Genomic DNA, 138,167 nt, shown 5'->3' on the forward strand with positions numbered 1-138,167 from the left:
TTTATTAGGAACTACAGAAATATGTATCTGTAGCAGACTGAATAGTGTCAGTCATCAGAGCTGTCCCTGTCACCATTCACAGCAGCGGAGCTGGTCCCACACTGATCATTTTCTTTTGTCTCAATAAACTTTGCTTGGCTTCCTTTTTTATTCCCAAATCTGGAGAACATGAGCAGCCCAAGGGCAATGCAGTGCAGAGCCAGTAGGAGGTGCTCCTATAGCAAGAAAATCTGTCCAACAGACTAAATCATAGATGTGTCACCAAATTGCCTTTCTGTTATAATATAATAAACGTTTGGCATACTCAAAAAAGGAGTTTCAGCATAGCAGGGAAACTGGTTTGAGCTCTCCTACTGCAGAAACCTAGACAGATGCAATATTTCTCTTGTTTTTAAGTTGCTGTAATCAAGCATATTGCAAAAGAAGAAAAAAAAGAAATTAAAATATGCTATTAGGTCCTAGTAGACTTGCAATTTCTGAATTTCTTTTACAAATGCCCATAGAGTATTCCATCTTTATCCTCCCAAGTCACTGAGAATAACACATCAAAGAGCATGTTTGCATTTCTATAATAGATAACAGCATTGACATAAGCTTCAGGGTTCATACAAACTATAAACTGAATTACCAATCTCCTATCTCACATATTTATAAACTGTATGTTGAGCCTGGAGAAAAAATTCCAACTCCAGGTGAAATAATTATTCTGGAGCTTTTAAAGAGTCACTTCTGAGCTGCAATCTGAATTCCAGTGGATGTGAATTATCAGTTTGGTTTGTACCAGTCTCTGCTTGTGTAGCAAGGGTCAAATAGTAACCTGGACTCTGCTGGTCACTGCAGCAGCAAGTCTAGCATAGTCATCTGAACAAGAGATTTTGTAAAAGTCATGGTCTCTCAGCCTCCCCTGGCCAAGGAAGGAAATGATTTGCCATTGCCATGCTCTTGCATTGCCTCCAAAGCCTGCGGCTTCATGGGAGCCAGCTCTCCTGCAGTCCTCCGAGACACCAGAACCTCAACAGAGCAAGCCCTGATAGCACAGAACTTCTGCTTATGAACCCGAAAGCATTATATGACATTTTTCTCCTCATACCTTAAGGAGGAAGAATATAATTCCCTTTATTTCTATAAACCAGAAAAGGACCAGTTTTGGAGAAACTGGGCATCTTCCAAGCTTCTTTGACACAAAAGCATCAATAAAGCTAGGGGACCCTGCCTGCCTAAGAGGCAAAGGTCAGTACAACAGATAGAGTGCTTCAATGAGACCACAGGTAACCCAGAAGTAAATATGCCCTGACAGGGGCCAAACTGGGAAAAGTCAACAAAAGCTGCCTTTCTCCTATTGCCAGGTGCTGGGTTGAGCATGACTCACCTAAACCACAGGGCTGAGACCATAGTTCTTGGATTAGGACACATGTTGGTGAAATACAATGTCTAGAGACGGCATGAGTCATTCATGCAGCAGCTCTCTATACAACTTCATTGAGTTTTTATGCACTATATTGTCAGAAAGAAAAACAAAGTGAAAAGGAAAACATTGCTTAAAAAGTCTATTGTGCTGTCTCACACAAATATGTTAAAAAAGAAAACGAAACACTTAAGCCGATACCACTTCTGGAACTCCAACGCTGGTCTGAGCCATAAGGTCCTCACCATAACTCCCCAAAGTGTCTCTTTTGCTGCTGCTACTGTTCAGCACACCCAAACAGAGAACAAGCAATAGGTGCAAGAGGAAACAATGGTGTGGGATTTGAGGCGGGATGTTCTTTTACTGGGTAGTTTGACAAAGATCGACTGGAGTCTAAGGTGGACACATTTGTTTCTAGATGTCACAAAAAACAGTAGACCCAATTTTTTTTACATTAATTTCTCAGTACGACACAAGAGTATTTGGTTCCGGAATATATAACAGTGCATAGGCATTTAAGATACGTAAAATCAGGGGGCTTTAATTATTATGGGCTTGTTTTGAGAATTCAGATGTCTCCTCCTAAGGTCTTAAGAAACTATCATGTCAGAAATGGCTCTAATTTTTCCATCTTAGAGACTTTACATTGTGGTTCCTCACAATACAGTTAGGAACAGTCCTTTTCCTTGCACCATCCCTTACTGCATTATCAAACACTGGAACTCCATTAAATACAATGGCAACTGAAATAATCAACTATTTTTATTTCAACAATAGGATGAAAAGCTTTTCTCTAATGTGTGGCTAATTTACTGAGCATTTACTAACTCAAAAACCTTTCCTGACAGACAGGACTAATTCCACACCAGACCAAGTATAACACACTGGAAGTTTTGCACCTTGGTGACAAAACTAGCCTATAAAATGACTTTTTGGAGACTCTCTTAGCCTCGTCAGCGTGATTGATTCTTGTCCGCTTACTACCGCACCAGTAAGCGCAGAGTTGGCATTAGGATTTGGGGTCGGATCAGCAAAAGGATTCTGGTGACAATAGCAGCATTCACAAGCTCTGTCAGCGCAGCATGGTTTATTTAATTCAGCAAACACTTAGCTTTGGCGGCAGAGAAAGGCAAAGCAACGTAGACAGAAATATTAAGGTAGAAGTGCAGAGAAAAAAATTTCTCCTGGCTAGACCATGTCTAGATTCAAAGGAAAATTGAGGGGGGAGAAAGGGAGTGGGATTTTTTTTTTTGTTCCTGGGCTGTTTTTTTCTGAAACAGAGTCCTGTTCTTGTGCTGCAAGTGGCAGAAACATAAGGTGATGATCATTAAGTGATGAAGGCTCTGCAGCTGACAGATTACAGGACAAATTCAGCTCAGTCTCTTTAATATTGCTCCTCTACAAATTGAAACACTCTCTTATTCCTCATTGGACACATTATCTAAGAGGATCAATACATGGGAGAAAAGCAAGTTCAGCTTTCTGAAAAACAGGGACACAGCACTGAAAGGCGCTCAGAAAGACACTAAAAGGTACTTGACTCTTGAATAGGTTAGTATTTTAAAAATTGGACTGTGTAAGTGAAAGATGAAAAACTGTTCCAGTAGAATATGCATCAACACTTTAAAATGGAAGTTTACAAACAAGAGTCCCTTTGTTCAGTGGCGCCATTTCGTTTGGGGTTTGGAGGCTTTTTTGTTCCTTTCTGGCTCCAAATTGCCTTAAAAGAAACTAAAAATAAAACTTGCTCCAAAATCTTGTTGAAAACATATTTTTAGGCTAAAACACACAAGAAAGCACATGAACATGATGGGATGGTATGTTTGACTGACTCTTAGGTCAAATGATTTCTGAATTTGCTAACAATAGAGAAGTGGGTCAGATCCTCCTGTACATCAGGGAAATGGCCACCACCCCAAAACTGAGGTTGCTCAATAACACACAGGTACAAGTGTCCCTGATACCCTTACTGTCAAGTGTCTTACTTTTTTCTCCAAATGGCTTGCAGCTTTTCTGCTTGCACTACTCCAAAACCATGACAGCTGGCAGAAGTATCATACTTGAGCCAGATGCTATGAAGTTTGAAGGAAGAAGGGCTCCAGGGTACAGCATTTGCTGTGAGGCTCCTTCAGCTTTATGGAGAGCTCTCCTCACCTTTCGTAGTTCAGCATCAGCAAAGGCTCTTCACACACTGCAAATAATATATATCTAGGCTGCAGTCAGCAGAGATGGGTTTCTGAGAGAGGACCTGGGCTCGCAGACTTTAGTGAGCAGTTTTGTGTTCTTGTAAAAGTTTCATTTAAGCACTTAAAGCCCTACAAACCTAGAGAGGTGTCCTTATAGTTTTCATGTAAATGAAATAAATCGGTATTCCTGCAAAATTCCTGCCAATAAAGCTTTCCTGTTACACCAGTGTGTCTGAATGGCCAGACCTACTCACCATTACTAAACCAATCGTGGACTGTTTACAGAAACCCTCCTAGGTTAAGTAACTATGGTTAACAGTATAGCCCAGCACAATAGCTTGTTTTCATATACAGTAGCTTGCACAGAAAAAAACCTTCCACTGGAAACAGAAAGTGCAGCCAATAAACTAGCCTGGCTAGGTGTACTTGCATTGCCCCACAGCTATGTGAACTAAACTTAGACAGGTCAAGGAGGCAACAAGAAATAAAATGCCCTGGTTCCACAGCCTCCCGCCTTTCCAGAGAAAAGGCTGAAATCTTGCCCTTAGGAGATCCCTTACAGTTTACCAGATTAGCCATCTACTTGAAATAAAGACATTTTCAGCCCTCAAAACCAAAGTCGTACCACACACTGTGTTGTGAGCGCCATTGCTCCGAGAGGCCACCACCAGTTTGCCACCACCCTCCACACAAGCTGAACGAAGAGTGTAAAAAGCACTTACAAATGGAAGTAACACATACATTTGGTATTTGTGACTGTTGCGGACCTGCAGTGCTACAACTGCCAAGAAAAAGGCGTGCCAAGTATGCTTCACTTGGGCAAAGAAAGGGGGAGAGCAAGGTTTCTCCTGCAGCAAGGCAGGGAGCTGTGCTGCCAGCCCAGCGAAAGGAGGGGATAGCCCAGACCCTCCTGGGTTTGCTTGCCTTGGCCACTGCCTTGGCCACAGAGATGTTCATGCCAAGCTTCTCAGCCTGGACATGTATGCAGTATGTATAGATACACGTATAGGCACATATAGGTGTATATTCAGACTCTAATTGGGATTGGAGTCCTGTTGTGTTCCTCACGTTACAAATACAGAGGATACCACGGGCTGCTCCAAGGGGTGAGTCTCTGAAACCACAAGCAAGGATTAATTTTAAGTAACTACTGCCAAGACTGCTGGAAGTACGTGCCTGAAAACTCTTTCATTGTCCCTTGTGCTGGAGGCTGAGAGATTAAGAATGAGCAACCGGCCTCTTTCAAACAACTTCTTACAGGACCCTAAGCCCAGCAGCACTGCGGCGACTCTGGCAATCAGCTCTTTGACTTCCTCCATGAAGAGTTCGTGTTTTCTCCCCTTTACCAAGGAACAATTGACATTAAATACTTCTAGGTCTTGGTCAATGCTGTTTTCTTTTTCTTTGTTGGCCTCATGTCTCAGTCTCATAAAACTAAGACCAGGAGACAGTAAGTTACCGTGGGGCAATTTTCAGACCATCCGTCTGCTGCACATAACTTCAGAGAGGAAAGGGCCTATGCCTCAATACATCCAGCATGGAGGGGAAGACACCCCAGAGGGCAATTGCGAAGGTGGTCAGACCTGGGGCTGCTGTAAGCCTCTAACAAGCTCTGCTTTCACAGCTGAACACCTAGCAAGGTCTTCCAGCCCTGGGATTGCCAGGAAGCCATTTTAAAGGATTTTCCCTCCATCTTTCATCCATCTTCTTTGACATCACTTGGTTTAGCCACCAGTTGCACCTGAGCATTTCCCACTTGCAGGAAAGCTGCTGCCTCCTTGCCTCTCCCCTGCCCAGCTGGCGGTATGGCTTCCCCATTGCCTGCCCACCAGCCAGGCTCCTCTCCTGCACCTCTGCCAAGCACACCACTGTGCCGTGCAGTCTCTGCCCTCAACCAGCCTGGCCCATCTTCCCTCAAAACCGCTTCCAACAATCCTATCGGGGCATAGGCGTTTTCTTCCTGGGTCTGATGGTAGCTCACACCTCTCTCTGGGATCCTCGAACCACACAGTGATCTTGAAGGAAGCTTAGCAGCTGGGTCTATCTCAGGCTTCTCCCACATCACTCAAATGATAGCTAACATGTAGGCTTCTGGCAGAACAAAAGGGGCAGAGAAGTTAAATGTTAACTATTACATGCTTACTGAATTGTGTCATATTATATTAATCTCTCCATTATCACAGGGATGGATTTCAGAATCGGTGTGAAAACTTGCTGCTGCCGTTTCCTCCTCTACCATATAGCAAATGGTATTTGTGCTTTTGACAGGAGTATGATGCAAAGGATCCCTTGCTTGCCTGACAAGACGATAGCACAGCAGGCAGGGGCCCTTCTCCTGGGAGTGAAGGTGCCCAGTGGGGGCTCTTGCATTTTCGCAGAGCCCTACTGAACCAACATGCAGAGATTGCCCCAAACACGACAGTTAGAGGCACTGTTCCACACCAAGTTACATTTAATGCAGGGGCCTAAATTACACAGCAGATGAGAACTCCCTTTGAAAAGGCTTATGAGATGCCACCTGTTTCCCAGGTCAGAGTACAGGACTTTTAAAGGCACATACGTTTTACAAGATCCAGATTGACTGAACAAAATAACATTAATAGGACCCCCTCCCTTGCTTGGGCACTGGGCACAATGCAGCTGCACTGATGCCTGGCTTGAAATTAGCAGCAGCTCCCAGGGGATGTTGCAGGCTTCCCCAGCTGTGGGGAGAGTTCATAGGGAGGATGTGCAGCAATAACAAGGGACACAAAAGTGTGACTGAGGGGACAGGGAGCTTCTGAGAGGAAGCTTCTGAGAAGGAGCTGAAGGATAATTAATTTTCCCAGATGAGGATAATTCAAGTAAGTTCAAAGATAGGAGCTTCCTCCAAAGCAGAAGATCCCCTGGGGCAGAGACCTGTTAATTCAGAGAGCATCCTTGTGCACAGGTGCCTCCATAAACTGGGGAGGGGAGCAGGTGGGGAGACATTCCTGCTCGAATCAGACGTTCATTCGGACCCACAACATCAAATCCACCAGCACAGGTCAGGGTGCAGATGAAATAAAACAGCTCGTTGCAACGCAGTGCAAGAGCTTGCATAAAGCAATGAACCTGAACACCCCCAAAAGCTGCTCTGCACCCTTCCCCCGGATCTGCTTCTGGAGTCTTCCTCAGCTGTTTTTCAAAATACCACAGTAGTTCCTAAATCACCATCATTTTAATATCTACTACAAAACCTCCTGATGTGTTGGGTTTAGTGAACTACAAACTACCTTAAAAATGCAACATAAAATTAAAGAATTCACTGTTCATAGCTTCAAGTAGGGAACCAAGTAATTAATATATAGCTTAATCTACAGCTTCTGCTATCCTTATACAGCTCTAGTGCTTTGGCCTGCAGCCCCTTTGCTTTAATTGCTCTCGCTAAAGATAGCACTCTTCTAATGCAAAATAATCTGGTGAATCCTACGCTCATATCAGGGCTAAATGCAGGGTGCATAGGAGGAAAAGCAGAAAGCTCAACATAACAAGGTGTTTTCTTGCATTCAGAGGAAAACAGAAAGGTTTACTGGAAGCCAAAATAAAATATCACAAATAAAATTAAAATCCATTAAAAGCTAATTTTTCAAGTTATATAATGTTATTTTTGTTACGATGAATGTTTCATGGATGATCTTTTGTTAACATATCATGTTGAGCCACAGTCTGTCTGCATGCCAATGGTACCTTCTTTAAAGAAATATAAATACCATGAAACACTTCTGAGCTTTCTCATATAAAGATTTTTTTTAATGAAACACCATTTAGATGCTTCATGGCCAACAAACATAAATAAACATTATAAAAACTAGCCTTGGCTGTGAGAGAGGTCTGAAAGACTGAATTCCTCGAGGGGGACAGACAAATAAACCAGGGAAAGTTTTATTTCATTATCAACATAGTAAAGGCATACACACATTGGCTGGTATTAATCTTGGTTATAGCTTGAGGCCCGTGACTGACGGCATGCTGCAAATTCAAATTCTGAAGAAAAAAGAGATGATCCTCTCACCTGATATATTAAATCTCATTTTAAGTTAGATCGGATTGTAGACATAAGACTTTTTCGTCACAGCACACATTTGGGTCATTCTGCAGCTTTCAGGTTTCCACTCCGCACTCCTCTGCTGCGTTACCTTTATGTGCTTGGAAGGACTGCCTGCAATTAGAGGTTCAAGGACTTCTTAAGCTGGAGGTGGTATCGAACCAGTCATGTTTCATAGCCAAAATTAATTTGCCTAATCCTGTTCTGAATCCATTCATCATTTCGGCTTCCATAACATCTTATGGCAAAAAGCTTCATAATTTAATTACACATTGTGTAAAAAGGTACTGAAATTAGTAAAAGTTATTAAAGTATTTTAGCCAAGAAGAGTATTATGAGCTGGAGTCCCTTGTATTGTTGAAAAGCCCTGCTGGGTGGGCAAGGACAGTCAGTTCTGCTGCTGGAGGTTCACCCAGATATGCAGGTTTTGCAGTTAGTCCTTCCTTCTGGCCAGCACAAGGCAGGAGAGGAGGTAAAGTAAAAACAGGAGAGAAAGCATGGTTTTCTGTAGAGATATGTAAGCCAGAAAGCGCCTGATCAATCACGGTGTAACGGCCCAACCTGGCAGATAAGCAACAATAGCCACTATCTGGACCCTGTCTGGCTTCAACCCTCCACAAGTGTCCTGTCCGATCTCAACAGGTCCCTCTCTCTCACTGCCCTTCCCCAGCGGGGCAGAAACCATCCTCCTCATTAGTCAGGGCTTATTCCCAGGAGGGTGAGCACCCACAGCTCTGGCTGAACTCAGCAGGAACTGCAAGTGGTCCGAGAGACTCAGACCAGCACCGCAGAGGCAATTTCATGACAGTAACTGCAACTGTTCCCTTACTGTTGCTTCACATCTTCTCCTCTGCCCCATACCATACTTAACGTCATGCCCCTCTTTTTCAGCTCAGGGTCTCATCTCTAGGTCCCTGCTCTGGCACAATTATGAGTCAAGGTCTGCAGTATTTAACCCAAACCTTTTTGTGTGTGGTGTTCACCTTCCTTTGACAATCCAGCCACGCCTGCAGGACTTTTGCTCACATCCCTTTACTTCCCTCGGCTTTAGAGGGCATTTCTGAAATTCTGAATTGCAAGACAAAACTTGCCCTTTTTCCCAGGACACAGTAGCCCGTGAGGCCCACAAAAAGGAGAATGGAACTAAAGGTAAAGTGTCCAGCTGCAACTCAGACTGATTTCACTCTTTGTCAAAAGGTAAGCCCTAACTGCTGTCCCCATACACTGTGCCTCTCTGCCTTCTAGTCACCGTAAAGACATATATTTTTGGATCGTTACCAGGCCTGAAACCATGAAGCTGTGATGCTGAGATGTCAAGGCTCTGAACAATACCCCAGACTCCTGCAAACTCGTAATTGTCTTCTTCTGGCACTTCCCTTGCAAACACCACTGTCTTTCAGTCTTTTGACTGGCATTCAGCTGTTGCTGTTTAATACCTCTGTCGGGCAGTTAATGGCAGTTACTTCCCTGGGAAGCAAGAGATGGTACTTTAAAATAAGACCCACCTCCAAATAACTTCCTCAGCAAGAAGGAAAATTCACCACCTCATTACTCGCTTCAAACATTTCCCCCTGGGGAGTGCCATGTGTTTCTCTGAGATCCCTGGTACAGCCTGGCTGCTGTTCCCCCTCCTCGTCCAGCTGTGTATGGGCGATGGACTTGGTCAGACAGAGGTCAGAGAATTTAAAAAAAGTAAATAGGAGTCATGTACTGGGAACACACATTCACTGCATTGCTGAACTGTCTTACTAACCCGGGAGTAGCCTCCCACACTCCCATGCCGTTAGTGCACAGCTGCCGCTGGAAAGTTGCCCATGGAGCCTCCCTCCCCTCCCACCTCTTTCAAAGGACCTTGTCTGGAGCTACCAGGCTTCTGCTGGCAATATTTGTCAGGGCACAGAGGACTACTGTCACTTAAAAACAAGCAAGGGATTACAAGATGCTTTGATTTCATTGGGAGGACAGAAAGGGAACGGTCCCCATTTCAAAAGCTACAAGGAAACACTGGTGCAGTCAGCTCTGCATGTTCATTATATATTTGGCAGAATTTATCAATTGGTTTACGCTGAATTCCAAAGCAGGCCTAGCTATAGCCATGCCAAGGGCTTTTGTAGAAGGATGTCTTCTCCACAAAGCACCTCACATGCTTCTGGGGCTACAGATACGAATTTTGCACTGTACAAGCAAGTACCAATAGAAATAAAGGTTTTCAGTGTAAGGCTTCCAACGACTTGTGCACAAAACCCCTGGCAAAAACCCCTTGGTGCATCCAAGGAGTTGCAATGTGAGACACACACTGGCACTTCTGAGTGCAAAGCTAGAGGAGCAGAAGCAGGACTCGGTCAGAAGAGCCTTTGAAAACCTGCCCACGGACACTGCCCGCGGGTGCGGTATCCTGGCTCTCAGGGATGGAGAAAATCTCATCCGTTCTGGGCCATGTATAACATTTATTTATTCAGGAGCAGAACTTCCCCCTCTAAGAAAGTAGGAAATGTTGACGTAAATGGGCAAAACTGCTACTCTGCAATTAAAACACTCCTCTTTAGCCAGAATCTCTCATAAATGTAGTGTCCAACAAAACTACTAAAATTTGGATTTTCAAAGGTTCCCTCGGGGATGTAGTACTCTACTCCCTTTGAACATCTCTTCGGTCCTTTAAAAAAATCCCAGCCTAAAAATCCCTGCTGGCGGGCAGCATGTTGCTGTGCTCTTTTCAGGTCTTACCTTTAATATGACATTAAACTCACATTTTGCATTCTCCCATGCGTGACTTTCTGGGTTTGGTTCTGACTCTGAGTCCTGCCTCCCCTTTTATCCACACGCTGCGGATTATTTGATCTGATGAGTCATCAGAAATAGTCCTGCACTGCTCGATGTAAGGGTTAGTTCACAAGCTACTCTGTGTCACCATTTATTTGAATAAACCATGCCACTTCTCCTGTATTTTATCTTGCGCTTAAAAGAACGAAGAAGAAAGCAGCCCCTGAACCGCTAACTATTTTAATCTCAAAATAAGATAACTGAACATATTTGTGAGATCTAAGCCAGCAATGCCTTCCTCTAAACAAAAGCTCTTACAGTAAAAATGCACTGGTGAGATTTGCCCACTCAAAGCTCATAACGCCCATGTTGTCACAAGGGCTAAGAAAACCCAGCTCTTGAAATAGAGTAATTCTGGGCTAAGAACGTTAATGGCATCCCAGAACTGGAAAGCTAGATGTGTAAATTAAAAAGCAGAAAGCACATATACACTCTTAATATCCTAATACCTATTACATGTGATCTCTTTCAAAGTAGCTTTAAATGAGAAGTGCCGTTACTCTTTGATATAGCTGCTAAAAACACAGCCAGGATGCCCTTTGTTACAATTTTTAAAAATGAATCCACATTTCATAAAGACTCATAATAGCTGAGTTTTCAAAACCAGCGCACATTATTCCCTTTTTGGTTTTTCCTCCATTCAAAGCACAAATCTGCAGCAAACACAGAGCTGTTCCCTTCAGTCAGTAGCATCTTCTTGATTTTGACCAGCCAGGGACCATCAGAAAGATGCCCTTTTAGCCAATGATGATGCACAGGATGAGACATCCTCCCCACACCACCACTCCATAAGTCCCTCTGAGGCTGTTGGGGACCAGCATCACTGCTTCATGATCCAGGACCCCAAAGCCCAGCCCCAGCAGCCTCTGAAGACCACAGCAGATGACCCACGTCAATGAGCTGCTGGATGTGGGTCATGAGGCTGTGGGTCACAGCATCTGCAACCCACACCTGGACTCAAATCCAAAGCCACACCAGCCATCTGGACCCTGCATTAGTAAACGCACTGAAAAGGGGCTGCACCACCAAAGGATCCATCTGCCTGGTACAACACAAGAGTGAGGGTGCTTTGGGTTTTGCCCCCAAACCATCCAGATCTGTTATTGCTCTTCCTATGGCATTTGTTGGAGGGGCAGCGAGCCTCTTACATGCAACATCACGTTTATTTGCACAGGGTGAAAAACAGGCTTAGAAGTATTATCCTTGCTTTAGAAGCAAGAAAAAGGTCCGTATTTCTAAATACATTCACGCATCCTGAGGCAGCCCGGGGCTGGCTCCCCGGCAGTGCCGTGCAGCGGCGGCGCGTGCGGGAGACTGCAGCGATAACGCTGCAGAGCCCAGGGCTAATCGTTGCCTCCCTGCTTGGGCCCTGCTCACCCCACGTCCTAACGGGGGAGGATTTATTTGCTTCAGAAGCAATTTGGGAATTCAGCCTATATATTCAACTTGCACATAAATCACGGATGTTATCTAAATAGGGTGGCAAACGCAGACCCAGGGAAGACGTATCATTCAGTCACATTGCCTTGAAAAGGCACCATAAAAGCTTGATTTGAGAGATTTTGAAATCCAAGATCCTTTTGTGTGCTTTGCAGTCCTGAGGGAGGGGTGGGAGCCCAGAGGTGGGTGGCCGTCCCCACGGGCCTGGGGCAGGCTGGGTGCCCCCCCCTCGGCTCCCCTCCCACACCCCAGCTCTGCCACCCATGCACCTCACGGCTCATAAAGTGTGGTGGTGCACCTCAGCAGGGGGGTGCACGCCTGTCCCCTCGGGGAGCCGCAGGGCACAGCGTGGGCGCCGCAAAGGGCTCCCGCCCACCCAGTGCACCCACCCCCTCGGGGGCCACCCCCGACATTTCCCCTCTGAGAGAGAAAAGCCCGCGGAGGGTTTGCCTAGAAAGACTCCCTCCAAACCGGCACTGGCCTCTCGGACGGGGTGAGGGATGAGGGGGACCTTTTTGCCTCAGTTAGCTCGCGTGTTGGTCAATATAAAAGCGTTTTCCCCCGGGGCCGCGCATTCCCGGCCTGGAGGGGCACAGGGACCCGCCGTCGGGCGGCTCTTCCAGGCGGAACCCACTTGGCTCCACAGCTCAGTGGTTTTAAACAAAAAGGTTGGGGTTTGGGTTTGTTGGTTTTTCGTTTTTTTATCCTCAGAAAATAACTGCAACTCCCCTTGCAAAAATATATATATATATATATATATATATATATATATATGTATTTTAAAATATTTTTTCCCTCCCGGAGACAACCAGCTTCTCCCCGCCCATCCCTCCCCACCATGTGCGCAGCGCTCCCCCCTCTCCCCCATGCCTCCGGGCTGGCGTACGTCCAGGCCGGATGATTTTTTTTTTCTTTTCTTTTGGTATTTTTTATTTTTTATTTTACTTTATTTCCACTGCACATTTCGGCTCCAGCTCCCTAAACTCTTTGATCTCCCCCGCTGTCTCCTTACCCGGAAGAAAACCCTCGCCCGCTCAGCTGGGAGCTCGGCGCACACGTGGGCGCCCTGGCGCGCCTCCATGCTCCTGCCAAATTTAGTCACACAAAGGGCCGGGGGGGCCCGGGGGGGGATGAAAGCGGCCGCCGGCGGGACATCAAAGGCGCCGCCGCCCCGCCCCGCTCCCGCCCTCCCCTATATAGGGGCGCCGGCGGCCGACGGCGCTTCGCACGCCAGGGTGTAGTGTCCACGTCCCCCCGCCCCGCTTATTGCCCCCGGGGGGGGCGTCCTTGGCACCCCGGTTGCCCCCCTCTCCCCCTCAGACCCGCTGAAACTCTGCGGGGGTCGTCCCGCTGCCCCGACCGCTGGTGCTCGGCCCGGCCCGGGACCGACGGCGGGTTTCCCCTCCCTGGTCGTCGTCGTCCCCCGGGGACGGGGGAGCCGGGCTGGCAGTTGGGGAGTGCTCGAAGTGCGGACCCCCTCAACGTTGAAACGCAAAAAAATCCCAACTAACCAACCAAAAATCCCTCTAAAACGCCAAAACCCGCTCAAACGACCAAAAAAAGCTAAAATGCAAAAACGTCCAAAAAAGAAAAAAACACAACTCCACGCGAAAATACAAATCCACGCTAAAACTAAAATAAAAAAACCACACTAAAACATAAAAAATAAACCCCGGTAAAGCACTTAAACCGCGTGGCAGCCGGTGCGGAGCCGGTACCGGCAGGCAGCGGGCACGGTGGCGGGCGCGGCCCCGGAGGCGCGGTCCCGCCGGGGGCGGGCGGGGGCACGGCGGGGCGTCCCCCCAACCCCAGCCCGTGCCCCCCCCATCCCCCCCCCTCCGCGGCCGTGCCCCCTTCCCCACGAACTACGAGTAAAGCGACAGCTTTGTGCTGTCTCCAGTCAAATCTGGCGTTGGAGTTGAGGTTTCCTGAGTTTATCCTCTTGTCATAAATCATTACGGTCTCCACCTCCCCGCCGCCCCCACCCCGGCCCTTTGCTGCCTTCAAAATCCTTCCACCAAAAACCGATCCGGGAAAAACTCCAGCCCACATGAAGGGGGAGACCCCGGGACAGCGGAGGGGCGGGAGGCGGCGGCTTTTCCAGAGGGGCCCGGTACTGACAGAGACGGGTGGCCGCGCTGTCGGCTCCTCTGGCGGGGACCCGCGCCTGCTCCCGGGCCGGGCCGCCCCGTCGGGGGCAGCGGGCTGCAAAGCTTGGGCGCTCCCCGCGGGGCGGAGGGGGAGCGGGGAGGCGAAAGGGACCGGCCCGAGACACCTTCCCCCGGCCCGGGGGCCCGGTGCCCGCCGAGCGCCGGGGAAGGGAAGAGGGGCGGGAGGGACGCGGCAGCAGCTCCGCGCACAAACCATCCCCGAGTTGCCGTTTTTTTTTACCCAAACAACCGCTTCCCAACCGCCTCTCCAGCCGCCTTCGGGAGAGAGGGGCTTTCCCTCCGGCCGGGAAGCGTTTCACAATTAAGCCCCTTCCCGGGGTTTACCTTTATAATATTTTTCTTTCTCGATTATTTATTTTACGCACTTGTTCAACTTGACGAGTTCGTCCCCCGTTCCCCGCTACCTGCTCCCTCTCTCGGGGTTTGGCGGGTCTCGTTTCTCAGCTGGATTTTAATTACTCGTTGGCGGGCGGCGATGCCGAGGCAGGGGCGGCGGCGTGGGCTCAGCCCACCCGTGTCCCAGCCGGCAGTGCCGCCGCGCCGGCCGCTCCTCACGCCGCGCCGAGCCCAGCATCATCTGCTGAAAACGGATTGAGCATCCCCATGTGCCCGTTCCGGCGGCTCCCGGCGCTGGAAGGTTTAGCAACCTCGCGGGGCATGTGCAAAGCACGACGCGCGCTTTTCCGATGCCAAAATCAGGGGAAGTTGTTTCCTGCAAAACGTGCGCCCGTCGCGTTCGCAAAAGAAAATAACTTGCGGGTCCTGACGTTTCCCAAACGCAGCGCCTGCTTTTGTTTGGATGATTTTTTTTTTTTTTTTTAATGTACCCCGCAGCGGGGTGATGCCGGGAGCGAACGGCGCAGCGCGGCGGCTGAGGGCCACCGACGGGGCGGAGAGGTGAACCTCCGTTACCGCTCTGGTTCCATTTACTGCCCTGAAACCGGGGCGACCTCACCTCAGCGCTTTTTCTCCCTTGCTTGGGGGCTACTACACGTTTCTGCCGGGCACTTGCTGGGTTTAATAGCAACGCGTTAATTCCGCCCTTCGTCCGACGCGCAAATCCTCGCACACTCCGCCCGCTCCCCCCTACCCGCGCAGCGCCATGTGTCCACAGCGAGAACATACACACACACCCCCGCCCCCCGAAACGGGAAATCTCAACAAAGCAGCCCAAAAAAAGCCGGTCTGCTGTCCGGGGGTGCGGCGAGCCTGCGCCCTCCTTGGAGGGTGTCTGGCTGGGGAGGGAGAGGAGCTGCGCGCCCCGGCGCAGCCCCCCCGGCGCGGCACACGCACACCCCCCCCCGCGTGTACATGTAGACACGCACACAGGCAGAGGCTGCGCGGCGGCCTGGGCAAAGCTGCCCCGGGGCGGCCCCGCACCCGCTCCCCCACGAGCCGCCGGCCCCGGCGCCCCCGCCCCCCCGCCCTGGGCGCGGTGTCAGTCACGGCGGCGGCTCCTTTCATCTCCGCCGCCCCCGCCCCGCCCCGACGGCGGAGGGACGGAGGGAGGGCGACAGGGAGGGCGGGCGGCCGGCAGGGGAGGGCGGGCGGGCGCGATGCTGAAGTTTCGCCGCCGCCCCGCGCCCCACCGCCGCCCCCCGCGGGGCGCCGCGCCCGCCGGCTGCGGCAGGCGGCCCCGCGCCGGGCGCGGAGGCGGCCGCAGGCGCGGAGGCGCCGCGGCGGCAACTTTTTTTCCTGCCCGCGGGCGCGGAGGGAAGCGGGGGGGCGCCTCCCCGCCCGCTCCCTCCTTCCCTCCCTCCCTCCCTCCCTCCCTCCCGGGGCTGTTTCTTCCTCGCCCCCCGCCCCCCGCGGTGCCGCCGAGCCCAGCCCAGCCGTGCCCGGAGCCGCGGGCGAACCGGCGGACAAAGGCCCGGTGGGTGCTCGCCGCGGGCAGCGCTGTCCCCGTCCCCCGGGGCGCCCCCTCCCCCTGCCCGCCCCCCCCCCCCGCCGTTTTAATTCGGGCCCGCCCGGGCGGCGGCAACTTCACTCGGAGGCGAAACTCGGGCGGGCGCCGCTCCCCTCCGCGTCCCCTCACCCCCAGGGTGAGCCCGGGCCCGGGGGGGTGGATGGGGGGGGGACGGGGCTCCCAGGGGGCGGTCCCCGGCGCGGTCCCCAGGGGCGGGCGGGACACAGGCGGGTGTGTATTTCGACTTATTCCGGCCGTGCGGCACGGCGGGGCGAGGCTCCCCGCGGGGCCGGGGCCGTGCGGGAGCGGGGGTACCTCGGCCCCGAGGGGGCGGGCGGGCGGGGGTCTCCAGCTGCCGAGAACAACCCCGAGGACTTCACGGGATTTTTCCTTCTCTCCTCCTTCTCCTCCTCTCTCCTCCTCCCTCCTCCTCCTCCTCCTCCTCCTCCTCCTCCCCCCGCTGCTCCTCCCGCTCCCGCTCCCCTTCCCGCGGCGGGCCGGCGGCCGCAGCAGACGCCGCGCTGCCGTGAGGATGCCGCAGCTGCCGGGGGCCGGGGGCGGTGGGGGGGACCCGGAGCTCTGCGCCACCGACGAGATGATCCCCTTCAAGGACGAGGGGGACCCCCAGAAGGAGAAGATCTTTGCCGAGATCAGCCATCCCGAGGAGGAGGGCGACCTGGCCGACATCAAGTCCTCCCTCGTCAACGAGTCCGAGATCGCCCCCGGCGCCAACGGGCACGAGGTGCGCGGCCGCGGGGATTCCGCGGGGCAGCGCGGAGCGACCGCGGGGGCACGGGATGCGGCGGGACCCGGACGCCGCCGCCGGGAGGGAGGGACGGCGGGAGCTTCGGCGGGTCACCGGAGAAACTCCTATTTTCCAAATTTCCTCTAAAAAAAAAAAAATCATCCCACCCCAACTCCCGATTCCAGAGGAGCGGCGGGCAAAGCCGGGCGGGCTCCGCGCCCCTCCGCGCCCGGGAATGGGCGGAGGGGGGGGTGGGGGGGTGGGGGCGGCCCCCTCCGCGCTTCGGCCCGGGACGAGAAAGTTCCTGCGAGTCCCCCGACGGCGCGGTGGTGTGAGACCTCGAGCAGCCATGAAATTTCCTCGGTAAAATCCGCGGGATCGGAGCATTAACTGTAAACTCCTTAAGGGATTTACATAAAACTGTTTGGGAAGAAATTCCCGATGCTAAAACAACTTCAGGGCGAGCGGGGAACCTGCTTTTTTCTTTTATTCCTTTTTTTTTTTTTTTTTCTTCTAAAGATCTGGTAATGAGGGCAACCTGATTTTCATTATTATTTTTGGTATCTTTTTACCAAGAGTGTTTTGACTGCCGAAGCTCCAAATATTTTCCAGAAATAAGCCCCTTTCGTTAAATGTAGGGCGTTTCTGCTAGAAACTCTGTGCAAAGCCCCACAGTTATTAACACTGTCATAAAACGATCGTTTACACAAACGTTTCTGGTACAGTTGCCTTCCAAGCGACTTAAGAGGGAAAAGAAAGATGCTTATCTCTTGCCCTAACTTTTTTCTTTCTACAATAATCTGTAGCGCTGTGATCGATAAATAAGCATCCATACAATGACTTTTCTTCTTTTTCTTCTTCCTTTTCTGATGGTGGATTCCTTGCGGTCAGGTTTCCAGGCAGACTCAAGCACAGGATTCCTACCATGATAAAGGCAGAGAGCACCCCGAGGAAGGTGAGAAGCACACGGTCCTGTCTTGTGATATTGCCCCTCTTAGTCTCTCTGTGACCTTCTGCACGGTCCTCAAACTGGAGCTTGGTATCTTTTGGGAAACATAAATTTAGTACCTTTTGGAGAAGGGGGATGCCAGCGTGCTTTCAAATCGCATTTAAAAAGGACGTGAATGTGCAGCACGTTTATCTTGAGTGACCAAATGGTATTTCGGTTGTTTAGAAACTGATAAGTAGGCCAAATGGATCTTCACTGAAGAAATAACTATTTTTAGGATATCAGCTTAAACACATCTATCTCTTCACTGATATAGCGCAGCTGAGTGTTGTGTGTGTTCAGAAACTCTGTGCTTCTTTCCCCATAGCCAAAGCCTGTCACTTAAATCTCCTCTTCCAAATCTAAGCATGAACAGACCTCTTACTTTTTTTAATATGCCAGCTGGTTAATTTTGATTGAAGAGGACAGAGGAAATAACAGAGTCCGTTGAATATCTCTTAGGAAGCTGGACACCCGTACAAAGAATGTGTGCTGTGAGGAATGGAAGATTATGTTTAAAATGAAATGCTTATCATCACAAACTAAACCAGATCATAAATTCCGTATAAAGACAGACACAGTTCAGTCCTGGTGCTTTCTGGGGCTCTGTGGCAATCTTGCTCCAAATTGGTCATTATACAGCCTAAAAGCAATAATAATATTCATGCTCGTAGCGTTTTGGCAGTGGGGGGAAGGAGGTCAGCTCTTTATAGTTTTCTTTTCAGCCTTGCATTCTCTTAAAACCTCACCTTTGAGTAGTGTCATTGTCAACAGTCATATGGGTGGAAGACCTGTTCACCTCTCTTTGCAGGACCTGGACCCATATTCTTTATTTTGCTACAAAATAGCCTCCCTCACTTGCCTTCCCTCTTGACTGTAACGCCATGTGTGTCCAACATCACCCCCCCACCCCCCACCCACCCCAAATTGTTAGGGTCTCCTTCCAAGCCAGCCCCTGCCCTCTAATTGTTCCTGGTGAGCGTGGCCAGAATGAATTGTTTGCTGCTCAGCGAGAGAAGGAAATGATTATATCTAGTTATCACTGCCCTGTTCCTCCCTTTCCTAACAATGGTGTTGGAAACCCATACTGGCAATACTTTTGAATCCACAAATCCTAGAGGGATGTATAAAATGGGGGAAAACTGCTACTCAAGAAATGTGAGGTCATTGCTGATGTTTCTGCCTTGACTTGAGCAGGGACTAGCAAAATAAATTGGTTACTCCAAGGCTATTCTGTATTTTAAGGATAAACTCACTGAGAGTACTTGCTGCTTTAAGAATTAACTTTTCTTAAAAAAATGTTATTACAAATTGCAGCGGACTGCTTTCTGTCAGAGGTCATTTCCATGAGTAAGGAAATGTTTGCATGCAGAACATTTTTATGAATGCACAGTACCTGTTTAAGTGCTCTAATTTACAAGAAATGTGTATGTGGGGAATAATGTAATCATTGTTTCCTCTTCCGTAGGAAAGCATCCAGACAGTGGCTTATACAGCAAGGGACCATCATACTCTGGTTATTCTGGGTATATCATGATGCCAAATATGAATAACGACCCGTACATGCCTAACGGATCTCTGTCGCCACCCATCCCCAGAACAGTGAGTTATCTCTTCCAAAGACTGGTTTTGGCGAGCTGGGTTTCCTCCTGTTTCAGTCTGCAGTGCCTGTTCATGCTGGGGTTTTTTGGGTAGCTTCAGTTACGGTGAAGGTTGCGCTTCTGCTGTTCAGAGCCTCCGTCCAGTGGAGTTTGAGAGCTCTTGGAGGTGTTGGTTGTGATCACAGTGGAAAAGCCGAGATTAACGTCTGTGGTGTCTGACATCCTTTGAACAGGGCTGGGGGCTTTGGGGGGGGAGCCCTGGTTTATGACTGTAGGATAATATATGGCAGAATGATGTAAATGCCGTCTTTGTAGTGACTGGGACAGATGTGAATTTTCTGGCTTTAACTCTTCATCTGTTGAGAAAAATTAAGGGCCGGAAGCAGAACTGCTAAAGTTGCTTGTTAGTAAGATGAAAAGATGGGATTTTAATTTTTTTTCCTTCAGATATGGCATTGCTCTTTGCTGATTGATATTTATTTCTGCCATCATCTGCTCTGCGTGAAGGCTTTATGTTTCTGGCAGTATTGCTTTGAAACATACTCTGTATCTTCAGCCACAAATTGTGAAATGGTCGTTTAGGAATTAATGTCAACCGTGATGCAGTAGTTGCAGCTTTCCTTTATGTTGTGTCAGGCACTGATTCTTTCAGGTTGGCCCTTCAGGCTCCATTGGGGTAGATGCACTTTTGTTCTACTTTTAATTTTGGATAGTCAATTCCCATTTATTTTTGTAAACCTCTTGGTATACATACAGAGTGATAGGGAGGCAATGTTAAAACGAACTGTGGAAATTATATTAGTATAACCAGAGTGGAGCGGGAAGCAAATTTGCTTGTGGCCATCCCACTGAAAGAACACCACTGCAGTTGTGTGTGCTGTGATATGAGAAGTTAGGTGCTGTTACTTCCCTGTGATAAAGCAGTTTCCTGCCTTACTGGCTCTTAGATTTTTACTTGGCAGTCTGCGTCAAAACAACTGGCATTATTTTGCTCTCCAATGTTCTTGATTTTTCTTCAGGGTTATGGCTTTTGACTTCAAAAACAAAAAAGAGGGGGCCTAATCTGTTTTGGTAATTTGACAGTAGCAAAGCATGTTAAATTAGTGGATGTTTGGATTCAGAGTGACAGGGTGGTTGGGCACTGGGAAACACATGGATCTGCCCTTTTTATATGTCACCATTTGCGTTTGAAAGATACAAAACCTCATGCAATATATTTCTTTCTATAGCTCTGGGACTTTTGTGTGTAAATTACAGTTCAGAGACCTACAGCCATTTAGGGTGAAGCACATTGACCACAGTCTGTTGAAATTTGTTGTTGTAAAGGCTGCTTTACAGAAAACTTCAGTTCGGATGTATTGTGGGGAAAAGGATGCAGCTTCTCAAGAGGGCACCAAGACTCAAACCTGCCCCTTTGAGGACTGGGAAACTTCAGACCATTTTTTTACCCACTCATTCCCATGTTACCTTTGTGAGAATGTCCCTGGTGTTGGTTCAAGGGTTCGAATAACAAAATCCAGTTAAATTATTCACTGAAGATTTTCTCTGCATATGCATGCCGTGTGGCTGCTGCTTTTTACTGATCTGGCATTGATGCTCCCAGAATATTGGCTTCTCGCAGAGGTTAAGAAACTGTCCTACAAGGGTACGTTTGAGGGGAGGGTGGGGAAGCGGGTCTGCTTTCTAAAGGTGCCTGCCGAACATCTGAGGGGCTAATTTAGTTCAGTGTTGCTCTTGCATGTTAGAGCAGCACCACTGTTTCAGTAAAATAGTGCCGTTGCAGGGCTGCAATGTTGACAGAAGCCTGGAGTTCTTTCAGTTTAACCACAAGGCTACACGCTTGAGTTATTAAATAATTTTTTTGTTTAATTGAACTGTAATCTTTGCTAGTCTCCTAGCTGACAGCTGGGTTTTAATGCACGCGAGATCAAAACGCCGCATCCAGGAGGTGACACGCTTGCCTGCTTCATGGCGAACCACAGCTCCAGCGCTGCACGATGCTGCCTGTCCACCTTTGCGGGGTCCCAACCACTGCCCCGCAGGTTTGCTCTTTCTCCCCTTTTTGGGGGGACGTGCCAGGGCTGGGTGGCAAGAGGCGGTCGAGATCAGCAAGGTCTGGAGGTGGAGGTCTCTCCTGGGGTGTCAGTCCCGGCCATTTGTGCATAGAGCAGCCCTGGGGTGTGTACCTGCGCCCTTCTATTTGCATGACAAAGCCGCTTCTTGTTGATGCATCTGTTGCCTGGAGGTGTTAGGCAGGATTAAAAAGCCGCCCTGGGGCGCTGAATCTTATTCCTGCTTTGGAAGGACCAGGCTGCCTGCAAACTGCCCGGGGGATGCACCCCCGGGGAAACACGGCCAGACCCAGGACAGGGACCATCTCTGAGGCAGGCGGCCTCGGCTCCCTATGCCAGGGCAGAGAGAGCAAAGCTTTCATGGAATGGGAAGAAAGTTACTTTCACCAGTATATGTAGGAAAATAATGCCCCTTTTTTTTTTTAAAAAAAAAGGCAAACACTTTACATTCTTGCTTTGTAAAATTTGTAAAAAAAAAATTATAAATCTATAGTCAGACACAACATGTCTAATAAGCCTTAAAAGAAGGAAACTGAAGTGTAATTTCAGTGCAGCTTTTGGGTGAGGGTGTGTGAGGAGGATTTAAAGTCTTCCAAAATCTGCTATTGTTAGAGTGGTCTCATCTTCCCCATTCTCCTCCTCTTTTTCTTTTTCTTTTTTTTTTTAAATTTAATTTAAAAAAAATTGTTTCTTTTACTGGCAACTGATTTGCCTTTTGCAAGTTGTATTTGTAGGAGCAGGAGAGTGTTAATTTAAGTTCAGGTACAAGCCTTGTGTCGCAGTACCTATTCTTATCAGATAGCTGTGTAAGTGAAAAAGCAAAGCAGTTGGTTTGGGTGGCTGCAGGAGAAGTGGCACGTGATGGTACTAAAACCGCAGTAACACCTGGTGAATGTGCATCCTGTGTGCTCGAGATATCTTTTGGTTTCTCAGCGTTGTGAGGGTACTGAAGATGGGAGATGGAGACAGCTGTTTGTTTTCTAACATGTGTGTTTGTGTTTTTTTTTTCGTTAACAAGACTAGTTTTGAGGTAGCAAACCTTTCTCATCTGTGTGATGGGAACATGGGGGCAAAGGAGGTGACTGAAGAAGAATAATTTCTCTGTGTCTTAAATTCATCCAGAAAATAATTTTGTCTTTATTCCTCTCCTTTTCCCAATGAATTAAACTTCCTGTTTAATCTTAATCAATCCCAATGAATTAATCTTCCTGGGAAGATAGAGGATTTCTGCAGCCTCTCTGTTGTCTGTTCTTATCTGTTCTTCAGGTCTGGGTTTATTTCTTGGTGGCTAAACTGTCTCTTTGTAGCAGCTGGAGGTTTTAAATAGGTTGGAAGATACAACCTTGCAGCCACTCGCAAAACACACATATCCATTTGAAAATTATGAATTCTGCTAAGAGGGTTTGAACGCAAGGAACAACATTTATACAGAAGACCCCCCCTACCCTGCCCAAGTTTTGGATCTTTCTTGTGTGCTTCTTCATGCCAAAGAGTATGGAGATAGCTCCTGTCTTGAAGAGCTAACGTCCCAGGAGAAATTGTACAGATCATAAGGACAGGAGGATGGATGAGAGTAGAAATAGCAAGAATGACTGGCTACAGATCTGCAGTAAGAGGGTTTTGTTTCCCTAGCTGCATCTTGCTGTCCCTCTGAAAGCAGGCTGGTTCATTTGCATGTGGAGAATTTTTGGGACCCCAAGAGGAATGTACAGGGGCTGCATAAGGACACAAACCTGATTTTTCATGATACTGTCTTTTCCTGAGAGTTCACTTCTGCTGACTGTGACATTGTAGGCACTTGCTGGGAGCCGTGGCCGGCTGAAAGCTCCCTGGCCCAACATGAAATGGGCTTTGTAGCACAGATGTTGGGGCTCAGCTCCTGCTCCCGTATCACCCGTCAGAAAGCTTTGCACTAATTCTCAAGTTGGCATTGGAGCAGGGTACTCCAAGAGCTGTAGGCAGCTGTGGTCCTGTCGGATGTCTCCTTCCTTCCCCTGCAACGCCAGAGCCGTGCTTGAGGAAACGGGTTGCACGGGTAGCCAAGGGGCTCAACAAGCTGGAGCTCTTCACCCAGCACTGAGCCTCTGCTGCTTCACCCTGCGCAGAACGTGTCTTCTCAATTAAGTCAAATAACGCTGATTAGCTCCTTAAATAATTTCGAAATCAGGTGCAGAGGAGCACAAAGCTTCCTGACTCTATGGAAGCAGAACTTGCTGGGGTTTATTCAGGTTTGCGCGGGGAGGAATTTTAGCGCTATTTGCTGAGAGGCTCGGTGAGTCGTGCCAAAAGCCGGTACCGGGGGAGAAGAGGAATCTGCTCAGCACTAATAGAAGGACCTCACTGCTGCAAACGTGTCTGTCAGCTGCTCTGACTCAAGCGTCACAGCTGATCAGTCTAAGATACGAGCCAGGTCTCTGTGAAACACAAATCTGGGCCATGAATGGTCGTGGGCTGAGTTTCGGTAGTGCTTTCTTTCTTCCCCTTAGTGAAATGAATTCTCCCATTTGGGAAAGGGGGCAGAAGAAGTTACTGTGATGCCTCTAGGTTGGCCTTTGTCTGAAGCTTGATCTGTTTGGTTGTGATAAGATGGCACGATCCAGGCAGAGTCTTATGTAATGATATGTCCATCATTAGCATGGTCCTTGGGCACATACTGGCAAAGAAAACAGCCTTTCTGCTTTTGCTGCCTTCTCCTTGTCAGGGTGATGCAGTTAGCAAATCTGTCTAATTGGTAATGGGCAAGGGGGAAAGAAAATGTTCTCCTGATGTCTCAGTCCAGAGACAGACATTGCATGTGTGTGGCTTCAATGGAGGCGTAATCAAAAACCCCACCCATTACAAATCATCAAAGTTGGAGCTTTTGTATATCACTATGTGTGTATGCTTATGTTCTAAATCTCTTTTTTTTCTATATATCTAGGAGCTAATTCAATATGAACTGTAAATGGTGGAGCTGCTGCTTACATTTTAAGGTGGTTTAAAAACAAAATATTGCTCCTGTTGTTTTGGTGCTGTGCCACCCCTTCTCCAACTTAATCCCAGCCCTGAAAAAATGTTAATAAGAGTAGCTTGTTACGGCTTCAAGTGCCAGGGAGGATATGGCTCAAGAAGAAAGCCTGAAGCTCCACAGGTTCAGGCATCAAAAGAGGAAAAGACTTTCCAGATACTTGCAGCACTGCATGGCTGCAGGCATTGAAAAGCCTGGGTACCACAGGCCTGGCTCCTCCCGAGTACTTAACTTCTGTTTATAGTTAGGGAAAACTCCTCTTGATACGGGAAGGAAATAACCCACACAAAAGTGTTTTACTGCTGCTGTAATATTTCTGAAGCCCCATTAGAGGCATGTGCTTTTATTTTTTTTTTTTTTTTGCTCGTGGTAAAACACTGTGTCTCAGAAGAAGACAGACGTGCAAGAGCCTGCTTTAACACAGACACTGAACATTTTGCAGCCTGAGATCTGTGCATCATGTAGCCCACTGTGATCTCCTGAGTTGCTCTTGAGCGGATGGACACTGATCCAGCGTGTGGCTGGTCTGAGGGGAACGTTGCCATGAGCCGGGTGGTCCGTGGGTCCTCGACCTAGTAGAGGCAGGTTGTCCTCAGCGAGTGTCTTTCCCACTGCTGCAGGGGAGCCACGTTGTGTGGTGCTCCAGTTGTGCATAAATGACTCCCATTTACTCCCCAACTGCCCCAATCCTGGCTAGCAGGCATTTATCTCTAAGCTAGTTTTGGTCATAAGGCATGTTTGGCGTGAAGACTGTTCTCATCTGGCTGTTGGGTTTGGTCCCTGCTTGCAGGACGCTGGGGGGAAGGCAGCACAGCTGCTCGGCATGCTGCTCCTGCCCAGGCAGTTGGGGATTAGTGTCTCTGTCACTCCGGCCCTTCGTAAGCATTAGATTCACTTAAGAAAATTGCATTCAGAATAACTTAGTCTAGCAACCCAATGGCTTCTATTTTGAGACTTGGATCTTGTGGATATGTTTATTTAGTTTGGGTTTCCCACTTCAAAGGAATCTGTCCTCTCAGCAAGAAAGTGATTGAGCACTTAAATAAAAATGTATTCATTGAATCTTTGGGATTGAGCTAAAAGTGCAGTAGGGAGTTAACGTGCGTGCCAACTGTGCTAATCAGACAGGGATTGCCTGTTCTCCTAAAGGGGAAGAAAAGTGGTCCAAACTGCCTGAGGAGAAGTGGCATGCCTTCCCCTGGCTTCTGGGGGGGGTGTTGCTCGCTGGCACTTTAGCTTGAGATGAAGGACCTAGAATATCTTTGCCTGTGATCTTCTACGATACCAAAACCCTCGTGTAGAAGAGCATTTTCATGTAGCTGAAAGGACAACTCGACGTTTATTTTCTTTACATGGCTGTGGGTATAGGTGAAATTGAGGCATAAAAATCAATAGGATGAGCTTAGTCAGCAAAAATTACAAGTGTAAAGTTACAAGGCTTTGACTGAATACTTATAAAAATGGGTAGCTTAACTTAAAAGTAGGCATACTGTTGTCACCAGCTGTAACACGTAAACCAGAAAATCACTTCGGCTAGGAGTTATTAGGCAAATCAGAGAGCAGTTAATTCCCAAAGGCATCTGTCTATCGGAGCGCTTTCAGTATTCTAGCCCTGTACTTCAAATAGTGCTGCACAAGTCAGTGGGCAGGTCTGCTTCACCCAGGCTGGTGCATGGGGGAGAAGTCCCTTGGGAGCCCGTGATTTCATGCACGCATTTGCCACAAAGTACCTTCTGAAAATGCTGATGCTTCGAACGAAGCTGATGACAGCTCAGCTTCCCCCTTGGCCGACTTGAACAGAGCTCTGGACGGGAATGCAGGGTTATCCAAAGAAAACCAGTCTGGAAATGGTCTGATTTGTCATGTATGTCCAGAAAAAAAGGAAAATAGAACATGGGGCTTTTGTTGGGCAGTTTTGTTGGCTCAGAGGTAGAAAGTGGTGAGCTTTAAACAGCTATCCCCGTAGGACCTGTATTTCTGGGTTGGCATCCTGGTGACACCGGCTGCTCAGAGCCAACACTCTGTCTCAGGAACTGGTCACTTAGCTATGCTATAAGGCTCTATTTCTTCAATTTTCTGCCTCTTTCTATATTTCAAAGCTGCCTCAGAGATTTATCTTTGTGACCGTCTGTTGTCTCTCCACAGTTTTGGCATATCTTCTTGCCTTGATCTTTCTTCATTCCCCCCAAATTCTGCATTGGCAAGCTTTGTCTAGCATAAAAAAAGTACAATACGGAGGTGACGATTAAAGGTGTCAACGCTTGTCAGATGCAGACTGCGCTTGGGGAGAAGGCCTTTTCCCTGGCAATGTGCTAAAATGCAGATAAACCGTGTCCAGTGGTGCAAATGTGTTTACTTTGTTAAAATGCCACAATCCAGTGATTTGTTTAGGGTCTGTAGTTTCTAAAATTTGGCTGCTGCTGTATCAGGTTTAAGGAAGCTACAATTACAAGTGGCAGTTGTATTTTTGGTTGCGCTCTATCCTCCCACCCCCAGTCCTGTACTTACTGACTTCACTGCAGTTTTGTGAACTCCCGTGCACCCCCACAGTGAGCAAGGTTCCTTCCACTGACCCACATTGCACCCCAAGTAGCCATGCCACAAAATGGTGCCGCAGTGCATCTTCCTGCCATGCAGCTCCCCAAATTCATTCAAAGTGGCTTTCTTCTCACATCCTGCCTTCTCCTCAGTTTAGGGTTTGTGGCCGCTAGTTTCATCATGTGGCAACTCCTTGCCGTCTGGTCAGCAGCGTTTCTGTTTCTTATGCCAAAGAAACACTTGTTACAGAAAAGTTGAAGTGAAGCAGGAGAATACCCAGGCTTGACACAGTTCAGGGAGCCCTCTGAATTGGGGGAGACACTGATTTTTCCCCTCAACATCTGTATGTGAATTAGTCCCTGCAAAGAGTAAAAATTGTCCCTAGGTTCACATACAGGTTCTCCTCTCTCAAACATGAACTCAGGCACAGGTTCAGCCTCTTAAGGAGCTTTTGGGAGCAGAGTGGGAGTGAGCAGGGGAGCAAGGTTCAGGCTTAGGAGCCCAGGGTGGAGGGGCAGGCAGGAGCCTGCCCAGGTCCCCTCCAGGCTGCTGGGCACAGACATGGACAGGGAAGTTGAGCTCACCGAGCTGGCGCTGGGAGAGCTTTGGAGGATGTGGAGGGAACAAGCCGTGTATGGAACATCCTAAAACACATTTTGAAAAACAAGCAGTTAAAATAATTTACCCTGAAGAATGCCCCTAAAGCTTTTTGTTTCACAGCCCTCCAACACTATCGTGCTGGCTTGCATTTGTGTCTGCTCTTTATTGCCCGATTTCCTCCTGCACACAACTGAAATTCAGCTTAAAAAAAGAGTTTAAACTGAGCATATTGGATTTGGAAAATTTGTTACTCAAAACCTTCTCTCTCACACATCATTTCATGTCTTAAATAGCCTTGGTATAGGGAGAAAAGGAAGCTGTGCTGGATTTAAAGGAAAAAAGAAAACTTTTAAAAGCTTAGCTCTTAAGTGTGGATTTTTCTGTTTTTGTTAAGGCTTTTTCTCCTCTCTCAGTTATTTTGAGGATATCTCTAAGATAATAGCGCAGAGATCCTGTTTTAGATGTAAATCTCCAGAAGGAAAACTCGGAATAGGAGAACTGCAAAAAAATGCTAATTTATTAGGCAGCTCCCCAGACAGTTTGACAGCACTATTGCAAACATTTCTTTTTTTAAACTGGCAACTACTAAGCTTCTTATCAGAGTGACCTGTAAAAGATGACTTCATACTTTGTAATAAGGAAATATTAAGAGACTCTAGGAGAGGAGGTCAAAATGCTATTTTGCTTGCAATTTTTTAATTCAAGGGCCTTCCCAAAACAACTTGTGGAGAAAGTTTTCCCTCATTCTTTGAAACTTTAAATCCTTCCCTTTCTTTCTTTTTCTTTCCAGGGATATGTGTGTAAATGAGAATGTTACAGGCTAATGGGGCAGAACAATAAATACTCAGTCAGGAAATGTGGTTTCATCAAAGCTGGTTCAGAAACCCCTGTGTTTGGGGCACAGGCAGACTTTTTAGGAGAAGATTTCAGAGGGGGTTTTGTGGAGCTTGTCTTCCAGTTCTAGCTTCAAGATTGCCAGTAAATACATTCAGTTAGCTAAACAGTTGTTCTCACTGCACAAAAAATGCCCACTTCCATTAAATGCATCTTTCTGGCAAATGTTTACCGCACAAAGCATTTTTTCAGGTTCAGTCATCAGAACAGCCTGCGGGTGGGTCTTGCATTTCTCTTCTGGAGGCGGCATTTCACAGCCCAGGAGCCCATAGCTCACAAGTCAGCCCAGGGCTGATGCTGGCCTTTCATGCATTACAGCATCCTCTCTCTTCTGATGGGCTCGTGGGTTCTCCCAGGAGATGGCTGGTTGAGATGGTGACTGAGATTTGAGCCTAGGGGGTTAAGCCAGGACTGGGAGAGCTGCCTGTAGTAACCCAAGTGCTGTTGGTAGGTAATAGCTGTTTTGGGGGTGGAGCAAAAGTTTGTGCCTGTGCAATTAAGCATGAAATAGGTAAATTCTGTGTATAATTGCCCAACATAGAGTCTAGCGTGAGGACGTGACCTGTGGAAATCACAACGCATCGGTGGTTGCCAGCGGATTCCTGGGAGGTATCCCTGGTGTTCACACTGGCATAGGGCAGGGGGCCATGTCCTCTGCCTCTCTCTACCCTGCTCCCAAAAGCAGAGGCACAGTCTGGGAGGAGGCTTCTGCAAATGAGGACCCGAAAAAGCAACATTTTTTCCGAGACTTAAGAGGAAGGTGATGGAAGAGGTGGGAACAAAAGGCACATTTCCTGAGTTTGCTTCAAGAACCCACCTGAAAGACAGCTTGCTTATAAAGATATGTTTCTTGGGTTGTGTTTTTGGTGGTTTGGTTTTTTTTTCATGAAAACAAACCAGAACTCTGACCAAGTAAAAAATGTGATGTGCATGGGGGGAAGGAATTAGGAGGATTAAAACCAATACAGATAAAGTTGGTGTCAGTGCTGGCTGTGGCTGTGTTTCATACCCAGCCTTTCAATCAGGGACCAAACAATCCTACTGAAGTTTTGAAGTAAAAGCAAGGGAGGGCTTAAAAAACTAGCTTTAAAACTTTTTGTCAAAAAGCGAACTTTGTTTTTTCTCGTCTTCCCTCCCTGCCATTGCAGCAGCACTCGTCTTTTTACGCTCTGTTTTGTTTGCTTTCCTCCTGCAGGGGAAGCAAGCTGCTTGCCCTCAGCATCATTATTTGCACCCCCCACTTGTCTCCATTCCCCTCTCAGAAATTCTGTGCAAACACAGTTAGATAACCAGCACGGTGTGCTTCCTCTCCCAGGAAGCTGCCACTGATGCGTGGCTCTTAAACACGATGTGCTGGGGATGGCTGACCAGGGCTTCTCAGCCAGCTCCCCTGGGCACCAGCATGGTGGGGCTTTTGTCATTTACTGGGGGGCTGGGAGGACCTTGCTCAGCTGCTTCTCAAAGCAGCCTTTTTGGAGGCATCTTGGCAGTAATGGCATCTGTCTTCCACTTCCAGCCACAGTGGGCACCCACTGTGACCTCAGTGATGTCCGTGCCCTGCGGCTCAGCGGTGGTTTGCAAAGAGTTGCTGGCTAGTTTGAAGCTGGAGGCTTTAAGCCTCTTCCTGGGCATCCTGAAATGCCTGCTACTTTAATGTATGCCCAGGCTGTGCTTGCTGGAGCACAACTCTCAGCTTTCTATCTGTTTCTTGAGTGGCATGCCACGGTGGCATCGCCTCCCCAGGGTTAGCCAGGTGATGTCTTCTTTTTTCTTCACAGCTCTGTAGCTGCAGCCTATGCACGGTGGCCACAGCTGGCAACTGCACATTCCCCAGCACTGCAGCCAAACCTAAAACTCAGTTTGTTGCAGTCATGCAGGTCATCACTTTGCAGGGATCAGGATTTAAGGAACTGGTGAGGTTTGTTGTCAGGTCCTCTGGCTCTAACTAATGTGGTCACCAAAAAATCCTGCACGAGAAGGTCTCCATGCTTGGGCACGGGGAGCTGCTACCTGTGCAGGTTATGTGGTGGGCTGCACAGGATGAAAACCTGGCTGACAGCCTTCGCGTGCCTCTTTTGGGCTAAATGGTGTCTCTTAAATTTCAGTGAATAGCTGCAAAAAAGCAGCAAGCTTTCAAGCAAAAGTATCAAGTAGCAAGTAAATCCTCTGCAAATGAACACAAAAGTCCCTGACAGGGAAAATAAGCAGTAATTACAGTAAAACATACTTTTTCATCACAGTAATGGCTTGATGCTGAAAGGCAGGGTTGCAGCATCATATAAAAGTGACTTCTCTGCTGCTGTTTCTTCATAGTGGCAAGTGTTTTGGAGACCTTTGCAATGCTACACATGTTGCTTGCTCAGTTTCTGGAGGCTGGCATTCATTTCCAGATACTTGAGACTCCTTGTGGGATAGGCAGAAGTTGAATTAGCTTCCTTGCCAACATGGCAGCAGATACCTCTGTTTACAGTACTGCTCCAGCAATCTGTATCTTGCCGCTCTTTCCTCAGTGTTGCTTTATGAGCATCCCTCTGGTTATCAGAGTGGACACCAGAGCCACAAAGAATTAGTCCTGATTTAAGAAAGCAAGCTGTGCAGAGGAAGCAGTAAATTTGCTGGGGATGGCAGGAGAAGGGGAGGTGGGAAACGCCAAAACCTGGGGTTAACACAGAAAAAACTTCTGTCTTAATACTACTAAAACACTATAAGGTTTTACCTCTTGGCTAAAGAGCTTGCTACGTTTGGCTCTAGTTTCAGCCTTGGTATGGTTAGTGTGTGTTAAGGAACAGTCAAAGTAAAAATGAGACAGTTTCCCAGCCTTGAAATGACAGGGACATAAGCTCTGTGTCCACAGGGAGTGAAGTCAGATCCCTTTGCTGTTGTCTTTGAGTTGGGGTTTTAATGACTACAGGGAAAAAAGGAGTGTTAGAACAGCAGAAGAAAAATGATACAGCTAAGAGGAAATTTTTTTTATTGCTAATACATGGGTGTTCATAATGTTTAATTCTTTACAGCTTATAATGTTTAATTCTTTACAGCTTATGCTTTATTTGCACATTCTTTCTTCCTCACCACTCTGCATGCTGTGGTGGCAGCTACCATATTTCAAAATTACTGCTCTTAAAAGCTCCTATTTGGTGGTTTTAGCATGAATAAAAATATGTGTCGAAGTAACAGTGGTGCTCGGACTGGTCAGCATACAGACACAGAGCAGTTCTGCTGCTGCATCCTCCTGGGCTCTCACTTTTTACATCCTCCTTATCCCCCCTGCTTTCCACTGATAAGTTCTAAAAGTTCCCTGGAAATATTTTTTCAGGGTAGTATAGGCATATGTTTAATCCAAGTTCAGGACAGTCTTTCTCAATAGAGATTTACTTTTGTTTTCACTAGCAAAGCCAGATGAGTAGAGAGAAGGAGCGTGGGAGCATTTGGTGCCCCTAAAAACAATATTGTGGCAAGAGTAGTTTTAAGGCAGCCTAAGACTTGCTTGTATGACTGAAAGAGGGGGAGTCTTAGAGGGAAGCTTTGCCATATTTTACACTTTTAGATCATTATTTATCTTTTTAGGTAACTTACAGGATTTAGTGTTCGTTTGCCATGCACTGTGTGTCTGGTTTAGGGTAAGAGAACTGCTCTCAGTTTTCTACAAGGAGCTGCAAAGGGGAGGTGACAGCCTGGGCATCTGCATTATTTTGCCTTGCATCAGGTGCTAAAAGTCACTAAATGTACCATGAGTCACAATATTTTTTCCCAATTTGACTCGCTTGCCCAATCGTATTTTTACTTCAGCCTTTAGGCTTGAAAAAGCATGTGCATAATCAGTTCATTTTGTGTGGTCTAGGCTATAAAAATGCCCCCTCTGTTCTTTCCATATGAAAAACGTGTTTTTAATTTTGGGGAACTTATATAATTTTCTGTGCTTTCTTTTGTATCTCAGATTAAAAACAAATGCTCCCTTCCCCTAACTTTGCATGTTCCAATTACGGAGTTGTGAAAATAAGTCATCCTTCAGCTTTTGTTACTTTAAAACAGCTATCGGTGATGTCAGAGTCAATACTAAAAGCATTAAGAATGCTGGCAGAATGTAATGCAGCTGCAATCCAACATGATGTTGGAAATGGGGTTGAGAGCATAAAGGCTTTCCATATTCCCAGGGCGCACAACTGCTCGCGGCCTTGGCTTTGATCTCTTCAAAGGCTGCTGCCTCCTCCTAGATGGAGAGACTTGGCTGCCACTCGCTCGCATTGAAAAAAGGCAGAGGTCTCTATTCAGGCAGAAATCAATCACTGTGCAGAAACAATTATGTGTAATTCAACCATCATGAAAACAGGGCGAGATTATGGGTTTGTTACCTGAGTGACTGCGTGGAGATGGGGAGCAGCGGACGCGGGAGTCCTGCTGACATGCCACATCTTGATGACAATTATAGACACATGAATGATGTGGCGGGCGGGGGCGGCGAGATGACAAATGCTGGTCACGCTGTCCAGCAGAGCAGAAAATGAGGTTACAATTGGGAGATAATGTTTGCATATGTAACCATATTTCAGCAAGCTGGGCAACTTCAGGGAATAGCGGAGACGGGTGATCGTAAACAAAGTCGGTGTATGCCATGGCTATCAGCTTTCTATGATACCGAAATGCGTATGTGCAGTGAGAAACCTGGGTGCCATGTCCTGAAGAGCTGCTTGTTTAAAACAGCCTAGTGGCATTTTTTGGAGCAGGAGGGAAGAATTGCCTGGGAAAAGGAGAAATCTCCTGAGTTCGGCCCTCAGAAGGCAGAAGAAGCAAACAAAATTCTTCTCCATCCCTCTGTGTCTCAGGACGGGGTGGTGTTAACATGGCAATGAGAGATCGCTGTTTAGAAACGGCATTGTCGAGCAAGTCTCACGTCTCCTGCCTTCCCCTCCCAGCGGGGATTTAGGCTAGCCCCGTGGTAGCGCATCTCTGAGTGAGAGCGTTTTTAGATTTGCATGGTAACATTTTGGCTGCAGTAGGCTGTTGGTAGTGTGACGTGATGCTCAAAATATCTTCTGATGTATAATGGCCTCCTTTAATTAGGAACTTTTTTTCCCTTCCCCTGAGTGGTGAGCAATAGCTGACTGTCTTTAAAAAGAGAACTGGCATATGTAGTATCTGCCATGAGAATATTTATTTAAAGTATTATTGCCTATAAAGTCTTAAAATAGTTTTCCTCCCAAAAAGGCAAAATAAAACACAGATGACTGATTATAAAATGGTATCCCCGCTCATTTTGGTACACAGGATGAGCTTTACCTTTTATACTGCTCAGGCTTAGACATCAGAGGCGCAAGAAGCTGCTTTGAGTTACAGATCTTCAAACAATAAGTCAAAACAAAAAATCAATCCCTCCAGTCCCTGGGTGCAGTTAGCTAAAGATAAAAGAGAAAAATAAAGTTATGCTAAAGCAGATAGAGGAAAGGAACAGATATGCCAAGGAAACACAGAGGACAAGTGCAGAGTTGAAGTGGGCCTAGTGTGAGCCAACATCAATGAATTTTTATCTTATCAAAAAGTTTTAGGGTTGCCAATTCTTTTCAAACTGGATCCACTCTGCTCCAGGGCTGCCTGAAGCGTTGTCTTCAATAAAAGTTGCTTCTCCCCACCTTCTGCATACCTCTCTCTCACTCCTAAATGTAATCATACAGAGGGATTAGGCTGTACCTCACTCAAGGTACAAAACTTCACTGCAGACTTCAACAGTAAATTAAGGACTTTGATAATCCCTTGTTATTACAAATATGAGCTGAGATTTCTTTTTAAGTATTTGGTGAAGGATGCGTAACTGTTTCCTTCTGGGGATATTTCCTCCCTCCTCCCTCTGCCTCCCTATATATTTAAATTGCAAAGGAATTTTTAAAATAGATTTTTTTTTTTTAATTTAGTGGCATTTTAAAATCTTTTTTCATAGCTGATTCATGGAATTTTTAATGCCAGTTAGCTGTCTTGATTGGATCAAGTACATAGCTTAAGCCTTAACCTGTAAAGAAGAGAGCATCATGACCCAAAGTTGCAATACACGAGCTAAACCCCTATGTGTGCCTCTTCAGGATTGACATCTCAGGGTGTAGTCAAACCAAAAAAGCCTTCTTTGGAAAGAGGTCTGTTGACTTTGAGCTTCTTCCGTTTCTGTTGCATCTTCAAAGGTGTTTACAACAGGGGCCAGCACGCATGTTCGAGTCCTGTCGGGAGGAGCTCAAAGCATCTGTTGGCATCTGTGGCTCAGGATGGCTGGTGCTGGTACCTGCCTATGGGCACGTGAGAGACACGCAGGAGCAGCTAATGGTTCAGGCAGTAGCTACTTCAACAGCAGAAAACACATTTATTCAACCAAAAGTGATTAATAGACATGGATTGTACATTGTGTGCAAAAACACCTGGAACGCACTAATATTCAAAGGATTTTGGAAAGTCTAGTTGATGCACAACTTCAGCCCAGTAGCCTGTATGGTGTAATTTCCATTTCATAGATGGGACAACAGAACAGAAGAGGAATAATAAAGGATTCGGCATAGGCAGATGCAAGTAAGCTGAGGTAAGGGTATTGATCTGAGGTCTTGCTCTTCACTGAGAATTCGAGGAGGTGATTTCAGGCAGCTGCCTGGTAAACTGGGGCCGGATCTCCTCTCTTCAGGCTTCTGAACTGCTACCTTCACTGCTTTAAGAAAAACATAAATCACGCCTTTCTATGTAAACAATTGCATGAGCTGCTACAGAGGTGTTTTGGGGATTATGAACTGAAAAGGAAAAAGGTTAATGAGTATAGATGTTACTACAAGATATGGTATGAAAGATGTGGCCCACAATGTGAAAAAAAATGGTATCTCCAGTCTCTCATTTCAATAAGGTAGAAATTATTGTAGGTAACTCTACTCAGAAGAAACACTCAGCCACTTATTGCCTTAAAAAAACCATAAAAATCTGCAGCTTGATAATTATTCCCATTCATCTAGGGTAGATTGCATCTTAAAGATATTATTTTTTTAATTGCTTTAATAGTTCTCTTTATGGTTGTCGTCTTTGAAGTGAAGAGCAGCATGGAATGATACCTCTCATCAGGAGCAGCTCCACAAGGGACTCAGCTGAAGCTGGAGGCTGCCCAGCTACAGCTGAGTGTTTCTACAACAGCTCTACGCTGCTTTCGTCCCTTACCAGTTTTAGTTTCCTCCAGTCTCAGCTGTAGGTGAGGTTTTGTCAGCAGTAATTGTCAGTCTCTCAAAAGAAACATTTTATGTTTTGCAGAGGCAAAAATGGGTCCAGGGCTTGGTACTCAAAATTCTGGGTATTGGATGTGCTGCTTACCGACAGGTGTGCTTTTGCAAGTCAGTGGGAAGACCAGTAGTCTTTGGGACAGCTGATGCAGAACAAAGATTACTGCAAAATAATAAATCCTGCCCCGAGCAGGGGGGCGTGCAAAGCATGTGGTGCATTGTGATCTTCTCTGTGTCCTTCCTGAAGGATGCTAAGCACAAGCTGTAAAATATGTTGGTTTGAATCAGGATGACCTAGGAGACGTACAGGCCTTAAACAACCCAATCTGAAATATGAAATGCCTTAACTGAACTTAGAGTATTTTGCTTGTTTTGTGTTTGTTTGAAGTGTGTGTTAATGGAAGCAAAGGACAAAGCAGAGGTGAATGGGAGCTGCAGTGCTCTGCCTGGCCTCTCTGCTCCTCCTGCCCTGGGAAAGCAAGCCCGCACCTAGTCAGTTTGGGAAGCATCAGCCATCTCCCTTTCTCATTTCAAGTATGTTGATTAAGGTATTGGAGATAAATGTGTTGACTGGGCCTGGTTCCTCTCAGCATGGGGCTTTTCTTTCTTTGTCTTTTTTGATCTGGCCTAGCTGAGCATCCCAGCAATAGCAGCTAATTGATTTAGCCTGTGTCAGCTCACTGCAATACAGACTCGGTTATTTCAGCTCTCCCAGTACAGTGCGCAGGGAATAAAACCAGTAGCCAAATGCTGTGTCAGGCTGGGATGGAGAAAGGGCTAAACACAGAACAAGGGCATGGCATGGAGGTGTGTGGTGGGGAGCCGGTGCACCCATCCTCTGGCCTCCGGGGAGCCGCCGGGAAGCTAGAGCTTGTGGGATGGCAGGGTGATTTCTTAAAGCTGTCCTACTTAGCCTCTAAAGTAAACACCAATTTGTGGTCTCTTAGGGAGGGAGCAGTCCAGTAACGCCAGGATAACTTTCTTGCCAGCAACACTGATCATTCGGGGCAGCATTTAACTTCAGCTAATGGGGACACTGGGGTTTCAACCATCGGCTTGCAAAAATGGCAGACAACCTGAGGGTGCCAAATGATGTGTTAGATGTCCATGCCACATGGCCCGCATGTCTCTGGAAGAGGTAGCCCCTCTGGGTCCTCCTGCGTGTGGCACAGGTTCTGTCTGGGGGCTGCTTGTTGGCGGGAGCAGGTACTTCTGGTGGAGAGGGGGCAGAGCCCTTCTGTGATCTGCAGCGCGTGGGGAAAGGCTCAGAAATGTGAAGTCAGCTGCAGCCACGGGAGCGAGGAGCAACCACCCTGACCTCCCAGCGGGCATGTTTCTGCCCTGAGGTCGCTCTGGCAGCAAGGAGCCCTCTGGATGCGCCAGCTCAAAGGTCTGCCCTGTTCAACTGTCCCGCTGGAGCTGAGCCTTAAATAACAGGCAGATGTTTGCAGAGCCTGTATTATGGAAATCAGACCAGTCATAACTTGACTGCTCTAAAATAATGCGTGTCTCTTCAGAAGAGCGGCGGCTTAGTTTTTTTTGGCTGGAGGCAGAGACAAATTTGTGTGCGCAAGGCAGTGGCCTGTGTGGGGCGGCCGGGGGCCAAGCTGTGCCATTCCCCCCCCTCGGGGCACTCGGGCCGTCCCAGGGCGGCACCGGCACCAGCCCTGGCGGCACATCCCCTGCTCCGGCGGGAGGGTTTCGCTTCTTCCCGCTCCTCCTGGCTCCCTGCCCTGGCCCCTGCCCCGAGAGAGCGGCAGGCGTCGTCGCAATTAGGAGGTTGCCATCACAGCAATTAGGAGGTTGCCGGTGCGGCCGCGCAGCTGCTGATTTGCATGTCTGCCTACATCGGGGCAACTTTCATGTCGTTCTGCTTTCCTCCCCAGGGCCACCAGCGTGGCTGTCTCCCGCGGGCCCCTTCCCGTGCCCCAGTGGGTGCTACCTACACACATATGGTGTGGCTCCCACCTCCAGTGCCCCGGATCGCTAGGCCCATTTTGGTGGGGTGTCTTAGCAGCACACGGCGGGTTGGAAACCTGCGGCTGCCTTGTAGGGTTTTGCTTTTCCTTGTTCTGGCAGGTAGTCGTGGCGAGCGCTGCTTCGTCATCAGCGCTTGCACAGGGCTGCCTGCAAGAGTAATTCAATGTTAAAAGTAAACCTTAGTCTCGTTCTTGGAAACTTACTTTTACATTTCCTGCCTTTCTAACCAACGTGACCCCCTCGACTGTTTGCGTCACCCCCTCTTCCAGAGGAGGTGTCGATGTGGCAGGAGGAAGGCTGTCTCTTGCTCTCCCATGGCAGCCTCATCAGCTGGACCTGGAGAAGTATTGAATTAGCTTTATTATGCCGCTGATTTGAAGTCATTACTGGTGTAAGCCGATGCAGTTCCATTATTGTTGATGGGATTGGGGCTCTTCATGTCACAGGTGAATTGGACTCAATTAACGGAAACCATGATCTTAATTAGAAGCTCTGCTTTCAGTGGCTCCTCCTGGGCGCTGGAGGTGGGACGCCCCCCGCCTTGCTTCACCACCCCACAGGGCTCTGCGAGTCAACGGGGGAAGGTGCTACTTCGTCCCATGCAGCATCTGCAGGGACTGCGTGGCATCCTCTCCTCATGCTGTGCATCCCCTTGGCTTTACTCTGGGGGGAGAGAAAACCCATCATGAAATGTGGAAAATGCAAACTTGCCGGTGCAGAACCTGTGTCGCGTAGGCTCTCGATCTGCTCCTGTAGTCTAAGCAGTTAGGCCAGTGCATGGGTGTTTTGCTCTTTACTTGGGAGACAGTCAAGGGTTTTGACAGATGCTTGGCTTGACAACCTAAGCAGGAGGTTTCGTGTTTTCACTAGCTGGCAAATTTTCAGTGGCCCCTATTAAACATTGCCTCCTACAGCCATGCCTGGCTCTCCCACGCGCCTGGATGAAGCAACATGTTCGTAAGAGCTCTATGAAGAATGCACTGCTCATTATCGCACTTACACAGGTAGAAAGACTCGGGCACAGGGAAGGAAGCATCCCCTTGTGGCACAGGCCAGTGGTGGCAGCTCCTGGGGAGGGCCAGGCTCCTGCCTCCCACTTGGCTGCTCCGGAGCAGGGAACGTTACCCAGTGGGCTTGCAAACAGTCTCCTGCAGCCTGCCTTTGCCTTTCCATAAGAAAATGCAGCTCTCGTGCTGGGTGCTGGCATGTGCTGCTGCAGCAGGGCTGGCGTGTGGGACCGACCCAAGGGCATGCCTGGCTGCCTTACCCCTGCTGCTGGAGGGGACGATGGCCCTTCCGAAAGCGTGTTCTGTCCCACTAAATATAGCATCAGTTCAGGCTCTATTTTTAGTGTGCATTTTAAGTGCGCTTTTCAGCAGGAGCTCTACAGGATTTCGGCAGCAGTCCCCGCAGCTGGGTTTCCCGGGGACTTGGGTCCTTTCCCACCAAGGAAGGATGTGCTGGGGATGGAGAGCTCACGTGGCACTTGCTGGTGGCCCCATGTGCCACGTGCTTGCCTGGCTGGCTGCTGCAAAACAGGCAGCGTAAAAACCGATTGCTGCCTCCTGCTAATTAAGAGCTCCTTCCTCTGCCTGGCCGCTGGGTTTTTTTGTCCTTTCTCTCCCCTCTGAAAAGTGGTAGGAGCGCAGCTGCTTGGAGACCTCTCCCCCTGGTTCAAGTGTGGCTGCAGTTGGCCAACATGTTCGAGAGTTACGAGGGACTAAGCCCTAAGTGTGGACGAAGGTTGGTTTAACCTGCAACATAAAGTAAATCCCTTTCAGACCACTTCCCCCATTCAAGTTAGGATTTGGTACCATTGGTGTTGCACCCTGTCATGTATCTAGCTGCGGACTGGCACTCCCAGTGAGAAGATGAAGACTCGTACAGCAGGGGAAGGTGCAGTGTGCCATGGTTTAGCCTTGTTTCATAGAACCAAACTGTTTTGAGCTGTTGCTGTAGATGTTCACTCACCCGGTTGTACCACAAGACAGCAGCTTTCCTTGGGCCAAGCTGGAGTTTGCTCCAGCCAACAGCCTATGGGGGGACCATCCTGTCCTGGTCCATGGCTGTTTGGGAAGGGATGCTCTCTCTGATAGCCATCAGGAAGGACTCTGCAGTTCCCTAATGAGTGTTTGTGTGCAAGATAATGATGGGAGACCCATGCTTAGCACCTCTTGAGTTTGAGATCTTCAAAATATACTTGTAGCTGCACATGCTGGCAGTACTGTCCTGCATGTGGCCTGTTCCTGGGGGAGGCAGGGGAGAGAAAGGTGCTGCTATTTTTGTTCCAGCAGTGGTTTATGATGGTTGTTTCATTGCCTAGATATCTTACGGTGGGTGGCATTCACATCAGACGCTACCCCACACCCAAAAAACAGAAAACAAACAAAAGCTGAGATAAGCGGTACTTTAAGGAAGATCAAAAACTCGTCTGTGTGTTTCTTCTTCTTGGGGGAACCTACAGTCCTACTGACAGATCAAATGCAGGTTTATGTATGTATACACAGGGCTCTCAGCAGGTCCTGTTATTTCCCTCTAAAAGTAGCAAATGAGCAGTATTACTGAGAGGATATGACCGGTTTGGTATGAATCACCCCACCAACACACAAAAAAAGTATTTTCTGAAAAGGGTTTTTTGTGCCAATGTAGATGGCCAAACATTGCTGCGTAGAGTTGCTGGGACAGTGCAGTGTATGGTGGGGATGGTAAAATGGCTCCTTTTCAGGTGGAAATCACACAAAACATACTTCTTGTTACTTTTATCTCCATAACAAACTTTCAGCGGCGCGCGTAATTATTTTTCTAAGCCCGCTTTATTCTCATTTCAGCTCAGCTTTACTGGAGCAGCCCTTGGTTGTGCTCAGCATACTGCCTACCTATCTGTGTATTTCCAGCCCTGTTACCTCAGATGGGTTGAAACCTGATGGCTGAACGAAAAGCGTAACATTGCCGAGCTGCAGTTTCTTTCTGAAGGTTTACGTGCATCTTCATTTCACTTGCATAACTTGCATATGTAGGGGCTACTCTCTGCTGCTATTGCTATGCAAGAAGTCAGCCTCTAAACTTAGCTCTGATCTGAGCCACCTTCCCCTGAAGATGCATAGCACTTCTTTTCACTGTCGTTGCTGACAGGAGGGTTTTATTTAATTCATATTAAAGATCCTCTTTCAGTACTCTTCAGTGCCTGAGTTTTACCCTCTTCATCCCTTGCATGGTGCTAGCAGCATCAGGCTGTGCCCAGTGTAGGCAGTGGGGCTGGCAGATGCCTGGCACGTGTGGCTGTGGGAGCTGCCACTGGTGTTTTGGAGGGCATGGAGCTGACTCTCCTCCGATCTAAGCAAAATCCTGTGCCAGCTGGGTAATGGGGAGAGATTAATGACTGCCTTGGAAGCCAGTTTTCCAGCATAGTGGCCGGAGGGCAAGCATCATGATAGTTGTAGCAGCTGGTTTGGAGAGGAGGGAAATGAGGGGAAGATAAAATTGCACACCCAGAATGCCAGGGTAGCCTGTGTCCATGCTTTGATGTCTTCTCCCTCCACACCCTCCTGTGGGTTAAAAATGAAACTAGACTGCATTTATAATGGGTGTGTGAATATCTGTATTTAGCTCCAGTGAGCAAGCTCCTGGACTGGATCCTTGTATGTGGAGAGATACAATTCAGCCAGATGCAGGAATGGGTATTTTCTGTGCCCTCACTGTGGGAATGGATGGACACACATGGAAGGGGACACACACACACACACACACATGCACACACATGTCATCTCATCAGTTCAGGCATCACAGCCTCACAAATTCTGACATACATGTACATGCTGGGTTATGAAATGGGATAAAGGGAGATTAAACATTCTTTTATTCCTCCTTAATGGTGCTGAAGTGTGTAGGTCAGCATGTGGGTTCCCCCTGCCCCCCATCACCACCGCTTTGGGTTTAGGGCTGTGGGGAGACAGCCCTGCACCATGCATTAAGCAAACGTAGATGCGGACCATCTTCGAAATCTCTAAAATCAGTTTGCACAACCGGCAAAGCGGGGGTGAGCACCCTCACTGCAACACCTGTCAGAGGGAGCAGGAGCCATCCTCACACCTTCAGCAATGCCGGAGCAAAAGGTGGGGTTCCTCCAAAGCGGCAGGCTGGGTGCACGCATGAAGGCAGGTAGCTTGGAGGAATTCAGTTTTCCTCCTGTTACTGTGCAACACTTTTGCATCCACTTCTGCATGGCGTGCTTTAATCAGCAGCCCTCCCCCCTTGGCCCCCAGGCCTCGAAATTCCACAAAACCCAATTAACAGAGATGAGAGAGCTCTAGCATGTATACATATGAAATTTCAGAAGGCTGAAAAAGAGACTCTTAATACCATAAAGCCTGCCCTAAAGTAAAATTTGCATCTGAAATCTACATAACTAACCCCGTGAGGAAGACAGCATAGCTGAGCACAACTTTTTTTCCCCTCAGAGGGGTAACTTATCCAGGTCTGCTCGGTTTGGCATCAGCCTGCTTGCAGCTGAGTGCTGCACAGCGAGCCTTGCACCTTGTGTACAACCTGCAGGGAGAGCACCGAAGAATTCTAGCTCCAGCTTTAGAGACTGTACTTCAGTGGCCCAAATGAAACAAAGCAAAAAACAACCCCAGCCTGAGAAGATCCTGTGAACTTCTCTAGGTTGGCAACCAAAAGCAGGCTGGGTGGACACAGTGCTTGTGTAGACTCATTAAAGGAAGTATTCAAGACTGATCTAATTATCACTTACAGATTCAGCACATTCAACCCAGGGCTCCAGGTGTTTCACGCTTTACTAACCTGGTACTACACTGGCTTGTTTAAATTGCCCATCATTAACTTTCCTGAGAAAGACACCCCCCCCCCCCCCCCCTTTAAAATAACTGCAAACAAACAAAAACACCCTTAGCAAATCTGCTTTCTGTACAAGTTCAGAGGGGAACTGGGGATACAGCTTTATAACCCTTCTGTGCTTTTTCTCTCTCTCTTTTGCTATCTTGTTTGTGTAAGATACACAATTTCTCCTGCTATTATCCCACTTACAGCTTAATCACGTGCTAATTGGACACCTTACTTCTGTTGCTCTGCTCTTTGAGTCTCTGTATGTGCATCTTCTGTAGGAGCAGTATACAAGTACCCTCTTCCATTAAGAGAAATTAAACAAGAGCTAAAAACTCTCACTTGAATGTTTTACCTGATTCCCCTAGTTGACAGCAATAGGTTTGGCTTTAAAGTGGCTGATATCTGGGGAGGGTGGGACTGGGCAGTGTGCTGGGAACACAGGTAAGTATTTCCCTGCAAAAACACGAGGCCTCAAAGCTGCTTTTTTTATTACCTCCGGATTCTGCAAAGGGCTGGTTATCTCACGCTGCGAGCCAGCATGATCAAAGCCCCAGGAAAGGTCAGGCATTCCTCCAGGAGTGACACTCGGCTGCCGGCAGCCCTCCTCCAACCCACAGCTCCCACAGCCCAGGCTGTGGCACCGCACTGAAATCCTTTATCTCGTTAACGAGTGAACCTACAGATTAGCCAGCCTGGCCTTAGCTTGATGTCGAGAGCATGTAACACCTGGCCTGGGTTTTCTGAAGAGGAAAGTGGGTTTTTTTGTTGTTTTTTTTTTTGTTTTTTTTAAAAAAAAAAATTTTGGGGGAGGCAGCATTTCCTTCCTCTGACTTAGTGTGAGAGAGCTTGATGATGAGAAAAGCTGTGCTCTGTGCTACACGGAAGGAGCTGCTTTCCTCATGTTCTCAGCTCCTAGTTTTGTGCAAGTGACACAAACGGTGAGTTCCACATATTGGGTATATGAGATATTATCCGCAGTATCTTCCACCGAGAGGATATTGTTTTCTCACTGTTTTGATAATCTGGCATTTAATTACTTGTTTTGAGCTGGTTATCCCTGGCGAGCAGCTTGTGTGTGGACAGGGAGGTTTGAGGAGGGCGAGCAGAAGGAAGAGATGTTAGAGATGAGCAAGTCTCTTCTGCTTCTGCACATTAGATGCCATATTTTTGCATCTGTGCTAGTTTGGTGCCGTGAGGGGCAGCACCCCTCAAGCTGGGGTGATGGGGGTTTACTCCGTGGCTCACAATCCTGTCTCTGGCTGTGGCTGGGCACTGACTGTCCTGAGACCGGCTGGTTGGCATGGTGGTTTTGTTAGCTTTGTCTTCGGGCATGAACCCTGAAATTACATGAAAGGCTGGGGGGACTTCTGCCTGTTTTTCACGTGTGATAGCATCTTGGCTGTGACCCAGCACCTGTGAGATGGTGAAGCATGTTAACAGCCTGAAATTGGGGTAATATTAATTTTTAAATGAGGTTAAGGTATCCTTATTGTAGGTATAGGATAGGAATAAGAGAGACTTAGACATGCTTTCTCTTCAGTAACATGCGATTATTACACAGCAAGGGCACTTAGTGCCATGAAAGGGGAAAATTAAGTTGGTTTTATTTGAACAGAGCACTTGACTCCTTGTTTAGAGCTCTGGAATAGATGCCCCTGAATCTATTTAGCAGCTTGTTTCTTGAATGAAGGGGCAGTAAATATTTACCTTATCTGTACATATATGTGGCAAACTGTGCCTGGATGTGGACATGTGACCCATTGTGCAAACTGAAAATGTGTCTGTGTGTAGCATCAGTGGGGCCTGCCACCCAACCTTTGATGATCTTCAGATCCCAGAGCATGGAGGTGAAAAACATGCTCCCTCTGCAGGGGAGGGGCGAGGGTCTGGTCCTGACCTCCAAAATACCATGATGGGAATGGGAAAGGAGTCTGCTGGTTCTGCTGGGAACAAAGGAAAGAAAGAGAGCAGGAAGGAGTGGGGAAGAAAAGTAATAAATACAAAATTTTCTCCAGCATGTGGTTGCAGACCTTGACCATGTTCCTGGCTGGTGGTAACAGCTGGAGGGGGTGCTGGGTGGGAACGTTGCTGGCAGAGTTTGCCCAACCCCAGTGCCAACCCGTGCTGGGTGTTGTAGCAATTTTGGGGTTTGCTGCCCCATGGCAGCACGCATGCAATGGGCAGGTCTCGTAGATACCTCGTGCGTCTACCCCAAAAAATATAGGGTTAGTGTTGCATTTGGGCACTCTCGACCATCTGTCCTTTTGGCAGCGGAGGGAGGAGTGGGGCTGAATGCTTCCCCAGGCTCTCCTGGCATGAGCTAATTTTTTGCCTGATAAATTGTTTAGTGATGTTTTGCAGAGTCTAACATGGTTGTATTTCTCCCAAGTGCGGCCTTTATTGCAATGAAAAGCACTGAGGAGGGATGCGGTTATGATAAGAAATTGTCCACCTCTTTCTCCGCCACGCTTCAGGGGGGAGTTAATTGCACAGGGGAGCGCTAATTGCATGAAAAATCAAACTGTTGGTAATGATGGAGCAATGGTAAACTTCGGAAGTGCCTCTTTAATGAAATCGAGCATAACTCTCGTAATGTTTGTTGAGTTTAGTAGGATTGAAATATAATTGCGGGGTGACCTGTTGCTACTAGTGGGGCTCTGTGTGCAGCCGTAAGCCCATCTGGAAGGGTGATTTACTGGAGGCTTGGGCAATCTGGCAATTTAGGCTCTTTTTTACGATGTTTAGACTCCTACCCATGTTATAAAGCACAGCCTAGGATTTTTATGAGGATGTAGGTGCTTTCTGCACAAAACATGGGTTGTGGGCAGCGTGTGGTTTTTTTTCTTTTAAGAGTAATTTTTAAATTTTAAAGGGCAACTTTTGAATTAACAAAAAAGAAAAAATAAAGTCTAACAGTAGGCAGAAATATCCTATGCAAGATTTAAAAGGCATCACGTGTGTTGTGCATACCAGCAACCTTTTTTTAAGCTCTGTGGCCAACTGGAGGAAGAAGCTTAGTAGTAACAGACCAAATTGAGTGGGGTAGGAAGGGGAGGCAGGTGAGCCCCATGTTTTTCCCCATGTTCCCCTATCTCACAGGCTGCCCAAACTGGTGCCACCCCAGGCACTGTCAAGCCTTCAGGTCAGTGCCCAGGACAGCCATGTGCCTGCATGGATAAGGCCTGAAAACTGAAGGAATTGCCTGGTTTTGGGGACCCCAAGGGTGCTGTGCAGTAAAATGAGCCAAGGGAGTCCGGGCAGCTTCCTGGGGGTGCAGGGTGGTGGGGCAGGGGCGAGGATGAGTGATGAACAGTGCTAGAGCAAAGCCAGAGAAGAGCCAATGCCACTGACACTGGGATGCATTTTGGCTCTTGAGGACTCCCTGGGTCACAAAAGTGCATTTCAGGGTGCCTCTCAGAGACTGATCTAGCCCCAAAACTGATGTAGGAGCATCCCTCCAAGGGCTTTTCTGTTGTCTTGTCTCTGCAGCTGGAGGCAAGGTTTGCTGTGAGGTTGCTGTGCCAGTTCTTTGGGGAGGGGAAAAAACATCTTTCCTAGGCTGCCCTGGGGAGACAGCAGGTATGAAAGTGGGGTGCTCCCTCTTTTCTGGGTACCCCTTTTCTCTAACTTTTTCCACTTCTCCTGCAAACAGGCTGGCAGCTTGCACAGGCCTATTACAACTACAGTACTGCCCTCACCTGAGTCATCCATCTCCCACATGCAGCCCATGGATGGGAGGTGTCAGTTCCTTTTTTTTGTACCTTCTGAGATGTCATTTTGTATCTTCTGAGATGTTCAGTAAAAATACTAAGCATATGTTATGTGTCGGTAGCTCAGCATCCAGCAGTGTTTTGCAGTAGGTTTACTGGTCCTGTTTACGCCAGGAGTCCAAATGAAACAGTTGGCATTGATGGTTTGGGCCAAAAAGTGTTTGCAGCCCTGTTCCTTTGAGCCCATGCCTTGCTCAAGTCATTCTTGCTTTTCCTTAGCTGTGTGCTGTGTTTTTTATATTTTTAGCTACACGTAAATGTAACTTTAGAGCATGGTTTTGTGTCTCATTGACGTGAGGAACCCTCATGGGACTGATCTATAAAATTAAGCTAGTAGCTTTTCAACACTTGTTTGTACTGAAATCATCTTGCACAATGTGGTAGAGAAGTAATTCCTGTTGTGACCTTCTACCGATGTTCAAATAACCTGTCTAAGAGACATCCTGTTTCTGGAGGGCCCTATTGCTTTAATTCCTGTTAAAATTGGTTTTGCCTTCTGTGGAACAGTGGTGCAGAAATTAAGTACTTGCAAATGCGTTTTACCTCCAGATAAACGTTGCAGTTTGCATTTTCAATCCTAGGGAAGCTTTAGAAGACTGCTACTTTTGGCCTAATCATTTGTACGTTTTTAGGGCTTTTTTTTTTTTTTTAGTTTAAAAATGAATATTTTATTTTAAGCCTTTGGACCATCTTGCCCACATCCAGTGATGGATGTCTAATGAGATGACTTTTTACCTCCACTAAATGGTTATATTGTTTGCACTGATGTATGCTAAGACTTGATGCATTAAATCTTTGGTCATTAGCAGATGCCATTAGCAGAAAAGTCCAAATCACTTAGAGCTGGGACTTAAGACTTTTCATTAAAACCTGAATTTGCATGTTATTGGATAAATCTGTTAATACGGTTTAGCTGGACTCACAGAAGTTACTTGAAAACTTTTTCCAGTGCGTTTACAGGGTCAGCGGTTCCTGGAAGCATTGAATTTTGAGAAAGCGGGCCCCTCTGGTGCTTCCTTCATACCCTGTCATACGCCGGGCAACCCCTGCATCTATCCCACCCGGCCCTGTCTGCCCCCACTGCCCTTAACACCGCACACACAGCCCTGGCTGTCAGCATTGGGCGTCTGCTTCACTTCTGCTGGGAAATTACCCTGAAATGCCTAAAATCCTAGTGGTGGGGGCTCCTTGCTTCTTGGCAGAGCACGGTCAGCCACTTCAGGACTGGTGGGGGTCAGCTTCAGTGGTGGTTTCCCCTCAGGAGCCTTTTGGCAGCAATGGCATGGTGGGGAGCGAGGCTTGCAAGGAGCAAGGACCAGACAAGGAGTCATCGATGTTGTTGAATTCATCGCTCCTCGACATCCATTTCTATCTTTGCCCCCCGTCCCTGTTTTTATGAAGGCAGACGAGGCAAGAACAATTCCAAAAATGTCCGTCATGTTGGGTAGCATGGCCAGCACAGATTCATCTCTGTTTTGCTTAGAAGTAAGTAGTTGCTGCCTGGTCAACCTCTAAGGTGCAAATGTAGGCATGGTGAACAAGAGGTTTTGCTTGCACAGGCATCTGAGCCCTTGTCCTTACCTTCTATGTGACAGAGCTAAGATGTCTTCTGGATGCATGTCATGCTCTTGCATTTTCTTAATCAAGAACATTTCTATTCAGTGCATCTTAAAAATTGCTGGTCAAAGAGAAGTTGACCCGGTTCTCAGTCTTCTGGGTCTCTGATGGTCTTTGTTATGGCATGTGGTGTTGAATAGGCTGTAACATAGACAATGTAAATACATTTAAGAGAGGTCCTATTTCAAGCACTTTTGATCCACTGTGTGTGCAAATGCCAAAAGGCATCTTCCTGTCACCAGGGTGCAGGACGGGTTTTTTTCCCGGTTCCCCCCAGGAGCCTGGGTCCGTATCCTGTGGGACGTGAGGAGCCCGATGAGGAAAAGTCGTCCCATCCTGTGACGCACGTTGTCTGCCAGAACAGGAACGCCGGGCTTCAGAGGCTGTTGTCGGACTGTCTGCTCCACATAGAACTTGTATGCTTATGTAGTAGATGGTGTTTCACTCACCTGAGTGGTTTTCATTCTTGATTTAAGTGGGTGCTCGAGGGTGCGGAGGAGTCCCCATTTTGAATATTGGACCGAAGTGCATCCCTTTGCCCAGGAGAGGCACATTAGCTTGCGGGTCTGAGTACACTGGAGAAGATTGATCAAAGTTGTTGTGAGCAGGAATCCTGATAACCTCAAGGCAAGCAAAACAAGCTTGTGTCTTTGTCCTAACTCAGCAGCCAGTTCTGGTGACAGAAACCAAAGCAGCTTCGTCCCCTGGGAAGAGCTGAAGACGGCACAAGAGGTGACGCCAGGAGGGACTCCAGCATCTTTCCCCCCCCCCCAAAACCCCTGGGGCTCCCTAGTACATAATGCCCCTGCTGATCCTGGCTGGGCAAGCAGCCAGGCTGTGGGCACCACTTCCTCTCATGTCCCGTGGGCTTCCCCTGCTGGTTCAGGGCAATGGTCCTTATTGTCAAAGCAATTAGTAAGCCAGGCCCCTGCGACTCAGAGGCTCGAGCTTGACCTTGTTAAAACATTGCAGTGCCTGTGTTCCCCTTGACCAGTAAAAAACAGAAAGGGCTGTGGGCAGGTCAGGAAGCCATGGGGGAAAACACCTTTTTGGCTGACAGGACTTGGTTGCGCGTGACAAGGATGCATGAGGCAGAAGCAGGGATGCTGTGCAGGGAAGCCGCGACCTGTGGGGCATGTCGTAATCCGGAGTATTTCCAGTGCTGGTGGTCCCATTTATGAGATTTTGGGAGTCCTTAGTGACCCCTGGGGTTGAGTGTATGATTTAATGCTGCAGGTTGCCACTTGGTGGGTGCAGGCTTCTTGGTGCAGGTATTTACATCAGGAGAAAGATGAACCATTTCGAATGGACAAAGTTAAAAGGACCATCATGCAGGAACCGGAGCTTAAAATGAGCATTGTCTGGCAAACTGCAGAATGTTGACTGGCAATTAGTCGCCATCAGAGAGGATCTGCTGCTGAGTTTGGAGAATGAAATAAAACACGGCAAAGTATTTTAGCCGGAAAAGCTTTCCCTGCAAGCATGTGGCTTTGTTGGCGATTTAATACCCTATCAGCTGTTAGTACATATTTCTAAAACTAATGGGCTGTGCAGAAGTATAATCTGTGTATTTGTGAATTTGCAGTACGTAAAACAAAATGGGCTTGTCCTCCCCTGATCGGAGCCTTGCAAGACCTGCCTGGCTCCCTGCGTGGTTCACCAGCGCTCCCGGTCTCCTGACAGCCTTCCTGATCAGGCAAGAACAAACAAATTAAGAAGTCACGGGAGAGAAGAAAATGGAGATAGCAGGGGATTTCTAATCGAGCTATTTTAATACTGGGTGTGCTTTAATCACTTACTTAATGGCAGTGTTTAATGAACACTTGAAATAAAGCATGCTTCTGTCAGAGATTCAACACCTATGTTTTTAAAGCTGTCTTGAGGGAACTCAAATATTTATTACAACTTTTCAGCAAAAATCCTTCACAGTTGTGTTGTATTAATTTCCAAGATTGAAGGGCGGGGCGGGGGGGGGGGTTGGAAAAAGACAAGAATGTAGACAAGCCATTAGCCTGGTGGTTTCTCACTAACTTTGCAATTAACCTGAATCCAGTTACTGATTGTAATCCATCTAGATAGATGCTTATCCCAGGCTTTATCAAATCGCATTTATTCTTTTCTTTGCAGTGCTCCCCTGGTTGTTGTAGTTTTTACTATGCACAGACCCTTCGGGCTTCAAGCAGAGCGGTTTGCTCTAACTTCTCTTGCCTATCCTCGTACGCTGTCTGTGTTTCCAGCCACTTTGCTTTGGGTGCTGATCTTTGTGCCTGTGGACCGTGGCACAGCACTGTTGGCCGTGAAGCTGCCTTTCCCATGCATTGCAGCCACAGCAGCTTGCTGCTGGGCTTTGCAAAAAGGAAGGTGGTCTGGGCAGCTGGAAAAGGGGCACGAACTTTTCCTACTCCTGAATAACCACTGAAAGCTCTACAAGGATCCTGGGTGACTCTTTTGCCTGCTGATGCTCGGGCAGCTTCTTTTCTTCATCTCCTGAGGATCTCCTGGGATGCTGTGGCTCTGCAGTTGCCTGATGCAACGTGTCCTGGGGAGAGGGGGAAGCTTTCAGTGACCGATTTAAAGTAACCTTGTTTTTCCCATCCTTGGCTCCCTGCATGAAATACAACTTAATTACTTGGCAAAGCGCTGAAGTACTTACGTGAGGAAAAGGGGGACCGGGAGGATTTTTTCCTGACCTTGGCAAGCCATCAGTTTACCCCCTGAAATGTGTGATTTTGATTCTAGATTTGTTCTGAATAAGTGTTAGCAGTTGCAAAGCTGTAAATCTTCGCATCAGAGTGGATGCAGCGTTTCACTTTGCCTCCTTACAGTGGTGAGTCTCTGGGGTGTCACCCCCCACTGTTTGTAAGCATGAAAGGTCAGTGAGATAAATGGCTTCTTGTTGCCAAGTTGTGAAGCAGGGTAAAAAGACTGAGCCTTTTTTATTTGGCTTTTATAAATCACAATATTCCTAAGCCTGTGTTTCCTGTAAGCAGGGTGTTCCTGCAGGTGTGCTTTCCCATCCTTGCTCCTTTTAGCTTCAGGTGAAGCCAAAATTCACCACCACACCCCCCAATAGCTGCTATGTCATTTTCCTAACTGTACAGTCTAAGGATTGAAGAAAGTTTTGAAAATTAAGCATAAAATTATCTCTGCTGTCAAGAGCCTAGGAGGTTAGCTTTGGACATAAAACTTTGCTCTAAATAAATGGTTTGGGGACAGAGAACCTGAGCTCTGGATATATTGAGCTTGCTGCATCTCTGCAAAGTTGTCTATGGAAAGGGATTGTACAGTAGCTCCCACGGAGGTGGCAAATTGTAATTGCAATTATTGCTGGTGTTGATGAGCTTGTTTCATCTATTAGCAACTAGTTCTGGCCAAAACACCTTACTGTTACCTCCTTTTTCTCCACCTCTGGTCCCCCTGTGCTAAATGAGCCTGGTTTTGACATTGCTCCAAAACGACATTCTTCTTGGTTGTGCATTTTTATTGCAACAGCTGTTAAGCAAAGACATAAATGCAGAGTTAGTTTAGCCATTAAAATGGTATCGCTATTTTGAGAGGGCAACTGAAACTGCCATCTTCTAGGTTTGCTAAAACCTTTCTGCCTAAGCGTGATTTCAGGGCTCTAGAAACTAGACTTTAAATAGGCTAAAAAAGGAATGGATTTTTCTTGTCTCTTCAGGTCAAGGTATCCTTAAATCCTCCAACAAGTCAGTGGTACTTTTAATTTGAGGTATTGCTATAGCAATAGAAGGATTTTGAGTTGTTTGATTTTTAATTATTTTTTTTTTTCGGAGCTATCTGTTGTGTTTTCCCCCTGAATTTAACATTTGCTGTCAAAAACTTGAAGCCATGTTTTTTTCAAAATGACCCTCTCTTTCAGGAACAAAACGGAATGCATGCATTTCTCTATCCTTAAGTTTTGGTTGGTCTTGGGTTTTTTTGATTGGCTTATTTTAGTCTGAGTTGAGAAGACCATCTGCTAGTGCCTGTACCCAACGCACAACTTGTTGACAGGAGAGGAGAAGTAGACAGGCTGGGGCCTTTTTTTGCTTTTTAGAAGCAGCTTTGTGTTTAAAGAAAAGAGGAAAAACAAAACAAAAACCAGTTCAGCACCTCTTTGGGTGTTGATCCAGGGACGCTTGGGTCTTGTGCACACGGGCTCACTTGCTCGTGGTTCTTTGCGAACTCCCCTGTCCATCTAGGACCCCTTTTGTCGATGCAGGTCCTTTGAAGGGTTGTTAATTTAATACCTTTCTCTGTGCAGCAGCTGGAACAAATGGTTCCCCCAGCTTCAGCAGGAGCTCCCAGCCACCCGCCTTGCCCAGTGCTGAGCTACAGGCATTTTTGCCGTGGTTGTCTCAGGCTTTTTATAGTTTTTGCACACTTGTTGCATATAGGATACCTTACAGGTGCAGGCCTTTGCTGAATCATTAGCTAGCTGTTTGGGGAGGGCTTGGGTTTTGTTTTTTTTTTTTCTGGTAATCTTGCTTTTCTTCAGAAGCATCTCAGAAATGAGGGAAAACTTCCTCAATTCAGACTGAATCCAGGATACAGTGTTTCACCATCAATTCACAGGAGATCAATTTAAACTGTCTCCAAGCATACTCCTCGGATGAGAGGACAGGCGCATGTTTAAAATGGCGAGTAACTCTGCAGATCCAGGTGTGGCATCACCAGTGCAGAGCACTTACAGGGGTTACCCAGCTATGTAACAGCAGCTGTGCCAAGGCCACAGCAGGGGAACATCTTCCCCCCTTCCTTGCCCTCTCCAAAATGCTTGAGTATGGTTCAAGCCTTACCACTTGCAGATCGTGCCTGCTGTGTTTGCAGGGGAAACATTTGCTCTTGTACTGACTTGGGCGGTTGTTGCTGCATTACTTTAACACAGCAATAGTTTTAAACTGCTGTATGGTGCATGGCAAAGCTCCTGCCGTCACCCTACTGCCTGTTGCTGGGTCAGGGTCCTCTTTTCTACGAGCTCTTACCCTCTGCCAACCAACATTTTATTAGGGATTTTAGTGTTCTTTAGGTCAGCCATAAAGCTGAATAGCACCTTCATCCTGTCACTAACTGGCCAAACAATTCTGCTCTTGCTGTTTCCAGTATGCATATATTCTCCCAGCCTCGTGTGTTAGCCCTGTTGGTGTCCCTTCAGAGTACTGTCCCCTGCCTGCACTGCCTCATGTCAGCCTGAGTGTGTGCTCAGGAGAAATAAAAGATACTGACTGTGAAGGCCAAGCTGATGAGCAAGCAGCAAAAGTGCCTCAGGGAGGGCTGGGAAGAGGTCCCTTGAATGCGATGCCCATTCCCAAAGGATGCTCCCATAGGCTGTGCTGCAAGACTGTGCAGTGGGACTGGAGCCCTGGTGGGCCAGCAGCCTCCAAGGAGGCCACCAAGCTTTAGTTGCTCAGGAGCAAGTGTCCCTTTGAGCTGGGTCTCGTGGGGCACAGTTGGGTGTCCCCAGGCCAACAGGCATGAGTGATCCCTTTGCCGTTAACCTGTCATGAACATTGAAGGTTATGACACATGTGTGACAAGTTGCCTTAAAGCATAATAGGAGATCTTCCGGTTTGTAAACCACAGGTCCTCATTTTTAGGTTGTTTTTTTTTGTTTTTTGGGTTTTTTTTTCAAATTGCAGATCTTGAGCTAGACTGTATGTTCAATTTCCTTTACTTTCCAGTTTGCAAGAAGCAGTTTAATTAAGGGGACTAAACTGATGTGGTGTGGTACTGTACCACTTAGGCCATGTTGGAGCTGTGTTAGGGACTGTTTCAATATATGTCCAACTTCTTCAGATTGACTTGGAAATGAAAATTGCATTTTTATCTGCTTTATTGTGCTTCTAGAAGCTGCATAGGTACCAGCTTATACAAAAATACTAAGTTTTGGTGGGTGGATGAAGTATAATTTCTGTGCTGAAATATTAAAGAAGCTTATGCAGGACAACGGGTAATTATGTAATTGTCTCACTGAAGGCGTGTGGACTGATCGGGTTTTGCAGAAGATTTTAAGGTTATGTTGAGGAGAAAAGGTGCTCCATGAACCATGCCTGTATTAGATGTAAATGTCACCAGAGGGCTGGAGAGAGCTGTGGTGGTTGCTGGCTTGGTTAGCAGGTGCTGAGCGAAGCATGGGGGACTGAGTTTCCCCTGCATGGAGAGCACGTTGACCCAGATCAGCGGTCCCTGGGTTCAGATCTCTGTCAGTCACTCAAGTGTTTCTGCAGCTGTATGCACCGTCTTTGGACAATTTAGGGAAACAAATGTAGGGATGGCATGTTTTTGTGAGGAGGAGGAAGCCTATGGGCAAAGACACTGAGCTGCTCCAAGAGGAGTCTAATCAGCACTGTCTTGTACCTCAGTGTGAGGTAGGATTTTGGCTGTGTTATGTGGCCCTGAAAAGCCTTTGGGGCAGTAATGCCCACTGTGAGCAGTAGGCAGTGGAAGGGGCTTAAGCGTTGTCTCCAGCCCAGATATCCTCAGGGTGAAGGGTGCATCCATGGGACCAGCTAAGGCACGTGGAGGCAATCTACTCCTCCCCTCAACCCAGCCCAAGGGTGGGAGGGTTGAGATGGTGGTGACAGGAGCATCCAGGTCTGCACATGAGATCTTGGTCTCCTGCCCTGAATTCACGAATCACAGAATTATCTAGGTTGGAAAAGACCTTGAAGATCATCCAGTCCAACCATTAACCTAGCACTGACGGTTCCCAACTACAGCATATCCCTCAGAGCTATGTCGACCCGACTCTTAAACACCTCCAGGGTGTTCTCTCTGGGAGGAAGGCCCAGATAACCCATCTAAGTTGACTTGTAGGGCAGGTGCTATAGCAGAACCAATTTAGTCCCTAGGGCTTTTGGAAAATATGTCATCAGGCCTTTCTCATCCTGGTTTCATTTCACACATGTCACCCTGTGTTTTCTCCCGCTGTGGGTCACTGTGGTCATCTTGGTGGGACCGTAGGGAATGGGGAAGCTCAGCTTGTGCCCACCGAGCCGCTGTCTGGTGGCACGCCTGGGTGCCCAGCAGGGTTTAGCTGCCAGAGCTCTCTAGGCCCTCCTAGAGCAGTGAGGGGCAGGCAGGCCGGAGACCTTTTTATTATTGTTATTATTTATTGTTACTATTCTTTTTCTAGTTTCTGGCTCTACAGGCCCCTGAATTCTCTTAATGGCAATATAGCCCGTTTATATGTTAATTTTAAACCCCCTGACAAGCCGTTTGCTTTTCTACTGGCTTCTCACAGTTCCTTCGCCCATTGAAACCGCTGCCGTGGGCTTAGGGGATAAGGTATTGAGAATTGGAAAATAAAATAAAATCTGCAGGATACTGGAGAGCAAGGGAGTATGGGGATTGGCTTGCTTAAAGTACAAATGGGTGATTTCTGAAAGCAAGTAACGCTGGTATCAGGGGCGTGCATGACAATTACATCCAGTATAATACAAAATGTTAATTACTAAATTTTGAGAAATTAATGCTGATTAGCAGCTGCGTGTGTGTGACCTAAATACATCTATTGCTCAACCTTTATTCATAATATACAGTTTATTGTTGATAAAGTAATTGCTGAATGGTGGGCTGGCCCACAAGTCTTGCAGCTAAAGACTGAGGCCTGATTTGTAAATTGTCTGAAATTTGTTGGCATCTGGTTTTTGTTGAATTTATACAGATAGGGAAGATGAATAGCAGTCTGAGCTATCCCCTTTACAACTCAACTCATAGATATTATTGAGAATTCATATTGCTTTTATTATTTGGTCACAAAAATGGACGTAATGCTTGTTGGCTTTAAAACACCTACCAGTGCTGCTTTCTCTCTCCATCTTGCAAAATATAAGACAAGGCCGAAGCTTAAATTAAAATCCTCAGGTTCTTATCTCTTTCCCACAGGAAAGCAAATCTGTGTTGAAAACCGTAAAATTAAGAGGAGAGCAAGGATAGCATAATTTAGCAAAAATTCATGGCACCAGATTCTGAGCTATATGACTGGAGGGATAGGTCAGACATTAAGAAGATACTGCCTGCTAATGCAAGTTCCTTAAGGTGGTGCTCTGGAAACAAGGCAAGCAGAAAATGCTGCACTAATTCCCATTTGCTCCCTTTCCTCTACTCCTACCAGCCTTAACAATAAATTGAGTTGTCCATTTAATAACCCCTCTGCTTCCAGAAGTCCAGAAAAATCCTGGCTTTGTACTTGGAGTATTGTCTTAACACGTATTTTTTCCAGGATTTCAACAGTGAACTCAAAAGAAAATTAATTTCAATGGGCTCTTAAAATTATTTTTTTTTCTTAATTCCTTATATTTGACAGGCTGTGCTTGCTGAGTTTTATCAGTGTTTCTGTCTGAAGGACAGCTTTTTTTAAAAAAAATTTTATTAAAAAACAGTTTGTGCCGTAATTACTTTTGCTAAGGGGCAGAGTAGTGTGGCAGGGTACAGATGAGGAGTGCCTGTTACATGCTGGCATTGCTACAGCTTGTCCTGCCACGGGAAGAGTAGTGTTAATATGGCAGCATTTTGTTGGGATAGACGAGTCCCATTGTCTTGCAGCCTTGATCCAAGAGCGTGATTTTGAGTGGCATCCCTCTGTTGTTCCGAGTGCCTCTTCCCCTGTGCCACTGTGGGAAGCACTGATGGGAAGTGTGCATCTTGGCCTGCATGGACATTGCCCTATGACACCATTTCAGGACCCTCTCAGGTGTTTGTAGCACTTTGAATTTTCCTTGGCATGATGCAGTGAGAGGCCTCCAGCTGTCCCCAGGCAGTCAGCAGGTCTTCCCCCTAACTGACCCCTCTGAGAGGCCACTGCCAACCACTTATATAAAAAAATCAGGCTTTTAAGGGCGTTTTTTTGGTTGCTTGCTGCACGGACCAAGAGATTTCAATCACAGTTTGTAAAACTGCAAGGGAGAAAACCTGCTGTACCCTCTGACAATGGCAGGGGCTTGTCCCAGCGGCGCCATACCGCATTTGTGCAGGAGAGCAATGGAGAGGAGGAGTGAAGTTGATGAAGCTTGTGTTGCTCTTAAAGCTGGAGATGCGGCAACTTTAAACCTTTGGGTTTTTTAATGCTGATCCTGTAACTGAAGGTTTTGCTCAGTGCTGCTGCTGGCTCTGCCATCCTTCATTCGCAGCCCTTGGTTCATGGTGCCTACCTGCCCGCCATGGTGCTGATCCTGCTCCTGCCCTGCGGCTCTCTGGCTATGGCTTCCCCAGCCCCATCTCCGTGTCTCCCAAACACCTCTCCTGCTTCCAGCCCCCACCTATTTCTCTGCATTTCCTCAATGCCCACATCCCCCCTCAGGTGCCAGTGGTTCAAGGATGCTGATTCTGGCAGCAAACCTGGTTGCCATCCACCAGCCCCAATGTCGTGTCTGTTCATCTATTTCTCCTGCTTCAGTAATACAAACACGTAAAAAAAAAATATTTTGGAAGTGCCTTTTTTTTTTTTTAAATGCATAAGCGCTGCCTTGCTAACACTATTTAATTTTTTTTTTTTCTTCTCTTCTCTTGCAGTCAAACAAGGTGCCAGTGGTACAGCCTTCTCATGCGGTTCACCCCCTTACCCCTCTTATCACCTACAGCGATGAGCACTTTTCCCCAGGGTCGCACCCATCTCACATCCCCTCCGACGTCAGCTCCAAACAAGGTGAGCCCATCCCATCCCAGCACAGTGGGTATGCAGCGCAGTCCTGGTGTCCCCCATGCTGCTGATATAACTTCATTTGTAATATTTTAGAGGCAAGGTTCCAGGTGCGCGTGACTGCTTTCACAGACAGTAATTCTGCTGTGATGCTGATATTTAACATGACTGTTTAAATCTTCATGCTCTTTCTAATGTGGTAATTCAGGCTTGCTTTACTCATCAAAATCTTTTAAAATCTCAGTAAGCATCAGCCAGTCCTTACCATCCCCCGTGGTGTCTAAGGCTTGAAGCACAGAAACAGCAATCATCCCTCACCTTCCCAAAAATGGGGGAAGAGTACTTCAGTAGTAGTGCTATTGAAACCTTTTCTTTTTTCCTTTTACTCAAAATTGTATTTTATGTCCTTGTATTCTGGCTGTCTGAATTCTTCCATACAATAGTTGGCATAACGGAAACATAGCCCATAAAATACAGAAGAGCCTGCCTAAGTTCAGGCTTTGCAAACCTAACCTTTTTTAACCTTGTGCCCGCTGTCTTATGCAGAAAGCATCATTTTAGATGTCTGACTTGTGTTTGTCAGTTTTCTCTGCACCCCTAGGACTCCTTAAAACAAACAAAAAAAGCCTCTCAGATCCTCATCCGGAGCATCAGCCCTGCTCTGTGTCAGTCAGCAGGCCCCTGGGGAAGCACCGACAACCTCTTGAGGTGCCGAGCCCAGCCTGTGCCAAAAGCTCCCGCCCAGCACCCCAGCAAACCCAGGGGTTTCCTGGGGAGGGAGGGTGTGCTTGCTTGCATTGGGATGCAGGAGCTGCAGGGGGTGGGCGCACACGATCATTGTTGGGGAGGTGCAAGGGAAGGACTGACCCTGGTCAGAATGGGTCTGAGCTGGGGTTTGGGAAAGCACCCAAGGAGGAGAAGCCTGTGAGGGAGAGTTGGTGGTGGGGAAGGAAGGAGAGGGAGCAGAGAGTTTGTGAAGGTGTTCACTGTAATCGGGATGTCTGTGCATGGGTGTGAAGGCAGTTTGTGCCAGGACTGGTCCTGGAGGGTGCCTTTCCCTGCCTCTTTCTGCATTCACATGTCCCACCACGTGGTGTGACACCTAATTGACAAGATGGTGAAGCTCTGTTTTACTTGGGCACACATCCTACATGCACAGTTGTCCCATTTATCTGGAAAGCTGTCTAGCCACCATCATTCAGGGAGATAGACTTTTTTTTAGTTTTGACTTTCCTGAATGCCTAGTTTTTATTTTGGCCTTGCTATGCAGGTAATAACATGGGCTACATCCAGAAAATACTGTGGCCTTATGGCTGTATGTGTTTTTTGCTGTTGTTGGTTAGTTAGTTGGGGTTGTTTTTAGGGAGGGGGAACACAAAAAGCACTCTGCCTGGAAAGCCTGGCCTGTAAATACATGTATAATAACTTTTTCAGAGTTGGAAGAAGCAAATGGAGACCTTCTGTCCTCATTTGTCTTCTTCCTTTGCATCAGTGCCCAGGAGAAGGATGTTCACGCTTGTTCCTTGAAATCCCAGGCGGGCCATGCGTTAGAGAACAGGATTTCCACCTCTTGCCCAAGATGGCTGCGATGGCTGGGGCACACCCCGCTGCTGCAGTTCGTGAGCTCAAGAGGTTTTCCCTTACCACATGATGGTTTTGCTTTCCTGTGCCCCAATTCTTTACTGCTGGTTTATTTTTGTACTCTTGTCCAGCAGACCCAAACTGGATGACATCTGGTTTGTTGTTTCTGCTGCCCATCCTCCCTCCTACCTCTTCTTGCCCTCTCCCCTGTCCAGCCCCAGTGCATCCCACTGCTCGTGTTCCTGTCCCCAAGCACAAGCCTAGCAAGGGACTCTGCGGGGGGACGGCAAGGGACATCTCTAGCACAGAGCTTGTGCCCCTCCGGTGTTCCCGAATGGGCTCTTGATCCCTTTGCTTAGCATCTGGCAAAGATGGGGATGGATAACACGGGCTGGAGATTTCTGGTTTCAGCTGTGACAGTCTCCTTGATGTGTGTGGTCTTTCCATACTCCCCCTTTTGGCGCCGCTGGCATGTGGGAGCAGCCCCAGTGAAGTGGCCCATGCAGTTGCTGCAAGAAGAGGATTTTTTTTTTTTCCCTCAGGTCCTCTGCCAAATGCCTCTGACCATTGTTTCTGTCCTCGCCTCCCACCATGGGTCTGGAACAAGGCACTTCCCTGGCGCCCCAGCCCTGATGCCAGGGTGCCCTCCTCCCACCAAAATCCCCCAACAAGGGGGTCCACAGTGGCTTGCCCACAGCACTGCCTCTTGCACCTTGAACACTTTGGGATGGACTCACAGCCACCACCTTGCTAAAAGCTATTCCTTCTTTCTTCCTTTTTTTTTTTTTAAATTTTTATTTTTTATTTTTCTTAACCCTCTCATGAGCAAGAACTTGCTTTGGAGACTGCTGGTCATACAGTAGCTGCATGTGTTCCTGCTGGGTGTTAGGTAGCTGGCAGCCCCCTGTAATGGGGCCAGAAGTTTTAGACTAGCAGTAACCACTGTACGTTAGTGTAGGGAGAGCAGCATTGTCCCCATGGGTCAGAAACGTGGATTTTGGGGAAGGAGTGGCTCATCTCCTTGCACAGAACTTGGTCTGGCAGGGGCAAGGTTGTGTCATCACTCCCAGGAGAGGAGAGAGAGATGAGACGCTGGGCTTGTTTTTTCACCTTTTTTAAAAAAAGAAAAAAAAAATCTGCTCTGAAAGAACATTCCCTCTCATGTAAAAACCCTGGGATATATAAAGTGTTCCTTCTCCTGTCAGCCACCAGCTGTTTTATACCTTTGAAAAGACAACAGGCCAGAAGTTTGATCCTCACTCAGGTTGTGGTTCCAAGATTGAGAATTTAGCTTTTTTGAGACAATAACACCACCAGTATTGTTTTCCATCCTTTCCTCTACATAGTCCTGAAAGATATTCTTCAGATCTTATAATTAAATTCAGAAGATTTACATACAAACTGGAGGGGGGGGGGCAGGGAATAAATCAGTAGCATCAATCTATAAACCAAGTCTCAAGGTAGCACACACTCAGTCTTGGACCTCTGGAGTGTCACGACATAAATATTTAATACCCTTTTAAAGCAGCTGATTTAACATGTGAAGTAGACTTAACAATTCCTTCTGCTTCAGCCCCCTCTTCCCCAAACACATTTAAATAAACCGATGTCTTTGTGGCCTCTGCAACCATAATTCCATGTCTCTTGGGGGCACAAGGTTTAGGTGAAGAATGGAGACCACAGACCCTTTTGGGACGAGGATTAGCTTTAATCTTGAGGTGATTCTTGCAGTTGTAGGACTCTGTGTTCTGGGGAATGTGAGCTGATGGATCATTCCTGATCAGACTTTTATTTTTCCATGAAATACGACCAATGCAAAACAGATTGACCTTGGAGCCCACAGGAGTCAACTTGATGAAGAGCTTAGTTGGAGCTGGAGTGACAATTGGAAGCCAAATGAATCATATCAAGTGTGACCATTACAGGCCTGAAAATGATTCTTAATTAACCACTGATCCTCTGTGGTAGCAAGTTTCCAAAATCTGTGAATCCATAAGGGAACCTGCAAAAATGTACGAGTAGCAATTTACCTAATCTAATAGCTCTGCTGTGCTGCCTCTTTGACAACGCTTTATTTTCCTCTTGTTTCATGCTGTGTTAGAAGAGGTCCTCAGGATTCGATCAGGTTTGGTGAAACCGTTGAGAGGACAGTATTGCCTAATATGCTGTACAGGAGATCTAAACTTGCGCAGGTCCTTATCCATGCATTTATTGCCTCCTTCCACTTTGTTTTTTCTAGTATTTACCTTTGAATTGCAATATCATGTGCAAGTTAGTTATTATTTTAAAGGTGGCATGGGTAGCCATTTGCTTTTAACACTAACCAAGAAGGTGGTTGTTATCCAGAGCACTAATTCCATCGTAGTGTTGGCTGTGTTAGCCGTGTACTGTAGCTCACCTGTAGTATTTTGAGGGGAAAGTCATTCATTCTTCTGTGCTCTTTAACAGGCATGTCCAGGCATCCTCCAGCTCCTGATCTCCCTACCTTCTATCCCTTGTCTCCAGGGGGGGTTGGACAGATAACACCACCTCTTGGCTGGTAAGATCTTTTAGCTTCTTTTCAGACAAAGGTGCATGTTCACACCATTCACTGTTGTTGAATCAGTCGCAGCATTTACAAAATAAGGATGTTGCTGAAGTAAGAAATTACTACATTATTTTAGCTGAAAAGATCAAAAAATGTCGATCTTTGGAATGAATTGAATCTGGTTTTTGAACAAGTACAGAAATTCAAGTGTGTAGATTTCACTTTGAAGTCTATATATTTCTTACGGCTCAGATTTGTGGCTCTTGGCATTTGGAAAGATAGCAGAAAACAGTTCTCAAGGAATTAAATGTAAATTTTCAATAAACAAAACTGCAATTAGTGATGGGAGGGAGGAGGTAAGAAGGAACTTTGAAGTGTGTGTGTGGGGGGAAATCTTGAAACTGCATCCAAATGGAGAACAAACTTCTGTAGTCTGCTGCTTTCTACAGGTTCTGTAGGGAGAGAAGTCCCTGTCACTGGGACATTTTGCTGCTCTTGCTAATACTATCACTCAGGATCTCTCACTGCCACTCAGGTGTCATTTTCCTTTTGGAGGAAACACATGGTATTTTCAGAGTAATTAATCTGGCTGGTTGCTTCATGTCTGCTAGGGATAGATGGGTACTTGCCCTAAGTTCTGTCAGATCAGGGAATAAGGAAACTCAGCAACAATTTCAGTGCTTTAGAATCTGTATCTTGACTAGTCTGTGCCCATGCAAAGAGCAATGTAGACTTTTTTTTTTTTTAATTATTATTTTTTAATGTGCCTATGGGAAGCAAACATGATCCAGATCACAACAATCATAGTAAGTAGAGAGCAGAAAATAGTGAGATGCTGTATTGCTGGCAAACCTTTAGGAAGAGCCACATGCCTTTTTGGAACAAATTATTAACAGATACCAAACTAAAATATGGAAGTATCCGACTCTCTTTTTTATTTATTCCACCCCTCCCCACTCCCTGTTCATTGCTGCCTGCCTGACTCCCCACCTCCACCACCACCACCAGGAAGTTCCTGGCATGCGTTTTCCAGATGTGCTCAATCATTTCTACTGAGTGGTTTCTCCATGCAGAGGCTGGGGGGAGGGAAGAAGGAAAAGAGAAAGGAGAGACAAGATCCAATCTTAGAAGGCCTGGGCATGTGTTCAGTGGCACTCGCCAACAGCGGGACATACCCAGCCATCCCTTATGCTTTACAGTTTCCAGCTGCCTTTTGTGCCATAGCGCTACTGAGACTTCTTCCACCTTGGGGTTTTTTTTCCCCCGTTTTAGCACTACTCATTTCCAGTAACGTACTCCAAGTGTGAAACCTGTATCCTGAACCTCATAAAGCCCAATATTCCTTTTTTCCCCTCTCTGAAAGCTGATCTGCCATGCAATAAGTAACTGTCTGAATAGGATTGATATGTGTGGTGGTCTTTCTGGGCTGGTTCAGGTATTTAGGCTGAACTGGTATTTGTTTGCATTACCATAGCATGTTACTTCAGGGTGTTAATTGTAGTCATGACCTGAACTGTTGCTAACTGAAAGTAAACAAAATGTAGTGATGATCATAAAAACTAGAGTCCAAATAACAGACTGGTGACAAAATATTCCGTATATTTTGGGAGTATAGAGGAGGTAAGAATTTCACACAAGCTTCTCTTACCGGATTGCAAAGTCTGAACTGTAAGTAGTTAAGATGGACTTGTGTTGCTGTGGGCTTATAGGTGGTTGTGGGGTTTTCCTATCAAATAACCTTATACTTTCTTAGAAAAGCTGGCTATTTTTACGTCACTAGAGAAGATGCAAATGGAGAGAGTCCTAAGTTTTCAAAGACTTAGTAAAACTGTTCAAACGGTTTTCTAGCTTGATAATTCAGTTTGGTGTTCTTGCACTGGTCTACAGTAGAACTATTTGGAATAAAATGCCTCTCTCCTAAGAGCTAGTTAACCAAATCTGATTCCTGTGCTTTTGAAACTAGGTGAGAGAGAAGTAGAGGTAGTATGCATGCATGTGAGTGCATGTGTGTGTGTGTGTGTCCATGCATGTGTGCTTTGGAAGAGGAAGGCTGGTTGTTTTGCTTTCCTCCCCAGTGAAAACCTAGGTTGGGATTCTTTCAGTAGCAAAGGAGAAAGTCCAAAGCATTCAAGTATTCGTTAGCTTTGAATACAGCAGAATTTTTGAAATTTTTACCTATTACCATTTATTTGTGACTAGTACTGACTTCCCATCAAGTGCTTGTAACTCTAGAGTAACTATTGAATACCATATCGTATGATTGATGGGTTCCTTTCTTCTGTGACCTCAGGCAAGGTCAGCCTGTATATCCCATCTCGAGTGGATTCAGGCAGCCCTATCCATCCTCACTCTCAGTCGACCCTTCCATGTCCAGGTAGGTGTAGGAGGTGTATGACTGACTGGGGAGTAACTGCTGGCATTAGAGGGCAGGTTGCTCTTCTGCTTGCATCTTGGTCTGCCTTTGCTTGCTTTTCAGTCAGCTAAAACTTTATGCGTACATTTTTATTTAACATATTTGTGTATATACAGTTTGCCTGGATCCCACACTGGTCTTCATTCAGCATTTTCTTGGCAGTCTCTGAAGTACTGCAATTAGGAGCACCAGTGAATTGTCAATAATTAATTGATCTGTTCCATCTGAAATGAGTTGTTAGTTCATTTCTAGATGCAACGTATCGTGTGCATCCTTGGGTTTTGCTCATGCAAGTATGCAACTAGGTGGATTGTCACTCTAGTCTGTGTTCTCTAGTTTCAATTTCAAAGTTGTTGGTAATTAGTGTTGAATCATTTAGGTATCATTCCGTGTGGAAACTTGCTCTCAAGTAGGTATTTCATAGCCCAAAGCCACTAATGGCAAGGGATGCCAGCACAGTGTATTTGTACTGGTGTGTGAATCAGGCACTGTGTCTTTATGTCTAAGTGCAAGCAAGCAATGCTAATTGAGACTTGGCCATGACACACTCCAGACCTCTCCTCTGCTTTTGCACTCTAAAGACAGCTTCTGCATCCTGTGCTTGGTGTACACAAGGTTGCAATATACCATTCTTGGGGCTTTTTTTGTGATCTGTAGAAGACACATTGTCTTGCACGGGGATTTAAGACAGGCCATTTGTTAAGTAGTGGGTCCTCTTGCCTCTGTGTGGGCTCCTTTGGATTATCACTGTCCCTTCACTTCGTTACAGGGGAATGATAAGCATGTGTCTGTCAGGGTGAGTGGGAAGAAAATCCATTCTTTCTCCATAATAAAACCTGATTTGGGTTACAGGGCTTTGTGTTTTCTTTATTTTGATAGCACAAAGAAAAGGGGCAAGGGCACTAGAGAATGGAAAAAAGGAGAGGTTAGATGCGATTCCCTAACCAGCACTCATTTAGCAGACCTTTGGAGCATGAGCTTACTTTTGATGTTAATGCTACTGCCACCAGTTCAAAATAAAGTGTGCAGGTTTTCTGCTGCACTTGAGCTTGCAATGCTCAGCACCTTCAAGATCCATCTTGGCTATCTTTGAGGACGACCTGGGTTAGTAGGGTGGGATGACTAAGTTAGTGGTACCTTAGTTTTCTTGTCCATTTTCCTTCTTGTACAAATGAAAGAAAGGTTTATTTAGGACAAAAGTCTTTCTCCTTTTTTTTTTTTTTTTTTCTTCTTCCAGGATGCAGGATTTTTAAAATTTATTTTAAGCATTTAAGGGAAGGATAGTGAGTTTAGATGGAGTGATGTTAAAATATTTTAGCTTAAGTATCTTGAAAAGAGATTCCTTAGGGAGCCATCAGGGACTTCTTGAAAAGACTCTTCTTTTATTTTGTTTCTGCATGGCAGTTCCCTCCTTTGCATTGGCTGGTGGTGGATATTTTAAGAATGTTTATATCTTGGTGTGGAAATACAGTTTTTTGGTTAAGAAATGTGTATTTTTATTGCTAGTCAGTGCAACAGTACAACCATTAAATGTTTCTTGTGTGCATTGCTAAAACTGTTTGCCTGAAAGGTAATAAAATAACTTCTTTACAACCAAAATATTGACTGATTTGTTTGTTTGATTGTTTTTCTTGAATAAATAGGCTACAATGCACAAATCTTAGCCAAATATTTTTCATGCACTCTTAAAGAATTGTCTTCCATTGCAAGCTCCGTAGTGTTTGCATTCTCATCCCATTGCTGTCATACATGTTTGATGACTCTCTTCAGCAGGTTTACAGATCTTCCTTTGTTTTCTCTTTTAGGTTTTCACATCACATGATTCCTGGTCCTCCTGGCCCTCACACAACTGGAATCCCTCACCCAGCTATTGTAACACCTCAAGTAAAACAAGAACATCCGCACAACGACAGTGAGCTAATGCATGTGTGAGTCTGCCTTTCTGCACTAGCCCTTAATCTATAAAGGTTTGAGAACTAATTCCACCTGAAGAAGAGTCAGTCAAGGGAGTTAAAAAAAAAAAAAGTGCCTTTCATGACCTCTTCGAATTTTAATTCTTCTCCTATAACTAAAACAGGAGATGTGGCCTGCTGTTTGGGAAGAGTAATGAGACATGAATCCATTTTTCATTCCAGAGCAGCACTTTCTAGCGATCATCAGCAACAGTTATCTTGATACAGACATAATCATGGACCTATGTACCTGTAAATGTTGCTTGAGTGTGAACTCATGAACTCTGCTGGAAAAGTTCTCAACTGCAAAATTTACTAGTAAAAAGCAGCCTTACTGCTTAGTACTTGAAAGCAAAAGGCCTAAGAAAGAAGCAAATGAGGAGCTATTCTCCTGCCTGTAGCAGTGGTCTTCTAGGGTACTATGGATAGCCTTTCAAGAAGAAAATTGAGACAACTGATGAATTTGGAATGGATTCACAGATTGATCAAATGTTATTTGCTAGAGAATGTCAACCTGACGTCCTCCCTGAGTATTAAATTAAGTCAATTCTCTGAAAAGATATGAAAAGTGGATGGGACGTGATCAATGAAATTCTCATTCTTACTACTTAAATGCTCCTGTAACCACATGTTGGTAATTTTCCATTCGGGTTTTTTTAGTCTGAAAATAAATGGATGCTTTCTTTCCCCTCCTTTCCCTTTCCCCCACCACGTTTTAGGAAGCCTCAGCACGAACAGAGAAAAGAACAAGAGCCAAAAAGACCTCATATTAAGAAACCTCTGAATGCTTTCATGTTGTACATGAAAGAAATGAGAGCGAACGTTGTAGCAGAGTGTACTCTGAAAGAAAGCGCAGCTATCAACCAGATTCTTGGCAGAAGGGTATGTATGGGAGGGTGTGTGTATACTCATGTGTGCTGCTAATTTGTGTATGTTTCCCTTTAGTTGGGTGTGATGGCTGACTTTCTGCTTGAGGTGCTAACTAATGTGCAACTATCAAATTAGCTATAGAAGATAAAACATGCAACTAAAAATAAAAGCAGTATCTTGATTTTCTTTTTTCAGCATTAGCAACATCATCAAATTGGTGTCTGTTCCACTCATGTCATGGCGTCAGCACCTCAGGCATAAAATACCCTCATTCACACATGGAAGGAGCATTCAAATCACCTTCTGGGTCCTCCCTTAGGCTCATGCCCATCAGAGCAGGAGGGGATCATTCAAAGATGAACACTGGACACCAGTGGAGATGGAACTCAAAAGTGAATATAATGTGGTCCAATTGTAAAGACATGTATGTAGGTTGAGAGGGACCTTTAGAGGTTGTTTAGTCCAACACCTGCTCAGGGCAGGTCCAGTTACAGCAGGGACATGTCCGGTCAAGTTTTGAATGTCTCTAAACTCACCAGTTGAGTATGATGATCCCAGCACATGTCCCAGAGCCTCGCTGAGAGCCATTTGCTTCTGTGGCATTGTAGACAGGTTTTATTCTTTTCATGCTCTGAAAAAAGTTTGCAGGCTAGCCCACAATTACAAACTTCATGTTCGCTGTCAGCGTTCTTTCAAGGGAAAGCTGCAGAGGTAGATGCCCTTTTGACTTCGACTGTCCCAGAAATGAAAAAAGGGACAACTTTTGTTTCAATCTGAGTTTGAGTAGGGATTTTTCAAATCCCATTGATTAATGAAACCTCTCTTCTTGACCACTAACTAAGTCAATACTGAAAGACACTGCAACTCTCTGAAAACCCTGTGCTTTTAAGTGGGGAGTCTTAACTGCTACTACTCCTCTGCTACAATCTGAAGACTTCCCTCACCACATCCCACCCCCACCTCAGAGCAGAAATCCATTGGTGCTTGTTCTTGCAGCAACCTTGCAGCCTTCTGCCTTTTCCCTGGTGTTCTTGTTACCTCCTCTTAAAGAACATCTTGGTGCTTGCCTTTTCCATTCTTTCATGTGAATCTCTAGGATCATGTTTTCATTCTCACTCCCTCAGTAATCAGTCTTCTTAGTTGCTTAGTACATCAGCCTTGTTTTCTCAGCCTGAATGAGGGCAGTGGCTTATTTATCTCCATTTTGGTAATCAATCAAGCCTCAGTGGTCCACTCCCTGCTTTCTCCACAGCTTGGACTCCTCTTTTCAAGTTACTGTTCTCCATAAAAGTATCTCAAATTCCACTTTTACTGTGGTACAAACAGTGCATGAGTTATCCAATAGAATTGCTTGGAGATTAATTGTCATTGAATGTTTTGCGTCCAGTCATCCTGGTCACTATTTGCTATACTCTGTGCCACTCTGGAACAGGAACCACCTCTGTTTCCCAGAGCTGATGCTTTGTGTGGTGCTGGGCTCTCTGATGTTCACCCCTTCCAGTTTTGGAATGCATGTGTGGACTTTTGAGAGTTGCAAATAGGCTGAAAGGCTGTTCAGTAACACATCGAACTTGCCAAGACAGACAAACCCTTTAATTCACATCTTCTGATGTGTTACAAAATGACAAATTGTACAAATATGATCTGATTTGAAATCCTAGTTCTGAAAATAAATTATTCTTGCATGAGTGTCTTAATGGTTTAATCTTTGGGGGTTTTTTTTTCTTAATATCATCTCTTCCTCCCCTCACCCTCCATGTTGTCAAAGTCAAGCAAGAAGATGCATCTAATGCTGCACCAGTGGAACTTGATTCTAAACAAAAGGCCTTTACTCTTTTTGGTTCAGGTGTATGATAGGTGTTTCAACAAGACCAGAATTATTAGATACTGATGTAGCTGGTACCTTTTCAAATGTGCAGCTTGTGAGGGATTTTTTTGTTTGTTTTTTAAAGGAGATAAAAGCAGGAAGTTTATCCTTACTTGGCTACAGAGGTCAATTCATTAATTTGTAAGACTATAGTTCTGTGGTTTCTGTATCTTAGAAATTTTTGGCAGTTGCCATTTTCTTCTGTTATAATAAGAAGAAATCAGAAAGCAGGTACCTTGAAGCTCAATACTTAGAGGTTGATCTTGGAACAGGAGCCTGCTGGTGCCTAGAAAGCCCTCTGTGTTTGCACTGAAAACCTGTGTGTAGCTGCTGCTTAAAACTAAGACAGCAAACCCTTCTGTGGTGGGGAGCTTGCTGCCCTTTAAAAGCAGCACAAAACCTTTCTGTTTTGTCAGGAGCTAAAGGGTGGAGTGTTGTTGGGTTTTATTTTTGGGGGTGGTGGTGGAGGTGAGTGTTTAAGTAGTGTTGGGAGAGCGTAGTTCTGTGAGCACATTATTTGGTGAGCCCTGTTTTCGTAAATGATTTTTGTCTTGCTCAAGGCACTTGGCAGCTGCAGAGCTAACAAATGCCTGAAAGTTGGTTAATAAACATGGGTGCTTGTAATTGCTAATGAATTTCATTTTTGGAGTGGGGAAGGACTGATTTGAAGTCACAAAAACACTTGCTCATGTCATCTGATGCCTAGGTATGAGTTATTTCCTAGACTAATGCTGTGTTTATTTTGTTTGCAGTGGCATGCTCTCTCCCGTGAAGAACAAGCGAAATATTATGAACTAGCTCGTAAAGAAAGGCAGCTACACATGCAGCTTTATCCAGGCTGGTCTGCAAGAGACAACTATGTAAGTTGGTCACTTGAAGGCTCTTTTCAAATTAACTTCCTCTGCCTAACCTGTTTTGTTTTTTTTTCTTTTTACCTTGTGGAAACTTCTGGATGCAGGGATGATGCACAAACATATAACATAAGCCTTATATTTGTTTGCATTTCGAAGCTAAAAAGTTTTCTTACAATTACTCTTATTTTACAATTAAATATCAAACAAGTGTTAATAACATGTTGCACAGCTTGCACTGCACAATTATACTATTGTGTTTACAATGACCCGTCAGCGTAGCAATACATTATGTTACGAAAGTAGCAAGCTGCAATCCTGAGTGACTGATCCTAGCCTGAGATCTGGGCTCCTTTCCATCCCCCCCATCAGCTCTGACATTATTTACTGTGATAAGAAGTGTACATGCTATATCTGGCTCAGTTTTCCATCTGTATTATGTGGACATTAAAGAGTATGAGGCACCTAAATACAGTGTTAACAGAAACGGGAGAAGTACTGATGCTTGCAATTCAGCACAGCTACTGTTAAGCTTAACCAAAATTTTCATTGTAAACTAGAGCCTCTTAGGGAGGTCTTTGGTATAGAAGACATTGACACAGAAATTACGTGATCATCTCTGAAGCAAATGCCTTGGTCTTGCTGACATCTGTGCCGTTTTGTAAGCACAGTAGTAGTCCTGAAGTTGTTTGATAGGCATGAGAAGCATGGTGTTTTCATAACGTGGTGTGCTGGAGTTAGCAGAAACTACCTCATTTAGGAATGCTGACAAGTAGTTTTCAGCCCAGCCTTTTCCTTCTGTTCCTCCACTTCTGGTATTTCATAGATGGATCTCAGATCAGCTTTCAGTATGTTTTAGCACTCGAAGTCAGCCTGCCATAGAGGATAAAACATAATTTTGCTTGCATGATTTTTCCATGTTAACATCTGCACTAACACAGAAGCATTGCCTTGGTGCCTAAGTGATAAAGTACATTGCTGTGAATTTCCCAGAGCCCTTGTAGTCTGCTTTCCAACCTGTAGTTTTAGTCCCGCCTTTGGGAGCTCACTCACAGGGCATTGCCCAGCCCTGCTGCCAGCCTCAGGGTACATACGGATACTAGCTTAAGACTCAGGCAAGCCCATGCTGTCAGAGCAGACTGGAGGCTGCTTGAATTCATCTGCTGTGGCTTCACTGTAGCCAGTGTCTGGGGCCCTCGCTTGCAGCGGTTTGAGGTGGTTTTTCCCATCACCTGCTGTCCATCCCATCACAGAAAGACATGTCCCGCCACCTCAGCCCTTCCAGTCTGTGGTCCCTAGGCATGACACGGTCTGCACAGGGACATGCGTTGGCAGCTGCCAGCTGTCCTGAGTGAGGTAACCTCTGGCTGTGGGGGCAGAAGGATGGACAGTGGGCTGCAGTCCTGCTTAGAGCAACTGCACCAAGGTTTACCATTGCTCATCTGTTCGAGCCTGTCCTGGCTGCTTGAAGGCTTCTTTAAAATATAAATGGATATGACTTTTTTAAAAAAAAAAAACAAAACAAAAAGCTTTGACTGACAGTGCAGGTCAATAAAGAGAATACCAAAGTTGTAATTAGGGCAATGCAAGATGATTAAGGTTTAAAATTGTGGGTCTAAACTGTCCTTTTGTTTCCTGAAAGACTGTGCAAACTGGGAGCACTGGCCTTTTCCATAGATGGGGGTGCGGGAGAGGGCCGAGTGTATGGCTTGGCACGATGGGCCTGCGCCAGCACGCTGGTGCCAGCGTGGTGTCCAAGAAAGACAGCTGCCTGATAGCCTTTTTTGTCCTGCACCTCGGTAACGTTAAGGGTGCTCCACTGTACAGCAGTCTGCTATTTGATTATGGCACAGCATGTTCTCCTGCTACAGCCATATGAGACTTGGCTTTTGTAAAGGTTCAAGCGTTATTAGAACAGTTTTAGTTGGCTGGTTTGCACCCTGGGGACAAGCCATGGTTGTCCTAGGTACTTTCAACACCCTGTCTGCTGTTGCCGTGTATGACAGTGTAAGTATCTGAATGTGTGAAGAGTTCTTGTAAGAGCCATAAATTATGATATCAACATATGTGTCATCAGATTATTAAGTGTGAGAAGTCTTTTAGATGGTTGCAGCTGCCAGCGTTAGTTGAAAAACTGCCAGAAATTGTAATTCCATGTGGATATAAAAATGAGTATTACTCATGTGCATATTTCTCTATAGATGCTGAGAGCAAACCTTGTTGCCATTGAAACAGTTGGAAGTGGGTTAGAAAAGGTTCTAGCTACCACAAAAACAATTGTTGGGGTTTTTTTTTACTAACCACTTTTTCAGTGTCCAGATGGTTTTCATTCCTATGCTGTGAGGTGGGGGAGTGACTAAAAGAGTTCTGTGTGTGTCATGGTATGGTAAAATTGCCTATTTTCTAGGGGAAGAAAAAGAAGAGGAAGAGAGAAAAGTTGCAGGAATCAGCATCAGGTAAGCTGTGACCAACTCTTACCTACCATTCACCTCACGTATATTTTAGAAACCAGGGCTTGCGCTATTTAATTTTTACATGCTTTTCTCTAATACTTGCTTCTGTTAGATGTTTTAAGATACTTCACTTTGAATGCAAGCTTGTGAAAATGCACACGATACATGTCTCCTTTCCCTTACGCCTTTCTGTACAGCAGTCCTGACTGCATCAACATCTTTGGCTGAACTTACGCATTGCTACAATCACTGTCCTGCTTTACTTTGCTTTTCTCCTGAATTGATGTATCATCCTTACACTTAACTATGAATCAAATACTGTGTGGGATTATTGGACACTGGAAACTTTACACTGACCTTTTTGTAGCCACTGTGTATTTTATCCCTGTATTTTACATTTCTGTGTACACTAACAGCTGTCTAGTAGGTTGGCTAAAAGCATCAGTGAGGTCTCCTCTTTGCCTGTAAAATATATACAAAGAAACACCCTGTTTTCCCCAACAAAAATGGCTGGTATAAGAACCATAAAAACACCAAACAACAAAACCAAAAACACACCAAAAAATCCATGTAATACTGTAGGAATATTTGGAATGTGCAAAAACGCTGTAACAGAAATTTGTTAAAGGAAAACAATCTTCTACAGGTACAGGCCCCAGAATGACAGCTGCCTACATCTGAAGCATGGTAAGAACATCTCTAAAGCTTTCCTGATGATAAAACTGAATTGTAAAATAAGCTTTCTTATCAATTTTATGCAATAATAAGAATTTAGCAAAAATTGCAGAAGTATCATATCCCAAAGCTAATGTTACTTTGACTATTGATGGTTTTTATACCGGCTATCCATTAGGTGTTCACCATTTCACTTCTTAACCTTAATATTTTCAAACTGACCATACCTCACTGACTCGCTGCAAGTCTGCCTGTGAAGCACAGGGATGGGTTTATTAAGCAGTGCAAACCCTCCTAGCCAGCAGACTGTCACAGTCTATAAGAGCAGGTTAGACCCTGGCTTCAGAGTACATTTTATGTGCTGACATCTACAAGATGCTGGCTGGGTACACTTTTTAAAAATTTATTCACCTGTATACTAACAAAACATCTGCTAAGAAAATGGGACGATGTTTCAGTTATATCAAGAATTTCTCCCTTGATGGTACAGTGGTATTAAATGTGTGCTGCACGTTGGGTTTTTTTGTTGTTGTATTTCCAGCGTGTGTTTTCTCTCTTCATATCATATCATCTGCACAGAAGGTGGACTGACTAGTGGTTACACATATCCAATAACAACACTATCTAGTCTGCCTGTGAGTGCACACGGTGCCACAATGAGATCCTCATTTTTCAGTGTTCATGTTGGAAGGCTGGTCCTTCTCTTCCTCTCAGTGTGATATGTTTTCTTGTAGGAGTGGCATTCATTTGACATAATAGTTACTTCAACACTGTCTAAAAAAATAACGCTTTCTTAACTCATCTGTGCATTGCAACAGAAATGGGCTCTTTATCGCCTCTCCCTCTGCCTTATTTGGCCACATGATCCCCTTGGCACTTGGAGTAGTCAGTCAACATGATTCAAGCCTCTTCTGTAGTTATGCCATTATCCTGGTTAGTCTAAACTTGGTCGGGTTTAAGACTTTGGGTGTTGGTGGTTTTTTTTAAGCTGAAGTAAAGTGAAAAGGCAAAATAAGTGCTCTCTTTTTGTTCCTGCTAAGCAAAAGTTTTTCAAGCATGCAGACAGTCTTGCCCTTTGCAATATGCCTGAGTCATGCTGATTTTAGATGTGGATTGCAGCATTTGGGTTCTGTAGCCTACACAACAAATGTAGCTGTAAAGTATTGTTAGTTACAGTGACCGCCATAAGTATTATACCTATTTTTTTTTTATTAAAAAAAAGCAAGTGCTTTAACCTTGAGTTTTATAATTGATATTTCAGCTTAGTTGCCCATGTCCATGACTGCTGTATTTTTCCCTTTGATGTTAACACAGTACCAATAAGCAAAACACACATAATTTTATCTGAATTGATGCAGAGCACTTGACTGGGATCTGAATACAACTAAGGTTCAAGTGACAGTTAAAAATTGGGGGATATTTGTTTCTTGGATGCATTACAATCTAAGGATGACTGCCTTGCCTACACTGAACTACTTTTGTTGGAGTTTCTCTGTTTGCATTTTCCGTAGAGGATGAGGTGAAATAGAAGAGGATGAATGTTCTGGGTATGTGGGGTTTCTCTTTCCCTTTTACCTCTACACCCCTTCCTCCCTTCCCCATCAGCTCCATGACAGTGTGGAAACTGTTGGTAATACCTGTCTCTCTGTCCTTGTGCAATTTCTAACACAGAGTATGAGAACAGTAGGTACCTTCTTCCACTGAAGGTGGAGTGTGCTGTTGACTCCATATATGCGCATGTAGGCAGCCTCACTAAATGTTGCGTGCCAAGTGAATGCTCGCCACTGGAGTTGTACAGATGTGCTCTAGCTGGAAGTAAATGCACAGAATGATTTAGGGAACCTGAATCATCCAGACTTCAAAGTAAACTTCTGAAGGTTGAGACTCTTGCCCTTTACAAGCCTAATCCAAAGAATGTTTTGCCCACAAGCATAATATCTTACCAGCCCCACAGCAGAGCTGTTGTAGTCTTTACTGGATGAAGATAATAAGTTTGGGAATGCCTCTCCGTGACTGCCGCAGAGAGCTCTTGAAGACAGGAAAACACTAGCTTTCTTACTCGTGTGGATGGTGCAAGGAAGAGGGGGAAAGAGGGTGGGAGGTCTGGGAAGGAGACAAGCGTTCTGTTATCTGAGAAGAATCAGAAATGAGTAGGTGGCAAGACCAAAGAAAGAATCTCGAGATCAGCACAAAGGAGATCAGCCAGGGCTGTAATTACGGTGATGTAAGTGAGAAGGATGAAATGGTGGGAGGGTTGTATGGTGGGATGTTCAGAGGAAAGTAACGGAAGAGACTCGCAAACAGAAACGATTTAAGATACTGTGAAAGTTTTGGGTGTGTTTTTTTTTGTGTCCATGAACACTTCAGCACATAACTTGATTTTTAAGGTGGACCTCTAACGTGCATTTTGGCTAGGACATCATTTGAGCAGTGAAGTCAAGGTGGCAGCGTTAAGTTGCTTCTCTTCACAGAGTTGCACACAGCAGCATGCTTCTTAATGCTTCACTGCATAGGATTTAGCCAAGTTCTGCGATCTCCTCCAGCCTGCTGAATGGCCAATTTGTAAAACACTAATATTAGAGCGCTTTAGGAATACTGTGACCTGGTATTCCACTTTGCTAAATTATCCTGGGTACTCCAAAGCATGTTGACATTCTTTAAGAGTTGTGGAGTTGCCCCTAAGCAGGATTTTCGTTTTAGTTGACATGGCCCAACTCAATGTTCGAAATAACTTTTGAAGAAATAACTCCTACTTATTCTCTCCTTTTTAAATCAACTGATAGTGGCATAAGACCTGATAATGCTGAAAGTGAGTTTGGGAGAGGCCAGGAAGGGAGGGGAAGTGAGGAAAGTTAAGATGAAAACCAGCGTAGAGATCATCTGTTGAGCACCTTTCAGAAAAGTGGGTGTTTTCTTGTTACTTTAAGCACAGCCTTCTAGAGGACTTGTAAATGGGAGCAATTCTGTGGCAGAAGTGGAGATTCCTGATTTCCTATCTGATCTGACTTTTGGAAGAAAAAAAGGCTGATTTTTAGCATCTCATGACTATTTTTAAATCAATGAGGAAATAGAAAGGTACTAAGGAAAATTCGTCCTGATTGTTCCACAATGTGGAAATAGTTAACTTCTTATGACTTGCTGTGTACGGTAATTGTAAAAGGCACATCATTTGACATATGGCAGGATGCATTTGGGAAGTCCTCTCAAGCTACATAATTTAGCATTGTGTTTTGGCATATCTTCAAGGGCTAAAAAAAAGTGGCAGAGAAGCTTAATAGACATTTGAAAACCTGTGAGAGTGTATTTGTGGCTTGTAAAATTCCATGACAATTAGCATTTAGATTAGCAAAGCTTTCAAAAATGAGAAAACTTGACTAGTACTGATTTACAATCAGAAGCACTTAAAAGGATCAGAATAAGACTGTTTAACTTTAAACAATGAATTGTCTGTAACCTTTCAAACTTCCTACATGGAAATTAGAGCCAAATTTCAGTGCAGAAGTGATTTTTGGATAGTGTTGTAACAAACAGTCTATGACTGGGTTATCTTTTCCTTATTACTTAGAAATAAAACGGAATGAGGTTGTAAAAGCAGACTGTAAAGTTGGACCCATCTACAAGCCAGAATACTGTGGAAAAGAACTGTCTGATGACTGCGGTCATGGTTGACCATGGGTTTCTGGCCAGCATCCCAGAGATGCAAAGAAGATTTAGTACTTTGCTTTCTGAGGCACATGTTTTCTAACCTGGCTTGCCCAGTGCTCTTGAAATTGCTGCTGGAGTAGTTGAAAATGAAACAAACGTTGCACCCCTTTTCATATCCCTGGTTGTTCAGAATCTTTAAACAGAGCCTGGAGGATTTGCACAGCAGTTAGTGTGTGTGAGAATTTGTGTGGTGATGGTGGTGCAGAGACATGTCCTGATTTGCTTTAGAAATTTTTTCCCGTGTGACCCATGTTTCCCTATTCCCTGTTTTGCCTATGAATGGGGGCTTTCAGTGTAGGCAAGAGGGACAGAATGAGCAGAAGAGAATTTACTGGATCGAAACATTGGTATTATTGAATACTTTGGTTAACTTCAGCCTATGTTGGATAGGAATAGAAATTTCCAGAGACAAGGGGTCTAGTCCTCAGACAGATCCCCTCCTGCAACTTAATCCTGACCTGACATTGATCTTGCCGGGGTGAAAGATAGAAAACCTCCTCTCTTTCAGACTCTCTGACATCAAGAGAAACGTCAAAAGAGCAAACCTGAAGAGAAGCCGCCTCCTGCTCAGGTGGCAGGTACAGAAGGGCACTGACACCTGCTGGGAGAGAGGCAGCAGAGCACACCGAGATCCCCAAACCGCCTTTACCAGCCTGGCGGAGGAGCCTTGTGAAGTGCAGGAGCTAAGGAAGGAAGGGTATAAAAGCTATTTTGGGTGCAATCAGAGACTATGTGAGGGATAAGGGTAAGTCAGGGTAGGGGCCCAGCATAGGTTTTTCTAAATAAAAAACCAGCAGAAAACTTTCAACTAGACAGTCAGCATAGATACGGGATTAAGGAAACAAGAAAATTTTGTAAGCATTTACAAAATGTTAGTTTTTGCAATCAGTGGGTGCAGCGCAGTCAGCTATGAAGCTGACTTTCAGCATTTCATGTTTTAAGCTGACACTGACAAAGGGCAAAAGTAGGTAATTCAGCAGGTGACTATCTAGAACCTGTTTTATTATGTCAGAGATGCTCAAGTTGCAGATGCTGCTTGAAGTTAAAGATGCCTAATGAAATTTGAACTCAGCCGCATCTACAAGTGATTAAGAAATCCCCCATATCGTTTCACTTCTGAGGTGTTAGCAGTTGGTGGCTTGGGCTAGAATGAAGGAACAGTGGGACAACTGTTGTTCTAACTCTTCCTGTGGGATAGGGTGGGGACAGGGAGTTGACGACTGGTGCACCATTCTTCTCTGGATGAAAACAGCATATTTTAGTGGATTTAGTTAAGTCGCCACCAGATTGAGAATTCTAAGATCACGAGAAAAACTCTGTAGAAACAAACTGTTTCGTAAATAAAACGTAGGATTTTGAAACGGGGTTTCATTCCCAATTGGAAGAAAACTTCAGCATTTTAGTGTTCATCTCAGGTCTGTATTGCATTTTCATTCTTTAGTGTGTTTATATGAAAAATCTCAAAATGAGAAATTGATACTGTATTCCTGAACAGCTAGAAAGCAAGTTGTTATGACACTGTCAAAGTCTTTCCCATTTGTTTCTGGAGACTAAGCTTGGGTGAAATCTGTCCTCCAGTTTCAACAGAATTGAATTCAAGTGCAATTCTGTCAAAGTTTAGCAAACTCTAGCACTGAATTTTGTTTCTGTCTGCCTCTGACTTTTAGAGATTATGATTGAAGAGGTCTTCTGATATACATGAATGCAAAACCAGCCATCCTGAAGACGACAAAACCCAAAACAACAAAACAAACCCCAGAAGCCTAAATTTCATGTTGCGAAAGTCACTGCTAATAGAGCCAACCTTCTCATACCAGTCAGTTCCTAATTCTCTACTTAAAAGGTGGCTTGCATAAAAAGTCTTAAAGTCTCTGATCCTTTACCCACTTTTAAAGCTTGTACCATATAAACAATTTTGAGAGTGTCAGGTTGGAAAGCTGTACAAGGAAGGAAGCTCACAGCAGGACCAGCTGAAGCACCACTGCCTAGCCAGTCAAATGTGAGACTGGCAACCAGTTAGACAGTATGTGTTTTAGTCTGACCTTTCAGGACACTAGCTTTCTGCCATTCTTCCAGTGGTGGGAGCAAGTGTTGGAAGCATCTGTGCAGTGAAGGTCTCATTGGGGTGTAGTGTGTGTGCAGAGTTAGATGCAATGGGGGAAATGGTACTGGTGACCCTCTCTCTGAATTAGTGTTCTTGCCATGGGCATCAGGAGGTAAGAGAACTAAGGACACTTAACTAAGCAGAGAGACCTTATTTCAGAAGTTGCTTCCTCCTTGCAAAAGTAAGACATATGCTTCCTCATGAATATTAAGTTGCATCAGAATTAAATTCAGGAGTCTTGAGAGCCCTCTATCCTTCATCTCCAGGATACCTGAAATTGCACGAGGTTAAAATGTTCTTGCCAAAATAACTATATATAATTAGTTCTATGGTGTGTGCATTTGCTTTGACACTAGGTAAGACTACATTTTGATGAATAGTTGGGTTTCTTCCCATGTGTGTGTCTTTTGAGACACACAACAGGAGGCTTGTGTATTTTGGACCAGTAGAGATTTTCTGCTGAGGTGACTTAACTGTATCAAAGTGAAACTGATGTGTTCTGAGTTCTGTAGTGGTTTCTGTGTACTGCTGTCTTACACGGGTAGTGTTGCTCTGTGGAGAAATGTTGATGAAGCTCAGGAAGGTATTCAGGTTACATCTGACTTACCTTTGGTTGCATGAAAGCAACTATTTAAATTATTTCATGTGCTAGAAGATTTAAATGTTGAGATTGTCTTTCAAAGTACAGTATAAAGTCTAGCCTATGTTTAATTGTGGCAGAAAAGATGATATACAAAGGAAACTACCTATGTTATTTCTTTCTTTTGAAAGAATTTTCACTCACTGTTTCACCAGTACCTCATGTCTTTTATGTTACAGCAGGTGGAAACTAGGGGCACTGAGATTGCTGCTTCAGAACAGATGCATCTTTCTTCACAGCTTTCAGTCTATAAAATAAATAATTAAAAAAATAGTCTTCTGAATATTTATTATATGTCATAAAGATACAAAAAGGGGACAAGCCTATTTCTTCCTCCCTTGCAGATCCTTTGTTATATTATTCTTCTTTAAGAAGCCACTAGAGACGGCTGTCTAGAGGTAATCTGTTTTTTATTATAAACATGGAACCTTTCTCCCCTCCCACCCCCAACAGGAAAAACACGTCGTTGGTCTCATTTAGGTAGGATCATTTTAGAGATTGTAGCACAGTGATAGAGCTTCTAGCTTCATGCTGCCCACGCTGGGGGCCTTTGATAAGAGCCACGCCTGCTTTGGCATCACCAACTTCAGCTGCAGAAAGTGGGTGCCCTAAAATACCTGGGCGTTTCCCATGCTCTGGAAGAAGTCTCTGACTCATGGTGGGAGGAGGTATTCTTGCTGTCTCTAAACTAACCTAACTAAGGTTAATTTAGGCCATACTAAGAGGACAGAAATTAGGACTCCAGACTCTACCTGTAGTCAGTGGAGAGGTATTTTCAGGGGTAGCTATTTCAGGGCATCTAAAACACCAGTGGATAATTTTTTACTGGAGACTCGGTTCACAGTTTACTAGCAATGGGCTGAGGCTAACAGTAGCAAGGGGAGAAAAAAAATCAAGAAAAAATTACCACTGACATAGCTTCAACAAGGCAGTATCTGTTATGGTTTTAGGGTACAATTTTATGTAATTTCTTTGGCAACAAAGGCAGCTTAAAAGGTTTCCTTTGCTGCCTGCTGGTATCCAGCTCTTGCAGAGAGGGCTTTTTCCTGTCTCCCGTAGGTCCCTCCATCCATGTGCTGCAACAGCTTGTGGGACCCTGCAGCAAATTGGATTACTAAAATGACTGGGGTTTTGTTGGGAGGTGGTTTTTTTGTTTAGAAACAACAAAGGTTGCAGAGTGTTTGTTTTTGTTTGCCCAGAACATTTCAAGGATCTGGTTTAGGCTAACCCCACTAACCATGGCACAGCTGGGCAGGAAGAGGAGCAGACTGCAGCGCTGGCATCTATCTGCGTGCGCCTGAAACTCTCTCCAGCTCTGCTGTTAAAGAAAATACAAAGGGGCTTCACAAACAGTGTGAACTTTTCTGATAAATAACCACCTGGTTTTGCATACCCAAGTTTCTGGAGTATTGGATAAATCCTGGCAGTAACTCGAACATGTTCATTTTGGACTTCAAAAGAAAATGGCAGTTTCATCTGCTGGGTCCCTGAGTTTGCCATGTTGTTTGAAGTACTGGATTAAAAGCCAGGTTTGGAGACGTTACTTTTTTTTTTTTTTTTTTTTAAATACATATAACTGCTGTTATATGTCATCTTGTCTCTTCTTACAACTGTATAAAAACAACCTGTGGTGGGGAATGGTATATTAAAAAAACCACTTGGCTTAACTTTTTACTTTCTCTTGCTTTCTGTGAAGGATTAGCTGTCTCTTTTACTCTGTACTTACTCCTGTCCTGACCCAGACACTCTTGACTTTCTTCCATAACCTATTCTGATTAGCATGACCTCGATGAAGCTGCATAATCCTCTCCCTTGTTCTAGCAAACTGCAGATGAGTTAGAGACTAGAGGAGGAGCAAAAGGCCCTTACAGGCCCACCCTTCAACTGTCTCATTCCCAAGCATGGGGAGGACTTCCGATTCCCCTCTGATGCTCTTGCCGTCTGCCACTGAGCCCCGGCTTGTTAGGAGGCTTTAGATTTACTGTAGTGATTCCTGAAATAGTTTCATCGCTTCAGTAGTAAGGCTCTTCTTTTTACACTGAGTTATTGTTGAACTTTATTTCTGTTTCTTACTCGAGGTGTTTTTTTTTTCCTTTCCTCCTGCAGTCAGATGTACACTGCAAATGGCACAGACAGTGCCTCCTATTGTGGCTCGAGCTCAAGACTTCACATATGTAAAATGTGACTTGCAGCACTTTCTTTGAAGCCTAACCACAGCCAGGGAGCTGTAATTGCAGTCTTTGATTGCACCGACTTCACTTGTGGATTGGGCTTTGCTAGGGCATGCCTCGCTTGGCGAGACTTCAGCTACAGCCCCCCAGTGAAGCCTTAGATGTGGGAAGTCTTCAGTCTCCTTAGCACATGCCTGTGGTTTCTTGAAAAGAATCCTGATTTGACCTGTTTTATATCTGTAAGGCAACGCCATCGTCATTCGTATTTTTTTTAGGTATTATTTGGTTTATCAGCAGTAAAAAGCAATTTCCAGTGTGTAGCCTTAACGTGCAGCTGGGGAAAGGTTGGGTTCTAGATGTTGTGTTCAGGATAGCTATTGTGTAATTCGCTGTACTGCAGTATTCGCTTAGAAATAATATTAGGGGCTTCACTGTGCCTGACCCCTTGCAAAATTACAGTAGTATCTGCAGCCTCTCTATTGGAGCAGGGGATAATTAGGTGCCAAGAGGGGCTATGGAAAGGAGGCAGGCACTGCGAAAGCTGCACTTGGATTGAGAAAGAAGCAATGGCTGCTGTTTGAAAAAGCTGAGGGCTAGCGCAAGGCCGTGGTCGTTATTTTAACCTCCTGACTTCAAAGACAGCTTGCTGGTAAGGGAAGGGGGGAGGAGGCAGGGAACCATCTCAACAGAAGAGCATTTCATTTCCTTCGGTGAAGTAGACATTCCTGGCTGCTAATGGGGAGTAGCTCTGAATCACAGTGCTTGTATCAGACTGCTGTGAACTACTGGCCTGGCGCCTCAAGGCCATTCCTCAACAGGAAGCTGAATGTTTTCATGTAAGACTGAGAGGAAAACCTTCCCAGGAAGAGCAACCTGGACCAAACCTTTGAAAATCCGGGATGAAAAGGCACAAAATAAATATAAAGCTGCAGGGTGCTCTCCCCAGTGTTCCTCTGCTGTTTGCTTGGCCTCTCTTTCGTGCTCCTTGGAAAGGTAGAGCCCTTCACAACTCTTTGATCCGCATGTGTTACGGAGCACTGTGCTACTTTATAAAAAAAAAAAAAAAAAAAAGGGCAGGAAGCTCAGGCGGCTTTTTTTAGTTGGGACTTGGGCTGGTTTTATGAGGAAATAGGAACTGAATTAGTCACAATACAGACCACCTCTGTTGAAACCACTGTTCTACCAGTGGACTTTCAGCTGTGCAGTTTAAGAGGCCACAGTGGCTTTAAATGTCTTTTTGTGGCTACCAGCAGCAGGTGAAAAATATTCGTTATGTATCAGGGATGGTGATATTTGGGGGAGGGGAGAGCATCCTTTAAATTACAGCTATATAGGACAGTTTGGTACAAATTTGGGCTTGTTCTACCTTACTTAGTCTGCAGTTAAACTTCTTCAGTGTCCTCAACTTTCCTTTCCACTAAAACAATGGTCATGTGGGTGGCCTCTGATGAGGAGTCAACTTGTTTAGTAAGATTTTGGGGCCTCAGCTTGCGCTCATTAAAATCAGAAGGTTCAAAATCAGTTTTGGAGGCTTTCTACATTAGCCTGTCTAACTCCTTATTCGGGAGCTGTACTCAGCCAGTATGGGCAAAATGCTTCTCATTGTAATGTCTTACACAGAAGCTGCAGCAGATGGGAGGAGGGTGCCCAGTTATAAATGACCCTGGTTTAAATACTGCTGCTGTAGTATTTGCTGATTAATTCTGCTTGTGGCTTTTACAGGCTCAAGCAGTCTATCTATTATGATTAGTCTAACAGAAGTTTGACTTGTGGTTTAAACCATTTCTTCATAAACTTGGTCTGTCTTGCCTTACGTGATTCAAGGTGCTGGCAGTGTATCTTCTTTGTATGACTAAGCATTTTGTGTTTCTTCTGGTGCAAATTCACTCACCTTCTCCACCATGCTGCACTCCTGTGCTCATTTTGGTCATTCTCAAAAGCTCTGCCCATTGAACCCTCTACTCGTTTGGCAGCCGAGTAGTACCTGGAGGCCTAGAGGTTAACATAAATTTTTTTGAGATACCAATAATCCTGAGACCATTACTGGAGAGCATGTGTTAGTCTGTGGAAAAATGCCTGACTCATTAGACAATCTTTGGGTGGAGTCCCTGTTATAACCCAGTTGTCTGGGTCAGAAGGGCAGGGTTGATGGTTGAGGTAGCAATTGTGTAAGTCAGCTGATGTAGATGAAGAACCATTACTCTCTGGATGAGCAATACCTATACGGCTTGCATTGGTGGCCTTTCCACATGCTAGAAGAACATATATCCCTCCAAGATCCTAGTGAACTTTACTGCTAGGTGAGAGGCCCATGGCTCTCAGGCAACTGGAAGATGTTTGCTACCTTCTTGAAGAGCAGAACGAATCCTCCCCGGTCATGTGGATGCATGGTAGGGTCAGTGTTCACACAAGTCTCACCACATTCCTCTACCCAGCTGCTTACAGAAGAGAGCATTTCTTCATTTGTGCAGGGAGTAGAGGTTGAGGCTCTGAAGCAGAGATTTAATTGACCTCAACCACTGTAGTAGCAATGCCTGTGGATGTCTATTGTAGCTAAATGAAATCCACTACAAAAGGGAATTACTTCTGTAATATGTTCAATGTCTAAATGGCATAAAACCCCACCTTTCTAGTTGATGTGGACATCTATTTACAATCCAAAGTACTCTCCATAAAATTTCTTGCAAACTTCAAGTGAGTGCAAATAGCGATACTCTGCACTTAACTTTGACATGGCAAACACATTCCATTATACAGTTGTGTTAGTGACCCATCAACATCTTCTTTGGAGGATTCGGGAAAAAAAAAAGCTTCATATAGTCTTTATCACTCTCTCTCTCTCTCTCTCTCTCTCTGTCCTCCCTGTAGGTGGGAAAAGAAATGCTTTCTCAACTTGCAAAGCAAAGGCGGCGACACCAGGACCCCTTCTGGAGATGGAAGCTTGTTAAACCCTAGGTGTGTCCTTCATCCACACAGACCACCCCCAAGGAGTCTGTCTAGGATGTCATTCACCCTGATGTCACTGCTAGAGACACTGAATCATAAAGACAATCACTGCCAAAATCCTTCACTATCACGAGGTCCAGCCCCCATATAAATAGAGCAAATGAGCTCCTGGGTCAGCAGAGCAGCTTTTGTCTTCACTCCACCTCTGCCTTGCACTCTTAAGCCCCTGTCTCATCTGTATCCATATCGAGTCAGCAAACAAAGTAGTGTGGCTGTCTCTGCCTGCTTCAGCCAACAGAGTAACGTAGACCACAGCTGCCCCATACAGCACATCGAGGAATGGAATTTGTCTGGACCAGGATGACACACTCAACCTTCTTTTTATTTAATGGTGCGACAGGATCAATTTTGGTTTTAGCTTTTTTAAGAAACTTGAATGCTTTTATATTTTAACTTTTAGTTTGTAATTTCTTTGGTGTATATTTTACTAGGTATGAGCTTTTAAACAAGTGTCAGAAATCTGAAATACTTTTTAAATAAAAGGGGTTTTTCTTTTTTTTTTTTTTCTGCCAGAGGAAAAACCTGTATGGAAAAAAGGTGGCTTTTTCGTTAAACTATTTGTAACAAATAGTGGCCTCGGTCTATACAAAACAGTGTCCTATAGAACTAAATAAATGTAAAAACAGTCAGCTGGTCAGTAGACACATCAGTCTTGCATCATCTACTCTGTAAACATAAGCAATACATCCAGCAAATCTGACTGCAGTGAGTTCTCCTTCTCACCCATTTCCCTTCTCCTTGTAAAAAGCCCAGCACTTGAATTATTACTTCAATTGTTCTGTATTTGTATCTGTTTTTGTTAGCCTGTTAGTGGGATTTTATGCCAGTTGTTGAAATGAGCATTGATGTACCCATTTTTTAAAATAGTAAGGCACAGCCTTTGCCAAAAATACTGTCAACTGATTTTTTTTTTTTGTCATTCCAGTTTGAGTTAATGTGCTGAGCATTTGTTTTTTAATAAAAGCTTTGTAATAAAACTAAAGTCAATTGTCTGGCTTAAAAAAAAAAGAGAGAGAATGGCTTGTGCCAGAATCCCTCAAAGGTAGAATCAAGCCCAGGAAGGCACAATCACAGACTGTGTGTCTGTTTGCTCACCTGAAGTAATTTTGGAAGATGACTTTCTTTTTCTTCCTAGAGAGCAGAAGTCTTTTGTTTTCATACCAGGAGTAAGGAATAGGCAGGCTCAGTGCTCCCTTATGCTTCTCAGATCTGGCCCAAGTGGAAGTACCAAGGTCTGTGATGTCTCCATCTTCAGTTTCCTACTAAAATCTTAGTGAACTCAGGTTTTAAGCTGATGATTGGGAATTTGGATTCCATTCTTTCTGGATGCAGCCCACGGCCACACAAGCGGTAGGAGCCTACAGTTATATTCCTTATAGCTGTATAAATTATCTCACAGTCAGGGACTGGAGCTGGATGCAGAATCAGCTGTGGAGAGCCTGGTTTCGTGGTGTCGGATGCAGAGAGTTGGCATGACCTGCCTACTGCCAGCGGTGCCTGTGAGAAGTTCCTGCAATAGCAAACAGCTCCTCCGCACCACTTCAAAACTGAAAACACAAGCATTTGAGTCTTTCAAGCCCCAAACGCTACCAACAACTTCTCTGACACCTTTCCCCTTTTGTTCAGGGACTGCTATTCCACAGCTTTGAAAAAGAGACACAGCTGCCTGACTTCTAGTAAAGGATTTCAAAAGGAAGAAAAAACCCCACTGTAGCCATAGATAAACTATTCCAATAGTTTGAGCACCACTGCAAAAGAAATACTATGAACTGTACATTGAATCAGCATGCCTTTTATTCTAGCTCCTGAATCTTGTTTGGTGTGAGACTGGAGTGAGTCAAGCTTGAGCTACAAGAAATGATATAGGTGAGTTATTGCCTAAGGGAAGCTTTGTGATTAGACTGTTAATAACTGACCTTTAAACTCTCCTGCATAAGAAATTTCATCATTAAAAATGTTATAAACCAGCTTCCTCTTAAACCAGCACGCGCTGCACACAAACCCAATTGTAAGAACCTAACCAGCATATTAGTTCTTGCAATATTTACTTGTAGAAACTAGTGATTACGTTAATGTGGTGGGTTAACCCTGGCTGGACCCCAGGTGCCCTCCAAAGCTGCTCTATCACTCCCCATCCACAGGTAGACAAGGGAGAGAAAATACAATGAAAGGCTCATCAGTCCAGATAAGACAAGGAGAGATCACTCACCAAAACCAGACTCAACTTGGGGAAATTAATTTATTACCCATCAAATCAGAATAGCATAATGACAAAAAAACCCTAAATCTTAAAACACCTTCCCCCCCCTCCTCCCAGGCTTAACTTTACTCCCGATTTCTCTATCTCCTCCACACCAACGACGCAGGAGGATGGGGAATAGGGGTTGCTGTCAGCCTGTCACCCTTTGTCCCCTGCTGCTCCTTCCTCCTTAGGGGGAGGACTCCTCACACTCTTCCCCTGCTCCAGCATGAGATCCCTCTCACAGGAGACAGTCCTCCATGAACTTCTCCAGCGTGAGTCTTTCCCACATGCTGTAGTTCCTCACAGACTGCTCCAGCATGGGTCCCTCACAGGGTCACAAGTCCTGCCAGCAAACCTGCTCCAGCGTCGGCTCCTCCTTCCATGGGTCCACAGGTCCTGCCAGGAGCCTGCTCTAGCACAGGCTTCCCCTGGGGTCACAGCCTCCTTCAGGCATCGACCTGCTCTGGCGTGGGGTCCTTCATGGGCTGCAGGGGCACAGCCTGCCTCACCGTGGTCTGCACCATGGGCTGCAAGGGAATCTCTGCTTGGGTGCCTGGAGCTCCTCCTCCTCTCTTCGGCCACAGTTTCCATTACACACGTTTTTTCCCCCTTCTGAAATATGTTATCCCAGAGGCGCTACCACTGTCACTGATGGGCTTGGCCTCGTCCAGCGATGGGTCCATCTTGGAGCCGTCTGGTATTGGCTTTGTTGGACACGGCGGGGGGGGAAGCTTCTAGCAGCTTCTCACCAAAGCCACCCCTGTAGTCCCCCTGCTACCAAAAACCTTGCTGTGCAAACTCAATACAATTAAAAAAAGCAAAACAAGTGACCAGACAAGGAAGTACTCTCAGATGTCAGCAGAAAAGAAGACCTCTGAGAGAACAGCAACGGTATACTGGAGTTTTGCAAGACTCGGCTACGTTTCCATTACATTCAATTATCCCAGCCTTTGCTGGAAACCTGTCTGGTTTTTGGTTTGGGGTTTGGTTTTGTTTTTAAAGGAAAAAAAAACAAGCACTTTAGCACAGTAATTGTTCTAAATCAAGGATTATTGCAGTGAGTTTTGTAAATTACATGTTCCAAAGAAAACACTTCTTTTTAAAACTTTTTAAAACACAAGTACTTTATTTAGATTTTTTTAATGGCTATTTTAAAAGCCACTTACCCATTTTGCAAAAAAATTGTTCCCAGTAGAGGTGTTAGCCTTATGTAGCACATTGTCCCAAATACACTATGTAGTGAACAGTTGCCTGTCTTAAGGATGAAAGGTCTTTCAGCTCTAGTAGTGAAGGAGCAAAAGAATTCAGGGGCTAAAAATAACATCTCTGCTGTTAGCATAAAGTGAACAAGCACCATGTGTTGGGTTCATTCATAGATCAAAGACCTTTCACATATAGCAGCTATGGGAAAGGTTAACTAATATGCAAGGCTTAGGATGCTCCTTGAGAGTACCTGCAAGAGTAACAGCACCATCCTGAAATACCCTCTGCGATTTGGGTCAGTGTCTGCTCCTGCCCCCCACTGCTAATTGGCATTTGTTCCTGTGGGACTGAAAAGAGCAAATCGACCTGGGCTCTCACTGTACCACACCAGCTTGTCAGTGGAGACGGATGAGCTAGTAAAAATGGCCTAGTGATTATTGTGGCAGTTAGACTAGGTTTAAATACTTGTGATACCAAACAAGTTATTCCAGGTGACTCAAAAACACCACCTAAATTCCTGATGTGCAATTTAGGCAGAAGCCAGCACTTAACCATGCCTCTCTTATGTGCCCGAGGAGATGATTACCCTGTATTTCCCACAGAAAACATCTTTAAGGGTTTAAAAATGCTCCTACCTAATGGCTGAGTTACTTATCCAGACACTTCTGTACCAGTACTCATAAACCCACTCTCTCCCTCTATACTTCATTCCATGCACGTGCCAAAACCAGTTCTGCACAGCCCACAGTGCAGGTAGTCCCATTCATAGACACAGGAGATATCCTAGTAGCTAGGAAACACAGGTCCTTCCCCTCACCAAAAAAACAGTAAAGGGCAAAGACACAGAACAGGGCATTTGAGTCAGAATTATTTACAGCTAATCAGGCCAATATCACAGGATAGTCTGGCTCCTCAGGCTTCTGGATCATCTGGACTAGAGCCATTTCCCCTCTGTTACATAAAAGAACAATGCTCCAGGCTAACTTTGGCTTCTTACACAACAAGTGATGACAAATTCACTAGTTGTGCTTATAGGGACTCAACAGCTCTAAGAATTATCTTCTGTTGTAGTTTCCACTTTGGATTAGCTAACAGAAAAGGCAGTTAGTTAGTTGTACAAGTGATAGCTCAATAGTTAGGCCGATTTGCAGCAGATGTGGGACCTTAAGGACCCAATCCTTGCTCCATGCTGTAGGATGACAGAATCCAGAGCACCAGTCACCTGCAATCCTTTGAGACTGCAACAGAAGACAAGGCTTTGAAGCAACCATTCCCTGTTTCCTGATGACCTCCTGCTCTGATCTACATGGCAGCTCATTAGGCTAAAGCAAGACAGGCAAAAAATGAAGGACACTGCAGAGACTACGAAATGCCCACCAACTTCGCCAATAATGCAACTAGAGTTTGCTCCCTTGCATTCACAAGGTGGCTAACATGCCAAGAAGCCTCTCCTCCGGCATAAAGGACCTCATACAAAGTAGAACATCATGGGGAAAAGACAGACTCCACAAACGGCCAGAAGCCTGTCAGCTATGAACACATTTCTCCTAAGTTGGGTCAGTGACAAAACTACTGGGCTAAGAAAGAAGTTAGCCAAAAGGAGAGCAGCTGTAACAGGGAAATGGCCTGCTGTAAACACAGACGTTCTGAGGTGAAGCCAAAAACCTAGAAAGTGTGCCTGAACACATTAATTTTTTCACATGACAGGCCAGGAAAAGAACTTCTGGATTAATGTATGAATTTACCCTGAGTCTCCTCACAGATACTAATACCAACTTTAGAAAGCAAGCAAGCAAACAAGCATCTGCAGTCCCAGAGAAAGGGACCTATCTGCCAGAAATATGGGAAATGAACCTCTTAACCACCAGCTCTCAGCCAGGTCAAAGGAAGGACTAAAATTCTGCTTCCCAACCTCCCAGGTAAATACTTATACCTTCAGGCCATGGGCTTTAAAAGATGTCTTCTCTCTGGCTAGCACACTCCTCCTGCAACAACCATAACTTCACTGAGCTACAGAAGCAGCGTCTGCTTGTCTGAGGTAACAGTCACTGCTTACCTGGTCTGGGATTACTAAGGTTTTCTTCCTGTGAATGATATTCTACAAAACATGTTTCAATAAACTTGCCCATCCCGCCACCCAGAAACCCAACACATACAAGTGACAGGTTTGTTTATCCCTCTCAGATATGGAAAACCAACATGAACCAGCAGAGCTAGGAGAAAAATTTCCATCTGCCTCATGCCAAAAGAGCAACTCACCCAAGAACTGGTCTGTCCTGTTCACTGTGCTGAGAAAATGTAAGTACGACAAAATAAAATCTTTAAAATTAAATAAAAGCACAATAAGAAAAATAATATACTACACAACTTAATGGTGGTAAAGACAATTATTTGGAGAGGCAACTCTTTGAATGTGGACTAATTTCCTACAGCTAAGAAAACTGGCTAAAAAATCCTGCAGGATATTGATTAGGCTAGGGTAGGATCATCTCTGTGTCTTCTTTTAAGACAGAGAGAACAAGAAACACAAACATGGACTCAGATCTTGACAAAGCAAAATGTTATATAAGGGTTAGTTTTTCTCGGCACCTGCCTGTGAAAGTGAAGTGCTGGTTAATAAAAGAGACATTACACACCAGAACATGGCAGTGGCTACACCCCTTGACAGAGAAGTTTCAAAGCTTGAGATGGACAAAATTCTTAAAATCTAGTTGCTGCCTTTGCTACCCTGAAATACACTTCCTTTTTACTCTTCTCCTGTAAAATCTGTTTTATTTTGTCATGACTAACATCATCAGCAACAATTTCTTCATCCACTCAATCCTAAATTAGATAGGCAGTAATCATATTTGCAAACAAACCACGTGGCAGAACAGCCACTTATTTTCCTGTAAAAACCTGCTCAAACTCTACTCAACTTTTTAGTACAATGTCCTGGAAGAATTCACAATCAAAACACCTTCATTTAAGGTCCCTCAACAAATCTAACACTGAGTTGTTTTAGTCACTGTTTGAAAATTCAGATTTTATAAGGAAGATTTTGACATATGATTTAAAAGTTTCCCTTTGGGTAGGACTGGTATAACTGCATGACTCAGAAATAAAGCCACTCACAGCACTCAGTTAACCACTGAGCAGTCAAGTTCTGCTTGTATTCTAAAGCAGTTACTCCCCACATTTTTTTCTTTTTTTTTTTTTTTTTTTTAATGTTACTTACTGAAACAGAATAGCAAGCAATTTCTCAATATCCAAGCAGTTTATTCCCTTCTTCCTCTGGTCCATTTGATTTCACTCCTGCTGTGGGGTTTCTCCATCCTCCCACTTCTTTTTTGTGTTTGACTGACCCCTCTGCTCTTGCCCTGTCCTCATGGGCAGCTGAGGCTTCCCTGCTGATGGAACAGCACTGCTACATGCTCTTGCCCACTGCGAAGCAGGCTCCCCTTTCCAATGACCTGATGCTGGATTTCCTATGAACATAAAAAGATGGACTTAAATCTAGCACAAGTCTAACACCTATACTGTATCTTCATTCAGTCCAGTTTGGAAATAAATACCATTTGAAGAAAGAATGTGTGAAAAGACTATTCTCAAGCCAATTTATGGAAGAATTTCCCTGTGTATCTGTTCCCCAAACACATTTCAAGGATGGTACTTAGCTTGCAGATATGTTGTGAGGATCCCATACAATTATATATAACTAGTGTAAACTACAGATACAATAATTAAGGGATATCTTAAAGGACATGCACAGAACTACATTATGGGTATAGTTACTATAACTGCTACCATGAGCTTATATAAACATTGAATACACTTTATCAGCCAACATTCGAAGAATTTTTCAGATCACTTTACTCCCAACAGCTGTCTCACTAGCTTGATCCCTTGTCATTTTTGTTTGGGAGTTACCTCACTTCCAGAATCAATGGTAACAACCCAGGGAACAGTAAGAAAACAGAGTAAGTTGACGGGTGTGGATGTGTTTCACCTGAACTGTTTTCTATTGTGCACTACTGTAGCATCAACCTTCCATGATCCCAGGGAAGCGTGGAGATATTTACACTTTGGCCAAATGTTGTAACTAAGCAGAAGTAACAGCTCAGAGAAAAGCCAAAATGGAAAAGCGTTAACACCAGTCCCAACCACCCACCACTACTATGATTACTGAACACTGAAGACTAAGCAGCACTTTTTCACCTCTCCCTTTACCAGATTTCATCCTTTTTTTTTCAGACATTACAGCCAGTACTTAACTAAATTAGGTAATTTATAGACATGACAATTCCTAAACAGGACAGGAAAGCCTGCATAGTTCTTTAGAGCATACACTAGTTCGGGCTGAAGGGCATCCTTGCTAATTCACATCTTGAAATCAGTTCTATTCAAAAGTATCTAACATCCTTTAACAGATGCTGGATTTCCAGCTGCCATGTCAAATATCAGATTTTGTTACTTCTCTCTCTATTCCTCAGCAGATCCAGCAAGTTCTCCAAAAGAACTTCCTTCCACGCAGAAGGCAGAGAAAGTGGCTCTCCCTGCCTGCCAGCAGCCAAAAATTTACACGGAATATTAGTTAAAAGCAAGGAAGCTTTGTGGGCAAGCAAACCTTAGCAAACTGTCCTTAAATCAGGATAACCTGCTGTACAGGCACTGCTTTTTTTTTAGACTGATTTAATTACTTAGATTGACTTTTAGATTTTAATTCCCAATTTCAATATAAATCAGTTTTAAGTTGAGCTAGGTGCCTGCAGGTTTGCACTACACTCATAACATGAATTAAAATGAAATTCTAAGCCAAATTGATACCAGCCATAGCTAAGCCCCGTCTTATCTGTCAATGAAACAGCTGATTCCCTAAAAACACAATAAAAGTGATTTTTAAAAATCAGTCTTCACTGGAAACTTTCTTCCATGTAAGGAACTTCCAGTTTTCTACAGTTGCCACTGTAGAAAAGCTCTGCCCTTTGACAAAACGCAATGAGCCTGTGGGTGAAGATCGTGCCTATTGTATGATCATTTAACATATTCATGAAAGCAATGTTTTCAGCTGTAAGCCTGTATAAATAATCTTTAGCGTGTAACTCTGCCCTTGAGGTAAACTATATGCTCAACTTTTATTCTAAGACAACCAAATGTCCTTACAAATTTAGATCCAAGTAACAATACTGGCTTCAGTTCATAGATTTGCCAGTTTAGCGTCAACTTAGGCAATAATAGCTTTCAGTCTTAGCCAAAAATAAAATGCCAAGTCTCTAAGAAAAAGAAAGACTTCTTCCTCAGTTCCAATTAATGCTTTTGTTTAAAGAAATAAAAAGATGGTATCAGGAAAACCACTTATGTGAAATTAACAGCATCTTCCCCCCCATTCTCTCTCCTTTATAGAAGAAAAATTTACCACTTTAAAAACCTCATCTCTCTAGTATTGAATAAATTAATTTCTCCCAGTACCTTCTGTCTCCTACTCTAAAGGAAGCTATTTAAATGCTTATCATAGATCTCACTCTTCACAGACAGTGCCATTTTCCTGAAAGGACCCTCACTGAGTTTTAGAATCCACAGCCTCATCCAAGTCAGCTCTCTCTCAAATAAATATTTCCCTGTAGCCTATTTTACCCATGCTCCTTCCTCAAAGGACTCACACAAGGTTTTTTAGCCACTTAAAATATTATTTGGGTGCCTAACTTTCACTGCACACTCTCTGACACTAATGTCATGATAGCACCTGGAAATCAATCCGTAAGCAGTTGTGATAACTCTTTGGCTCAAAAGAAAGTGAAGTAATCAGGGGGCACCATTTTTTCTGACTGTTAGAAGCACAGCCTTATTGCTACTGTCTGAAATTACTAATTAGCAACAAGAGCAAAGTCTTGTTCCTGCAGCTGATTGTGTTCAAGAAAGCAGATAAACAGCAAACAGAGGAGAAAAAGGCTGAAAATTGCTGTCGTCTTTCACATTCCCTCAAGAACTGCAGGGGGGTGGGAAAACTAATTAAAATCCATACCAGTTCTCTTCCAATATTGCCCATTATTTTGAAAATTAAGTTCAAGTTTTAAATACAACCAGGACCCCCAAAATCAGGCTGTTCCATAAATACTACTTCTTTAAGTTTTGAGAGGCATTTCAGTGCTGAAATCATTGTAAGCTAGATGCCTCACCTGCTTAGACATTCTCTAAAATATCACTAGGCCTCCAACTGAAAAAGGCTTTTAGAAATCTCACCCTAAATTGCAAAGAAGAAAGAACTGCAACATCAGCTGTAAGGAACCCATTAGCCCTCTTGTCTTCAGAGAAATAAGGCCTTCAAGCAGTTGTCAGTAACATTTTACCTTTTACAACCTCTTTAGAGAAAAGCAACAACTAAAGAGCCTGTGAAATATAAATGCAGTATATCTTACATGTGCTTATGTTTGCAGCTTTGTAGGATTCAAAACAGCAGGTCTGAAACAAAGTTAATGTAAAGTATTTGAAGATTCGGAGTTGAAGCAAGGGCTTCCAATGGCTGCAGTGCTTCAGTCCAGCTCAGGGCATCACTACATGCTGAGGAGTCAGGGAACAGAGTGGTCCTTTCATCCGATCATAGACCACTGTGTTACCTACACAGGCCCTGCCACCAGCAGAGCACACAAATTTGTCTGTCCACAACCCACTTGTTGCAAATGTGTGGTTTTACCAATATCTATTGCACAAACATTTAGCAGATCCATTTGAGTAGGCAAAAATAATTAAGCAAAAAAAGGGAGATTTTATTTGGTGCTAATTCACCACATGCAAATTCCAGCTGTTTACTGCAGACCTACCACCAAGCATACACTTCTTCCCACAGCTCATCAGAAAGCCTCTTGCTGGTGAAAGTGGTTAATCCACAAGATTTTTTTTTCTGAAGCCAAGAGTCCAAATGGGGGGTTTAGGTTACTAATGACAAAAATTTTGCATTCTTTTAACTAGTGAATACTGTAAGGATTTGTCCATTTACAGAAAACCACCCTAGAAATGGTTGCTGGCAGAAAAAACAGGACCAGAATAGAAGAAGCTGTTACCAGGCAGGACAGAGATGCACCAAGCAAAGCAACAGTGAACAGTAGACTAGGAAAAAATCCTGTTATCTGGCAGCATGAAACAGCCAAAGTAAGCGACAAGTTCCTTAGTGCCCGCCAAGCAAAAGCCTTGTGCTAAAATATCCTCCTGTGACCTGGCCAACTTACAGCATCTGACCCAAGGCTGGAAACAAAACTTGGCCTTATGCCTCATTGTGATGCCTCATGCTACCACATGACAAAAGAAATGGCCCCTTTAATAACTAGGTTTGGTGTTTAGTGTTATTCCTATCCCAGAAGCTACCAAAACATCCAGCGTTAGAGCTTTATGGTGCTAGCTCCTCTGCAAAGAATGCACTGCTGCAAGTTATTTGCAATTTAGAGAAAACTGGACAGAAAACCTCTAAGGGAATAAAAGGGTGAATTGAACAAGTGCAAAGCTGCTCTATGGGCACACAAATCTAAATCTGATTACTGTAATATCAGTAACAATCCCAGACCTCATTACATACTGTTCTGTGATCATATACATTTAATTTAAGACTCTGCATAGCACTGCATTTATAAATGGAAAAGTGTATTGGGTAGCAAATGGTACATAAAAAGGGATTTCAGTTTTAACATGAACTTTTGAGAAGATCATAAAATTCGAGACAGATCGTTCAACAAATCATCTTTACAGTTACCAGATTGTGGCTCTACTTAACCCTTCTCTAACAGAATTCAGCAGAAGCACTTCCCTCTGGCTCTGAACAACAGGAAAAGCTACTAAATGAACATATAACATGAAAAGATCTAGCCCTCAAAAGAATCATAGCCTCTGGTTTTGCTCCTGGACTCAGCACTTCCCAAAAGCACAAGGAAATAGGCATCATTCAGGTCAGTTTTATAATTGCTCACATGATTGCAAACTGTAGTGAATAAAAATACTGAGATGTGCATCACTGCTCTGGTACTAGGTTAGAAAAGTAAGAACATAGCACTATAGCTACAGGTGCAAGAGGACTACTGTGTCTCAAAAAAATAACTCCAAAACTGTCAGCAGTAAATTTTTAGGGAAAGTTGGTCACTACAAAAACTGCTCCTGGTTTGCTCACATCTTTAAAGCCACTTGGTACTGTAAAGTGGCTTTCTCTAGATGCAAGGATAACAAGCATGTATTAAACTTTGGCAATTATGTGTTGATAGCTTAATAAAAATTATTAGTACGATGAACTGCAATAACGATCAGCTATATTTCTATCAAAAAGGACACAGCCTTGAAGAGCAATACTCTGAAACACGGAAAACATTTTGTATCTCATGATGCTACACAGTGGATGCTTACACAAAGAATTCACTAGAGAACAGCAAGCATCTGTAGTTTAACATAAATTCTCCAATCTCTCTGCAAGAAGAATTTTTCATTAAATAAAAAGTCAGAAGTGCTTTCCCAAAGCAGCAGCACAAACAGCACATGCTCTCTCGTGGCTCATCATATTCTTTTTTTTGTTTTTTTTAACCCTAAGGTACAATGCAATCCCATCACCTTTATGCTACTACACTGCACATACCCAGATGTCGCTGTCCTTGGGCATCCTGGGCCTCAATACTGCACTGCAATTAAAGTACAAAGTAACACAACAGAGATCGTTTGCTAGTACCTACATCCTCTAGCACCTATCTTTCTGACCATGGGAATATATTACATTGAGTTAGCTTACACCTAACTCATTTCTAGACTTTACTGACCAAAGCCTGGCACAGAGTCAGGAACACACAAGACCTTTTCACACCAAGACAACCTTTTGGGTGGGCAAAATGGGGATACCTCTTTTTCAAAAGCCCTTCTGTTTCTAATAACAAGTACAGATTTAACCAGACAATCACATCTTGCTACATTTTGCTTTATAAAGCAAGTTAGTTTTTTTTCTTCTCCAACCCGATAAACATGCACTAATTTATAGTAAATGGATCTACAGAAGAGATCGACTCACAAACCTCAAAAGTTTCACAGATACCTGAAAGTGTGATAAGAGTCTTATCACAGAACAAATACTGGGACAAGAAGAACTACCAAATACAGCATTAAGGAAACAAAACCAAAACAAACTCTGAATCTTATTTTGAAGCCACTACCATGCTTTCCAGAGGCCTGATTCACTGCTGGAGCACTGGGCTGGTAGTACTGGATCTCATGGCTCTGAATAGCCCATGCTAGATGCTGGAGTTCACTCCTGTCTTGTCAATAGCCTGCTGTTTATAACAACTGGTTTTTGAAGAACATTTGCATTGTCGCTTGAAAACTCTGGGGTCGGATGGTTTGGGGAAAAATACAACTTGCCAAAGAAAGAAAAAAGATACTTTTCCAAGTTGTTTTATGCAGATGCTCAGTCAACCCTTCATAGCATGTACAATAAGTGTAGGTTCACAAAACTCCCATCTGGACAGAGGTGGCCTATTTGCTTCAAGACAGGTACTCATTTCCAGGAGCTAAACTCCATCAACAGACAATTAACATACATTAAATTCTTTGGCAATGCTGTTTTCCCAACCAAATTCCTACCAAGGTGATGTTCTGCAAGTCCCCACAATGAAGGAAAGAGGAAGCAACAAACTCCACTTTCCATTCTAGATTTGAATCGATACTGCAAGTTGATATCCATATCTGCTAAGAAAATTAATCTCCTACTGTAACACAGTGGAAAAGCTCAATAACTTTTTCAAACACAGATGCAGATTTAGAACTTCACAACATCTGCACTCAACAAACAGGCAGCTGTTACTTACTGACCCACATACAAGTATTATTGTGCCCAGTGCCATTAATGAAGACTATTTCATTTATTAAAGCAAAGCCAAATTTTAACTTCTACACACAATTCCTCTTCAGAGGAGATGATTGTACTCCCTCCTCTTGCACTTTATACTCCATAAGCCAGTCATGCAGAGCATCCTCCTCCAGTCCAATTAAGATTCTGCTTTCAATTCCCTCTGTAAAGTTTGCTGTGCTCCCATCTTCTCCCCAGACGCATAAGCAGCAAGGATGACCATAGATGGAGCATGTTTGGCAGCCGAAATGACCCAGATGCTGAATCTGGAGCCATCTTCCCAGCTGCAGTAGCTGGGCTCACGTCCGACTCCTCAGCTGTTGGCTGTCAAGCTGCCCTCAAGCTGTGCCAAGCATACATCTCAAAGCTTTGACCAAAGTGGGGCAAATGCTCTAAATCTGAGGCCTGCTGACAAAAAGGATAACAAAGACTAAAGGTTTTAAAAGTAGGCAGCGAGGGAAACCAAACACCCTTTCTCCTTTCTCTTCTATCCCTCATTTTTTTTCCATAATGTCTTTTCCTCTATTAATAAAAATTCAGGACCACATCCTAGTCTGAGGTGCTGACTAGCAGGAGATTCCCCTTCACTCATCAATACAACATGCAGTGGAAGGTGGCTTGTGTACCTTCACATCAAGCCACAGGCATAGCAAGGGCTGGGAAATAATCTTTATTGAGGGAAAGGTGGAGACAGACAATTTCTTTAATTCATTACGCATTTTTTAAGCCTCCTAAACATCTTTAAACTGTCAAGCTGCAGAAATTCTTGTATAAATCAGGAGCAACTATTTAATATTCTATTTCTTACCAATTTCATCATGATCTTGAACCCAAGGAGGGACTTCTACATCCTCCATGCCTCCTCACTGAGGAGCAAAAGAAAATGCTTAGCTTGGTTTAATGGCTTCAGTCATTCAACTATCACTATGCATTCTGATCTAGACTTAAGGGAGAGTATTTTAAGTTTTGGCCCTTTACTTCATCTCTGCTCATTCTGGCACAGCACTCCTCATGCTGATAAAATAAACCAACCCTACCCACCAGTAAAGTACCTCCACATGGCCTATTTGCTACTGAGAAAAAGAAGTTTCTTCTGAAATAGCAAGCCAAATTTACAAATGCCTGTTTCAGGTTTCTTGTATGTATTACATGTATACATACTGTACCTGTTAGAGCTCCTGAAAGGAAAATACTGTTTTAGAGAAAGTTTGTTTTTTTCTAAAATATCACATTTAATAGTGAAAAATATTTTTCATATTTAATATTAAATAGTCTATGACTTGCTACAAACCTAAGCATTTCCAAATTGAAAACAAAGATGATCTTCCAAGTAAAGGGAGCAGCATCAAGTTAATTCTGCCTAAATGTTTTTGTAAAAAACAAACAGCATTTTTTAAGACACAAGAGCAAATACACATTCCCATTTTTAATTACTACTGAAAACAGTAGTTCTGAAGCTAACTTCACTCTGCAGCATTTAAAAGTCACTAAACTGAATTACAGGCACAAAGAACCTTCAAATGAAACAGACTTCTGATGCAAGAAGTGGACTGTATTTTAGGAAAACCAATTCAATTTAACAATATATTAGCAAAGGGAGGAGACCGTCTACAGTACCATTTCTTTCTTTTAACACTCTTCTTTCAAGACAAGCAACTCAAAATCAGAAGATATGTAATTAGGAACCAGGATCCAGTAAACCAACAATTTTTATTCTCTGCTCAGAGATTTCTTGTGTGATAGTGTGCAAGGAAATTAACATCTGTCAGCCTCAGTTTCTTTATATGCAATCTGAATTATATGTTGGGGGGAGGGAGGAAGAGGCAACTTAGAGTGAAAAAATTATTCATAATTTCTTTAATTAAAAAATATGTATAATCAGAAGGCTACTACTCAGTTGAACTGGAACTCCAACCCTCATAACCTCTTGCTCTGTAGTATTTGGAGAACAGGCAGGATTTGCAGTCCTCCTGCCATGAACAAACCCAGGCTCTAAGATCCAAGGAAATAGACTTGCAAAACAGAAGGTGCCTCACACACCGATTCATTTACACAGCACAGACTTCAATTTCAATCCCCTGAAGTACTCAACTACAGTAGTAGCGTAGTGTGTAAAAATGAAACTTAAAATAAATAGCCAGTAAATAGAGCCACTTTACAGGATTCTAGAAAGCATACTGAAACCTTTAGCAGCTTCCTAGTTTAGTTAATAAAAAAAAAATAGAGGTATTAGGCCCTTCAGATTAGAAACCACCTCTTCTTATGTTTCTACAGCACCTAGCAGAAGGAGGCCCTCAACCAGTAATTGAAAATGGCAGAAAATCCCAACACAAATCACAAGTTCCGCTTTTAAATGCTGTATTGGGAACTTTTTTGTCCAGGTGACAATCTGCCATTGCAGGATTTTTATTCTGCTTCAAAAAATCGTTCTTCAAGGCACTGTAATTTACACTTAGAAATTAGCACTATGCTTAAGAAAAACCATAGCAAAACCACTTGCTGCCTTTCCGTCCCTACATGTGCCAGAGTGAAAAGAGACTGCCACCCAGTGGACTACAACCAAGTACATCAACTGCAAGCCATGACATTCAATACAGAATTGTTGAAAATTTTATTTTTAAGAAAGTGCGGTTATTTTTAGTATCCTGTTAATATAATAATGTTTCAAATACATAAATTCACTTGCCATTCTGTTTTGCACCTGGAAAAAAAAAAAAATCAACATTTGCTTGAAGGCACTGTACCTATAAAGCTTTTCAGAATTACCAGAAAAAAATAATCTACCCAATCAAGCATTCACCAGAGAAATAGTTAACAAGTGCAATCACTCAGTTCAGAGGTGGGTCATGTTCTAAATGCAGCTTGTGCCATCTTTGGAAAGGTTTAAACAGAATTCACCTGTAATACGGCAATGCTGAATAGCATACACAGATAGTTTAACACCTCTCGAGATCTGGAGTTCATTTGTATTTGTAAAATCCTTCTCCAGTCTTCTTACCCAGCTTCTTTTCTTCTACCAGTTTATTCAGGAGCGGGCTGGGTGCAAAAAGAGGATTGTTCGGCTCTAATGAATGCCATCCTGGTGGAAGAAAAGAATTAGATGAATTACCAAGAGTTGTGTTTATATGCAAAGATAATAGAGATCTGCATCTCCTCAGAAAAATATTCAGAGGTCAGAAAACTGAAGGAGGTCTGGAACTTATCTAGACTCTCTGAGACCCTTCAATCCAGCTTTATAAAGCACAGATCAGTATTGATGATTATGAGCAAATGCAGCAACTAGTCTTTAGGTGTAGTCTACCCTGAACACCTTATAATCTCCATGACTGAGGATTTTTAATATTTTTTAAAAAAAGAACTTTTAAAATATATTTAAGTACAAGGAAATAAAACAAAGGCTATGCCAAAAAGAAATTCAAGTGGAAAGAAATTCCAAGTTAAATTTCCACCTGCAAAGACAGTCAGTTAGAACAATATAACACTGCTCCATCGTACTAGCTTAAAGCAAAAGAGGTTTCATTGAAGATGTCATTTTGAAAGTGACATTCTGCCTCTGAGAATATTTAAGCTGCTCACTCAAAATAATACAACCACCACCCACAAGCTGTCACCAATTATATCTTCTTTTGTTATTGTACTGACATTCATCCACTTAACAACTGTAGTGAAAGGGAGATGGTATACTTGCATCTTTTACGGTATTTACGGGGTTTCCTATTAATTGACAATGAAAACATGGCTGGCAGAAAATGGATATGAAGCCTCAACATTTGTTACTTTTCATCCATTTCTTACCTCCAGTACATGTCTCTCTTCCCACCAATTCTTTCTAGCTATATAAAGTTCTACTAATATTATTATTATTTTCCACTAGATCTTGATGCAAATCCACCACTGTTCTGTCCCCATGTACACAGGATACAGGCATACAGTACAAACGCCGTATTCATACAGCATTCTAAGATGAATTCTCATTCCCTTCTCCTCAACAGTTAAAAGGCTATGCCATAAACATTCAGTTTAAACTAATTAAGAGTTAGATTTTCCTTAGAACATTCACCTACAATATAGCTAAAAAGGGGAAAACCAGAAGAAAATAACCATGCAGTACCATCTATAATGTATTTACTGGTATCCAACCCAACATAGTCCAGCAGTTCAAATGGACCCATGGGATAGCCAGCCCCAAGCTTCATAGCAACATCAATATCTTCCTTTGATGCATCTCCTAGAGAAAAGATTGACAGTTTGATGAACAGAGAAGATTCTGCATCTACTTGGCACCACTTATAAATAATTAACAGTGTGTTATTTCACCCTGGTGCAGCTCTTCACAGAAATCTCTGCATGTTTCAGAACCACAAAAACTGGAGTCAGCATACACAGGCTGGAGTATTAAGCAGAATGTCTTTAAAAAAAAAAAAAAAAAAGCCCTGCAGGCCTGCTTCCCAGTTTTCTAGCTTCCTCTTGCATTTCCAGCTGCTGTGCTCAACCTATCAGCAAGACTAGAGGAAGAACTGGTCACTATGAAGAATCAAAAGCTTCTTTTAGAGGCAGCTGAACAGTGTTAAGTAAGAAAATACCTCAATTTCAGCTTCATGAGATCAGCAGCAGCTTCTGAATGATGCACAAGACAGAGCTACCCTTACTCTGTAATGGCCAGAAGGCAAGTGATAACCAGCTGATGGACAAGGCAGGCATGGGGAAGGAAGCAGCAGCAGCTGAGTAACATGCTTAGTTACAGCAACTGTCACCAGAGGGTATTCATCAGATCAGAGATGGAAGATAGAAGTGACCCGAAGAGACTGTGCAGGTATGGCATGATTTGTGTATTCCAAAATTATGTTTAAAAAAAAAATAAAAACATCAGAAATTAATTACTTCTACTTCAGTCTGTACCTATAAAAATACAAATCCTGCATTGCCAGATTCTCACAGTTAATATTCACCTCATTCTTTTGCTGTGAATGAATATTTTATACTGGAATGAAAGCAGATGCACGTCTACTGCTTACTTCTAATACATATTTTGATAAAGGCAGTGCACTCCTTTGCAGATCCTATAAAAAGGGAAGTTAAACAAACCCCAGAGGTACTTGTTAAGTAACCTCCATGCTCGATGCATGCAGGCATTCAGGGTGTCCAAAAGCTTGGCAGACAGAGCCTATGCAATTTATACACCTAAGATCAGAGAATCCTAGAAATAAATTTTCAAAATCTCTTGTAAAGGCAACAACTTCACTGAAAGTTCTGTATGAAGTAATAATTTTTATGTATCTCCTTTTACTCTTTAACGCTCACAAGTTTTTTTAAAAATCACATTTTATTTCTGAGAAAAAGGGAAATTTAACCTTTTCTAACATAATTTCAGCTCCCCAAACTCAAACACACATAAATCCTCAACTCATCTGAAGTTGATGAAGATGCACATACTTCTTTTATCAACATATTTGTCCCACTTTGTTTGTCAAACTCGGGATTTCGCCACCTGACAATATACAGTTGTGTTACAATACAATTAAAAATATTAGAAGGGCAAACAAGGATTGTACTTCTAGTCCATACTAGTCTCCTAGTATAAAGCAGGCTTTCACAGAAACTTGACTGATTGCTTTTTTGGTTTTCCACCAAGAACAGGGCAGTACAAACCACCATACATTAACATTCATAACATGTTCCCTGTTTAAATCACTGTTAATATACTAAAGGTTTTTTGCCTACGCAAAAGCGCACATTTAACCCAGGAGGATTTTGTGTAAACAAAGACTCAAGGACTGACCCAATAAAATGGTACTTCAGTGCTTGGGGTTGACAGGAAAGAGACCCAATTTCATATGAATATGGATGACAATCTCGTTCAACTGTCTACTCTGAGAATTAGCGCAAAGGATATGATAAAAATTTAACCCGATTCACTGGAAAATATAAACTAGAAGACAACCATGAGGCTTTTCAAAACATTAACCAGCTTTTTAAGTAGATTTCATTAGAGTTAAAAATTCATAAATGAACTTTAACAAGTTGGAAAATATCATACTGTTGTACAAAATACAAACAGAATAAAGATTAAATCAAAATAGTTTTGCTTAGGCAGAAAACAGTCAACTTTAACATACAATCTCTGTGAGTGACTTTTCTTCTAGATTTAATTAAAAGTTCTACTGTCTCCTGAAATATGCGTAATGATACATGCCACTTAACAAAGGCATCTCTTTTACACACACTGGAACACCCATACACTTTATTTGAAATTGTGACTTAATCTAAGAGAATAACGCTCCCTCACAGCCATGCCTTTGCCTTTCAAGTCACTAAATTTCCTCTTTTCTCCCTTTGAGATGTAATTAGGTACATCTGTTGATGGATAAACAAGTAGTGTTGGTTTATTTTTTTTTTCTGGAGATCAAACCATCCCTTCCATGTGCTATAAAAGAGACTTTTAATATTTAAAGCGTATCTGGTGGAATCCTGATAATGGAGTACTTTCATCTGTAAGAATGCAGTGATTTCAAAATCAAAATGTTTCAAATGACATTCTTAGTAGCAGAGAGCTATGAGCAGAGCACTTGAAATAAAAGCAATTATATTCCATAATTTCCTCTTTATCCACTACATTATTGGTTCATTTCCTTTTCAAAACAATTATCAATGCTTTGAAAAATTTAGTGGTTCTTTGGGGATTATGATTATTTCTACCCACCCTCAGTATTGACATAAGAGAAACCAGCAGCGAGATGGGAGTTCATGAAGAACCTATGTCTAAAAAAGGACATAGAAGATGAACAGGAGGTGTTATGAGACAATAGCTGAGCCCAAATCACTTGTATACCAACACCGTACTGAGATAGTGAGTACTATACTAGCCTCACCTGAAAATTGGTGATTTATTTCACAACCCTGATGTAAGGGAATTCAGTTTGCTAAAGGTCCCATTATGGGATTTTCAATCCCTTTCATTAACGTCTCTTGGAATGGAGAGAGGAAGGTTTCTGAGTTGACAGAGGCTGTTTTTACAATGGCACTACACTCACTTTGTCATGTCCAAACCAGAAACATTTTCCACCACCAGAAATTTCCCATACAAGTAACTAGTACCTTCTGACTCTGCATACACTGACATTTCAAACTGAAGGCAAGATCTTTCGAACTACACATACTGGCTCATATTTGATGTTCATTATTCACTTCAAGCCTTTAGGGACTGAAAGTTTTGAGGGAATCCCAAGGCTTTTCTGAAGGGATTTAACATTTAGCAGTGTTACACGTCAACATTCCCTGAAGTCAATACCCCAACAGGTACCTCTCTCAAAAAGTCGAACAGCTTCCATCATATATGGCACCAAGAGACGGTTTACAATAAACCCTGGAGTATCCTACGAAAACATAAAAAGGGATTCTAAATAAACATTCTTTACCAGTACTACACTCAAATGCTACGTGACAAATTAAACAAGTGTATGGAGACACTTCTTGAACCATCAACTTCTGGTACTCTCTAGACTGTATTTTTCATCGGATTTATCTGCTCACAAAAGATGAATTTCACGAACAAGGAGTGGCACATAAATATTCATCATGACTGAGAACAATGAGACTACTACAAGCCCACCTCAATCTTAAAACAATTTAATGTGGCCAGTTGTCAAATGTCTTTTCCTTATCAAAATTCTGCTGATACAATTTTTGGAAGGATATAAGAAGATCAGTTCTTCCCTAACATTTTTTTCCTGTGTTCACTACTAGAAACACTGCTGACTAAATAGTCTACTTCTCCCCCATTGCTCACTGGTAAACCATGCTTTGGAAAGTTAGGATCACTTCAATAGCAAACAACAATGCTATCAATGAAAAGATAAGATATGTGCTGTCAGAAGAAGATAACAAACTGATAAAGAACTTCTTTTACACAAGCTTTAATCAAAATCAAAAATACGAAGACAAGAGAAAGAGCTTTGCAAATACAGTATTGTTTTGCATTCTACTACTGTTTTCAGATGTTTATTGTTCATCCCATTTTATCTCAATATTTAATCCAGAGAATTCCAAGCAACTTTTCCTCTATGAACAGGAAATTAAAAAAAGAAAGAAAAAAATGTTCAGACATGGAGACTGCATTACCCTCTACCCAAGCGAATTTATAACAATAATTCATCATATATTCTGCACATTACATACTGCAAAACTATGACAGAAACAGAAAAAAAAAAGTTAACTAAGGCCACAGAGCAATTCAGCAGTACAGCCAGAATTAGAGCCCAGCATCCAGACACTGAAATATTGGTAACTACCAGATTGCAGGCCCTTCTTTTTATGACCAAAAGTCTCCTGGGGGCTGTGAAACTCAAGGCAATAGCTTGTATAAAGCTACCCAGACCACAACTTAATGGATATGGAAAAAGTGTGCTTAGGAAGTAGGGTGTTCCTCTAGAGAAAAAAAAAAAAGATGATTAATGTGGGTCTAGCTACTGCAGTCTTAAGAAAAACTTGCATTGAGCACACACCATGGAGGATTCATCCAGCTGCCTCACAGTACAAGAGCTATCAGTCTTGTCTCCAGTATCACTAAAGATGAGCTCCTGCTTAAGCTTTCCAGTCCAGGCTTCTGCAGGAAAACCAAAAACTCTAAACCCCAATACTTGTGAGTTTTGCTGCTCTAGGCAAAATGTCTAGAGTCACTCTACTTTGAGGAATTTGTGTTAAATGTGGGCGTTTTCTTTGTCAAAATGCTTTCAACAGTGAAGAGAAACTGGGCAAAAAGCAGCCTGGAAATTCTTGAAGTGCTCTTACATCTACTAAAACCTAGCACCTTAAAATTAACAGTTTTCAAGAACAGACCTTCTGAACACATGTATAATCAAAATGTACTCACCTTACAACTGACAGGACTCTTTCCTACTGCTTTACTGAAATCCACAAGCGATTCAAAAGTCTTTTGGCTGGTCATTGGAGTCTTGATGACCTGGGCAGAGAGAAGGTAGGGAGAACATAAGCACATTTATGAGCAGACTCTCACTCATTTCCCAGTACAGCAATGATTAAACTGTAAACCGGAACACTATTCCAGAAATTCACAAAACATTTGTTTTGCAAAAACCAATTTCAGTGGATACATATGTAACAGACACGGAAATCTATTTTAAAGATAGATACAACTTTTGAAATTGAGTGTTTCTTTAAGACACGTCCCCATTCAGCCAGTATGGATAATAGAAGGGACCACCCTTTAGAATACCATTTAGAGATTACAGTATAACAAAACAACTTTAAAAGCTACATAGCCTCTGTTGCCTTGGGAAACATGGCAGCACCACTCAAAGAATTACATTAACAGACATAATTCCTGACATAAATGATTGTAACATCTACCCTGTGCCCAATGTAAACACAACACAGACATTTAATTCTAAAGAAAATGTAAAATCTATCTTTCAAATTTGTGACAGCCTGTTAGCTTTTGAGTAGTAAATTTCCACATTGATTTTCTTCACAACTGAGTCTTTTGCCACATGCATTATTCTGTATACTTCATTGGTGCTGGGATGCATTTAGTCATATATTAAAGACCCAGCCTGCCCCAGACCCCTCCCCCAGAAAAAAATAAAAAAGGAAGAATAAAAGTCTTGAGGAAGCTGAAGGGGTTGTGATATTTGTGTTGAAACTGACCTCCACGTGCAGTAACTGAAAACTGCTATATATAAACAGTTAAGGCTGACCTCCTTGTTCATACCATCACACAGAGATCTCCCGCCATCCTAATGACTGATTTAAGGCCAACACAAAAAACCCTCACTCATTAGGACTGAAGAAAAGGCTTGTTTCTCAACAGAAAAAATAAGAGTTCTTTTATTTCGATATTAGATAAAAATATCTGAGATACTTACCTAAGACTGCAAGTTTCAAGAATGAGTTTTTAATATACATGCCAGTTCTGAAACATTAGCACTAGCCTTTTGGATTACTGAAGAAATTCGCTCAGAGCTACGTGCTTCTGAGCATAAGATCAACAATCTATGAAAAGAGCAGATAGGACTCAAAGGCACTGCAGATTTGTGACCCATGAAGAACAGCTTCCATGACAGATGACTGGCAATTTCAGCAGTATCTTTCATAGTTTTGGTGATTCTCTCTATTTTCCCCTAATTATTTCAAACTGAAACACGTTTTACATAGAAAATGTTGTTCTACAATGTTTGTCAAAGCCAATCCTGATTTATAGCAGTAGATCTGAAACAAAAGCAAAGCTTTAAAAAGTGTATTTATTTACTAATATTGGCACCTTTCAAGGTTGTGTCACTAAAAGTGCAGCTTCTGTGTTTTAAAGTTCTTCAAATATTGTTCATCAACTGCAGTGATTCCAGGGTAGAACATTCATAAGTCAGATGAAAAAACCCACAAATTATAAAGATTGTCCACAGCAGTCAGACGGGGATTGTTCTGGTTTGTCTTCTACAAATGATGATAGTTATCTTCCGTATTTTTCAAATCGCACAGAGGCTTAGTTTAGATTTCTAAAGACTGATTTGTTTTAGGCTTGAGATAAGGCATTTATATAATCCATAGAAATAAATGACTGCCAACAAGTAGTTCTTAGCACAGAAATCAATAAAGCCTAAGGAATAATGCTAAATATTTCCGTTATCTCTAACACCTATAGAATTCCTCTCTTTCCTTCTTATATTTCCCCAGAGCATTTAGTCACAATACACAGGATGCAACATTAAACTAAATAAAAATCCACATAGGTACAGAAGTCAGTGAGAGAGAATTTGCAAGTGTTTGAGCCCTCATCAGACAACCATACTCTGAATCAAATTTGTTCATTTCAGCCAAAATGTTCAAATATTTCAAAAGGAGAAGGAAAAGAATGATACATTCAAAGACACAGAGCAAGAACTGAATAATATGTATTTTAATGGGTAACAAGCAAGAAATAAAGTGAATCTCGGGCGTTCAAAAGGCAGGCACAATGTATATTAAGTGCTTGTCACCAAAGCAATACTAGAACTAACCGTTCATGGGACAAAGGGAAAAGATTTACAGAATTTAAGGGCATAAAGTACATGAAACCTTGGGGCACAGTGACCAAAATGCAAAATTTATTTTCACTTACTCAAGAGTTTATAAGTTCTAGCTGCTCAAAGTCAGCCATAATGAGGAAATGTGAGAAAAAGAAGAGACCTGTTGTTTTTTTCTGCCATGTTACCTTTACTTTGGAGGCTCAGATAAACTCTTATATCAGATTATTTCTTATTCTGCTCTGCACTGCAGTATTATTAGAAATTGAATGATGTAGTCAAAGAGAGTATGTTTAGAAAAGATGTCTGAAGAATTAGGTAAAAACTTCTTTTTACACTTCCTTAAAGGCTGGGAGATACTGTATGCTTTCAGACAAATCATCCAGAACACTGAAACAAACATGACAGACTTTGTTTCAGAAGTTACAAGACAGTAAGATTTCACCTCACATTGTCTTCTATCAATTTCTACACTGGTAACAATCAAATTCCTCTGTCAGTCATCGGATGATTTTGTTTGAGCTGTCAGTAGTTCTTATTAATCAGCTTGCCCACATGCCTAAAATTATCACTATAAGCAGCACCTCTGTTGGCAGTTCAGTGGAGAACTGCGGAGCCTCGAGACTGAAGGAGTTACCTCTGTCTCTTCAACCTGCCTCTCAACAGAGACTTGGACCACCCTCTTATCACTAGAGGTAGGTTATTCTGTATCAGCAGAGCTGCAAACCGAGACCTACTCTTCCATCTAACTGAATTCTCAGTGATGACAATTGCATTGCTGTGCTACAGTGGTTCTTATGATGATGTTACAAGACTCACCTCCACAAGCTTCATCATAGGCACAGGATTGAAGAAATGGAGACCACCAAATCGGTCCTGCCTGGTGGTTGAGTTAGCCAACTGTGTAATCTGCAAGGATGAAGTGTTGCTTGCAAATATTGTATGCCTGGAAAACAGAGACATACGGATTGCATAAATGACAGCTATTTTTCTGACAGCAGGAGATTGGTACGCTAAACATAAATAGACATCCATTGGCTAGTCATCCACAGAATTCTCCAAAATATCCCTGCAGATTATCACAGTCCTTTTGCTGAGGTGTGCATACAGCAATGAAACAACCACTGGAAGGGCTGTGTGAGTTTCTGACTCGCAAGTAAGTATGCTGAATGCTCATATTAGGTGACAGAATAAAAGACTCCACAAGTAAAAAGTTTTTAATTCCCTAAATCTATTCCAGGTAATTCCTTCAGCAATCCTGGAAACCTAACAGTATTTTTTTATTGTTAATCATTTATACATCTATGAAAACCCAATCATTTGTCAAAAATGTACTTTGGCATCCTAAGAAAAAGTTGGAATCTATTTTATTTTATATAATGATCAGTGATAGACCTGATGAACAAGCCTACCACCAGAGCAAAGAGCTGACAGAAAAACTGACAGAAAGCTGACAGAAAAGATAAACTGCCATGCACAGGCACTGCAAAGGACACACAAAATCACAAGAATTTAAAGACATATATGAAGTCTTTTTCCAGACATAAACCAGATTTACTATTGCAATTTATAATGCTCTGGATTGTTTTTTTCCCCTAAAATATCTCAGAATCTCAACAGCCCTGCTATACTGACCTCACACTGAAAACTTAGAGAAATGTTTTTTTCTTCAAACCACAAAAATCAGAAACTAAAGATAAAACCCTGCCTTCCATTCTGGGCTGTATTCTACTGACCTTTCAAAAAGTTATCCTACTGAACCCATCAAATGTTAATCTATATTGGTATTTTGCTTACATTTCACTAGGATAAAACTGAGCTTCACAACAGAGCTTTCAGAAAAGGTATGTCCAAGTTGTGGGGATATCTTATAGTGGCATTAAAAGAAAACATTTGGGAATAAAAAAATTCCACAGTCATTTCCATTTTTTATGTTTTCTCAGTTTTTGAGAATTGATATGGAGAAGGAAGCAAAAAATCCTGAAAACTCCTATTTATCCTTCTTACACACATTTTTTTGTTATCTCTCCACCATAAAATGGGCCTTATAAATTATTCTGAGGTTGGGAACTAAAAAGAGTATTCTGCATTTTATATTTTTGACCTTGCAAGGTCAATGCATCCAAAAGACACTTATCTTCACTGAAAATCTGCCACTGTATACAACGCATTCAAAAAGTCATATAAAAATTAAGCACACTGATTTGTGAGATGTAATCATTGGTAGGTTTGTATCTGGGTTCACTTAAAGTAAGAGATTTTACCTCAGCATCACTGCTGTGGGTGAATACTGTAGCCTCACACAACATAAAGCCTTGAGGAATAAAAAGCATTACATTTGTATTGTGCACAGGGACAGTTTATTTACACTTTCTGCTCTAACTAACCAATTGATTTAAATTGAGTTTAAAATAGAATTTGCATGCCTCTGTGAATTAGAATTACATGATACACGTTCCAGATGACAGCAGAGTTGGAAGACTTTTGACATCAACAGCACGAGGAAACCCTTAGTAGTAGTGATGCTTTTCCAGGCATCACTGTGCATTCTCTTAGGGCCATCTAGTGGGTCAGGGGAAGACATTAAAACCAGAGTCCAACACATCCTATTTCAATATAATTGACTCTTACAGTCCAGCTCCATTACACAGTAAACACTGAACAACACTTCTTTTCTAACAGTTTTGTAACACACTGATTCTAACACAGTGACCAGCTGAAAACCACTGGCCAGTTCCTATCCGAGTTTCCATGCCTGAAGATAAATCCTACATCAAGAGATTTTGACAGGCATTCCCACCACCCAAAAATAAACAGAAAGCAAGTAGGCAAGAGCTCTTAAAGTGGATACCCCAAAATTTTTTTGTCATGTTCATTATGATCCTGTTCGGAAAAGTGCTGCAGCATTTAAATGCCTAAAATCCACAAAGAACATGGGGATATTCTATAAAAACCCTAGCCTGATCTTTTCAAATCAGAAACATGAGACTGACTCAATTCAAGGAAAGGAAAACAGAACTGAAGAGCAGACAGCAATGCATTATCACCTGCTCTGAAGGTGATGACCATGTAACACAGTAACAATTACCATATTAGGAGGATGAACATAACACTGAGAAGAATATAACATACACAAGCAATTTTGCAAAACTCTTAAGAACATCAACTAGTATGCTGTCAGACTGATGGCATCCAAGAAACAGCATTCACCATTTCAGCTGGACAGTTACCCCGATGAGTATTATCTTGAATTCTCAGTGCTCTCTGGGGTTGCCAGACTCTCCTGATTAATTACAACTTCCCTATAAAGAGAAATTTACTCCCCACCCCAAATACAACTTCTCTTGATAAAGAATAGCTTTCCCACCCCCTTCCATTTATAGATCCACTTTCAAAGGAATTATAGTTCTTTTACAGAGAAAAAGGAAGAGGGATTGTGTTTTAGTTTTTTAATGCAACGCTTTGGATTTGTGCTGTACCCAGGCTTATCTTCATTGCAGAGGTCATCGTCGTGCAAAAATGGGAGATGAACGTGTAGCTGTTGCAGCTGAGGAAACACATGAGACAGGGAATACAGTACAAAAGAAGAAAAATGCAAGGTTTCACACAGCTTATGTTCCAAAGGCAAAATTCATCATCTTGTCTGAGCAACTGTGATACATAGCCCATTGCATTTCTGTCAGTTATCAGCTATCCCTGCAGTAAGTCCTGAGATTTGAATTAAGACAAGTCCTCCCTCCTCAGAAGCCCGGTCTTTGATGATCTCTGCCTATAACATACATTTTGCAGTGCCCAGAGCCCCACAGAAGCAAAGCTTCGCCTGAGACTCTAAGCTATCTTCATAGAAATCTCATCTTCGTTACCAAACAATGACAAGTCCACCACCCCCATTATGCTGTTGCAACAGTTAGTCCATATAACAGTTTTAGAAATTTTGAAATGTTGAATCTTAGTGAAGGCTGTAGGATGCCTGCACTGACAGGGAAAGCTTTCCCTTCCACTGCAGTTCCTACTGCTTCCTTCTAACACACAGAAAAAACACTCACTAGGCATTTCTGCATTTCCTCATGCTGCTCACACAGGCTGCAACTTTGTACTCCTCACATAATTACAAATTACCCTTTGTGTCTAATAGCTAGTATTTTAAACACTGCCTACTAAGTTTCACTGTTTTACTACCTTTTCTTTCTCTGAATCTAGACCTTCTGCACTGCAACCCATATTCTTCACCATTCACCTTCCTTTTCTTTACCCTACATGTAAGATAACTGTATGTTTATCATAATTTCCAATTCTACCCTTAAAAAGGAAGGCTTCCTATTTCATGCCATTTTTCCCACCCCTGCAAAATTGTAGCCTTTGACACAGGAAGGAGCATATCTGAACAACTCCCGGCATCTTTTAACACTATAATGTAAAATTTGATGTTTTGAGGCAGCTCAGTCTTATCAAAAATAGCCTCAGGTGTTCCAAATACACAAATTATTAAATAAAGCTCCAAGTCCCTGTGCTCACTTTTCCTTGCTGACTGGTTCTAGACAGTTTGCCATTTAGTACACTCTAATTTGCCCATTAGCTTTCTCTGCTGAATATGGACAAAGACTCAGGTAACCAATGGTCTGTTTTCACAAAATAAGCACAGTTTAATCATGACAAGGTACCCTGATAATTGCCGAAGGCAGCTACTTCCTTCAGTCTGTCAGACTAAGGGTAATGGCAAGGTACCCTGTGCTCAGTGCACCGCTGTTTGTAATCATTTATTGTTTCCAGAAGTACCAGGTAATTTTTATTACTGACCATGAGATAGGCTGAAAATCTCCCCAGGCTGAAGTCAACGCATGATATCTTTTCTCCCTTGACATTATATTCAAGCCATGGCTTGTCTAGTTCTTTAGTTAAGACAGTCTAGAGTATCTCTTAGCCAATACCCCCAGATTTAGCTGTACTAGTTAAAATCTCAACCTGCAAGCAGTCAAGGTCTTGTGATCCTGAGTCATCCATTACAAGGATCAAGCTTCTGAGACTGCACACTCAACAGCATTTTTGGGTTTGGATACAATTCAACAGTAACTTCCAACAGTTATCAAATATAGTTCAAAGAAAATTCCAGGGACTGTAAGTAACCGAGTGAGTGCATGCTAAGAAATCATTTACACTTCTACCTCACAGACAATAACAAGCAATGACCTATTTCCAAACTCTTGTAATACAAAGTAAACTTCATTCACGTAAGCCACTGTTGAGCTGACTGTGACCTGTGGCTAAGAGGCTGAGACTTCTTAAAGCTTGTTCATGCCTGGTGGGCTGAAAACAAGTATTTTATCATCACAATTCCTTATATAAATATGGGAAGATGTACATTAACCATACCTCACATGTACCAGGACAAGCTTATTCTACTGTTGTGCATTTACATTTGGATTTAGACTTGAACTTGCTGAGTAGATGGACAAACTTTACGACTAAACATACTCAGAAGCACATCAAATGAAGCAATGCAACAAGTAAATAAACCTGGTGAATAGACCTGGAAGTGTTTGTAACATAGGCACCTGGCACAACTATTCCATAACAACTCCACATGACAGTCTGGAGTTAGTCAAGGGAGAAAAAGTCCTGGTTTTTAAAAAAAGCAGCTAAGAAAATGCTGAACTAGTGGTGTAAGAATAAAAACAGAAGATACAAAGGTCTAAGTTTCAAAATGTAACAGGAAAAATATACATACTCAGGAGCAAACTTATCCAGCCTCTTGAAGAGTTCATTTTTAATTTCCTGGTTCTCCACAATGGCTTCTATCACCAGATCCGTGCTGTGGACCACTGCTACTGCATCCGTGCTTGTTGTGAGGTTCTTTAAGGTCTTCTCGATGAATTCAGCACCAGCCTGAAACATTTCCAAGTTGCAATGTCTATTTACAATTATTTATTTTTACATGATAATCCCCTTATGTGCTCTGAAGTGGTTTTGAGCCCTCAAAAATTCAGACAGTCTGCCACATTTCCAAATCAGTGAGAAAGTTCGAAATATGTACAGATACCATGCTTTCACTGACAAAATTTTCCTAGCCAATCAAATCTGCTTTGAAGCAAATAGGAGACCTCTGAATTCATTCTTTTAGGAAGACTATTTGCTGCATAAGAGTCTGAGGTGAACAACTGATTGGTCAATCAGCAGCTGCTGAGACAACCTAGACTTGCTCTCCATAAAGAACAACTTTCCCAGTTTCAAACCTTTTGCATTGCGTTCATTCAGTGATTATCTGTTTTCACTCCTATGAACAGATACATGCTAGTTCATGAATACTTCAGGAAATGAAGTGGCCTATGCTCACTATAGTTTCCGGGCAAATGTGAGGAAAAAAATACTCTGTTTTCTGAGTAGTAAATCTGGCAATCACGGACATAGTTTGTGAGGACAGAAATCAAACAGAACTGCAAGACTTTGAACAAAGAGCAAGTGGAGATGTAGTACAAGTAAAAACATACCTGCACACCAGAATATAATGGTATATATAAAGTACAAGCACATGTATGTATGCTTTGGTTATCCTGGCATTAGTATAATTTTTCTTCTGTACTCCCTCATGCAAACAAACCCTTTTTCATTTCCTTTGTCTGCTGCATCATTCATGCTGGTAATCATCAATACCAGTATATGTTATATATGTTTATACATACCAAAAAAAGAATTGAATCTGTTGTGGAATTTAGAGAAACAAGCATAGCAACAAACAGCTTAGGATACACATTTAGATGCATCAACTGCTCCATAGTGACTTGCTGTATGTAAGTCTTACTCAGTAAAATGAATGCCAAGTATCTTATACATCTAATTCATGTTACTCCAGGGTAGTTAAACATGCACTTTCATTTCCTTTGCAGTAATCCTGTGCCCAAGTCAGGGGTGGGAAGGGGCAGAAACAGACAACTCCTTACTCCTTATTAAGACAATTTTATTACTATTCGCTTTTGGACAAAATTGGTTCCTTCTCAAGTAAGCCCTCAAAGATAGCTTGCTATTACGTTAGGATGAATGATTTGGCCCCATTTCACATTTAGCATCTATTTTAAAAGGTTGCCAAGTTGTTTTAAATCTTTATCTCAAGGCTGAAGTCTACAAAGGAAAGAAATTAAGGCAAGCCATCTTTAAACATCCTGAATCAAAAGAAGAAAATCCAAGTTCTTCATCACACTGGAAAAAGCGTGCATAACTGTAAAAACAATATCAGAACCTCAGTATGGTAGTTTTTATTCTCCTAAGTTTTCTTAGAGTAATAAAGAAAAAGATGTCAACCTCAGGCTTATCTGCAAACTTCTTCTTTGTCACTCTCTTCAAACTCTCTTCAATTCCTTTTGTAGACTTTTTAAGGATTTCATCTGACTGGTCTACTAACACCACAGTATGACCACTGGCTGCTGCAACCTGAAAGTTAAAAAAAAAAAAAAAAGAAAAAGATTCAACATCAAGATCATAAAACAACTAACCATACTGATTTCTGTTGAGGCAGACAATATACTAGGCACTGAATCAGGCAAAAGAGGGATAAAGAACATTCAGTCAAGACTTACGCACTTTTCTAGAAAAATCATAAAAACCTGCACACAGCTGGGGTGGACAGGAGCGATAAAGGTCTCAAACAACTTAAGGGAAAAGGAAAAGAAATCAAGTTTTCCCCCAAGCTGTCTGCAGAGCACTACCTCTGCCTGGAGGCACCTGAATTCTGTGGCTCTGGCTAGAGAACAGCTCTCTTGGAAAGAGCAAGTGACTTAGCTGTGATCCTTGGACCTTGTAAGGAAAAAGGGCTGTGGAGACCAAAACTGGAATGCTGGCAGAATGAGCAGGTGGCATAAGGGATGGTGAACTCTGTGTTCCTGGGACATAGTGTAACACAACTCTGCTGTTAGGCCACAAGCATGTCCCTGCAACAACAGGAAGGTGACAGTGGAGCTGGGAGTAGTAGCTGTGAGATGTTTTATTTTCACTATGGCCATTTCATAAAAACTGAATCATAAAAAACATTTAAACCAAGCTTGAACTTGCACCCCAACTTCATCCGTTGCAGTGCCAGAGCAAGACCCTCCACTCTTCAGAAGAAAAATCAATACCAAGTACATTTATAAGAGATGCTTCACTGATTATCCATTTATGATTATACCATCACTGACCAGTTGGCAAAAAATCCTAGAAAAATTAACATCTCCCTTTTCACACCTCATTTTTACCATATTTACATGGACAGGAAAGAAGAAAAATGGCAAGAGGTCATACCATCTCCTTGCAATCCAAACATGTGCTTGCTCAGAATCTACTATCCAATGATCTTAAGAATACTATGAACAAACCACAAGAGTGCTGGGGAATCAGTGCTTTTCTCATGCAGAAGTGCTTTTCATGTGGCAGAATTAGAAATTATAAACATCTGGCTTTCAGCTGTATATTTTAGCAGGTTAGCTTCTGCTGACAACATGAGAAAGCATGGAAAGAGGAGAGACAATTCGTAAGTGTTCTAAAAGGAAGGAAAACCTTTATTAATAGGGTACAGAGGATACTCCACTTAGTCTTATATTCATCTCTGCTTTGAGATAATTTTGGATTGCTAAATCAGAGGCAGATAGTCAGCAAAACAATCCTTGGTCCTTAACAGTGGTAGAAGATTGCAACCCCTGTCACTGCCAAATACCAGACATGTTTCTCTTGACAAGCTGCTCTCTGAAAACGTGCAATAAATGGAATATGCAAATCAGTTCATTTTCCCTACAGAATTATAAACTTTGCATAGTGTGCATCTTCTCAAACATGAGAAAGCTTTCTTCAAAGTTGTTCTTCGATGGTTCCTTCAGTGGAAACCTCAAGCTCTAGTATCAAGGTACAGTTTTTATCAGACAAGTTAATAAACAACTAGATAATTCCTTAGCAAAAAATAAATAAAAAGCCCCTGTATTCCTCCTGCTACTGATTTGTCAGGAGTGTGAGAAATCTTCAGTTCTGAGAAGGAAACCCAATAATTCATTAAAACGGAGAACTGCTATTTATGAACTCCAACCTCACAGTCAGTTTCTGCCTGGAACTCCAGATACACCAGCTACTCTTTGTGAAGTTTGTGAACTACCCTGGTTCCTCGGGCAACAGGCTCTTTCTGTGAATTAAGTAAATACCTAAATCTTAAATCAGCGACAGGACCGTTTAGTTTTCTGACCCAAAGCTATCAAGTTAAAGATGAACTTGAAAGCCAAAGGCCTGAGATTAAACACTGGGAAAATAAATTCTATTTAAATATTAACCACTTCATGATTCTGTAGATGACTGACAGATAGACGTTTGTTTTAGCTGCCATATTCTACTTCAATAACTTGTAAAACGTCACTTGATCTGCTCCCTTGGCAAGTTAGAAGCAGCTTCTTTCCTGGACCAACATTTTCCAAATATTATTACACGCTGTCTGGTTTATAAATAGTCCACACACTGTCTTAAGTACCACCTTAAACGATTTAAAAGATTGACCTTGGTTCTTCTCACCTACTTGTCTGACCAGAAGACTTGTAGATGAGCAAGAGAACAAAAAGTTTGAAAGCTGAGCAACCGGCCAGCAGCAGTGCCGCAATACTTTCTACTCCTCCGCAGCAATCAAACCAAAATTCGCAGGAGCCTGCCAGCTCGGCAGACGGGGTGCGCCATCCCCGCCCTCATCCGCGGGGTGAACACAAACTGTAACGTACACAACGAAGTGGGTTTTGGTTTTTTGTTTTGTTTTACTTTTGATGTTGCTCCTGCCCCACAACTCGCAGAGAATACTCGAGCGGCGGCTCGAGCCGCTGGAACAGGCAAGGCCGGGCCGACAACTGGCACCGAGACGAGACGGCTTCGCCCCCTCCGGCCGGCCCTCTCCCCTTCTCGCTCGGGGGCAGGATCGAGCGCGGCACCGGAGTTGGGCCTCCGCTTCCGAGTGACGAAGCCCGAGGGGAAAGTAAGACGCGAAGGGGACGCGAGGGGCGACAGCAGTGCGGGGCGGCCGGGGCTGGGGGTTCCCCCGCCGCCTCAGCCCGGGGAGGGGCCGCCGGCCGCGGAGCACGAACCGCGGCCCCTGCCAGGGCAGCCGCCGGGCCCGCACGATTCTGCCTCGCCTCACCCACCGCCACCCCCCCGCCCGAACGAGGCGCGAAGGGGCCCTTCCCGCCCGAAGTAACGGCCGCCAGCGGCCGCCATGGCGCCGCCGACCCCCTCACCCCCGCCCCGCCGCCGGGCCGGGGCTCACCTGCGCGATGCCGGCGCCCATGAGGCCGCCGCCAATGACCGTCACATGCTTGACGATCAGCTTCTTGGCGGCTGCCGTGGCGGCGGCGGAGGAGGCGGCGCGCACGAAGCGACGGGTGGCGAAGGCCATGGCGAAGGAGCGCGGAGCCAGAAGCGGCGGCGGGGCCGGGCCGGGCCGGGCGGGGCGAGCGCCGCGCTCCGCCCCGGGGAGGGGTGGTGGTGGCCGCCCCGCGCCCGGGCCCGGCCGCCCGCCGCGGCGGGAGGCGCCCTTCATCCTCGCTACTGTGGATTCCTTAAGGGGCGTCGAGTAGCTACGGCAAGGTCAGCGCAACAGGGCCGCCGCCGCACCCCCTCAGCTGGCCCGGCTGGCTCCCGGCTGGCGTTGGGCCCAGGGCAGGCTCCAAGCAGAGGCTGGTCTAATGTCTGCCCTTTGCAGCGGAGGACACTGCCTCACCCTCAAAACGTTCACGTTTTTGCTTCGTTTTCTCAGTGAAGAGTATTTCCAAACTAGAAGGGGTTTTCATTTTCAGGCTAGCACAAACTATACAGTAAACCCCCCAAAAATCAAATCCTTCCTTTATAAATACTAATGGCTGAACCATATCAGATGCAAACCGCCATAATTTTTCATCTAATTCCTTTATTGCTAGAACAACCAGCAATTCAAGTCAGCAACAGCTGACAACATGGCAATTGCAGCATATTCTACTTGAGCCAGCATCGGGGTAAACATTAAGCAACTTGTTTTCTTCAAAGATGCAGAGTATTCTTATATTTCTGCACTTTGTACCAAAAGCACAATGCAAAAAATTCCCTCTTTCCTCACTCACCCTCATCTGACAGCAGATTAGTGAGGAGCAGTGCCTGCTGGAAACAGCTTTACCTCAACAGAGACCCTTTGTGTATACAAATGACACCTGAGCAGGTAATTAATGAAATTCCCTGAAAAAATATGCCTTGCCAAGTTACCTGCAACCTAACTCCCAAGTGTAAGACAAGATTTCCACATACAGCTAGCTGTTGCTCACACCCACTCCTTGCCCACAGGCGCTTCAGTTGTCTCCCACTCGGCCATCCCCTTTCATGTTGGGGGATCTCCTGTCTCTCCCCGGGGTTCCTCTGGGCCAGAGGCCTCAGCTCTCTGCCCCCCACCCCAGGCTCTCCCCAGGCAACCCCTTTCCTCTCTGCCCTCCACTCTCTGACCCCTCTATGCCAGGAGTCCAACAAATATACATCTTGACTCTGCCCGTGGTTTTCTTTCCCACCCCACTACTCAGACTGTGTGTCTCCTGGTGGTAAGTCATTCACCCTTTTTACCTTCCTCATCCTCACTCTTGTCTCTCCTCCTCTTATTCTGAGAAAACTGTTTTTAAAACTGCATGGAGAGAATGAATATACTCTTATCATTTGCTTATAACATGCCTGGCACTGTATTTTCCCCATTTCACTTTACTCCCCCACCTCCTTCACTCCTCCTCCAAAACATTTTGTAACATCTCACTCAAAAGCTTTCTTTGTAAGATGTAAAACACCAAACACCACAAGCTTAGTCAACGAGTGGAACTCATAAAAATGACTAGTAAAGCTGTCAAACACTTACTTGGGAACTACTTTATTAAAAATAGGATTACACTGAAGCAAAGTCTGAAGTCCTTTTTAGAAATAAAGACATTTTCAGCATTCAGATATAGCCATCCACTTGTATAAACACACATTTTTCAGTAAGGCATTTGAGATGCTTCCTCTGCTAAAAAAAAGGGAGGAGAAGGATACATTTACAAAAACAAACCCAATCTGCTACCACTGTACTTACAGTTTACCAAGATGGCACCACACTTTTAAAGCTACAAATATTTTATTACTTTTATGCTATAGTTTAGCTACTTTCATGGCATTCTGTGAAAATTTCAGCGCATCTCGAAGGCATGAAAGCTAGGTCTATATTATAATTTCCAACAGCATCTTGCACAGATGTTGACATGGTTGCACCTTCGCATCAGTATTTTTAGTTTGTCACACTATGGAGCATTTGATTATAGGTATCACCAAAAACCACATTCTCAAAGTACTGTTTGTAGAAGGATAATGTTGAAGGATAGTTTTCAAAGGTGACATTTTAAACTAGACCAAGCAGGCAGAACAAACACAAAGATGTACAATTCCACATACTAGGGGATTATGCAAATTGTGTCTTCTTTGGAGTCTCTAAAAAAATAATACTAAAGCGCTTTTCAAATGTGTCCTCATTGATTAAAAGGACAGGTATTAAAAGTGATCAGTTGTGCACAACATCATCATGTTGCTTAAAAAGGCATTTCAACATAAAGATAAATATTATCAGCACTTAATTTTAGCTTCACAATTAAGCACATACCATTTTAAGGATTTCCAGACAAAAATCCCAACTGTACAGAATTTATCTATTCATTAGAACATACAAAGTTAAAGAAAGAAGTGCTTATTACTCAAACACCATCAGCTTTTAGTGTAAGTTTACTAGCATTGGTACCAAACTCAACTTTTTATTGTGCTCTGGGGTTTTCAAAAATTTTATACAAGAAAAAATTTAACACAAACATGGGCTATAACTTATAATGTCAAAAGTTAGCCCAATTAAGAACTGGAAGTTCTCACACAGTGGGGTACCTGACCAACCAAATACATCATGCAGAAATTAAGGCACTCTTATTCAAAACAAGTTACAGAAAACCTTAATTTAAATCCAAAATAACTATCTTATATTTTTTGCTAGGTAGCGCCTCGCTTTTAAAACTTCAAGTTAATAAGTGACAAAAACAGAGGTTAATTTAAAGCTGAAAAGTTGACTTTTCTTCAATAATTTAGGTTTAGTTTCTGCTATGGAATACCAAACTCCACTTAAAAGTCAATTTCATGTTCCAGTCTTGTAAACTTGACATTAGGAGGACTGCTAGTATTCTCTAGATCTCCAATGAGGGGAAAATAAAATATTTCCTTAAAACAGTACATATGTGCTTATTTCTTGTGATACAAAATTTCGCTAAATCAAAAGATGTGTAAAAATATTTAAGGATTATTAAGAACAATTATTTAAAGGTTAATTGTTACACATCCCCCAGAAGATCGCTTTCAATGTTTGAGAGATCTTTCAAATATAAGGTAAGATTCAGTGCCCCCTTCGGAAATACCCAACAATAGGTTTTTCCTTGGCAATTGCTTTGATAGCGGTAAACAGCACTAAAATTTTGCATGTGAAAAGAGCATGGTACTGATACACTAATATTGTACGAACTACAGATCTTTTTACTCTATACAGAAAATAACAAAGAGAAAGCCTTCATACTCAAACCTCAAGTTTGTCAGATTCTTCATGTTCTGTGCCTAAATGTGTAAGACCTACATCTGTAGTGCCTGATGGATGCCGTATTTGAAGTAAGACCCCAGTCCCCAAAGCCAAACAGGTTGTGGCAGTACTGTCCACACAGTCTGTAACCAAAAAACCTGAGTGCAAGCCCCAGTTTAGGATTATGCACGTAGAGTTTTCCCCATGAGCAGCCTGTTGGTCTTGTCTAGACCGCAGCCACTGCTGACATGAGGGAAACAGCAAATTCAAAGTGGCAGCACAGATGTCCTGAATATCTGCTTGGCACCAGAGAATACAGACTGCTGTTTCTTGTTAGAGAAGTCTGCTCTCATTTATATTCTGAGATAAAACATCTGCATCCAGATGCTGCACACCCCCTTCATGTTAAGAAATGATATATTCAAGGATTTATTTGGCCTCCACGCCTGAGCTTTCAGAGATGGTACCTGCTTGTTTATAGTGAGCCCTGATAGTCAAGAATATTTGGATCCAGACTGATTCAGTCCAATCTACACCTATGAGTTACTTGCAAGAAAGAATCCTCCAAGGTAAAAAGAAGTGTCATTTAGTCATTTCCAAAGTATTTGTCATTATTTAAGCTCAGTTCTAATGTTTCTTTACACAGAAGATGCTAATGCCCTCTCATTTATTAATCTTTTTGGTATTAGATTATGTCCTTCACTCATTTGGTAAATTAAATGTTTACATAGTGCTTTTACCAAAATAACAATTACTATTTGCTAAAGCATTAACAGATGTTTTGGACCATTCTCCCATAATTAATATTTGACAAACTGACAGTAATAGCTTATAGATAGAGGGGTTAAATCCAGCAAGTTTTAATACCAAATTGCAGACTATGCTGTCAGTTCATTTGTGGAATGCAACAGCTGACAAGAAAAATCTTCTCTTTCCAGAAGTGTAAATGGATCATTCCCACTGATTATGAAAGCCTATGCAGTTGGTGTTCTTCTGGAAACAAAGTAACAAAACAAGCTGGAAATAAAATAAAGCTGGATTTTTAAAGTGCAGTATTTCTTCGTTTAATTTTTTTTTTTATGTCATATCATTTCTTCAAAGCTATTATATTGAATGGACATGGAGCTAAAGTTAGACCAAACCTTCCCTCCATAGATGGTTTTGCAGCATTTTCAGGATACAAAAAAGTAAAACTTTGCATTAGACTTGCAAAAATTAAGAACAGCTCCATTTTTGCCAACTGCTCTCCCATGCACACACGTTTACCTAAAGAACAGTTAGAAGAGACATATTACTGTTTTTATACTGTTGATCCCTTTATTAACACATGCAATTCCTATGCCAGCATAGCCCCAACACAGAAAGACTCAAGTTACTATTAAGTGATGAATTCTGAAGCTTTGGTCTCCCGCATTGGAGTCTAAGCCTCGCTCAGCTTCATATTAACAGCATTTACATCCATAGCAAATGTATTATAAAAGAACAATTCATTTCTCATTTCTGTCAGGTAACCGGAGCTTTTAGGAACCCAACCCATTTTGCAAGCCACCAACTGTAATAATAAAACAAGTTCTGGAGTTGGTCCTATGCCCAACTTTCACATCTCAGGCCTCCAAGACCCTACACTTGAAACACTACTACACCCCCCAACCAGCTACTGACTGCATGTGGATATCTTACCCATTCCAAAAGGAATGAATGCCTCTTTCTTAATTAGCTGGCCATTTTCATCCAGAAATCTTGATGGTTGAAATTCATCTGGTTTCTCCCAGATGTTAGGATCTCTGTGTACTGACCACAAGTTGGGCACGATCACACTGCCTTTAGGAATAGTATATCCCTGCAGCACTTTAAACAAAAGCACAGAGACAGAAGATCTGACAAGCTGCTAGAAGTAAACATGGGAGGCTTATTAAAAAGATGACTAGAAGATGTCACAGAAATTATATGGATCCCTAGCTGCGGGCTGCAAACATAGCAGGAGCTTAAGGCAAAGGTGATCTCTGCTAGCCTGTCTGGGTCAGAATGACGCAGGCCAGAGCAGCTGGAAAGACATCAGGTTGCCCCAACAGCTCCCTGCAGGGAGAAGGCAGCAACAATCGTTAGAAATGCACTCTGCTGCATGGAAGTCCTGTGACTCACTTTCCTCCTGTTTCTGTGCTGTCACAGAGCCCCATCACAGTGAAAGTGGAGGCAAGGAAAAGGTATGGATTTTGAATGCTTTATCAAAAAATAGTTTTGAAGTGACTAGTCTCATTTCAGCTTGCTGCACCTCACTGTCCTGAGAGCCAAATCACTTAAAAAAGCAGATCAATTCAGTACTGAGTTTGAAAGCCAAGTATTGCTACCTCCCACTCACTTTAGCCAGTGTTCAGCTATGTTTACAAAAAAATATAGTCCAACAAAATTACTTGGAAAAGGATATTTATTATTGGGTTTTTTTTGTAGAAGCAGAGCTCAATGGCATAAGCCTTCTAAGCTTTAAAAAAACAGCTGCTCTGAATTGATGTTTCCAGACTTGTGTGTCAGATGGCCAAAACCAACTCTGCTGTTTCAGGTACAAAGGTGGAGTCCCAGCTGCCAACCACCACTAAGCACATCAGCCAACACAAGCTGACCCCCAGAAAAGAAATTGCTCTAAATTAGGAAACTTCTGGATGTTGGGTCAGACATGCTGCTTAAGTAGAGGAGTATCTCAAAGCCACCTACTCTCTCTATAAATGGCATTTTACATACTTGGGTTACATGTCTAATACATAAACGAGGTCTTTATAAATTATCACTAGATGTTGCACCAGATCCTCATCCACAAAAGAATCGCTGTATTAACAAGTCTCTACAAATGCTTACCAGCAGTTTCTGAGGCCATTCGAGGAATAGAAAGTGGAACAACTGCAGTCATCCTCTGCACTTCCATAATGGTTGCCTCTGTGAAGGGCATCTGAGCCTTGTGGGTAAGAGAGGGAACCTTGTCACGTCCTAGAACTGCTTCAATTTCTGCATGAACCTTCTCTATTCAAAGGGAGTGAGAAAAAGAATAAAAAAACCATGCACATTGTGAGAAGACATCATCTCAATTTCATTTGCCTATGCTTCATTGTTTACATAGATTTGTCAAAAGCTACAAGCCGTATGATCCCTAGCTGAAGTAACTATGCCAACATAAACCTTAAGAATGGACTCAGTTAAGAACAAAACAACGAAGTGCAATCTTGACAACTGTCAAGGGTAAAGCTACTGAGATGACAGACACTGCTAGTACTTCTGTATTGGAAAAGTACATGCAAAGTTCTGTTCCACTTCCAAATGTATTCATAATCCTTAAGAGTTTAATGATACAGCAGTTTGGTGAAAACATCAAGCTTTTGGCCTGCCTTACAAAAATGAACAAAAAGAGACTGCATGCAGTGCATCCTTGAGCTGGCCTCTGTCCCTGGGGAGATCCAGTTCTCAGAACTGGGAAAGGTGGTGAAGAGATGGGAAAGCTTTTCATGCAGCTGCTTTAGATACTCCATTGTGGAGCAGGAATTCTGGTGCTGTTGCTCCAAGTGTTGAAGCCATTCAACTCGTTTTTCCTGTTTCCTACTTTCTACTCACAGAACCTAAACTCAGCCATTTTCTAATTCCCCCAAAAGGCAGCAGCAGATGCTCCTTCCCCCACACAGCCCTTCTACAAAGGCAAACGAGGTGTTAATGAGCTTATCTCCCCTCTCCCGAATGAGCAATGCGAAGTGTCAAAATATTTGTTTGCCCCTTTCATCTCACTAAAGGCTCAACAACAAGTAATTCTCTTCATAGAAGTTTCAAAGATGCAAGATTTGCTTTACCCTTGTACAGGATGATGTGCCTTTTCTTCCAGGTACCTGGCTGGAACCTGGCTACACAGCAAAAGACAATCTTGAAAGAGGAGACCTCAAAATTGACCTTCAATCAAGTCTGTTTTCATTTTTTTTACCCGAGATCCCAAATATTTTGTGGTTGTCCTGCTTGCTTTTTCCAATATTCAGAATCCAAGTTGCTGATGGAGTTTTTGCTCTTTTCCCTCCTTAGCACTGATTCAAGATTAAATAAAGCTCAACAGAACGAAATTACTGTTTTCAGAGAAGCATTCAGACTGTACGAACTGTGTTCAACGAACAGTTGCTGCCACCTACTGGGTTTGCTGGGAAACTAAATTCTCATGTGAGGAATACAGAGTAAAAAAATCCCTCGACAGCAAGAGATTTGTTAATGGTATGGCTCTCGAGTACTTGCTTTGTGGGGTTTTGCTACTTTTTTTAATGACACATTATAGTGCTGTATTCAGGTATGCACCTCCACAGTAATTTAAAGTTTTCAATATTAAATAAATAAAGGAGACTGTCTCATGCCGAATATCACACCAGCATTTTGCCCTGAACATTTCTCCAGAGTTTTTAAAGATATATGGAACTCTACAGAAAGCAAACTGCTGCTCACATGACCAAGTGCAAAATGCAGACTACAGTAGTTCTCCACTCACAGCATGCTATGTGAACTGCTACACTACATTTCATATGTTTAAAAATCTCACAGATCTTCAGAAGTCAAGGACCAAAACCAAAATCAGGGAACAGACCAAACCAAATACTCCCCACTGCCTTCCTATATGCCTGCACACACATATGTGCACACTCACCCCTCTCTTTTAACATGTCAAAAGCAAAACTGGCCACCACAGACAAATACATTCTTTCTGATTCTTTCCCCATAGGCCTTCATTTGCCCTTCCATGTCTGCAACATTTGCTACTGCTAAAAGTTTTGCAATACACAATTCAGGTATTTTGTTTAGGGAGTAAGAGAAACATATTACCAGGAAAAAAGAAAAAGCCCCATACATGACCCCCAGGCAATCAGGATGCATAAAGAATGGGATACTAGAAGAGAATCACAATACATAGCTAAGTGAAACACCCCAGACTACTGAGCTTATGTATACTGTTTAATGACAGCCACAGCACAAGGAAAGGGGAAATCAGAGAGAGGCAATAGAACTGCTAGAGATCAGCAAAAGAGAGAAAACTGACTAGCACATGCATGTGCAGTACCAGGCAGTAGGAAAAGAGGTTGAAAAAAAGACAAACTCAAAACTTTTCTAGATCTCATTTGTGTAATTTAGAACATATCTAATTCATGTAATTGCATATCAAGTCAAGCAGTGATAACAGACAACCATTAAAAATAGAAGAATAAGCCTATGCAATGAAATTTTATTTTACATTTGTCCCTGGCAGACTCCCTCTCCCATACACTGAACTGATGCCCTCTTTTGCAATCCTTGATCAACAATTTGGTTGACTTTGTACAATGAACTATGATCCTGACCTATTTGAAGAGATTATTTCAGACAGATAGGTGCTGTAAACAAGTATCTATTTGCTTATTTCCAAAGCAGCTGCAGCACATGAAAAACTCAACATCTCAAATGCTTGATAAAAGTATTCCAGGTTTATATTGTTCTTAGATAACTTGAGGTTTACCCTTCTTCACTCCAGGTTGGCAAGAAGCGTGAGCAAAGCAGTGGTCTCTTGGGGAAATGTTTCGCTACTATAAATTGAGGTGGCATTAACTAAGTAGAATCTGTCCATCCTGCCAAGATTTCCAGTCCGCAGATACTAAACAATGTTTTTAGTGGAAATCAGTTACTATGTAGGACTTTAGGAGAAGCTAAATAATAATAAATCAATTGCTTTATTTTTCTTAAATTCAACTATCTAAGTTTGCTAAATACTACTAAAGAAAACACTGGCTTTGCAACCACATGTACTGTAAAGACTCAGTGTAGAAAAATATTTAACCAAAATTAAATTTTAAATCTTTGGTGATGGAAATTTATCCTAAGTAGTCCTGAAATACAACTTTAGCAAGTACTATTTTAATACTGTAACTTCTCCAACACCACTGGGGGTTTTTATATCTACAAAAATCTACAAGTCATTTTCTGGAACTCTTGTCACAAACAGTAACCAGATCATAGCACCATTAAATAATGTGGGTTGCGAGGAAGTGCTGGAGGTCATCTGATCTAAACCCTCACGCAAAGCAAAATCATCTTCCAAGTTAGATCTAACTCTGAAAGGAAATCAGACCGCTCAGGGGCATAAACCACTGAGTTTTGAATACTTCTAAAGTTGGAGATTTTGTTAAGACTCGGGGCAATCTGTTTCACTCCTTGTTATCTTCAATGGGGCAACTGTTTTTCCTAGTACCTGATCAGAATTTTCTTGTTATAGACTGTCCCTGCTGCCTCTCTTCCCTCCTCTGTACACCTCAGAGTGAAAGTGTGCAGAGGAGGGAAGAGAGGCAGCAGATGCCTCCATTTTCTTAGTGTCTTCTGATCAGTAGTTGTAGACAGCATAAGGTCTCCCCTCAGCCATCTTTCCCTAACACCGAGCATGCCCAGTTCCTTCTGCCTCTCCTTTGGGGCCATGTGCTCCACATGTCTTTTTCATCAGCAGCCCTCCCAACTGCCATGACCATTCAAGACTGATGGGGAGAGGCCTTGCAATGACATTGACCCGCTTAGGTAAGTCCCATTTGCTTAAACTGGCTCTAACTTGATCCTCCTCTACAGTGGGTAATGTTTCACTTCCCCAGACTCTTGCTGCTAGGCTCAAGAACCTCCTTACTCTGGAAGGCATAAAAGCAGACCTTACCATTATGTATCTCACGTATCTTAAATCGCAACTATAGGTCTGGAATGCCGCAACTGCCAAAGCTTTTGAAACATGCTAAGGTTTCCTGGAATTGCTTGAGAAAGATTAAGGCATTCCAAAGCAGAAGAAATGCACAGACTAAAGGGCCATTTTGATAGTTAATATACACACTAACCTAGAGATCATCAGATCAGAGCAGGACAGAAGATGTCTGATTACATATCATTACACATACACATGTAATATTTGCACTCCAAATGACTTCTCTACTGTTGCTGTTTGTTTCTGTTTCTGAACACCCATCTAGAGCTTTACAGTCTGGAATAAAACTCCTAGAATAAAAATAGTCTTACCAGTCTTACCTTGTACTTCTGGGTAGAGAGACATGTAGAGCAGGCACCAAAGTAATGTGTTGGAAGTAGTGTCTGTGCCTGCGATGAAGAGGTCACCAATGATAAAAAATAAGTAGTCTTCATTAAAACTGCTCTCCTTGTTGTCCTTTTCTTCTTCTGCATGGATGAAATACATATCAATGAAGTCCCTGGGATTTGCTGCATCCAATGTATCCCTGTGCTGTGCAATTATTTTTTTTAGAAAAGCAGTAATATCTAATTCTGTTTTCCTAAGTTCCCAGAAAGGCCCAAAGGGAAGGTAATACAGCCAAGGGCAGATATTGACCAGGATCATATAGCTGTTCACACTTAGCTCTAGTGCACGCGCCATGTTCTTCAGCATCGTCTTGAACTCAACATCTTCGTAGTTAAAACGCCTGCCAAAGGCCATGGAACAGATAACATTGGACACAGCGTTGCGAATGATCGGAAAGGGATTAAATGAATCCTTTCCATGCTTCAGCATTTCCTCCTTTATAAACTTCAGCTCCTCAATGATTTTAGGCTCCAAGCTGTGTCTTCCCACTCCAAAATGACGCAGTGTTGAGAGAGAGAATTTCCTCTGTTGCTTCCAGACAGGGCCGTAAGGTGCAAAAATAACACCTGGAAGAGAAAGGGAGAGTGAAACCAAAATTCTCTATTTTCAAGAAGAAAACAGTTAGGCCTGCAACCCAAGAGCCAGAACAGAGGGAAATGATACATGGCAAATCTGTCCCAAGCACTGGGCTAGGAGCTAAATGAAGAACACGAGGTTCTTTAATAGCTTTCAGAAATTCCATCCCTCCTTTTCCTGATCAGTGAAATGAATATAATTCTTACATCAATAGTTTCATTAGTCTTTGCAAGACACTCATAGATGGAGAAAAGGTGCCATAGATGCTTTATTACAAATAATAACAATTTTGTAAGAACTGTTATTCTGGGACATATGCCAGCTATATCCTTTTCTTATTAATGTCGTGAGATGTTAATTCCTTCAGCAAGGCAGAAGGTATTAAAAATAAACCAGTTTGCATTTCTTTTCCCCTTCACTTTATACAAATTTGGCAATACTGTTTGCATGTGTAGATATTTCTACTACAAGCAGGGTTTTTCTTTAACTTATAATCAAAATACAGGATACACAAGCTGCAAACAAACTGGGAAGGTGAAGATGGGTTCAGAGCCGCTTGGCAAAAACCTACTTGATTTGCATCTCAACAGTTTTGATGCCTCTAGGCAAGTATTCTGCATGATTATGTCATTGTGAAACACCATTTAAATTAAATCCCTGAGCTTCAAGTATAAATATTGCTCACTTAAACATCTCTTTTGTTGAATTAACAACCCACACCAAGGATACCTCAGTTTAACAAAATATACAACTGGCTATTTCTAATACACTCCATGGTTAACCCAAGAAAGTTTAGTCATTCAAAACCCAGTCTAGTTCTGGTTTTGTTCTTCTAGTAAAATGATACCACATCTGGTTTTTTTTCTGGAAATAAAAAGTTACTTTATAAAAGCAACATCACTTCTATCAACTGCAAATCTTCATGTTAAATTTAAAAGAAAGAGACATGGCCATAAGAAATTAGCAATAGAAAGACACACCCTGTCTCAGTACTTAACATTACCTACACTTCTATTACAACTAATGTTCATAGCCCCTAATGCAAAAAGGAGAATAAACAAATAAGAAATCTATAGCTACAAGCAGAAATCTGTAGATGTGTAAATGAGATAACTACTCAAAGGGTCTGCAATCCCAAAGGTATAAACAGTTCAGTGTAACAAAGCTGGTAATCTTTCTAGCCAGATTTTCTGATTATTTTATCTACTCATAGCGGTAACAACAGACTGAAGAATACAAACACGTGACCTAGTTTCAAAGCCCTAAACAAAATAAACTGAGAATCAGATGAACTTCATCTTCTCTGCATGAAGACAATCTTTAGAGAATATATTCAAATGTCTACTCTCTGGAATTTTGAAAAGAGAATCAAGAACTTTTCAGATTCCCTTTCGCGAATAATGTTTCCTAGTAGCACTAGTGTCCACGTAGGGTAGGTGAAAAAACAGGCTTATTTGGGGCTGAATTTGGCCAAGAACCAACTTGGGTTTTCAGGGTTTGTGGCTGGGGTGGAGAAGAAATGTGGATTTCTTGGAACAAAACAATATTATCACTGTTTCTATCCCACAACAAGTATCTCCAAAATAGACTATACATCCACAATCTCTTCCCCTTCCTGTCATTAGGAAAACTACTTTTAGGATCCAAATACCTTCATAAAAGAGAACAGACCTGTTGTCTTGAATGTAAAGGAGACACTCCTAGCCACACAGGAAGGCTAACACCACCAACAAACCTTCCCCGCACTCACAGTCTCTCCAGCAGTCGTGCACATGGCAGGGCCTGCACAGCATGATGTCTTCTGAAGTCCCCAAACCCCAAACTACTGCAGAATACTAACAATTGATTTGCAAATTGGGAAAGAATAACATAGGAGACAGATTAAGGAGAAAGAAGAGCATAAAGTCAGAATAACAGATAAGAGAAGAAAGAAGACTGCCAGCTGGATCACTGCCAGGCAATAATAATGGAATAGTATTTCACTATTTCACTCAAAGAAAATCTCTGCATGACCTGAAAGTCAATGTACTCAACACAGACAACTGTATTGTAAAAAAAAAAAACAAACCGAAAAACAACAAACCCACACAACAACAAACAAAACAATAAAAAACCCACAACAAAACAAAAAATCCAGAAGAAAACACAGTAATAAATTCTGAAGTAACAAGAACCTAGAATAACATATATGCAGAATACTAATTACACATAGTTACATATATGCAGAAGCCTTCAATCAAGAACTGACCTCTACCTTCTCCCTCAAGTTGTCACTGCTGTTCCCATCCAGACAAGAAGGCCTCCTTTTGCTATTCAGTTGTTGAAATGCAGTATTTGCAATCTCTGATACTTCTATTTGCTCTCCCCTGGGCACCGTATTTTATTTGCATCTTACACAACAGTCACACACACATCTGAGATAAGCCCTTCTTTCTTCCATAACACACCCAGCAGATCATCTCAGGGTAAAACAAAACTACAACAGAAAATGTAGCTTAAAAGAAAATAGCCACATAAGTTTACACAACAAGGTAGTTTCTTTACAGAATGAAGATGTAGGAATCCGAAATGGATGTTACTGACTCAAAGTGTGCCAGCATTGTAGTACCTAAGTCGTGAGCAGTAGATCTCAAGTTCAGCCATCCTGCTTCTATCATTTCCTTTCCTGGTGCATACAAACACAACTGGCGCTGCCCTGATTTACAGCAGTCTTACCCACGAACTCCTGAAACAAAGCACCGGGGGCTCCCAGCCCAAATTTAAGAGGCTTCCAGTTTGAGTGTTGTAATCCATCCACCTCCTCCATCAACCACACAAAAAGAAACGCTTGTTAGCATAGCGCTCTTACGGACAATATGCGAAAACTCAAGTTAGAGCTTTTTTTTTTTTTTTTTTTTTTTTTTTTTTATGATATAGGTACAACATAAAAGACAACACAAAGCTTTTGGAAAACATGCATAGCTCACCTCTTACCCAGCAGTTCTGCAGCAAGTGTCTTCCCTGTAGCACAGATGCAGCGTTGCAGAGACTCGGTCATCTTGTACATGCCACCACTAAAGCTACGCCAGTCTGCTGAGAGTGGCTCTGACTTCCAGTGGCTTTTGGAGAACCACCTTGCACGCGGGCCAGGCAGGCCCACACTGCCCATGTTCACAGACTTTTCCCTTTGTATATTTTATATATACTACCCCTACGATTCACTCTACAATACTCTCACATATGCAGCAATTCAACTTGTTGCGCCAGCTAACGTAAGCGATACATAACAGCTCGGTACGTTTTGTGGGCAACTGGGCAACCCTCACATAACAGGCATCGTGCCTGAATGCAGCTATGGCAACCTTACAGATAAAATTAAATGTAAAGCAACATAATGTCCCTGCCACAGCGCAGCTCAACGCAGGCAGGCATGGTCCCTGCACTTGGCTGCAGCACCCTCCGGACAACCGGCTCCTCACACTTTCAACTCCCCTGGAGCATCCACACATGGAAGCTGCTAACTGCCCTGGCTACTCTTGTGTCTCCATAATAAAATAAAAAAAACCCCAAACAAACCAAAACACAGAAAAAAGAAACATACAGAATTAACAGCATTCAGGAAAAAAGAAATCCACCAGGAGCCTCAACATGCTGTTTTACTGCATGCTAAAACTGATCTAATGTCTAACTGCTCTTCCCCTTTCCTCCCCCAGTCCTTGCTAAATGCACTGTACCTAAAAATATTCATGCACTATAACTATATGCCAGTAAGCTTTGTCTCAGTCCGATATCATTAAACCAGTGTCGTTAAACCGATATAATTATATTTTTTAAATCTTTTAAACTAATTATAGCAATGGTACCCGATTGCTTTTCAATAAACACGGTCTAGGTTCCTCACGTTCCTCTTATCTTTACAGAAGTAATTCTAGTGCAGTAAAAAACTGAAGATAAAAAGCTTCAGGCACTTAACTAATAGATTTCCTTAGCGCCGGAAAAAAAAAAAAAAAAAAAAAAAGAGAAAACCAAGTTTCACAATACAGTTAGCACATTAGCAAGCCTCCTTGGCTTCCCCTCCTAAACTGAAAAAGGAAATGCAGTTTTCCACAAATACTGAGATCGATAATGGACCTTAAGATGCAACATGAAGAAATTCTGTGATATTGCCATCATGTGTTTAAACTTCCCCATAAGCTTTTTTTGTCAAAGCTAGTAGACTCTCCTTTGACCCATTCAAAAATCGAAATACGCTCATAAAGTTCTGACAAACAGAATACCACACCTGCAAACACCCCAGCAACAGCAGCTCGCCAGCAGCACCCCAACAACAGCAGGCAGCGCGGCGACGGGGCGCCGCAGAACCCCGCTCTTGGCCATCGGAAGAACGGGCGGAGCGCGCAATTCCGCACCGCTGCCCAAGTATTCAAAATTTCTTCTCCTGATACAGCTAAAATCGGAAAGCGCCTCCGTGACAGACCAGCTGTTCCTTAATCGCAGCACTCAGGCCGCTCCCTCTGGGGTACACAGCGGTGAAGGGCTCAGGCGTCCCGGTCGCCGTCCGCCGCGCACACCTCGGCGCGGCCGGGCTCCCGGGGATGCCGCACGCCCTCCCACAGGTCCCGACAGTTTCTCTCCTTATGTCTTCCGTCAGCAGCAGGGCAAGGGACACACGCGATGAGCGAAAAGCAAGTAGACGCTTCAGTCTGTCACACACGACAGGGATTTATAAATTTCGGCCCAGCAGCCACGAAACCGAAGAGCTCGGCTTTGCTCTTCTTCCTAAGCATCGCCCAGCAGTGCAGCAGACCGCCAAGCGGAACCCGCCGGGGCCGCCGGCCGCTCCCCCCCCCCCCCGCCGGGGGGCGCTTACCCTTCTTGCGGGTGATCATGAGGACGATGGGGACGGAGGGCCGGTCGCTGAACGCCTCCGCCTTCTGCACCAGCGCCTCCCGCACCGCCCCGAAGGTGTTGAGGACGATGAAGGGGCGGCTGCCCACGAAGAGCCGGAAGACGCTGCCGTACATCTTGGTGAGGCCGGTGAGGAAGACGTGGGGGGAGAAGGCGGGGGAGCCCCGGCCGCCGCTCCGCCCCTCCACCGCCCACCTCCTCAGCAGCGGCGGCGGCAGCAGGGCGAAGGCGAAGTTGCCCACCAGCGGCCAGGGCGCCGGGCCCGGCGGCAGCCCCGGCGGCGCCCGCGGCCGCCGCAGCAGCCAGTAGCAGCCCAGCCAGCACAGGGCCGCCAGCAGCAGCTCGGTGGCGGTGGGGGCCCGCAGCAGCCAGGTCCAAGCGGCCGTGCCCGCCGCCATCCCCTCAGGCGGCGTCGCGCCCCGCCTCGCCCCCCGCGTAGCGGTTTAAGATGGCGGGGGCGGGCGGCGGCGAGGCCAGCCCTGCTGGCGAAGCCTGCCGGCGCCCTGACCCCGTCCCCGCCGGGGGTGGGCGGGCAGTGGCCCGCCCCGGGGCCGGCTCCGCTCCGGTTAGCGGCGGCCGTCAGGAGGGCTGTGGCTGCGCCGACTTGCGGTAACGGCGAGGAAGAGCGGCCCGCAGGCCCCCGAGCGCCCGCGGAGCGGCGGCGTAGGGCGCAGGTGCGGCGGGTGGGGGGGGCACGGCGGCCAGAAAGGGCAGAAGGGCGAGAGGGGTGCTTGGTAAACACGGGGACCTGCAAAAGTATTGGATTTTGATGCCAAAAGCTGACTCTGCACTTCGACTTAGTCCCCATGTAAAAGATTTCATTAAGCTAGCAAATCCAGCTGGTAGAAAAAAAGGCCTAAAATTTACTTTCAAGTGCCCCTTCATCTGTTTTTATTGGGGTTTAAAAGGAAAGGAAATACAGATGATCATCCTTCTTCCCCTTCCCAAATACAAAAGCTGTTACTTCTAGGTAATACACCAAAATTTTCCATTTTCATAACCAAAGGCTAACCTGGAACAAGGGCCCAGCTCTACATTAAGTAACTGCTTGGCAAATGCAGAACAGCATAGAGGCGCTCTACAGAGCTGGACCTAAAGTTGAGAGGAAAGATGGGTTTAGTGCTTATCCTTATACATAAAAAACCCCACACCCATCCACCAAAAAACCCCCAACCTCCCAAGTGGTTTTCAAGGTAGCTCCCCCCTCCCTGTGAAATACACCTTATCGCACTCTCTCCAGCTAATCAACAACCTAAAATTTAACCCCTACAATTAGATGTTTAGAAATGCTACGGCCAGATTTCCAAACCTTTAGCCGCAGCATCAGTGATTTTAGTAAGCACTCTTGATACTCCATCACTAAAAAAAAGCACTGTAGGTAAAACACAAGTACACCACCTTTAAAGTGACCCCAAAAACCTAAAAATGCAGAGAACAAATGGTGCTTACCCATTTAAAAGGGTGTTGGGTTTTTTTGGTTGTTTGGGGTTTTTTTTTTAATAGTTGAAACATTCAGTAAAGATACTGACAAGTGGCTCTTAAAATAGTGGCTGGACTATATTAAAAAGGTTTTATTGCAATTATACAGAAGTTACAGGAATTTTAGAAGTACATAGAGTCAGTAGACCATTAGAAGTTCAAATGATCAAGGTCAGTTTTCTCCAAGCAATTAAGGCAACTGGATGCAATGTCTCTAATATAAACAGTAAATGGATATTTTACTAGCCACGGATTAAAGTAGAAAAACTAAGATCACAGATTTAAACAGGCAGAACAGAATGCAGCTTTTTTGTCCATACTTGGCAGAAATTCAGTTGTTAATTACAATGTACACCAATAAAATGCATCTGTTAGAAAAATACAGGAACAGGTGAAAATTTATCTGAATCAAACATTTTAAATCTGAGTCTGAAGAAAAGTTTAAGTTCTGCAGTCTGAAAATAAGAAGCTAAGCTATTCAGCACAGCTGAAACACATGACTGTTTTTGTCTGTTTTCTTTATAGAAGATTAATCTACTCTCACTTCCTTCCCAGTCTAGTTGAGAACTAGCACTAGATGAAGAAACTCTCTCATTGCCTCTATATGCTGTTAAAAGACTGGTTTCAAGGGCACATGGACAATTCTAGGTTGCCCAAAGATTAAGTTTCACATTAGTTTTTATAAAAATGAAGCTACCATCCTAGTTTTAAGTGAATTTACTGATCAAATGTAAACTTTGCTCTGAAGTATCATTAAAGTTTCTGCTTAAAAGTAACAGAAGTTGTTGCAACATTAGTCATCCTTTCCAATTAAAATTCAAGTCAAATAGCCTCTCTTTTTAAAGCATAAAATTAACAGTAAAATATAACCAAGTACTTATACAAGTACTCTGCATACCCCAAAGAACTACTTACACATGTTTTAGCACTATAATGCTTTCCTTGGAAGTCATTCCTCTTCAGTCCTAGTATCAGTGTAAGAACCACCCCCATTTAATCCTGCACTTAAGTCCATTCCTCAAACTTTTGCCCTACACTGAGTAATTAAAACATTTGGTGACTACTTTTAACAGGTAAAAAACCCCTCCATGTAACAAGCAAACAAAAAAAAACCTCAGAGTGAAGACTGTCATTAAAATTATTTTTAAAGAACATTAGAATAGTTCAAGTTAACTGTTTTTTCCTATAAAGATAACCATTACAGAGTTAAGGCCAAAGCAAAACCACTGTAAATGTAATCAATACAGTAAACTCTTAAAAGCAATATAATATTCCTTTCTCAAACTTTATCTTAGCCTTTAAATCCTATCAACATGACTGTTGACCAGTTATACAGTTGTTGAGTTCTCCTCTTCAAGTATGGGCTGTGTTTTTATGTGCTTTATTTAAGCTTGCAGGCAACTTTTGGATTTTTATTTCCACAGGCACTTTATTCACAAGAAAAACCCCACTCCTTGTCAAAAGAATATTGAAAATATTTGGAAGTTCTGAGTTAAAACTAGTGCATTCACAAACATGTTTCTGTAACTCACAGCAGATGCTAATGATAAAAATCCACTCCCAGTCAAGTGTGACACATGTTCACAAAGGTTTTGTTTTTGCAGGGCATTTAAACATGCAGCCATTTATCTCTGTTAACATTTCTGTACATATTGCACTTTTTTGGTAAATTATAAAAACCAACCTGTTTTCCCTGAAGCATCTAGTAATTAAAATATAGGAAAGTTGTATTTCAAGGTGGCTTTACAACGGTTACAGATGACTTTGTTCTATCTTTGGCTCTTCCAAGTGTCCTACCATTAAAGCAAGCACTGAGACAAGTAGCAAGACACAATACAGACTGTTGTTACTAGACTATCCATCTTCACCCAACAACAAAAAAAAAAAAACAGTCAGCCCTGCTTTTAT

The 138,167-nt window shown here is 43.7% G+C and overlaps 3 protein-coding genes across 7 annotated transcripts; 1 reads left to right on the forward strand and 2 right to left on the reverse strand.

The window, feature by feature from the left end:
• Positions 1-16,526: 16,526 nt before the first annotated feature.
• On the forward strand, positions 16,527-85,229 carry LEF1 (lymphoid enhancer binding factor 1). 4 transcript variants are annotated; one of them, XM_074905467.1, is made up of 12 exons: positions 16,527-16,736; positions 17,631-17,694; positions 19,196-19,329; positions 57,394-57,526; positions 61,550-61,640; positions 63,919-64,002; positions 65,847-65,969; positions 66,713-66,875; positions 69,483-69,590; positions 71,989-72,037; positions 72,681-72,721; positions 84,198-84,284. In XM_074905467.1, exons 1-11 carry the CDS (start codon positions 16,527-16,529, stop codon positions 72,713-72,715), a joined length of 1,194 nt encoding a protein of 397 aa, XP_074761568.1. In that variant the 3' UTR covers positions 72,716-72,721; positions 84,198-84,284. The 4 variants fall into 4 exon arrangements, with proteins under 4 accessions (XP_074761568.1, XP_074761567.1, XP_074761570.1 ...); XM_074905466.1 differs by lacking the exon at positions 72,681-72,721 and having other exon boundaries at positions 84,198-85,229; XM_074905469.1 differs by lacking the exon at positions 63,919-64,002.
• Positions 85,230-100,211: 14,982 nt separating this feature from the next.
• Positions 100,212-119,061, reverse strand: HADH (hydroxyacyl-CoA dehydrogenase). Of its 2 annotated transcripts, none has more exons than XM_074905472.1 (8): positions 118,892-119,061; positions 115,933-116,061; positions 114,365-114,522; positions 109,459-109,585; positions 106,494-106,583; positions 104,925-104,997; positions 101,736-101,852; positions 100,212-100,703 (listed from the first exon to the last, which is right to left on the reverse strand). In XM_074905472.1, exons 1-8 carry the CDS (start codon positions 119,018-119,020, stop codon positions 100,585-100,587), a joined length of 942 nt encoding a protein of 313 aa, XP_074761573.1. In that variant the 5' UTR covers positions 119,021-119,061; the 3' UTR covers positions 100,212-100,584. The 2 variants fall into 2 exon arrangements, with proteins under 2 accessions (XP_074761573.1, XP_074761571.1); XM_074905470.1 differs by having other exon boundaries at positions 101,736-101,897; positions 104,913-104,997.
• Positions 119,062-120,453: 1,392 nt separating this feature from the next.
• On the reverse strand, positions 120,454-135,316 carry CYP2U1 (cytochrome P450 family 2 subfamily U member 1). Its single transcript, XM_074905473.1, has 5 exons — positions 134,743-135,316; positions 129,251-129,883; positions 125,063-125,224; positions 123,893-124,060; positions 120,454-123,478 (listed from the first exon to the last, which is right to left on the reverse strand). Exons 1-5 carry the CDS (start codon positions 135,176-135,178, stop codon positions 123,300-123,302), a joined length of 1,578 nt encoding a protein of 525 aa, XP_074761574.1. The 5' UTR covers positions 135,179-135,316; the 3' UTR covers positions 120,454-123,299.
• Positions 135,317-138,167: the final 2,851 nt, after the last annotated feature.

The sequence above is a fragment of the Athene noctua genome, chromosome 4, assembly GCF_965140245.1.
Source record: "Athene noctua chromosome 4, bAthNoc1.hap1.1, whole genome shotgun sequence".
Classification (NCBI taxonomy): Eukaryota; Metazoa; Chordata; class Aves; order Strigiformes; family Strigidae; genus Athene; species Athene noctua.

What these genes read in the sequence shown, in the direction of transcription:
- LEF1 (XM_074905466.1), top strand. Translation starts at nt 16,527, where the DNA reads ATGCCGCAGCTGCCGGGGGCCGGGGGCGGTGGGGGGGACCCGGAGCTC. An exon ending in CGCCACCCATCCCCAGAACA is followed by an intron (nt 19,330 to 57,393) that starts GTGAGTTATCTC and finishes CTTCTCTTGCAG; the next exon opens with TCAAACAAGGTGCCAGTGGT. An exon ending in ATAACACCACCTCTTGGCTG is followed by an intron (nt 61,641 to 63,918) that starts GTAAGATCTTTT and finishes CTGTGACCTCAG; the next exon opens with GCAAGGTCAGCCTGTATATC.
- HADH (XM_074905470.1), bottom strand. Translation starts at nt 119,020, where the DNA reads ATGGCCTTCGCCACCCGTCGCTTCGTGCGCGCCGCCTCCTCCGCCGCC. An exon ending in TGGGCGCCGGCATCGCGCAG is followed by an intron (nt 116,062 to 118,891) that starts GTGAGCCCCGGC and finishes TTTAACTTTCAG; the next exon opens with GTTGCAGCAGCCAGTGGTCA. An exon ending in AGAGTCCTGTCAGTTGTAAG is followed by an intron (nt 104,998 to 106,493) that starts GTGAGTACATTT and finishes ATGTTTTCGTAG; the next exon opens with GATACTCCAGGGTTTATTGT.
- CYP2U1 (XM_074905473.1), bottom strand. Translation starts at nt 135,178, where the DNA reads ATGGCGGCGGGCACGGCCGCTTGGACCTGGCTGCTGCGGGCCCCCACC. An exon ending in CATGATCACCCGCAAGAAGG is followed by an intron (nt 129,884 to 134,742) that starts GTAAGCGCCCCC and finishes TTTCTCTTCCAG; the next exon opens with GTGTTATTTTTGCACCTTAC. An exon ending in TCTCTACCCAGAAGTACAAG is followed by an intron (nt 125,225 to 129,250) that starts GTAAGACTGGTA and finishes CCCTTTGAATAG; the next exon opens with AGAAGGTTCATGCAGAAATT.